The following is a 144,179-nucleotide window of genomic DNA, read 5'->3' as shown; positions in this document are numbered from 1 at the left end:
AGAGGGTTAATGTGCCTGCTACAAAGAATATGTACCATGCAGATCCCAGAAATGAGTGTGAGTAAACTATGAGTAGTGCTATATAAAATGAAATGTTTGTCAGAAAGGTGCTATAGAGAGATGCGGTGCATTGTTGGTGAGTGGCAGTGAAGGAATTCATGGAGAAGGAGGAAACGGGGGTGGGGCATAAAAAAAGACTGATGCACCAGGTGCGACCAGCTAGGACCAGCCCTGACTGGGAGTGTTAGCCCCCTCTCTGAAGTTCTGGTTTAGTGGCTCCCCTGCTTCTGCCTATTATTATTTACATTTGTAGTGCACTACTGTTACAAAAAGATGTCCTGGGGCTAATAACCATCTACTGCCTGAAGGCAAATGAGAAACACACAGAAGGAGAAGGAGAACCAGCCAAATGGGGTAACCTACAGAGCATAGAGAAAGGTTTTTATATCTTCCTAAAGGATAATAGATTCTTGGTGGAGCGAAGCAGAGGATGGTGCTCGTTCCATAACTGTGCGGCCTGCACCAAAACAGCGAGACAGACAATTCATGCCTTCTTGAATTAGGGAACAATAAGCAGAGTGGCACCTGCCGAGAGGAGCATACGGGTCCGACCCATATGCTTGGTGATGAGAGGATGAGAGAGGACAGCAAGGGAGTGAGAGAATTTGATTGAAGAGGTCAGGGATGAGTAGAAATGTGAATTGCCGAAGAGAAGTGTGGACACACAAGAAGTGAGTGTGATCCAAAGGTGAGGGCTTCTGTTAGAACAAAGGGGAGATGTGAAAGAGGAATGGGGGAACTGCAGGGGTGTAATATACAAATAGACAAAAATTTGAATGGAGAGACGAGGTGAATGAGAAGTGCTGAGGGGCACAGGAGGTGACAGGGCCAGAGAGGCCATGAGATAAATGTGAGAGACTGTTGGAGATGAGGGCAGTAAAAAGACAAAATGGCAAGAGGTGATTATAGGTGAAGTGAGAGGTTGAATAGGGAGAATTCAGAAGTTGTAAAAAGGGGTGAAACAAAATGGCCTGCAAAGTGAGAGAGGGATCCGGGGTTAGGAAAGGAGAGAGGGATGGAAGGGAGGGGGTGAGAGGAAAGCTGCATGGGTAAACTGCTTAACTCTGCACAAGACCCCCAGGGTTTTAAGGGACCCCTGCTACTCCCGTCCAGGGTCAGGTGAGCTTCTAATGTGGCAGCACGTATTCCTGCAGAGTGGAAGGGCCTTCACAAAGGTTGACTTGAAATCTTTCTGATGATAATTGCTGTATTTTAGTTATAAATGGGTACTGATTGGGTGAAATCTTTCCTCAGTGTTACTGTGTGTAACAAATGTCAAAATAATGAAGCAATGCTATCCCAAAATACGCGGCATCACATAACCTCATTTACATTTTCATCCCACGCGATTTAGTCAACAGGTTTAGACATTTTTGTCAGGAGGGGGTCCTTACGCCTCAAAATGTTGACAGGGGGGTCTCGGCATCCAAAAGTTTGAAGACCTCTGGGGTAGGGGCATGGAATGTGGACAGTCAGGGTGGAGGTGGCAGGGACAGGTTACAGTCATCTGACAATGCTAGGCAGGTGGGAGGGGAGTGGCAGCTCAACAGAACACTCAGAGTAGATAGGAGTGGCAGGTCCATGGAACATGGTGGGCAAAAAGGATGGAGCAGGGGCCTGTACAAAGACATCGGAGGGCAGGGGGAAGGAGAATAGGGGCAGCAAGCTAAGCACAGAGGCTAAGCAGGAGGTCAATGATGGGGCATAGAATTGGGCAATGGAGGGCAGGAGGAGTGGACTGGTACATCATGCTAAATGGAGGGCAGTGGCAGCACATCAGACCATGCATGGCAGGATGGAGGAGGCTAGACCATGGATTCAGACAACAGAGCATAGGGAGGAGGTGGATGGGGCAGCAAGCTAACTGTTGAGAGAAGGCGGGTATTAGGAACTTTATTGTTTTAAAATGTGTGTCTGTGCGAACTACTTAAAATATGAACAAGTATGCAGCATAATCTCACTTTTATTCAGGAAGAAGAGAACGTTTGTGACTGTGACTCCAGGCTCACTTGGCAGAAACACCCCCTGACCCTCCACCCCCTATCGCAAAATGTAATGCCCGTGAAAAGGGTGGGTGAATGCAGTGTTATATAGAATATAGTCCTGAGAGCAGGATTGAAAATGAAAACTAGATATAATGTATGGTATAAACTATGCACCAAAAAGTGTGATATAAGATGAACCGGGGCGTGAAATATAACATGCAATACATTGTGCGAAATGACAGATACATTGGAGAGTGCGGGATAGCACTGGCACGAGCGCGTGCTATGCGATATGCACCTTGGAGTGTAATATGCACAAGGCAGTTTTGTGTAACCTAACTAGTCTCTAAAGTTGGAATATAAAATATGTGCTGGGGAGTGTAACGTTGCATATGCACTGTGACAAAGATATGGATCCCAGATTGTAATATGTATGGCATAGCGCTGTGCGTTATAACATAGGCATCGAGGAAGGCACATTAGATGGGGCAATATAACCCGTTCGAAGGCAAGTGTGGCATGACATATTCACGGGGTGGTGTTACAGTGCACATGGGCTAGAGAGTGTCATAGCATATGCACTAGCTGGTGGAATACAACCCAGAGGTGTGTGGCACTCGGCAGGCACTGGTGGGTGTAACACAGCATTGGGCTCAGCCAGGAGCGCGCTGTGACTCTCAAGTGAGGTTCGGCTCCTTTCCAGAGAGTAAAATAAAAAGTATTACACATCCGGTGGTGGATGTGTGTTGTATTAACCATGAGGGGGGTTACTTGCATAGTTTTGGTCGAATTGTTGTCGAATCCCCTTTGAATGGCTTGGTGTGCGTGTGTATTAAATGTGCCCGTCAATAGCTACCCATGTTTGTATAAATAAACGACAAGGGTGTCTATTTGGAGAGTACCCACCGGCGGGGGCGCCGGAATTAGTCACGGTAGGGCGTCAGACACGTCAGAGCTTCACTAGCAGTGTAAATACATTCCACGTGGATTCATTGTATGCATAGTCGCCTTTTAATGAATATTACGCAAATCGTCATGGTGATAGGTACGTACGGTTTGTCCAGCATCTCCTAGGTGTTTCTATAAACATATTTTTTAAAAATAATAAAAAACAAAGGCTGGCCCCGGGGGATGGCGTCCCCGGGGCCATAAGTGGCCTGAGGAGGGGGGCAACGCAGCCCCCCTCCTAAAGATTAAAAAAAAATAAAAAAGACCATGCCCCGGGGGTTGTGGTCTCCGGGGCCACGCGGCCCCCTTCCAAATTTTTTTTTTCTAAAAAAAAATTAGCGGGCAGGCCCTGGGGATGGGGTCTCCAGGGCCAATACATTAGAAAAAGAAGGGGGGCCACACAACCCCCTTCTTAAAAAAATTAATAAATAAAAGATCGGCATCGCGCCGGAGGCTACGCCCCCTCCTTGCAGCACTCTGCAAACGCACCCCCTGGCGAGTTGTAAGTTGGGGAATTAATTCCCCTTCAATACTGAGAGTCCCTGAGGGCCAACTAGCCCAACAGGTATCGCCAGTATGCTCCACGGAGCTGCGTTGCAGACAGGTGTTCTGAGGCCATGCCCCTTTTTACACCTCTCTGCAACGCACCTCTGTGGCGCTTACTGGAGGTACCTAGTGGGCTAGTTTGACCCTAGGGACCCTTAGGATTCAAGGGGACTTAGTCTCCCAACTAAAAACGGCCACAGGGCGTGTTTACACAGTGGTGAAGGGAGGGGACGGGGCCTGAGGTGACGTGTGCAAACACTCCCTGTGGCGCATTTTAAGTTGGGGAAATAATTCCCTTTCAATCCTGAGGGACCCTGGGGGCCAACTAGCCCACCAGGTGCTTCCAGTAAGCGCCACTGTGCTGCGTTGCAGGCCGTGCCCCTTTTTACACCTCTCTGCAATGGCGCTTACTGGACATACCTAGTGGGCTATTTTGCCCCAGGGACCCTCAGGATTCAAGAGGACTTAATCTCTCAACTTAGAACGGCCACAGGGCACTTTTACACAGTGGGGAAGGGAGGGGACGGGGCCTGAGGTGACGTGTGCAAACATGCCCTATGGCGCGTTTTAACTTGGGGAAATAATTCCCCTTCAATCCTGAGGACCCCTGGGGGCTAACTAGCCCACCAGGTGCTTCCAGTAAGCGCCACTGCGCTGCGTTGCAGAGAGGTGGTCCAGGCCGTGCCACTTTTTACACCTCTCTGCAACACAGCTCTGTGGCGCTTACTGGAGGTACCTAGTGGGCTAGTTGGACCCTAGGGACCCTCAGGATTCAAATGAACTTAGTCTCCCAACTAAAAACGGCCACAGGGCGTGTTTACACAGTGGTGAAGGGAGGGGACGGGGCCTGAGGTGACGTGTGCAAACACGCCCTGTGGCACATTTTAAGTTGGGAAAATACTTCACCTTCAATCCTGAGGGACCCTGGGAGCCAACTAGCCCACCAGGTGCTTCCAGGAAGCGCCACTGCGCTGCGTTGCAGAGAGGTGGTCTAGGCAATGCCCCTTTTTACATCTCTCTGCAATGCAGCTCTGTGGCGCTTACTGGAGGTACCTAGTGGGCTAGTTAGACCCTAGGGACCCTCAGGATTCAAGGGGACTTAATCTCCCAACTTTAAACGGCCACAGGGCGTGTTTACACAGTGGGGAAGGGAGGGGACGGGGCCTGAGGTGACGTGTGCAAACACACCCTGTGGCGCGTTTTAAGAGGTAGTTTTAATCCCCCTGCCCTATTATATACTAGGGACTTACAGAGGAGGTCATGCTAATCACAGGGGGACCCCAACGCATAGTGTTCCCTAGTGTATGTAGGTGTTTTCACTGTATTCTAAGTGTCTTTTAACATAGCACTGGCTCTAGGACTGGTTATTCAGACTCAGTTACCACCAGTATCTGTCTGAAAAAGTTGAGGGTACAGGATGATTTTGCAACAAGGCTTCTGTCTGCTCTTCTGTTTGTTCTTTCTGCACGTTATCCTTCTTCCTGCATTTTTCTTCGTCTTTGAGGACTTCTGTTGCTTCTTTCTGCATTTCTTTTTTTTCTTTCTGTGCATTTTTTCTTCTTTCTTCACATGTCCTATCTCTGTAGGCATAGTTAGAAATTAGCATTTAAAAAACCTTTGAAATTCACTGAAAAAACCATAGGTTTCAGGCACGTTATAGTTAGAAATTAGCATTTAAAAAACCTTAGAAATTCACTGAAAAAACCAAACTTTTCAGGGGCATTATAGTAAGCTAGACTTTTCACTCGTACAAAACCATTGAAATTCCCCCGTTATAGTTAGTTCAGCTAACTATAACTCGCGCGCCTGCAATGCACTGCTGATGACGTCACATATTACACCACTCATGAAATGGTCAGTGACATCACTCATGACATCACTGATGACATCTCAAATGACATCACTCATGACATCACTGATGACATCATCCTTGTGATAGAGTGGCAGACCTCCTCTCACCTTAATATAACCTTTGATACACACATTCAAAAATAGAAACTAAAATTTTCAAAACAATGGACATACCAATACCAGTTACAACAACCTATTCAGTAATTCTAAGATCCACATACACATCCACTCATTCACCAACAGTCCTATACAGTCACTCATATATGTACTCACTCATCATATGTACTCATACACCTGTACATCCTGTTACACAACGCCACTCATCCATAAAGTTACTCACACACATAGTCACTCATGCTAATAAAGAATCAAACATCCATTTACTTGCATATACAGTTATACACACACCACCACGCTTACTTCTACAGAAACTTACACATACTTAGCCTTTTAAACAATCACTTATAGAAACACATACTTATTCATACAGGAACTCTTCCAATCTCTCACTCTCACATATACTCACTTATATACACCAATAGTCACATATACTAGTTTAAAACATATGTAGTTACTCATAAAGACACTATTGAGACAGTCATTCACTCACTAACACACCCATACACAAACGTATTCACCCATACAGTTCTGCACACATGCTGTCTTCAACACATACAAACAGTGAGTCACTCATTCATGCATCTATGCACTACGTAATACCCCCCACCGAACCATACAGACATTCAGACACTCATACTGATACTCAAAAAACCAACTAATAACCTATATAGACACTCATGTAGCTACTCACAACCCATGCAGCCACTTATACTCAAAGTGAGAGACTGACACAGATATTTACATATTTAAACATTACTCACTAAGCCATGTATTCACTAAGATACACTTAGTCAGTTATACAATCAATTTTTTCAAAACAAATCATCCATTTAGACACTTATATACCCATTTATTCTTCCATCGACCTTGAGATATTCATCTATAAAACATATTTCATTTTCAGAAAAACACACATTCACTGGATGATGTCATCAGTGATGTCATTGGAGATGTCATCAGTGATGTCATGAGTGATGTCACTGACCATGTCATGTAGTGATGTAATATGTGACGTCATCAGCAGTGCATTGTGGGCGCGTGAGTTATAGTTAGCTGAACTAACTATAACGGGGGAATTTCAATGGTTTTGTACGAGTGAAAAGTCCAGCTAACTATAACGCCCCTGAAACCTATGGTTTTTTCAGTGAATATATATATATATGTGACCAAGACCACGGACGTGGTCGAAACGCGTCGTACTTCTCTGCCCAACTGAAAAAAACTGCTACACTGATCGAGTGGGCTCGCGTGGATCCCTCTTTTTCTTGTGGATTTACATTTGGTGAAAAAAAAAAAAATATATATATATATATATATATATATATATATATTCACTTAAAAAACCATAGGTTTCACACATGTTATAGTTAGCTGGACATTTCACTCATAAAAAAACAATGAAATTCCCCCGTTATAGTTACTGCAGGCAACTATAACTCACGCGACCGCAATCCTCTGCTGATGCTAATACTGTATTTAGACACTTATTTACCCATGTCTTCTTCCATTAATCTTTAGCTATACATATATTACAAATATTTATTTTTCAGAAAGACACATATGTCATCAGTGATGTAATATCTGACGTCATCAGCAGAGGATTGCGGTCGCGTGAGTTATAGTTGCCTGCAGTAACTATAACGGGGGAATTTCATTGGTTTTTTATGAGTGAAATGTCCAGCTAACTATAACATGTGTGAAACCTATGGTTTTTTAAGTGAATTTGCAAGGTTTTTTAAATGCTAATTACTAACTATAACGTGGGTGAAACCTATGGTTTTTTCAGTGAATTTGTACGGTTTTTTAAATGCTAATTTATTTATGTATTATTTTTTTTATATATTTATTTTACAATAAACTACGTATTAAAAATTATTATTTTTTTTTTTTGTGTTTTTCAGGGTGCGCGCACTGTGCGTGCACCCCCGCGATTTTTTTAAAAAAAAATTTATTTTTTTGCCTTCGGGGTCCTTCAGGGACCCCCTGACAAAGGCTAGGGGGTCAGGAACTCTCTACCCTGCCCCCTTTTCACGTTCGCCACCTTCCTTTTTCACTCTCGCACTGAAAACAAACAAAATGGCGGCCGACACTTCCTGATTTCGACCGATTAGAACGTTGACTAACATGTAACCACCAATCAGAATTACGCTCGCGCACGTTAGGGTGCTCGCACGGTGCGCGCACCCTGCGCACATATAGATATATATATGCTTTTAAATGCTATTTTCTCCGGAAATTCGGAACAGATTTACACCAGACCTGCAAAAGGCACTTCCTTGACCTTATGGCTACCTCTCTGCCAAATTTCAAGTAATTCTGTTCAGCCGTTCGGGCTGTAGCTGTGTCTAAAGGTCCTATGGAAAAATGCATGGGAAAAACGCGTTTTGGGACCCCCCTTTTATCTCAGCCCCCGCTTGACGAATCCCCCCGAGACTTTCAGGGTAGGAGCGGAGCGTAGCGCCCCACCTATTTTGAAAAATTCGCGAGGATTCGTCGACCGGCGCCAAAGTTATTCAAAATAGAATGTTGCGGATTTCCTATGGAAACGTGGTCCTAACTATAACTACCTACTGGCGACCGCCAGTAGGTAATATATATATATATATATATATATATATATATATATATATATATATATATATATATATATATATATATATATATATATATATATATATATATATATATATATATATATATATATAACCTAGTGGCCCCATTTGACGAATCCTCTCGAAACTAAATCATCTCAGCTCCTCCCTGGAAAGTTTTGGGGTGATCCATTAAGCGGGGGGCTGAGAAAAAACGGGGGTCTCAAAATGCAAAACCCCCATGCATTTTCCACAGACTTCTTTAAGACAGGTTACAGTAAAAACAGCTGAACGGAATTATACCAAATGTGGCAAGAAGCTAGATTTTGGTCCGCAGATTGGGCTTTTTGTTATTTGGTGTAAATGTGTTTGGTATTTTTTGAAATATTAAGGGGTAAAAATAATTGTATATTTTGGCAGTTGGAGCACTCTGGTTGGCTAGCTGTTGGTCTTTTAGACATGAACTGGCTGCCATTACTGTTTACTGTGAAAAATTGGAGGTGTTGTGGAAATGAAGTAAAAAAGCTATATAAGGGGGCATCAGAAAGGCATACTGTCCCCCTAAATTCAGAGAGGAGGTGTCCACGCCCACTACAATGCACACCCATCATCTGAGAGACAGGCCTGATATGAGACGGCAGTCCCTCCGAACACACTTCTATACATATTCGTCATCTGAGAGACAGGTCTGAAAGGAGAGGCCAGTCCATGTAGACACTGTGCTGTGCACACCCATTAACTGAGAGAGATGTCTGACAGGAAAGGCCTGTCACTTCCCACAAACTACTATGCACACCTGTCATCTGAGAAAAAGATCTGACAGGAGAGGGCAGTCTCTTCATACACTCTACTTTGCACACCCGTCATGTGGGAGAGATGTTTGAAAGGAGAAGACAGTCCATCCACACACCCTACTATGCACACCCGTCATCTGGTAGAGACATCTATAAGAGAGGTCAGTCCTTCCCCACAGACCACAACGCATTCCTGTCATCTAATAAAGAGGTCTGAAAGGAGAGGTCAGTCTAGCCACACACCCTACTACACACACCCATCATGTGGGAGAGAGGTCTGACAGGAGAGCCCACTTCATGAAATGAAAAATGTGAAATGAAATGAAAATTTATAAAGAGCTACAATCACCCAGGGGTATCTAGGTGCTAGTCGGACAAAACAGGATAAGAGGAACTGAAAAAGGTAGGTTTATTTGGGGAAGAGCCTGGTTTTTAGATGTTTCCTAAAGTCCAGTAGATTTGTCTTAGTTTTAAGTTCTGTCGGTTGAGAGTTCCATAGCCTGGTAGTGCAGACGATGAAGCCTCTCCCACCCCAGTTGGAGTTTTTAAATCTGGGGATGATGAGATTGCCGCTTGTGGATGAGCGTAGAGGACGGGGGGAATATAGTGTTGGACGCGCTGAATCAGATAGCCTGGGCCAACAGCTTGTTGAGCTCTAAAGGCAATACAAAGTGCCTTAAACTGAATACGCCTGTAGATGGGGAGCCAGTGCAAGTGAATCAATGCTTGGGAAGCTGATTTATCTTTTGGAATGCCCATTAGAATCTGTGCCGCGGCATTCTGCAGTGTCTGGAGCTTTTGAAGAAAACGCTTTCGAATGTTGACAAAGAGAGCGTTGCCACAGTCTACTTTGGAGGACATAAGAGTTGTAACAACCCTCTTTTGTAGACTTGTTGGAATATATGGCAAGACTTTCCTTAAGGTTTTTAAGATAAAAAAGCATGATGAGGTGATGTGGTTTATCTGTCCTTCAAAGGATAAATTGGTGTCAAAGATTATCCCAAGGTTTTTTGCTTTGTTACTAGGGGTAGGCAGGGTCCCCATTTTCTGGGGCCACCAGTTGTTGGACCAGAAGGAAGGGTTGTTACCGAATAGCATAACCTCAGTCTTTGAGGAGTTCAGTTTCAAACAATTGCTTCTCATCCAATTTCCAATGTGGAGCATACAATCGTGGAACTGAGCTGCTGTGTCTCCGGGATTGCCCGTGATGGATACAACAACTTGCGTATCATCCGCATAAGAGACCAGAGAGAAGCCAAATGATCTGATCAGGTCTGCAAGTGGGGTCACATAAAGGTTGAACAAAGTGGGACTTAGAGATGAGTCTTGGGGGACTCCACAGGGCAATGAAAAGGGTGGTGAAATAAAATCACCAAGAGAGACCGACTGGATGCAGTCTTCCAAAAAGGAGGAGATGAATTTCAGCGTGTTATCTGTGATCCCTATTGTTTCAAGCGGTCAATTAGGAGAGCGTGGTATCAAATGCGTACTATGCAAACCCGTCATCTGCGAGAGAGGAACAAAAGGAGAGGCCAATTCCTCCCCACTCCATGCTACGTACATTTGTCATCTCAGAGAGAGTCCCGAAAGGAGAGGCCAGCCTATCCACACACTCTACTACTCATACCCATCATCTGAGAGAGAGATGTCTGGCAGGGGAGGAGAGTCCCTGACCACACACTACTACAAACACCCATCATCTGTCAGGTTTCACCGGCTCCCTTGCCTTCTGTTTTCTCTGCTTGCCTGATGCGTGTGTATTCATGCTGGACGATATCCTCACTTCCGGCTTGGTCCATTGCGGTCTAGTCATTCCCGAAGGCACCAGGGCGTCACCAGCGCTTCCGGGGGAATCCGCTTATCAGCGGCGGCTTTTCCCCCGTCCGGCGCTTCGGAATATTGAACCTGCCGCCAACGCCTCCGGAGACTCCGATTACTGCTGTGTCCTGAGCTCGGAGGAATTTTGCCGTTTCCCCTTCCACACGGCCATTACCAAGCCTGCCCCACCGCGCTGAAGCGCATTCGCTCTTGCTCCCCGCGCTGACGTGCCTTTGAAACCCTGCTCCCCGTGCTGAAGCGCATTCGAACTTGCTCACCGCGCTGAAGCGCATTGGAACCCTGCTCCCCGCGCTGAAGCGCCTTTGAAACCCTGCTCCCCACGCTGAAGCGCATTCGAACTTGCTCACTGCGCTGAAGCGCATTGGAACCCTGCTCCCCGCGCTGAAGCGCCTTTGAATCCCTGCTCACCGCGCTGAAGCGCATTCGCACTCGCTCACCACGCTGAAGTGCATTGGAACCCTGCTCCCCGCGCTGAAGCACATTCGCACTTGCTCACCGCGCTGGAGCGCCTTGGAACTTTGCTCGCCGCGCTGAAGCGCATTCAACCTTACTTACCGTGCTGAACATCACTCACCAGGCTGCCACCCCACGGCGCAGGAGCACCTATCAGTGAGTACGACATTCCAGTCCAGTCGCATCATAGACGATCAGGAACTCTTGGTTGTCTCGTGGTGTGTATTGGTGCCGACATCTTTCCTTATTTCCACAGCACGGGCGTGCTTATATTCCTCAGCCGCAGGACGTGCTGCAAGGCGGAGGAGTATCTATTCTTTTGATCTCTAGCGCAGGACCGCTTACTAAGCCAAGAAACTAAGCGGCCTGGTAGCGGACCTTCTGGATTGATCGCGGAGTTGGGGTCCCCTGTCCACCCACACAGAGGGAAGTTCTCCGCTCCTCGTAACACCACCTCTACCTTCTTGGCTACCATCCCGGCTACCATCCTTGTCCTAGTTTGTAGCACATCCAGAGTGGGATAGGGTGGGAGTGGGGGCGTTAGCTCCTGCCGTCTCTGCGAGATTTCTCCACTTGTAACAGGTAACTTGTGGGGAACCTGACAGAATCCGAAGCCCAAGATATTCCATCTCGCCCACACGGCATGAGCGATACCGAGATTACATTGCAAGACATAGCAGCTATGCTTGCAAACATTCAGGCCGAAAATCTTAGCCTACGGCACGATATGACGGCCTTACAAGGCCAAGTAGCAGCAGGGGGAGCAAATCCCTGGGGTCCTGCCCCTTCTCCTAGGGTGAGACAAGAAGGGCTGATACGACCTCCCATTTTCACCTATGAGGGCACCTCCTCTCATGCCCAACCCGATAGTACCATACGGGTCATAACATCCCATCCCGTTCAATTAGCCCCACCTGAACGCTTCTATGGGGACAGTACCAAGTACAGTGTCCTTCTGCATCAATGCCACCTGCACTTCATGGCAAGAGCAACGGCCTTCCCTGACGACGCTTCCAAAGTCGCATTCATTCTCTCATATATGGGAGGCGATGCTGCACAATGGTCCATTCCACTGGTGGACAACGATGATCCCATGCTGTACAACCTGCCCTTATTCAAGGAATCCCTGAGACACATGTTTGCCCACCACACGTTTGTCCAAGCCGCAGACAACGAGCTGCTTAATCTGAAACAGGGCAACACGGACCTGCTCCATTACGTCACGACCTTCAGCAGGCTGGTCATCGAAGCATGCTGGCCCGAGAGCAAAAAGGTGTCCGTATTCTACAGAGGCCTGCGTGACGACATAAAGGACCTGATCTCCCAAAAACCAGATCCACCAGAAGAAATAGGACCTTTCATAGACCTGGTAGTGAAGGTTAACTACCGGCTATAAGAACGTAGAAACGAGAGGACCAAAGGAGGCGACCATCGATTCCTGTCCTTTAAAGAAAAGACCAAAGACGAGCCAAAACCTTCCGGCGAGGCGCCCGAACCTATGCAAATAGGCAGCATTCGTGGTCCTCTTACCAATGAGGAGCGAGAAAAAAGAAGGAGACAGAATCAGTGTCTGTATTGCGGAAAAAACTGACACTTCATGAGAGAATGTCCAGTAAAGCCGCCCCGGACAAGAGGGAGGAGACCGTTTGCACTGCCTGTGTCTAAGCCGGACAGAGCGGGAAACGGGGAAACCCAGTAGGTAGCGGGATCCGTCTACTGGGTTCCTCATCCTGCAAGTTGACGACCCCTGCCTCTTTCGGTGGCAACCGCCATCTAGGTCTGGATGCAGTCCTGCGAGCCAGGACAGGGCAAACCTGGCAGGTAACCGCCCTTCTTGATTCGGGGGCCACCGGAAATTTCATTGACACCCGGTTCACTCAGAAGTTGGGAATACTCATGACACCGAAACCCAGACCTGAACCCGTAAAGGCAGTGGATGGGACCGACCTCACCTCAGGTCCTATATGGTACCAAACTGAAACCCTATGTATGACATTTGTGAACACCCATACGGAGACCATCATCTTTGATGTGATTGACGCACCCCAGTTCAAGGTCATATTGGGCCTACCATGGCTGGTACGTCATAACCCGTGCATAGACTGGGTATCCAGAACCCTGATCTTGGATTCGTCCTATTGTAACGTTTCTTGTTATACACCCACCGGCTCTCCGGGTATGCATGCCATACAGGGCCATACCCTAACCATAAGCGGAATATGTGGAACCATAATGGACAAGGTTCCTGAAGAGTACCAGGACCTAGCAACGGTGTTCGATAAGAAGGGTGCCAACACCCTTCCTCCCCACCGCCCATTCGACTGCAGGATTGATTTGGTCCCGGGCTCCACGCTACCATGCAGCAGGATATATTCGCTCACCGAAAAAGAAAACGAGCATCTCCGCTCCTATTTGGACGAATATCTCAGGAACGGGTTCATTCGCCATTCCAGGTCTCCTGTGTCTTCCCCCCTTTTTTTTGTAGCTAAGGAAGAAGGGGATCTCAGGACATGCATCGACTTCAGGGCTATGAATGCCATCACCATCAAAAACAGGTACCCTCTACCACTGATTTCCAATCTACTGGATCAGGTGAAGAGCGCAACCATTTTTACCAAACTGGATCTAAGGGGGGCCTACCATCTAGTCAGAGTCCGGAAGGGTGACGAATGGAAAACAGCGTTCCGGACCAAATACGGTCTCTATGAGTACCAGGTCATGCCTTTCGGACTCTGTAATGCCCCCGCGGCGTTCCAGTACTTCATCGATGAAGCCTTGAGGTAGTATCTCGATATATTCTGCATTGCATATATCGACGATATATTGATCTATTCACGAACCCTGACAGATCACGTACAACACGTACGCACGATTCTCCGGCAACTGGAACGACATGGGTTATACGTCAAGTTGGAGAAAAGTATCTTTCATACGACGGCCGTGGAATTCCTAGGACACATTATCACTCCAGCTGGTATCCAAATGGACCACAAGAAGGTGGAAGCCGTCTTACAGTGGCCATCCCCCATGTCAACGAAACACATACAGAGGTTTTTGGGGTTCGCCAATTATTATCGTCGCTTTGTCGGCGGCTTCTCCAGGATTGTCACGCCCATCACTCGCTTGCTGCGTAAAGGGGTTCCCTTCTGCTGGAATAACACAGCCGAGCACGCATTTCAGGAATTGAAACAAAGATTCACCACGGCGCCCATCTTGAGACATCCCGACCCTGACCAACCGTTTATTGTCGAAGCCGACGCATCACAAGACGCTCTAGGAGGTGTGGTGTCGCAAAGGGACGCTAAGTCAGGATTGCTGCACCCGGTTGCGTTCTATTCCAAGAAACTCACGCCAGCCGAACGCAACTACACCATCTCTGACCGAGAGTTGTTGGCCATCAAGAAGGCATTTGAGGAGTGGCGCCACTATCTGAAAGACGCCAAACATCCGGTGACGATTTACTCGGATCACCGGAATCTACAGTTTCTTCGCTCAGCCCGTGCCCTAACATCCAGACAATTACGATGGACTCTGTTTTTTATTGAGTACGACTTCCGTTTTACATACCGGCCAGGGAAAGAAAACGCCAAGGCCGATGCACTGTCTCGCCTGGACGATTCCAATGATTCTGTGTGTGCTTCTGAGCCCTTGCCCGTTATTCCCGAACACTGTTTTCAGGGTGTTGTATGGTCTTCCGCATTTCACTCCCTCCTTCATGACGATCTTGCACGGATGGATCCGTCCGTCGCGACAACTAAGTACAAAGGTGTTACATCACAGACTGGGTTCTTATACAAGGACGATAAGTATTTTCTTCCCCTGGCAAAACACCAACAACAGGCCCTGTCCATGTGTCACGATCATCCCCTATCCAATCATCCGGGCTACCATAAAACTGTGTACCTCCTACAGAGACACTTTTGGTGGCCAACGTCGGAAAAGGATACCAAAAACCATATCGCGCGCTGTGCCTTGTGTGCCCAGGGCAAGAACACGACTGGACCGTTAGTGGGTCTACTACATCCCATCCCTGTTCCCCCTCATCCATGGCATACCATCTCCATGGATTTCGTAGTGGAACTACCGGCCACCACCTTAGGATATACGACCATTCTTACCATAGTGGATCACCTCACTAAAATGGCTCATTTCGTCCCCCTGAAGAAGAAGCTACCTTCAGCAGCCGAACTGGCGATTGTTTTTCTGTAGAACGTGGTTCGGTTACATGGCATACCATCAGTGGTGATAACAGACCGGGTTGCGCAGTTCGTATCTCACTTTTGGAACGAGGTGTGCGCTGTCATGAATGTGGATGTTCGTTTGTCGTCTGCATATCACCCGCAGACTGACGGCCAAGCCGAGAGGACCAACTATACTATGGAACAGTACCTACGTTGTTTACTTCTGGCTACCGACAAAGAATGGGGAGAAGTACTCTGGTTAGTAGAATTCTCCTACAACAACAACAAGCATTCTGCCATCGGCATGTCACCTTTCTTTTGCCTACCGGGCAAACACCCTCAAACCATACCATGGGAAGCATCACATGCCAGTCCCTTACCCACGGTCCAGGCATACCACGCCAAACTCTGCACCCTCTGGCAACAGGCCCGATTTGAACTAGCCAAGGCCAAGGAGTACTACAAGCAGCACGCAGACGTCGGCAGGCAACCAGAGCCCAACTACAAGAAGGGAGATAGGGTATGGCTCTCCATCCGCCATCTCAATGTGCACGGGTCCAAGAAACTGTTGCCCCGTTTCGTCGGTCCGTATGTGATTGGGAAGATGATCAACCGTGTGGCCATGAGACTCTTGCTGCCTCCTCAGATGAAGATGCACCCCGTCTTCCATGTGTCCCTTCTCCGCCCTGTCCACCCTGAGTGTGGTGGGTCCTCACCTCCAGCCCCTGTTCTGAAGGATGACCACCTTGAATGCGAGGTCAGGGTGATTCTGGGGTCCCATCGTACCAGGGGACGGCTCTTTTACTTAGGGGATTGGAAGGGTTATGGCCCGGGGGAGAGATCCTGGGAACCCCTGTCGCATGTTCGACATGCGCCCCGGTTGGTCCGCGCCTTCCATGTCTGGAATCCACTTAGTCCTCGCCCTGGGGCCCCTGTGTGATCCTGTTGTGCCGGGGGGTCTTTTCTTGGTGGGGGGTGCTGGCAGGTTTCACCGGCTCCCTTGCCTTCTGTTTTCTCTGCTTGCCTGATGCTTGTGTATTCATGCTGGACGATATCCTCACTTCCGGCTTGGTCCATTGCGGTCTAGTCATTTCCGAAGGCACCAGGGCGTCACCAGCGCTTCCGGGGGAATCCGCTTATCAGCGGTGGCTTTTCCCCCGTCCGGCGCTTCGGATTATTGAACCTGCCGCCAACGCCTCCAGAGACTCCGATTACTGCTGTGTCCTGAGCTCGGAGGAACTTTGCCGTTTCCCCTTCCACACGGCCATTACCAAGCCTTCCCCACCGCGCTGAAGCGCATTCGCTCTTGCTCCCCGCGCTGACGTGCCTTTGAAACCCTGCTCCCCGCGCTGAAGCGCATTCGAACTTGCTCACCGCGCTGAAGCGCATTGGAACGCTGCTCCCCGTGCTGAAGCACCTTTGAAACCCTGCTCCCCGCGCTGAAGCGCATTCGAACTTGCTCACCGCGCTGAAGCGCATTGGAACCCTGCTCCCCGCGCTGAAGCGCCTTTGAAACCCTGCTCACTGCGCTGAAGCGCATTCGCACTCGCTCACCGCGCTGAAGCGCATTGGAACCCTGCTCCCCGCGCTGAAGTGCCTTTGAAACCCTGCTCACCGCGCTGAAGCGCATTCGCACTCGCTCACCGTGCTGAAGCGTATTGGAACCCTGCTCCCCGCGCTGAAGCGCATTCGCACTTGCTCACCGCACTGGAGAGCCTTGGAACTTTGCTCGCCGCACTGAAGCGCATTCAAACTTACTTACCGTGCTGAAGCACATACGGACATCACTCACCAGGCTGCCACCCCACGGCGCAGGAGCACCTATCAGTGAGTACGACGTTCCAGTCCAGTCGCATCATAGACGATCAGGAACTCTTGGTTGTCTCGTGGTGTGGATTTGTGCCGACATCTTTCCTTATTTCCACAGCACGGGCGTGCTTATATTCTTCAGCCGCAGCACGTGCTGCAAGGCGGAGGAGTATCTATTCTTTGGATCTCTAGCGCAGGAGCGCTTACTAAGCCAAGAAACTAAGCGGCCTGGTAGCGGACCTTCTGGATTGATCGCGGAGTTGGGGTCCCCTGTCCACCCACACAGAGGGAAGTTCACCGCTCCTCGTAACACCACCTCGACCTTCTTGGCTACCATCTCGGCTCCCATCCTTGTCATAGTTTGTAGCACATCCAGAGTGGGATAGGGTGGGAGTGGGGGCGTTAGCTCCTGCCGTCTCTGCGAGATTTCTCCACTTGTAACAGGTAACTTGTGGGGAACCTGACATCATCAGAGAGAGAGGTCTGAAAAGAGAAGCCAGTCCATCCACACACCCTTCTATGCACACCTGTCATCTGAGAGAGAGGTCTGACTGAAAGACGAGGCTAGTCCATCCACATACCCTACTACACACACCCATCATCTAAGAGGGAAGTTTGAAAGGAGAGGTCAGTCCATCCACACACCCTACTACACACACTCGTCATCTGAGAAAGAAGTTTGAAAGGAGAGGTCAGTCCATCCACATACCCTACTACACACACTTGTCATCTGAGAGAGAGTTCTGACAAAGGAAGCCAGTCCATCCACACACACTACTATGCACACCACGTCACCTGAGAGAGAGGTCTGACAGGAGAAGGCAGTCCCTCTTCAAACACTACTATGCACACCTGTCATTTGAGAAAGAGGTCTGACAGTAGAGGCCAGTCCATCCACACATTCTACTATGCACACCTGTCATCTGAGAGAGACAACTGATAGAAGAGGGCAGTACCTCCCCTCACACTACAACATACACCTGTCATCTGTGCAAGAAGTCTGAAAGGAGAGGTCAGTCCATCCACACATCCTACTATGCACACCTGTCATCGGAGAGAGAGTTCTGACAGGAGAGGGCAGTCCATCCACACAGCCTACTATGCACACCCGTCAATCATGAGAGAGGTGTCAGTGGAGAGGCCAGTCCCTCCACACACCCTACTATGCATACCTGTCATCTGAGAGAGATTTTTGAAAGTAGAGGGCAGTCCCTCCTCACATTCTAGTATGCACACCCATTATGCAAGAGAGGGTTCTCATTGGAGATGCTAGTCCTTTCCATATACTACTATTTCCCTACAATTATGTCACAATCTTGTGAGAGTCCCATGAGAGTAGAATGTAAGCTTCAGGGAGTGAAGCTTGCTACATGAGGTTTATTCTATCCTACGAGACTCTTGTGAGACCCCCATGGAAATTGCTGGGTCTACCATGAGGTGTTTTACAATCCCACAAGAGTCTCCCAAGATTATGGGAAGAAGTAGAAACAAAGGGCTAAGGTCAACCATTAATTAACATTCTTATTATATGGTTGAAGAAATGTTGTGATGCGATTGGCTGCAGAGCCAGAGATAGCTCAGATTGTCCTTAGTGCTTTGGAGGAGATGGAAGTCTTTTTGAATTGTGCTCAGCAGATGTGACTTAATTTGCAACTGAAAGAGACTGGTGTTGAAAAAACATCTCAAAGTTCAGTTATTTAACATATTTTGTGAACTTTGTTGAGAAGGGTTAGTAAGTGCACTACTGTTGGTAAACTTATTCTACACAAGATTTACTGACTGAAAAGCTATTTGTAGAGGTGTAGATTTCTAAATATAGCTTTTGAGAAGTAGACATTAGAATGTAGAGAGATATCAGCAAGTATTGCAAGTTGTGTTAAGAACTGTTCAATCTGTATGTAGTTGTAAGTAAAAGAGGCAGTGCAGGACTCGAAAAATCACAACGTTTTTACTAGACCTGCAGTTCTAGGAACGTGAACAATCTACTCAACCTAATTGTAATGTATTTGACGCATAAACTGATCTCAAATTGTGTGTTCCTAGGCAAATATTTTATTGTATAGAGCTGCCTTTTTTCTTCATTATCACATTTGAGAGCACTTTCAAATATGTGAGCTCAGCATTTCTTCTGTACAAAAACACCTCTTGTTTAATTAAATAGACAAAACATTTGCTCCTTGTATAATAAGAATGTTGCCCACATATAAGATACACATGATCTTTGACTTGCCTCTTAGTTCACTAATAACATTGCCATCAGGGCAGGAGTGTTTCCCAGTTCATGTTTAAAAACTCACTTTTAATAAATATGGGGCCATATGTACAGAAAGTAGGGACTGCGATTCTCTGCAAATCGCAATTAGGAAATCACATGTCCTACTGTACATAAAGCTAGAAGTTGGAAAAAGCGATTCCTAATGGGGTCGCAATAAACCTATCTCATGAACATTAATGAGATAGGTCGCAGTTTGCGACCCATGAGGTATTGCAGCCATCACAGGGATCAGAGTCAGCAGACCAACATGTCGGTGAATAGTTTTTGATAAAGCAATCTTTTTTTTTAAAGGCAGTCCGTTTTCCTTAAAGGAATTTTTTTAAGAGTAGGCTGGTGTCCGTGGGGCCACTGTATGCTCTTAAAAATATTTGTAAACATTCACAAAGGGGAAGGGGTCCCATGGGGACCATTTCCCATTTGCGAATGGTCACCACCACCATTGAGTTGTCGGTAAAAAAATGAATGTTTTGCTATTGTATTTTTGCTGCAAAACGTTCATACATACCAGTGCAGATTAGTTTTGCGAAGGGATGCCTAAACGTGCCCTTTTCAAATACCAATTCGCAAACCCAAATTGTGATTCGATAACAGGTTACCAAATCACAATTTGGCTTTTGTACATTTTAAAACCCTTTTTTGCAGTCGCAAATGACCCAATTCTGTGAATTGGGCCATTTGTAACCTCAAAAAATGGTTTGTACATATGGCTCTGTATTACTAAAGCATGATGTAACAGCACACTCATAGGAAAACCGAAGCAAGCCTTGGCCCCACTGATGTTGGCACTTATGAGTGAAAAGGCCTAGTGAGAGTAACGCTGGGTGATATCTACAGTTTTTTGGGGCAATGTTAAGACTGAAATTAACCGCGCCTACTTTGTTCCTTTATTTGCTACTGGTTGTTCTTTGCTTCCTATCCCAGGAGAGAGTCAGAAGCAAGGGTGTTTCCACTGTTTTGGCACACAAGTTACGGGAGCTACCACAGAAGGGCTTAGGTAGGTGAGCGAGAGAGAGCGAGAACAATATAGCAGTATAACTGTGTGTTGTTTCTGTTAAGTGTGATCCTCATAAGTGTCTTCCTTTGTTTACTAGCCTATGTGGACTCCGTGCATTCACCCTACTCTCTTCTGGCATCCAACGCTAACCTTTTATTCCTTTACAGGTAGGATATATGTGAGTTTAGGTGCACCTACGTATAACAGACGTTTAAGGGGGGTGTTACAGGAATACGACCTTGTACTTATCTTGTGTTTCATTGTTTTCCTTGTTCAGATCTCCCTCCCTGCTGTTCCTTCCCTTTCCTTCCCTCACTTGACTACCTCAATAGTCTGTGTGTGTTCACATTCCAAACTTGGGGCCGTCGAGAGGTGGTACCCTTTTGAGCTTCAGCGCAATCCCGAGGACTCTGGAAGGAGGAGCCTGACAGGTTCACAAGAGCTAGATGGTGGGAGGAGAGCTTTCTCTGTTGTTGCCTCTAGGCTCTGATATTCTCTCCCCCTATCGACCTCTGGGCAAGACGCCTACCTTTTGTTTCGCACTGCATTAAAAACATGGCTTTTCACTCTGTAATGTTTTGATCCCTACTGTTCTCCTCTCACCTCTGGACCTAGCCGTAGCACCTTGATGCCCTTGGGCAAAGTTCGCGCTTTACAAGACTTCTATTCATTCATTCATTCATTCATTCAGGGTGTTAGGTTCTAGATGACCTTTAAAATGACATTTTTAAGAATGTTGGAAGTTTTAAATGTATTCTTATTATTTATAAAGTGTCTCATTGCTGTTTTAATATTATTCTGTGTAGTTTTTTGAGATGTACTGAGAGAGACTATGCCCCAGTAGTAATAAATACATTTAACTTGTTTGATGTTTCCACGGTGCCCCGGATCCCTTAATGGGATTGTTAGTAACCCCCAAAAATGTCAATTGCACACTGATTAGTGTCTTGTGGGGCTACAATAACTTGTCTTTCACATTCATCACTGGTGCATTGAACCAAGCTCACCCGTGTCACCCATGGGTGGTCCAGCACAACTTGTACAGTTACACCAAAGTTGTAACTTATGCAACAGTCTCTTAGCTTGACTGTGCTCCAGAGACAGCTTCCCCTTGAGCAGGACACAGCAGGCCAAGTCCCTCTCTTTGCTAGCCAGCAGGTGCAGTCCTTGTCTGCTGGTCACTTGATGAAGCAGGGTAGTCGTTCTTCGTTCCTTTTCCAAGTCAGGGGAGATCAGAGGCTTGGGTGCCAGGGGTTCCCTCTTTATGCTCGGGAAAAGCCCTCAGGGCATGATGCCTCGGTAGCCAATAGGCTGCCAGGTTCCCTCCCACCTGGTGATCACTTCATGTGGAGTGTGGCATCTGGCTATCTCAGGATACACCATTCTGCCCACTCTCAGGATGGTGAGACCCCTTTCTCAATGTTCAGATCATCCAAGCCCACACCTAGGGTGTGTCTACCTCAGGGCTACCGGCCCCTGGTGAAACCAGTTTGGCAACTGGTTTTCCTTTCTGCTTCTTGTGCCAGCCTGTCTGCCTCAACAATGGGATAGCTGCCCTCCTAATGTTACTCATTGGCCCTTCTAAGGCTGCTTTACCTTTGAAGGCTACCTTTTGGGGCTAACACCCAAGTGGCTTCCTGCAGGAGGGAGGTGATAACTCACTGGTCTGCAACCCCTCATTGTTCTCCTTCCTGAGAATCACAGCTCTCCAGGACAGCAGAAGGGTGTCTTGTGGAGCAGGCTGCATGTGTGCCCAGAAAGGCACAGGCGTTTAAAGGCAACAAAGTGGCAGCTTTCCTAAATGAATGTAATGAATTGTTTGGCACATTGGAGTGATCACTTGGGTCTCACCGTTCAGGAGATAGCACAGTTGAGGGGTCAGTGGGTAACCCTGTTCTCGCCATTTGGCCAACCAAGTCTTTCCACAGTAAAAACAGTTGTTTTGCATGGTTTACTGTCAGGACACGTACAGTACCTGCATGTGTCATATGTTGCACCCTGCCTTTAGTATTTGCTAGGCCTGCCAAAGGGGTGACTAACAGACATGTACAGGGGAAGTGCTGGCTTTGCTATTAAATGACAAAGTCAGGCTAGTAGTGCAGAACTACTCTCCTAGTCTGTAGTGGAGGACTGGGGGACTTGTTTTACTTGGGGGACCTCCAGGGTGGCACAACCAGTGCTGCAAGCTCTGTGGTACCTCTCTAACGTACAAACCCTAGGTACTTAAATAAGTGACTAAAGTGTAGGCCATTTTATAACATAAAATTCATCCCATTTATATTGCAGAAAACAACAGCCTACATCTCCAGATCCCACATGTACTGCTTATGCTCATGTTATGTACACAAATTGTTAACATCTACAATATGCAGCATTGGTGCTCTCATTTACAAGAAGCTATTATTTGCGGGAATCGGGTCTATGCATTCAAAATTACACCATGAATGGGCCTACTTAATCCCACATGTGCAAATAATCACAAAATAATGACATGAACGTAAGAAAAAAACGGTCAAAATGATATTTGCTGATATGAATGGCTAAATCATATGGCTACCATGTATTGCGCCACAGTTAACCTCATCTATTGCTAATTATTAATACATTTTTTAGCTTGAAAATTCTAACATACATTTTCTTTGTAATACTTGACAATTGCTATATTTGTGAGGTACATGTCTACTAAATATCACATACGTCCTCAATCAGCCTTCTGCTTTGCACATGCGGTAAAAAAATAAATATTCTATTTAAATATTGTGGTCTCTTCATTGCAAATTCCTAAACGACCGTCTTAAATTGTCGAATAACCCTACAGAAAGATGTTTGTGTATAAGTGTTCTCCAAAAGAAATGTGCTCTAAGTGCTCTGTGCTTATTATGGAAAAAATGCCTTTATCGCGCTTTGACCAATATAGCCTTATGTGATCCTTCGCCTTGATGTCCCCTAGGCTAGTGAATAAGCGTGCCTACCTGTTCTAGCACGGAAATGCTGGGATCCACTTATGTTTTTTCTTCATCCTATATGTCTCCGCAGCTCTTATTTGCTGTTGAGGCCCCATGGTGTGCAAGTCCTCAACTCTACAATGTATCTGGATTCAAGTTGCCTCAGGGATCTAATCTGTCTCCTCCTCTCTCTTTATGGACCATTTGATCAATACAAAAGAAGCGTAGCATGTCTCTCCTACTATTATGTACCTCGGCAAAGTGTCTTGCTACCAGATACGTGACATCTTGGTTCAATATGGCCAACAGCCATTTCTTGGTAGGGTCGACTGTGTTGCCAATATATTTCTTCCCACAGGAGCATCCAGGCAATATATCACAAATATCGAATTGCAGTTAAGCTACTTTGTAAAACTTTGCCACTTTCACTGGTTTGTCTATGTGGTGGCTGTGCACCAGGAGATCTCTTAAGGACACACTTTTTCTGTGAGTAATGTCGGGTCTGTCTGGTAATATAGATCCCAATGTGGTGTCATCCTGTAGGATACTAAAATGTTTCTGGATGAGCCCATAATCTGACTGGACTCAGCAAAAAAATCTGTATCAGCCTGGTGGTACTCCCCTCCCCTCTTTGTTTTTGCCTTGAGATAAGGAGGTCTTGTCTATCATTTTTCTGAACCTTATTGGCTGCTTCTCTCAATATATATTTGGAGTAACCCTTTTCTTTAAATCTGCTGAGTGCCTCCCTCTCTGCCTTGCTATAATCATTGGGCAGTGAGCAGTTGCACGTTACCCACAATAGTTCCCCTAAAGGATGCTGTTAACTAAACCACGTGGGTGCTGACTCTGAGCATGTAATATAGCATTGCCAGCTGTGGGCTTTCTCTACAACTTGGTACATAGTTTGTTGTTTTTAACAAATACCAGTATATCAAGAAACTGTACTTCCGATCTGCTGATGTGACTGGTAAATCTCAGGTTTAGCTCATTGTTATTCAAAATAGAAATATACATTTCCGCTTCTGCCTGAGTGCCCCACCAGACAATAAAAAGGTTGTCAATGTACCTGTCCTATAGAGCCACCTTATCCACCCACTGCTCACTGGGATCTGCCCAGGTCACAAGCTTCTCCCACCAGCCCACGAAAAAGGTTTGCATAACTGTGATCGAAGCACGTGCCCATGGCGGTTCCCTGTGTCTGCAGATACAACTGTCCCGAAAATAGGAAAATGTTGTTATTAAGGCCGAAGGAGGCAAGTTGTAATCGCATGACATTGTATTCCTTATATTTCAGTGATCTGCTTTTCAAGAAAAACTCCAGTGCAAATAATCCCTGTTGATGTACTATACAAGTGTACAGACTGGTGATACAAAATGTGATAAGCATACAATCGTCCTCCCATTGTATGTTCTGTATCGTACAAATGAAGTCTGTGGTATCTTGGATTTATCAACATAAGTCCTTAACCAGAGGGAACAGATACAAGGCCACATAAATGGATGCTTTTTCCAATAAGCGTCCTTTTGAAGAAATGATGGGACGCCCCGGGGGCCGCTCTTGGTCCTTGTGAATTTTTCGCATATGGTAAAATTAGGGTAAGACTAGATGATCTACTTTGAGGAATTGATATTCTTCTTCGTTCAAGACACCTCGGTCACCCTAACTGTCTAGCATCCCATAGAAGGCTTCAATGCTGGTGTTGCATTGCTCTCTCTTTATCTGTGAATAACTCTGGGCATTACCTAGAAATCGTAATGCTTCTTTGTGATATTCTACCTTATCAAGTATTATGGCATTTCCGCCCTTGTCAGAGGGCTTTATGACCAGAGATGCAACTTTCTGGAGGGATATGATTGCTTCCCATTGTTTCTTTGTAAGGTTGTATTTCTAGATGTTTGAGGTTTAGCTGTTGTCCTCAGATTATCCAACTCTCTAACAATTGCGGCATGAAGCAGTCGGTAGCATCAAAGGGGATCTTAGGTATGTATCTAGATTTTACATTAAATTTCCTTTTCCCACTTTTTTGTTGGATGCCTGCCTGGTCCAAAAGATGGAGCACCTTATCATCTTTGTGCCTTCCTGTTGGCATGGGTAATTCCCGTAATTCATGCAAGATTTGCAAAGTTTCTTAATCCCTCCCATTTAATAACTCTGTTGGTACCCCCATATTAACTGCCTCCACTTCCTTGTATTTTGGGTGTTGTATGTGATTATTTCTTAATTTCAACTTTCGAATGAATTGGTAGAGATCAATGCACGTCTGTGTATAATCCCATCCTGTGGTGGGACAGAAGGTAAGACCCTTGTGCAACACAGTGGATTCAGCGGCCGATACCACTCACTGAATGATTGTCAGATTACTTTGGTTAGGAAGAGGTGTGGCGCCACGGCCAGGGCGACTGACTCCGGAATCTGGGGATCACGGTTCAATCCCTGGCGTCGGCAGCAGATTAGCCCAACACCATGTGACTCTGGGCGCTTTACAAATGTGGATTATTATTATTATTATTATTATTATGATGATTATTATTATTATTATTACTTGCGATAACTCCCTTTCTTGCTCCTGGTAACACGCAATTGCACTGTTTGATTTTCTTCGTTTGGAGTCTTGTCTGAATTTCCGCCTACTTGTTCTAGTGTTCGTGTTCTTTGAGGAAATTTTCTCCAGGACTCTTTGATGAGTTGATACTGTTGGGGAAAATTCCCCCCTCCCCACACTTGTCCTTTGTCCTTCTGCCCCCCTGTTTGTGTCCGTCTCTTAAAGATCAGTGACCACCTCCGATTTGAAGTGTCTCTAATGTTAGCCACTCTCAGATTTCTAGTTTGCTGTAATATTTTCCACTGTGCATCATACTGCTTTGCAAAGGTAAGGACTACCAGATTTGAAATCTCTCTGATCTCATGCAAATTTACTTTTCTTACGTTGTTTGATGTCGTTTTCATATGCCACTTGGCGCATTCTCATTTTCTGTCTCATCCGTTCAGCTTGCTCTTTGTCTGCATCCAGCGTGATATCTTCTAATTTCGGAATTTCTTCCAATAGTGTGCACATGTCACTTTTTGCGTACTTGATTAATATCTCTACCATATACTTAGCTGATTGTATGGTGAACTCTGCCCATTCCCTAAGGAGATTCAGGTCCGGGTTTTCCTATGAGGGAATTTTATAGATCCTCAATCCCCTAGGAATTCTGCCCACATCCAGATAGCGTTGCAGAGAAGTGGCCTCCCACCACTTTCTGATTTCTTTTTCATAGGTTCTCTCTAGGCCTATATACAATCCGTTTAGGCTGCTTGACCCTCTTCCTGCATGCGCCCCTCCATCCACTCTGTTGTCGGGTGCCACGCTCCCAAACACTGGTCTGCTACCTCCAACCGTTCATGAACGCTGAACATAATCTCACACTGTTGCTTGCAATTGCAATTGAAACAAATGTGCAGTCTATCTTCAGCCCCAACGCTGCTACCACCTTCTTAAGCCTTTGATATGTGTGTATTGCGAACACTCATCGGGCTGTTGTCTCGTCCGTTTCGGGTTCTTCGACTTGTCCCCGTCTGGTCTCCCATGACTCGGTAGTGTTCCGAAGAATTTCACAATGATTATCGCCTTCCATGGATAATCAAGTGCGCGACTTTGGAAGGCAGTACTCATTCCCTCCAATGAGGTTTGACAGTGGAGCAGGCAGCGGGATTACATCTGTTTACTTTCTCTGCCAAAGCTGCTGCTCTTGGCGCAGTGAGTGCCACGGCTCGCGAGGACAGTCCACGTACACAGCACAATTTTCCACACAAGAACGCTGCACACTCCCTGGCTGCGCATTTTATAATCCTTTATTTTAGCAACAGAAAGAAACTGACAAACGTGTTTCGGGCTCCTGGCCTTTGTCAATGTCAGTAAACTAGATAAGAAACCAACCTTTTATTCTTCTCTAATTTCATTGGTCAGCCCTGTAGGTTAAAAAACAGATGACAGATTACAACGCATAGTTACTTAAATAAGTGACTAAAGTGTCAGCCATTCTATAACATACAATTCATGTAATCTAAATTGCAGAAAAAAACAGCCTGTATCTCCAGATCCCATATGTACTGCTTATGCTCATGTTATGTACACAAATTGTTAAAATCTACAATATGCAGCATTGGTGCTCTCATTTACAAGCAGTTATTATTTGCGGGGATCGTGTCTCTGCCTTCAAAATTACCTACTTCATCCCACATGTGCTAAAAAATCACAAAATAATGGCATAAACGTAAGAAAAAATCGGTCAACATGATATCTACTGATGTAAATGGCTAAATAATATGGCGCCCAAGAACTGCCCCACAGTTCAACAATTATCAGTCAGATAATATATACATATATATATATATATACTCAATGAAAAAACCAAAGGTTTCACACACGTTATAGTTAGCTGGACATTTCACTCGTAAAAAACCAATGAAATTCCCCCGTTATAGTTAGTTCAGCTAACTATAACTCGCGCGCCCGCAATGCACTACTGATGACGTCACATATTACATCACTCATGACATGGTCACTGACATCACTCATGACATCACTGATGACATCTCCAATGACATCACTGATGACATCATCCAGTGAATGTGTGTTTTTCTGAAAATTAAATATGTTTTATATATGTATATCTCAAGGTCAATGGAAGAATAAATGGGTAAATAAGTGTCTAAATGGATGCTTTATTTTAGAAAAATTTATTGTGTAACTGACTGATTAAGTGTATCATAGTGAATACATGGCTTACTGAGTAATGTTTAAATATGTAAAAATCTGTGTCAGTCTCTCACTTTGTGTATAAGTGGCTGCATGGGTTGGTGAGTAGCTTCATGGGTGTCTATATAGGTTATTAGTTGTTTTTTTGAGTATCAGTCTGAGTGTCTGCATGGTTCGGTGGGGGGAATTACGTAGTGCATAGGTGCATGAATGAGTGATTCACTCTTTGTATGTGTTGAAGACAGCATGTGTGCAGGAATGTATGGGTGGATGAGTGTGTGTATGGGTGTGTTAGTGAGTGAATGACTGTCTCAATAGTGTCTTTATGAGTAACTACATATGTTTTAAACTAGTATATGTGACTATTGGTGTATATAAGTGAGTATATGTGAGAGTGAGAGATTGAAAGAGTTCCTGTATGAATAAGTATGTGTTTCTATAAGTGACTGTTTATAAGACTAAGTATGTGTAAGTTTCCGTAGAAGTAAGTGTGGTGGTGTGTGTATAACTGTATATGCAAATAAATATATGTTTGTTTCTTTATTAGCATGAGTGACTATGTGTGTGAGTAACTCTATGGATGAGTGGCATTGTGTAACAGGATGTATAGGTGTATGAGTACATATGATGAGTGAGTACATGTATGAGTGACTGTATAGGACTGTTGGTGAATGAGTGGATGTGTATGTGGTTCTTAGAATTACTGAAGAGGTTGTTGTAACTGGTATTGGTATGTCCATTGTTTTGAAAATTTTAGTCTCTATTTTTGAATGTGTGTATCAAAGGTTATATTAGGGGAAGAGGAGGTCTGCCACTCTATCACAAGGATGATGTTATCAGTGATGTCATCAGTGATGTCATTTGAGATGTCATCAGTGATGTCATGAGTGATGTCAGTGACCATGTCATGAGTGATGTAATATGTGACGTCATCAGTAGTGCATTGCGGGCGCGCGAGTTATAGTTAGCTGAACTAACTATAACGGGGGAATTTCATTGGTTTTTTACGAGTGAAATGTCCAGCTAACTATAACGAGTGTGAAACCTTTGGTTTTTTCAGTGAATTTCTAAGGTTTTTTAAATGCTAATTCCTAACTATAACGTGTGTGAAACCCATGGTTTTTTCAGTGAATTTGCAAGGTTTTTTTAATGCTAATTCTTATATTTACCTTTTTTTTTTTTTTTTTTTTTTTTGCAATGTTTTATACATATTTTTATTTTAATTTTCTATCCTTTTTTAAAGACTATGGTTAAATTTTAAAAATTCTACAATATATTTTTTATTTTTACCTTTTTTTTAAACTAAACAGGTAAGATTTATTAGTATAACATAGTGTTTTTTAAATGGGGTTTTGAATACTGTGCATGATTCCACAGAATAAGCAGCTGGCTGTGTGCTAAGAGTCTGCTTCTGCACAAAAAAATAGCTCCCACTTTACATCTAATGCAACTGTAAAATTACCAGAGTAATACGCAATAAATCTCTGCCTGTAATTCCTCTTTGCACACAGAGTCATGTTTTCATATTAGTCTGAAAACAAAATTTCTTTGCCAATTTGAAAGCACACTTACTACTCTTTTTTTTGGCAAATGATAAGTACTTTTACAGTCTGACACATTATGAATCCACTTTTTAGATTTTTAAAAAAGCACATGTCCAAACAACATTTTCAGACCAGCAACATGTGTAACCTGGGTGACTGAGTACACTCCAGCAAGGGCAACCAGCCTTAGTGAAGTTGAATGTATTTGCATTACTGACTGCAACCTCAAACCCCACTCGGTTGTGAATACTGTGCATGATTCCATAGGATAAGCAGCTGGTTGTGTGCTAAGAGTCTGCTTCTGCATAAAAAAATTACACCCCCTTTCCATCTAATGCAAATGTAAAATCACCAGAGCAATACCAAACAGCTTTCTGAGACCAGCAACATGTGTAACCTGGGTGACTGACTACACTCCAGCAAGGGCAACCAGCATTAGTGATGCTGAATGTATTTGCATTACTAAGTGCAACCTCAAACCCCACTCGGTTGTGAATACTGTGCATGATTCCACAGGATAAGCAGCTGGGTGTGTGCTAAAAGTCTGCTTCTGCATAAAAAAATAGCTCCCCCTTAACATCTAATGCAACTGTAAAATTACCAGAGCATAACGCAATAAATCTCTGCCTGTAATTCCTCTTTGCACACAGAGTCATGTTTTCATATTAGTCTGAAAACGTAATTTCTTTGCCAATTTGAAACCACACTTACTACTCTTTTTTTGGCAAGTGATAAATACTTTTACAGTCTGACACATTTTAAAACCACTTTTCAGATTCTTAAAAAAGCACATGTCCAAACTGCTTTTTCAGACCAGCAACATGTGTAACCTGGATGACTGACTACACTCCAGCAAGGGCAACCAGCCTTAGTGATGCTGAATGTATTTGCATTACAAAGTGCAACCTCAAACCCCACTCGGTTGTGAATACTGTGCATGATTCCACAGGATAAGCAGCTGGGTGTGTGCTAAGAGTCTGCTTCTGCATAAAAAAAAATGCTCCCCCTTTACATCTAATGCAAATGTAAAATCACCAGAGCATAACGCAATAAATCTCTGCCTGTAATTCCTATTTGCACACAGAGTCATGTTTTCATATTAGTCTGAAAACGTAATTTCTTTGCCAATTTGAAACCACACTTACTACTCTTTTTTTTGGCAAGTGATAAATACTTTTACAGTCTGACACATTTTAAAACCACTTTTCAGATTCTTAAAAAAGCATATGTCCAAACTGCTTTTTCAGACCAGCAACATGTGTAACCTGGGTGACTGACTACACTCCAGCAAGGGCAACCAGCCTTAGTGATGCTGAATGTATTTGCATTACTAAGTGCAACCTCAAACCCCACTCGGTTGTGAATACTGTGCATGATTCCACAGGATAAGCAGCTGGGTGTGTGCTAAGAGTCTGCTTCTGCATAAAAAAAAATGCTCCGCCTTTACATCTAATGCAAATGTAAAATCACCAGATCAATACGCAATAAATCTCTGCCTGTAATTCCTATTTGCACACAGAGTCATGTTTTCATATTAGTCTGAAAACGTAATTTCTTTGCCAATTTGAAACCACACTTACTACTCTTTTTTTTGGCAAGTGATAAATACTTTTACAGTCTGACACATTTTAAATCCACTTTTCAGATTCTTAAAAAAGCACATGTCCAAACAACATTTTCAGACCAGCAACATGTGTAACCTGGTTGACTGAGTACACTCCAGCAAGGGCAACCAGCCTTAGTGATGCTGAATGTATTTGCATTACTGACTGCAACCTCAAACCCCACTCGGTTGTGAATACTGTGCATGATTCCACAGGATAAGCAGCTGGCTGTGTGCTAAGAGTCTGCTTCTGCACAAAAAAATAGCTCCCACTTTACATCTAATGCAACTGTAAAATTACCAGAGTAATACGCAATAAATCTCTGCCTGTAATTCCTCTTTGCACACAGAGTCATGTTTTCATATTAGTCTGAAAACAAAATTTCTTTGCCAATTTGAAAGCACACTTACTACTCTTTTTTTTGGCAAATGATAAGTACTTTTACAGTCTGACACATTATGAATCCACTTTTTAGATTTTTAAAAAAGCACATGTCCAAACAACATTTTCAGACCAGCAACATGTGTAACCTGGGTGACTGACTGAGTACACTCCAGCAAGGGCAACCAGCCTTAGTGAAGTTGAATGTATTTGCATTACTGACTGCAACCTCAAACCCCACTCGGTTGTGAATACTGTGCATGATTCCATAGGATAAGCAGCTGGTTGTGTCCTAAGAGTCTGCTTCTGCATAAAAAAATTACACCCCCTTTCCATCTAATGCAAATGTAAAATCACCAGAGCAATACCAAACAGCTTTCTGAGACCAGCAACATGTGTAACCTGGGTGACTGACTACACTCCAGCAAGGGCAACCAGCATTAGTGATGCTGAATGTATTTGCATTACTAAGTGCAACCTCAAACCCCACTCGGTTGTGAATACTGTGCATGATTCCACAGGATAAGCAGCTGGGTGTGTGCTAAAAGTCTGCTTCTGCATAAAAAAATAGCTCCCCCTTAACATCTAATGCAACTGTAAAATTACCAGAGCATAACGCAATAAATCTCTGCCTGTAATTCCTCTTTGCACACAGAGTCATGTTTTCATATTAGTCTGAAAACGTAATTTCTTTGCCAATTTGAAACCACACTTACTACTCTTTTTTTTGGCAAGTCATAAATACTTTTACAGTCTGACACATTTTAAAACCACTTTTCAGATTCTTAAAAAAGCACATGTCCAAACTGCTTTTTCAGACCAGCAACATGTGTAACCTGGATGACTGACTACACTCCAGCAAGGGCAACCAGCCTTAGTGATGCTGAATGTATTTGCATTACAAAGTGCAACCTCAAACCCCACTCGGTTGTGAATACTGTGCATGATTCCACAGGATAAGCAGCTGGGTGTGTGCTAAGAGTCTGCTTCTGCATAAAAAAAAATGCTCCCCCTTTACATCTAATGCAAATGTAAAATCACCAGAGCATAACGCAATAAATCTCTGCCTGTAATTCCTATTTGCACACAGAGTCATGTTTTCATATTAGTCTGAAAACGTAATTTCTTTGCCAATTTGAAACCACACTTACTACTCTTTTTTTTGGCAAGTGATAAATACTTTTACAGTCTGACACATTTTAAAACCACTTTTCAGATTCTTAAAAAAGCACATGTCCAAACTGCTTTTTCAGACCAGCAACATGTGTAACCTGGGTGACTGACTACACTCCAGCAAGGGCAACCAGCCTTAGTGATGCTGAATGTATTTGCATTACTAAGTGCAACCTCAAACCCCACTCGGTTGTGAATACTGTGCATGATTCCACAGGATAAGCAGCTGGGTGTGTCCTAAGAGACTGCTTCTGCATAAAAAAAAATGCTCCGCCTTTACATCTAATGCAAATGTAAAATCACCAGAGCAATACGCAATAAATCTCTGCCTGTAATTCCTATTTGCACACAGAGTCATGTTTTCATATTAGTCTGAAAACGTAATTTCTTTGCCAATTTGAAACCACACTTACTACTCTTTTTTTTGGCAAGTGATAAATACTTTTACAGTCTGACACATTTTAAATCCACTTTTCAGATTCTTAAAAAAGCACATGTCCAAACAACATTTTCAGACCAGCAACATGTGTAACCTGGTTGACTGAGTACACTCCAGCAAGGGCAACCAGCCTTAGTGATGCTGAATGTATTTGCATTACTGACTGCAACCTCAAACCCCACTCGGTTGTGAATACTGTGCATGATTCCACAGGATAAGCAGCTGGCTGTGTGCTAAGAGTCTGCTTCTGCACAAAAAAAATAGCTCCCCCTTAACATCTAATGCAAATGTAAAATCACCAGAGCAATACGCAATAAATCTCTGCCTGTAATTCCTATTTGCACACAGAGTCATGTTTTCATATTAGTCACAAAACGAAATTTCTTTGCCAATTTGAAAGCACACTTACTACTCTTTTTTTTGGCAAGTGATAAGTACTTTTACAGTCTGACACATTATGAATCCACTTTTCAGATTATTAAAAAAGCACATGTCCAAACAACATTTTCAGACCAGCAAAATGTGTAACCTGGGTGACTGACTACACTCCAGCAAGGGCAACCAGCCTTAGTGATGCTGAATGTATTTGCATTACTGACTGAAACCTCAAACCCCACTCGGTTGTGAATACTATGCATGATTCCACATGATATGCAGCTGGCTGTGTGCTAAGAGTCTGCTTCTGCAGAAGAAAATACCTCCCCCTTTCCATCTAATGCAAATGTAAAATCACCAGAGCAATACCAAACAGCTTTCTGAGACCAACAACATGTGTAACCTGGGTGACTGACTACACTCCAGCAAGGGCAACCAGCCTTACTGATGCTGAATGTATTTGCATTACTGAGTGCAACCTCAAACCCTTAAAGTATTCCTTATTTATACCAGTACACCTTAATTTATCGTGAAAACATAGTCCATATTATTTTACATGTTCCTCACATTTAAATTTCTCCCAAAACAGAAAATGATAAACACAACTTCAACAAAAGGAATTCCAATTCTATTATTCATTTCTTAATTTACCATATACATCCCCTCTCAAACTCTAAACTCACCTTTAAAATTAGTTAGTTGTGAAAGAAATGTGGCACTCAAACAGCAGATTATCAGAGCCAGGATCTCTGTTCTGTACACCTCTCTCCTCTCAGCAGAACCAGATAATGGCAAAGTTTCCCTCTCTTTTTCCACACATATACATGTAAGTTTCAAATCTCAGTGCTTCCCCTTTTTTTCAAATGTAATCACACATTTCTATTGGTTGAAAACCAACCCTTTTCCAAAAGTACCCTTCCCCCAACTTGACTTCTGCCTAGTACCCTTCCCCCAACTTGACTTCTGCCTGCTACCATAGCAACAGCTCTTGAAACACTGCTGTGCAGAGTTAGGTCAGAAGTTCACCAAACAATGTTTCATTTCCAAAGAGCAGGAGTGGTTGACTTTTCAAACCTAACAGCAAATCCATAGTACTGTTCTTTGGTAAGACATTTTTCTGTACCAATACAAAACATGCTTCTATAAATTTACACATACAGCCTAGTTTTTATTGTAGAATGGTATGAAACAGCCAATCATTTAAAAAAAAAAAATATATGTATGCCTCCATTTCCAAACTGTCTTTCATTTCTTTTTACCATTCTACTGAATTACACCTCCTGAGTGCATCCAGTTCTCCTTTGAAGATGTTCACAGTGTGGATTGTAGGGCACAGCTATGTCTTCTGGAGTGAAAAGTATGCAGAGAAAACAGGTATGGTGAGAGACCTTGCTTTGCCAAATGTAGACATTAAATGGATTGGTCAGAGAGGGTTAAAGTGGCACCAATTGATGCCATTGGTGAAAACCTTCATGCAAATCCAACACCCTGACCTCATAATAGTGCACTGTGGTGGCAATGACCTAGGCACTTTGACTGGGGCAGGTCTGGAAATGCTTATGAAGGAGACCTTTGCACAACTGTTTTCACTTTTCCCTAAAACTGCCTTTGTGTATTCTAACATATGCCAAAGGCAAAAATGGAACTGGTCCAATCATTTTTGTCCGCAGATTGACAAAGCAAGAAAGCACGTCAACAAATCTGTTTCTGCTTTCCTCCGTGACTATGGTATGGGTTCCATTTACCACAACAACTTGCGTTACGACATGCAAGACATTTATAGAGGAGATAGTGTACACTTCACTGATGAAGGTAACAAAGTCTTCCTCTTGAACCTTAGACTCTGCGTCGGTACTTACTTGTAGGTACCACTAAAAAATCACTTCAAAAACACAACGGCTCTTTTTAGAGCCCCCTAATATCCAAACACTTAAATCTGAATTTCATTTCATTTTTTATTTTTTTTTTCTACCGTACGCGTACGGTAAGCTTACCGTACGCGTACCTCGCGATTTTTAAAAAAAAATTAATAAATGTTTTTTTTGTACTTTTCTGTCCTTCTTTGACCCCCTTTCAATTGTTAGGGGGTCTGTAACTCTCTTCCTTGCCCCCTTTTCAAGTTATCACCTTTTTTTTTCTGAGTGAAACACACAAAATGGCGGCCGCCGCTTCCTGGTTTCGACCGATTCGAATGTTTACTAAGATCTAACAGCCAATCAGAATCGCGCTCGCGCACGTCACCGTATGCGTACGGTAAGCGCACCGTAAGCGCACCGTAAGCTGGCTCAGATATATACATTGATTTAAAGGCTATTTTCTCAGAATCTACTGAACAGATTTACACCAAACCTACAAAAGGCACTTCCTTGACCTGAGGACTACCTCTCTGCCAAATTTCATTTAACTCTGTTCAGCCGTTCGGGCTGTAGCTGTGTCTAAAGGTCCTATGGAAAAATGCATGGGAAAAACGCGTTTTGGGACCCCCCTTTTATCTCAGCCCCCGCTTGACGAATCCCCCCGAGACTTTCAGGGTAGGAGCGGAACGCAGCGCCCCACCTATTTTGAAAATTTGGCGAGGATTCGTCGACCGGCGCCAAAGGTATTCAAAATAGAATGTTGCGGATTTCCTATGGTAAGAGGGTCCTAACTATAACTACCTACTGGCGACCGCCAGTAGGTAATATGTATATATATATATATATATATATATATATATATATATATATATATATATATATTATCTACTGGCGGTCGCCAGTAGATAGTTATAGTTACACCCTAGTTTCCATAGGAAATCTCAAAATTCTATTTTGAATAACTTTGGCGCCGGTTGACGAATCCGCGCGAAATTTTCAAAACTAATGAGGCGCTCCGTTCAGCTCCTACCCTGAAAGTCTAGGGGTGATTCGTCAAGCGGGGGCCGAGAAAAAAGGGGGGTCCCAAAACGCGTTTTCACCATGTTATTTTCCATAGGACCTTTAGACACAGCTACAGCCCGAACGGCTGAACAGAATTACGTGAAATTTGGCAGAGAGGTAGCCATAAGGTCAAGGAAGTGCCTTTTGCAGGTCTGGTGTAAATCTGTTCAGTATTTCCTGAGAAAATAGCATTTAAAAGCTATCAATATCTATACTCGCGCACCGTGCGCGTACTGTGCGCGCACCCTGCCGTGCGCGAGCGCAATTCTGATTGGTTGTTAGATGTCGGTAAACATTCGAATTGGTCGAAATCAGGAAGTGTCGGCCGCCATTTTGTCTCTCGCAGTCTGAGGGGGTGAAAAAAAAAGGTGGAGAACGTGAAAAGTCGGCAGAGTGGACAGTTCCTGACCCCCTAGCCTTGGTCAGGGGTTCACAGGAGGACCCCAAGGGAGGAAAAAACAATCTTTTTTATTTTTTAAAAATCGCGAGGTGCGCGCACCCTGCGCGCACGGCACGAACTGCGAACTATGGGTGCTCGGTCCGCGAAGCGTACCGAGCGCCCAAAGCGCGCGCACGGTGCACCTCGCGATTTTTAAAAATAAAAAAAATTTCACGGTGCGCGCACGGTGAAAAACCTGAAAAAAAAAAATTAATAAATACATAACTTAGCATTTAAAAAAAACGTACAAATTCACTGAAAAAACCATAGGTTTCACACACGTTATAGTTACGAATTAGCATTTAAAAAACCTTGCAAATTCACTTAAAAAACCATAGGTTTCACACATGTTATAGTTAGCTGGACATTTCACTCGTAAAAAACCAATGAAATTCCCCCGTTATAGTTACTGCAGGCAACTATAACTCACGCGACCGCAATCCTCTGCTGATGACGTCAGATATTACATCACTGATGACATATGTGTCTTTATGAAAAATAAATATTTGTAATATATGTATAGCTAAAGATTAATGGAAGAAGACATGGGTAAATAAGTGTCTAAATACAGTGATGTAATATCTGACGTCATCAGCAGAGGATTGCGGTCGCGTGAGTTATAGTTGCCTGCAGTAACTATATCGGGGTAATTTCATTGTTTTTTTACGAGTGAAATGTCCAGCTAACTATAACATGTGTGAAACCTATGGTTTTTTAAGTGAATATATATATATATATATATATATTCACTTAAAAAACCATAGGTTTCACACATGTTATAGTTAGGTGGATAATTCACTCGTAAAAAAACAATGAAATCCCCCCGTTATAGTTAGTTCAGATAACTATAACTCGCGCGCCCGCAATGCACTGCTGATGACGTCACATATTACATCACTCATGACATGGTCAGTGACATCACTCATGACATCACTGATGACATCATCCTTGTGATAGAGTGGCGGTCGAGCGAGTTATAGTTATCTGAACTAACTATAACGGGGGAATTTCATTGTTTTTTTACGAGTGAAATATCCACCTAACTATAACATGTGTGAAACCTATGGTTTTTTAAGTGAATTTGCAAGGTTTTTTGCATGCTAATTCCGAACTATAACGTGTATGAAACCTATGGTTTTTTCAGTGAATTTGTACGTTTTTTTAAATGCTAAGTTATGTATGTATTATTATTTTTTTTATATATTTATTTTACAATAAACTACGTATACATTTTTTGGGGGGTTTTACACTGTGCGCGCACGGTGCGCGCACCCCCGCGATTTTTTTAAAAAACAATTAATTATTTTTTTTCTGCCTTCGGGGTCCTTCAGGGACCCCGTGACAAAGGCTAGGGGGGCAGGAACTCTCTACCCTGCCCCTTTTTCACGTTCGCCACCTTCCTTTTTCACTCTCGCACTGAAAACAAACAAAATGGCGGCCGACACTTCCTGATTTCGACCGATTCGAACGTTGACTAACATGTAACCACCAATCAGAATTACGCTCGCGCACGTTAGGGTGCGCGCACGGTACGCGCTTATAGATATGTACATGCTTTTAAATGCTATTTTCTCAGGAATTACGAACAGATTGACACCAGACCTGCAAAAGGCACTTCCCTGACCTGAGGACTACCTCTCTGCCAAATTTCAAGTAATTCTGTTCAGCCGTTCGGGCTGTACCTTCGACTAAAGGTCCTATGGGAAAATGCATGGGGAAAACGCGTTTTGGGACCCCCCTTTTTTCTTGGCCCCCACTTGACGAATCGCCCCGAGACTTTCAGGGTAGGAGCTGAGCGGAGCGCCCCATTAGTTTAGAAAATTTCGCGAGGATTCGTCAACGGGCGCCAAAGTTATTCAAAATAGAATTTTCAGATTTCCTATGGAAACACGGTCCTAACTATAACTATCTACTGGCGACCGCCAGTAGATTATATATATATATATATATATATATATATATACACATATATATATACACATATATATATATATAAATACCCAATCCTGCTCCCAAAGAAGAAGGCCCGCACATGAAGCTGTCAGGATACGGCTCATTCATTTGCATAGGTCTCCCTCGACCCCGAGCTCAGAGTGAAGTATTTCGCCTTTGCTGAAGGCTTTCTCATTTGTATATATGACTGTGAATATATATATCTATATATATTCACTGAAAAAACCATAGGTTTCAAGCACGTTATAGTTAGAAATTAGCATTTAAAAAACCTTAGAAATTCACAGAAAAAGGCATAGGTTTCATTGACGTTATTGTTAGTTGGACATTTCACTCGTACAAAACCAGAGAAATTCGGCCGTTATAGTTAGTTGAGGTAACTATAACTCGCGCCTTCGCAATGCACTGCTGATGATGTCACATATTACATCATTCATGACATGGTCAGTGACATCACTGATGACATCTCAAATGACATCACTGATGACATCATCCACGTGAAAATGTGATGCACCTCCTCATACCCTCATATAACTTTTGATACACCCACTCTAAAATACAGACCACCCAGCGTAACGTGATATACGTATGGGATTGCGTCATGTGCGTGTTTGGTATGCGATGGGTGCGCAGTGTCCAGCCCGCCTTACATCACTCACGTATGCAGTCGTGCTGGGTGCGCGATGTCCGTAAAATGTTTATGTTATAAAAGTAGATATATAGAACTTTAATATGTGTATTAAAGCAAGAGATTATATAAACTAAATATAAATATCATATATTTGTATTTGGAATAAAGTTATATTATTGTTAAATATGTTTTCTGGAAATCGTGCCGGGTGTGCACCCCCATGTGATTTGAAAATAAAGCATTTGATTGGTTTACAAGGCTTTCATTCTAGAATGTGAAGGATCCCCCCCCCCTTTTTGTTCATTCTTTCTTCTACATCTTAGGAGACACACCTGTTGTGTTACCTTTCTATTTTGTACATTTTTGGGGTGTTTTTGAATATAAAAGTGGCTTTTTCAACTGAAGTTAACTTTTTAACATTTAACAGAGTGTTGGAGGAACCAGTTAAAAAAATAAAAGAGTCAGTTGTTTGGGCCTTCTTCACAGTTCCGGACGGATAGAGGAAGGTGAATGCAACAAAGTTACTTGCACTCTGTGTCGAAGGGTGCACTCACGAGGAAGTCAAAGGAAGTACTACTGTGGGACGACCAGCATGCTGAAGCATCTGCAGACACTACATCCTCGGCATCTGGTGCGTGAACAACATCGTCGAGCACCAGGAAGCTGCATAACATGATGACCAGGCTGCTGGACCTAGTACATCAGGAGTAAGCCGTGGACCTGATATTTGTCCCAAGTTCGCCAATCTTAAACATCTGTGCATCAAGTGCAATGCTATAGTGTGTTTTGGTGAGCAGTCTGTGGAAGCTGTGGTTTCTGCCGCAAGAAACCACTCATGTTAAAAAAATGTTTTATTTATTCCTGCAATGACTGTTTAATAGCAAAGTTGGACTCTTTGTTCTGTTGTTTTTCTTTTTATTAAAAAACACCAAAAATATTTACAAAATAGTTAAAAAACACAAAAATTATAAAATAGAAAAAAGAGAGAAAAACACGGTTCTGTTCAGAACCACATAATCTGTTTAAAAAAGAGCAATATGAGTATGGTAGTGCCTGGATGACTGCATGGCTTCATATGTAGAGCTTGAGTGATTGAAAGAGTGCATGGGTAGTGCATAAGTGATTGTATGAGTGCATCACTAGTGCTTGTGTGATTGGATGAGTGCATCAGAAGTGCACAGGTGATTGTAGCAGTGCACGTGTTAGTGCCTGGGTCATTGAATGAGTACATGGGAGGTGACTGGATGATTAGAGTCCTGTAAGGAAAGTGCATGGTGAGTTTAGTGCTTGGGTTTTGGAGGAGTGATTGGATAAGTACATGGTGCTGGCTGGGTGGGTGATTGGAGGAGTGCATGGAAAGAGACGGGGGATTGCTGGAGTGCATGCGTACTACCTGGGTAATTGGAAGAGTGCATAAGCAGTATCTAGGTGGTTAGAGGACTACATGGATAGTGTACATGTGATTGTAGAACTGCATGTGTTAGTGCCTGGTTCATTCCACGAGTACATGGATAGTGACTGGATATTAAGAGTGCTGCAAGGAGATTGCATGGTGAATTTATAAGTGCGTGGGTTTTGGCGCAGTGATTAGATAAGGACATGGTACTGGCTGGATGATTGGAGGAGTGCCCGGAGAGTGACAGTGTGATTGCTGGACTGCATGGGTACTACCTGGGTAATTGGAGGAGTGAATCAGTAATATGTAGGTGGTTACAGGACTGCATGGATAGTGCACATGTGATTGTAGCACTGCATGTGTTAGTGCCTGGGTCATTCCACGAGTACATGGATAATGACTGGATATTTAGAGTGCTGCAAGGAGAGTGCATGGTGAATTTATAAGTGCTTGGGTTTTGGCAGAGTGATTGGATAACTACATGATACTGGCTGGGTGATTGGAGGAGTGCACGGGGAGTGACAGTGTGATTGCTGGACTGCATGGATATTACCTGGGTAATTGGAGGAGTGAACCAGTAGTGTGTAGGTGGTTAGAGGACTGCATGGATAGTGCACGGGATTGTAGCGCTGCATGTGTTAGTGCCTGGGCCATTCCACGAGTACATGGATAGTGACTGGCTATCTAGAGTGCTGCAAGGAGAGTACATGATGAATTTATAAGTGCTTGGGTTTTGGCGCAGTGATTAGATAAGGACATGGTACTAGTTGGATGATTGGAGGAGTGCACGGAGAGTGACAGTGTGACTGCTGGACTGCATAGGTACTACCTGGGTAATTGGAGGAGTGGATCAGTAGTGTGTAGGTGGTTACAGGACTGCATGGATAGTGCACATGTGATTGTAGCACTGCATGTGCTAGTGCCTGGGTCATTCCATGAGTGCATGGATAGTCATTGTTTTCTATGAGATATAACGTTGCCTTTTGCACTTTGCTGACATCTACTAATTCTTGCCATATTTTCCGACTCTTCGTAGGAACACCATTAACTAGAATAACTACCGGTTCAGTTTTCTCTTACTCCACACCAATAGTTTCAATATTTTTCTTTAAATCTAAAGGTAAATATACAACTCTTCCTTTTAATCCTCTATGTAAATCTGTGGGAGGCAACTTACTTGTTTTAGGCTCCATACGAACAATAGCCTGAAACTGGTGCACAGATTGAATCAGAATTCACTCATACGTGTTTAAATCTACCAGTTCTGGAGGAATAGCTACTAACTCTAGGTTATTATGTACAGCTCTAGCTGGCATTTTGTTGTCCTCTAATTTGTTATAACAATATTTACAAATACGTTGATCACTACCCAAATCAAAGCAATCTTCTATCAACAAATAAGTTGAAAATTCCTTTCACTTATCATTATTTTCTTTTTCACTTTTTAAATACAGATCAACATTCCTAGTCTGATTCTTATAGTGAGTTCATCGACAACAGAAACAAACATAATTTGGTCTTTCACAACAAATTACCTTAAACTTACTAATTTCTTCTTTAAACTTCTCAGTACTACCATGTTCCACGTCTTCTTCAACACCTACTTCTATCAATGTCTCACTTTGACTACACTCTTGTTCAGAACCAAAGTAACAAAACTCTATTTCATCACAAACTTTTTTTACATCTGATACTGACCCTTGCAAAAGAGCACTGTTTAAGTCACTTAAAATATTGCTGGACTTTTTGCATAGTACAATCCTCTTACTAACTTCAGCATTTGAGAGTGATGAACTGCTGACATTCTAAAATGATGAAAAACACTTTTACACACTTTTCTGGAAAGACAAGCCAGAGAATGTCCTTGCAAACCAGTTTTTTTTCTCACTTTGCAAGGATCTATTCTTTGCAGCATCTTAATCTTTCTTTTGACACTTTTTTTTACTATACTCTTGTAAGAAATGTCGTAAAATATCAATAGACGTCTGTCGTATACTACAAATACTACTACAATTCCAAGTATACACTGGGGCTTTAGTACGTCTCCCTAGAACTTCATCAGCTATCACTTCTTCTACATTTCTAGGAATCATCTTTTCTTTTTCAATTGGACAACCAGTTTTTACTTCATAAGCACGACTACTGGTATCAATTGCATGCAATAATTTATTGGTTTGAAAATAACTCTCTTCATTAAAAAAAGGCTCTGAACTTGAACTGTGCTTCCATTCACCTAAAAAGATATCACAAAAGTTAGTTCTGTTAATTAGTCCCTTCTTTTTAATTTTGGCATTCATAAAATGTATTACCTTATCTAATGATCGAATTCTGTTTAAAGCTAAAATGAATAATTTAGTTTTTAATTCAAAAGCCTTCTCAACAATAGTTTCAATCTATTTATTCTTTTTTTAAAATACTGATTTTTTAAAATATTTCTTGGCATCTTTTAATAAATTAATTACTACTCTATTTTGAAACATTCTTTTCCTTATTTCATCAAATTGATTTTTTCTCCTTTTACCATAGATTGTTCTTTGAAAACGTGATTTCTCATTAAGTTCTCCTTTTTTCTTTTCATTCTTTTTTGTTGCTGAGGTATTCTTTCTACTTTCTACATTGTGTAAGCTGTTTTTAGTCTTTGAAAGTCTTTTAATAATTTATTTTGTTCTCTTACCGCAAGACTTTTTCTTTTTTCCCACATGTTGTAGTTCATCTAATTCGTGCTGTTGTCTTTTCTTCAAATAATAGTCCTTCTTTTGCTGTTTCCTCTTTACTGTTTTTTTAGTCATGGTAAGTTTTTTTTTATGATGATGAACAATATCTGTAAAGAAAATTTTAAAAAGTAATATTATTAAAATAAATCTATAAAATATACTATTCTATTACTAAACAAACACATAAAAACCATTTAAACGATTTTGTTTTAAAATCAAAATACATTTACTGCAATACACAGGTACTAACTGGATAATTGTAGGAGTGAATGAGTAGTGTTTACGTGTTTAGAGGACTGCATGGGCAGTGGATGGAGGATTTTAATAGTGCATTTATCAGTACCTGGGTCATTGCATAAGTACATGGATAGTTACTGGATACTTAGAGTGCTGCAAGTTGACTGCATGTTAAATTTATAAGTGCTTTGGTGTTTGTGCAGTGATTCGATAAGGATATGGTAGTGACTGGATGATTGGAGGAGTGCACAGAGAGTGACAGTGTGATTGCTGGACTACATGGATATTACTTGGAGGAGTGAACCAGTAGTGTGTAGGTGGTTAGAGGACTGCATGGATAGTGCACGGGATTGTAGCGCTGCATGTGTTAGTGCCTGGGCCATTCCACGAGTACATGGATAGTGACTGGCTATCTAGAGTGCTGCAAGGAGAGTACATGATGAATTTATAAGTGCTTGGGTTTTGGCGCAGTGATTAGATAAGGACATGGTACTAGTTGGATGATTGGAGGAGTGCACGGAGAGTGACAGTGTGACTGCTGGACTGCATAGGTACTACCTGGGTAATTGGAGGAGTGGATCAGTAGTGTGTAGGTGGTTACAGGACTGCATGGATAGTGCACATGTGATTGTAGCACTGCATGTGCTAGTGCCTGGGTCATTCCATGAGTGCATGGATAGTCATTGTTTTCTATGAGATATAACGTTGCCTTTTGCACTTTGCTGACATCTACTAATTCTTGCCATATTTTCCGACTCTTCGTAGGAACACCATTAACTAGAATAACTACCGGTTCAGTTTTCTCTTACTCTACACCAATAGTTTCAATATTTTTCTTTAAATCTAAAGGTAAATATACAACTCTTCCTTTTAATCCTCTATGTAAATCTGTGGGAGGCAACTTACTTGTTTTAGGCTCCATACGAACAATAGCCTGAAACTGGTGCACAGATTGAATCAGAATTCACTCATACGTGTTTAAATCTACCAGTTCTGGAGGAATAGCTACTAACTCTAGGTTATTATGTACAGCTCTAGCTGGCATTTTGTTGTCCTCTAATTTGTTATAACAATATTTACAAATACGTTGATCACTACCCAAATCAAAGCAATCTTCTATCAACAAATAAGTTGAAAATTCCTTTCACTTATCATTATTTTCTTTTTCACTTTTTAAATACAGATCAACATTCCTAGTCTGATTCTTATAGTGAGTTCATCGACAACAGAAACAAACATAATTTGGTCTTTCACAACAAATTACCTTAAACTTACTAATTTCTTCTTTAAACTTCTCAGTACTACCATGTTCCACGTCTTCTTCAACACCTACTTCTATCAATGTCTCACTTTGACTACACTCTTGTTCAGAACCAAAGTAACAAAACTCTATTTCATCACAAACTTTTTTTACATCTGATACTGACCCTTGCAAAAGAGCACTGTTTAAGTCACTTAAAATATTGCTGGACTTTTTGCATAGTACAATCCTCTTACTAACTTCAGCATTTGAGAGTGATGAACTGCTGACATTCTAAAATGATGAAAAACACTTTTACACACTTTTCTGGAAAGACAAGCCAGAGAATGTCCTTGCAAACCAGTTTTTTTTCTCACTTTGCAAGGATCTATTCTTTGCAGCATCTTAATCTTTCTTTTGACACTTTTTTTTACTATACTCTTGTAAGAAATGTCGTAAAATATCAATAGACGTCTGTCGTATACTACAAATACTACTACAATTCCAAGTATACACTGGGGCTTTAGTACGTCTCCCTAGAACTTCATCAGCTATCACTTCTTCTACATTTCTAGGAATCATCTTTTCTTTTTCAATTGGACAACCAGTTTTTACTTCATAAGCACGACTACTGGTATCAATTGCATGCAATAATTTATTGGTTTGAAAATAACTCTCTTCATTAAAAAAAGGCTCTGAACTTGAACTGTGCTTCCATTCACCTAAAAAGATATCACAAAAGTTAGTTCTGTTAATTAGTCCCTTCTTTTTAATTTTGGCATTCATAAAATGTATTACCTTATCTAATGATCGAATTCTGTTTAAAGCTAAAATGAATAATTTAGTTTTTAATTCAAAAGCCTTCTCAACAATAGTTTCAATCTATTTATTCTTTTTTTAAAATACTGATTTTTTAAAATATTTCTTGGCATCTTTTAATAAATTAATTACTACTCTATTGTGAAACATTCTTTTCCTTATTTCATCAAATTGATTTTTTCTCCTTTTACCATAGATTGTTCTTTGAAAACGTGATTTCTCATTAAGTTCTCCTTTTTTCTTTTCATTCTTTTTTGTTGCTGAGGTATTCTTTCTACTTTCTACATTGTGTAAGCTGTTTTTAGTCTTTGAAAGTCTTTTAATAATTTATTTTGTTCTCTTACCGCAAGACTTTTTCTTTTTTCCCACATGTTGTAGTTCATCTAATTCGTGCTGTTGTCTTTTCTTCAAATAATAGTCCTTCTTTTGCTGTTTCCTCTTTACTGTTTTTTTAGTCATGGTAAGTTTTTTTTTATGATGATGAACAATATCTGTAAAGAAAATTTTAAAAAGTAATATTATTAAAATAAATCTATAAAATATACTATTCTATTACTAAACAAACACATAAAAACCATTTAAACGATTTTGTTTTAAAATCAAAATACATTTACTGCAATACACAGGTACTAACTGGATAATTGTAGGAGTGAATGAGTAGTGTTTACGTGTTTAGAGGACTGCATGGGCAGTGGATGGAGGATTTTAATAGTGCATTTATCAGTACCTGGGTCATTGCATAAGTACATGGATAGTTACTGGATACTTAGAGTGCTGCAAGTTGACTGCATGTTAAATTTATAAGTGCTTTGGTGTTTGTGCAGTGATTCGATAAAGATATGGTACTGACTGGATGATTGGAGGAGTGCACAGAGAGTGACAGTGTGATTGCTGGACTGCATGGGTACTACCTGAGTAATTGAAGGAGAGAATCAGTAGTGTGTAGGTTGTTAGAGGACTGCATGGCTAGTGCACATGTGATTGTAGCACTGCATGTGTTAGTGGCTGGGTCATTCCATCAGTACATGGATAGTGACTGGATACTTAGACTACTGCAAGGAGAGTGCATGGTGAATTTATAAGTGCCTCCATTTTGGCAGAGTGATTGGATAAGGACATGGGACTGGCTGAGTAATTGGAGGAGTGCATAGGTAGTGTCAGGAAGATTTCTAAACTGTGTACGTAGCACTGAAAGAATTGTAGAAGTGTATGTGTTAGTGCCTGGGTAATTACATGGGTACTGACTGGATGATTAGAGTACTGCAAAGAGAGTGCATTGTGAATTTATAAGTGCTTAGATTTTGCTGGAATAATTAGATAAGGACATGGGACTGTCTGGGTGATTGGAGGAATGCACAGGGAGTGACAGTGTGATTGCTGGACTGCATGGGTACTACCTGGGTAATTGTAGGAGTGAATCAGTAGTGTGTACGTGGTAAGAGGAGTACATGGATAGTGCACATGTGATTGTAGCATTGCATGTGTTAGTGCCTGGGTCATTGCATAAGTACATGGATAGTGATTGCATGATTAGACTACTGCAAGGAGAGTGCATGGTGAATTTATAAGTGCTTGGCTTTTTGCAGAGTGATTGGATAAGGACATGGGACTGGCTGGGTAATTGGAGGAGTGCATAGGTAGTAACAGGGAGATTTCTAAACAGTATAGGTAGCACTCAAAGGATTGTAGCATTGCATGTGTTAGTGCCTGGGTCATTGCATGAGTACATGGATAGTGACTGGATACTTAGAGTGCTGCAAGGAGAGTGCTTGGTGAATTTATAAGTGCTTGCGTTTTAGCGCAGTGATTGGATAAGGATATGGTACTGGCTGGATGATTGGAGGAGTGCACGGAGAGTGACAGTGTGATTGTTGGACTGCATGGGTATTATCTGGTTAATTGAAAGAGTGAATCAGTAGTGTGTAGGTGGTTAGAAGACTGCATGGATAGTGCACATGTGATTATAGCACTGCATGTGTTAGTGCCTGGGTAATTGCATGAGTACATGGATAGTGACTGGATACTTAGAGTGCTGCAAGGAGAGTGCATGTTGAATTTATAAGTGCTTCCATTTTGGCAGAGTGATTGGATAAGGACATGGGACTGGATGAGTAATAGGAGGAGTGCATAGGTAGTAACAGGGAGGTTACTAAACTATATGGGTAGCACTTAAAGGATTGTTGAAGTGCATGTTTTAGAGCCTGGGTAATTGCATGAGTACATGGATACATACTGACTGGATGATTAGGCTACTGCTAGGAGAATGCATGGTGAATGTATAAGTTCTTGGGTTTTGGCAGAGTGATTGGATTACTACATGATACTGGCTGGGTGATTGGAGGAGTGCACGGAGAGTGACAGTGTGATTGCTGGACTGCATCGGTACTACCTGGGTAATTGGAGGAGTGAATCAGTAGTGTGTAGGTGGTTACAGGACTGCATGGATAGTGCACATGTGATTTTAGCACTGCATGTGTTAGTGCATGTGTCATTCCACAACTACATGGATCATGACTGGATATTTAGAGTGCTGCAAGGAGAGTGCATGGTGAATTTATAAGTGCTTCCATTTTGGCAGAGTGATTGGATAAGGACACTAAACATACATACAATTGTATAAATAGTATCTGAAGAGATAGATAACTCATTACATACTATCTAGTTAGGTAGATAAGTCCAAAATGCGACAAAGGGTAATATATTGTGGTTTATTTTTTAATTACATCTTGACCATTTAACCTACAAATATGCGACAACATTAAACTATACCTCAGAACAGACTTAAGAAAGAAAAGCAATTAACAACACATTTAATAATCATTTTCAAAGCCACATATATCTTTAACTTTTTTCTAAAATTATGTGGTATCATTCAACTATACCTTTGCTTAAACTACAACAAAAAAACGAATAACACCACCTTATTTCAACATTCTATCTTTAATTATATACCATAATTTATCTTTACCTTCTGTTCAAACTAATAACACAAACCTAATTAATAACACCTTATATGATCATGTTTCAAACACCACAGTTCTGCTGCATCTGTACCAAAGTATCTATAATTATGCAGTATCAATAAACTATACCATTGTAGAGAGAATAAAAAATGATGCCTAATAAACTACACCTTATATGAACATCTTTCAAAATACACATTTGTACTGCATCTTCAACCAACTATCTAAAAATATGAAGCATCATTCCGCTAATCCTTTGAACAGAGTTAAAAATGTATATATTAATGTACAGATTATTTTTCAAAAAAACTTCATGTACAATTAAACTAATTCCAATACACATCTCTACATTTAATAATATATTTCAAACAGCACAGTTTTACAATAATCTCAAATCTTTTTTAAATAAACCTCGAAAATATATAACTCACATTTCAAATAAATCTGTTGAATGAAAAATCTCACAAACTCAGACAGGATTTTCTTTTACACACAGTCAATGTAGATCACCAGACTCTGCAAGGTGAAACCAGTAATGGCAAGATTTCCCTCTATTTTTCCATACAAATACACATAAGCAACAAATGACATTGCTTCCCAGAGATTTTCAAACTGAAAAACACATTTCCATTGGTCATAGATAATAACCCTTTTCAACTGACTTCTTCACCCCTTCTCCTTAATGTTAGTTTCCATAGCAACAGGTCATGCAACATTCGACTTAAACTGCCAGGTTACAAGTTCACCACACACTGTTGCAAATGCCAACAGCAGGTGTGGTTGGCTTTGCAAAACACGACCTTATCCTTTCTGCTGTACCTTTCAAACATTTTTTACTAACCAATAAGAAACTTCCTTTTTAAACAAAGTAAAATGCACCCTATTTTTCAATGTACAATGTTCTTAAAAAGCCAATCACATCTCTAATTTCTTTAAAACAGAATCTTGTCCACCATTTTAGATATCTCTCATTCTACCAACTGACTACCTCAGCTACAGACATCTTTTCATTACCTACAGTCATCACTTCAAGATGCTTTCAGTGTGGATTGTTGGGCACAGCTATGTTTTCTGGTGCAAAAGGTATGCAGAACGCAGAGGTATTGACAAAGACCTAGCTTTGCAAAATGTAGACATTAAATGGATTGGACAGAGAGGATTGAAGTAGCACAAACTGATGCCTTTGGTTAAAACCTTTTTGCATCTCCAAGCCCCTGACCTCATGATTGTGTACTGTGGTGGCAATGACCTAGGCATATTGACTGGGGTAGGTCTGGAAATGCTAATGAAGGAAACGTTTGCAGAATTGATGTTGCTTTTCCCCCAAACTGCCTTTGTATACTCTAACATATGCCACATAAGACAGAAATGGAAGTGGTCCAATCAATTTTGTCCTCAGATTGAGAAAGCTAGAAAGAATGTCAATAAAGCTGTTTCTGCTTACCTCAGAGACCATAGAATGGGCTCCATATATGACAACAATCTACGTTTCCATATTGAGGGCATCTACAGGAGTGACGGAGTACACTTCACTGATGAAGGGAACAGAGTGTTTCTCAACAACCTGAAGCTCTGCATCCGCACTTACACGTAGCTGCAAGAAACTCATAATAAACACATGGGCTCTTTTTAGAGCCACCCAATAACTCAACATATAACAGAGGTTTATATAAAAAAATCTTAATTATTTTCGCTAGGAGTCACGCACCCAGCGTGACTTAAAGCCGCGCACCCATCGCGTTCACACCAGTGGGCCGTGCACCCATCGTATTCACACCAGCGGGGTGCGCTGAGCACCGCGCACCCATCACGTTCACACTAGGGGCCGCACTGAGCGCCGAGCTAGGGTTGTGACTCCAATTTTAATTATTTTTAAAAACGTTTACTTACATTCATTTACATTCACCCCGGGGACCCCATCCCCCGGGGCATGCCCAAATATACTTTTTTTTAAAAAAGGAAAAAAAGAAGCGGAGGAGGGGGGACTGCCACACCGCTCCCGTGCCATTTTGGGCCCTAGGGACCCATCCCCCGGGACCGGGCCTCATGCTTAGGGACCTGCGGGAGCCGGCATTGCTTTTCCACACGGGGAGCTGCTGACATGCAGCTCCCCGTGTGGCAAAGCAATCTGCTTTGGATTTTGGAAGCGAGAGCAGTAAACCTGCTCATGCTTCCAAAATTCAAACCAGAGTTTGCAATGACAGGGCGAAAGTCGCACGGGGCACCCCAGGACACTGCAGGAGCCGGCCCTGGGGGGTGGTGCTCCCCAGGGCCATCGAGGGCACCAGGAGGGGGGCCGCGCGCCCCCCTCCCAACTAGTGCACCCGGACCCCCGGGGCTCGGGGGTCCGTAACAAGCCCCAAAATTTACATTATTTGTGGCCCGGGGAAGGTGGCGGTCCCCGGGCCGTGTGGGGGGGCTCGAGCCCCCCCACACAGTTTAATTTTTAATTTTTTTAAAAAAGAAGCCCCGGATGATGGCGGTCCCCGGGGCTGCGGTGGCCGTGTGCCTCCCCGCAAATATTTCAGAAAAGTCCCGGGGGTGGTGGTCCCCGGGGCTTGGGGGGGCCTTGGAGGCCCCCCCACAAATTAAACAAGCCCTGGGGGTGGCGATCCCGGGGCTACGGGAGGGCCGCATGCCCTCCCGCATATTGGAAACATAGCCCCGGTGAGGTGGTGGTCCCCGGGGCTGCAGGGGCCCCCGAAATTAATGGACAATGCCCCCAGGACCTGGCCCACTCGGGGGCTTATAAAAAATGAAGCGCGCTTCGTTTTTTAAAATAATTTCGGTGGGATTCGCAACCCCGACGCGACTTCCACCGAAATTATTTTTAAAAAATGCTTTTTTTGGCCCTGGGGGTCCTTCTGGGACCCTCTGACCAGGCCTGGGGGTCAGGGTGTTCCTACTCTGCCCCCTTTTCTTGTTTTTCAAATTTGTTTTACTGTTTTCTTGTGACTTGGTTCTACCGAGTCACAAGATGGCTGCCAACACTTCCTGGTTTGGAGTGTTGGCAGCCAATCACAGTGAAGCTCGTGGACGGGGGGTTCGCGAATCCACCGCTGCCCTATATATCGAAACTTTTATTTTTTGAATTTCTCAGCAGCTACTGAATGGATATACACCATTAAAAAAAAGGACGCTTTCTGAACCAAGCGCTACCTTTTTGCCAAATTTGGTGTAATTCCGTTCAGCAGTTCGGGCTGTAGCCTTGGCTAAAATTTCCTATGGGAAATTGATTTTCCGACCTCTATTTTTCGAATTTCTCAGGAACTACTGAACGGATTTACACCATTTAACAAAAAGGACTCTTTCTGAACCAAGGGCTACCTTTTTGCCAAATTTGGTGTAATTCCGTTCAGCAGTTCGGTCTGTAGCCGTGTCTAAAGTTTCCTAACATGGACCCCCCTTTTTTCTCAGCCCCCGCTTGACGAATCACCCCGAAACTTTCAAGACAGGAGCTGACCGGAGAGCCCCACTAGTTTTGAAAATTTCGCGAATATTCGTCAAACGGCGCTAAAGTTATTGGGAAAATAAAAATTGATTTTCCTAAGGAAACTAGGTCCTAACTAGGTCCTAACGATAACTACCTACTGGCACCCGCCAGTAGGTAATATTCATACATACATACATACATACATACTTATCATATTAATTGTGTTGTCCTTTGGTGCGCTGCTTCGCTTATTTGGGATTTCTCAAACAAGGCTACCTGCATGCACACATATATATACATACATATACATACATATATATATATATATATATATATATATATATATATATATATATATATATATATATATATATATATATATATATATATATATATATTATCTACTGGCGGTCGCCAGTAGATAGTTATAGTTAAGACCTATTTTCCATAGGAAATCCGCAACATTCTATTGGGAATATCTTTGGCGCCGATTGACGAATCTTCGCGAAATTCTCCAAACTTTTGGCCAGCTCCGCTCCGCTCCTACCCTGAAAGTTTTGCGGTGATCCGTGAACTGGGGGCCGAGAAAAAAGGGGGGTCCCAAAACGCGTTTTCCCCATGCAATTTCCCATAGGATCTGTTGTCGCAGCTACAGCCTGAACTGCTGAACGGAATGACACCAAATTTGGCAAAGAGGTAGTCCTCAGTTCGGACTCGTGCCTTTTGCATATTTGGTGTGAATCTGTTCAGTAGTTCCTGAGAAAATTAGGGTAAAAAAGTTAGTGATATCTATGGCCGCAGAGGATCCGCGGACCGTACCCGCACCGTAAGCGCACCCTCCCGAACGGAGCGCGCACCCTCCCGATCGTGCGCTGAATGCTAATTGGCTGTTGAGCGTCTCTCTACATTCGAAACCAGGAACTGTTGGCGGCCATTTTCTGCCTCGGTAGAAGCGAGGCTGAAGATGGAAGGGGAATAAGTGTGTAAAAGATATAAAGGGGGCAGAGTGGAAATACTCTGACCCTCTAGATCTGCTTAGGGGGTCCCAGAAGGACCCCCTGTGGCCCCCCTTTGTTTTAAAAAATAAAAAAAGGGGCGAAATGCGCGCACGGTGCGCGCATCCTATCGCGTTGGATGCACGGATTCTCTCGCGGTGGGTGCACGGATCCACAGCAACGTTTTTTTAAAAAACGACAAGAAATCATTGGTTGTATAACAACTTTCTACACTGAAAGGTAGGGTGTATATTTTTGTTTTTTAAAGGTATGATTGTTATTGGTTAACAAAAACAGATTGTAAGGAACATTATATATGATAAGCTGATATGTTGAAAAGTCAAGCACACTTCCTGTCTTCTGTAGGAACATTGTGTGCTGAACTTGTGACCTGTGAGCTCAGTGCCGTGTTCCATGACCTGTTTCTATGGTAACAGGCAGAAGGCAGATTGGAGGAAGGGTTGAAATGTATTTCAGTTGGAAAGGGTTGAAATGTTTAACCAAAAGAAATGTGTGTTTGCTTTTGAGTTTATGTGCGAAGGATTGTGATTTGATGTTTACATGTATATGTATGGAAAATGAAAGGGAAACTTTTCCATTCTTTGCTTTTGCTGAGAGGTGCACAGTGCAGAGATTCTGTAAAAGAAAATATGGTGAGTGATTGATATACTCCTTAATCTACAAAAGAACTTGAAAGATGAGTTATTTAATTGTGAGGGGATGTATGTAGACTATTTTGATTTTAATCAGACTAATGTATTTTTCCTGCTAAAGTGTAGGGAGTACTTTTTTTCTCTACAATGTGTGTGCATGTAGAAACCATTCTGTGATAGGCATTTGTGTTTTTCATGTGTTTGTAGACAGATAACTGTGCAGTTTTTGTATTTTGGTAGAATTAGAAACCAGTCATTGTTTATGAATTTGTGAAATGAGTTATGTTATGTTTCTATACTACAATGTAGTACTACTTCTAGATGAAGAAATGTGTTTTGGTATAGTGCAAGGGATAGTGTTGTTTGTCTAGAATCACACAGTGAGTCTGTGTGCATTTGGGAACCACTGTGAGAGAAGCATTTGGTAATATTGTGTATTTGCTGACAGAGAACTGTTTTAAAACCAGTCAGGTTGTCAAGTTTTAGTAGCATTAGAAGACAGTTATGGCTTATGCTTTCATTAAATGAGTGAGGCATTGACAGTAAATTGCAGTCGTGAAATATGTAGATTGTGTGCAGTTCCCTTACCACTTGCACTGTAGTGAATGAGTTTTGGTAAGCTCATAGGGATAGTGGTGCTTGTCTAGAATCACACTGTGAGTTAGTGTGTATTTGGGATCAGTGTGAGAGAATCATTTGGTAACATCATGTATGTGCTGACAGATAACTGTTTTAAAATCTGTCATGTTGTGAAGTTTTAGTAGCTTTAGAATCCAGTCTTTGCTTATATTTTGATTAAATGAGTCATGCTTTGACACTGATGTGCTGTACTTAAATATGTAGATTGTGTGCAGTACCATTAACTCTTCCAGACTAGTGAATGGGTTTTGGTAAACTCCTAGGATAGTGTTGCTTGTCTAAAATCACACTGTGAGTCTGTGTGCATTTGGGTAAGGATTGTGAGAGAAGCATTTGGTAACATCGTGTATTTGCTAACAGATAACTATTTTAAAACCTGTCATGTTGTCAAGTTTTAGTAGCATTAGAAGACAGTTATGGCTTATGCTTTCATTATATGAGTCAGGCATTGACAGTAAATTGCAGTCGTGAAATATGTAGATTGTGTGCAGTTCCCTTATCACTTCCAGTGTAGTGAATGAGTTTTGGTAAACTCCTAGGGATACTGGTGCTTGTCTAGAATCACACTGTGAGTCTTTGTGCATTTGGGAACCACTGTGAAAGAAGCGTTTGGTAACATACACTTCCAGGAAATACCCTGTCACTCCCTTTGCAGTCCTCTAGTGACCCATTCAGCACCATGTACTAATCCATTCACTGTGCTAAAACCCAAACACTTATAAATTCACCGAGATGCTATCTTTGCAGTACTCTAATCATTCAGTCAGTGCCTAAGTATTCGTGCACTGAGCCAGGCCTTAGCACATGGACTGCTTCAAACCCTTATGCACTATGCATGCAGTCTTCTAACCACCTAGACACTTGTCTTTCACACTTTCAATTTCCTAGTCAGTATCCATACAGTCCAGCACTTGACACTGTATTTGCACTCCTCTAGTGACCCATTCAGTACCAAGTACTAATCCATTCCCTGTGTGAAAAGCCTAGCACTTATAAATTCACCTAGGCACTCTCCTTGCTGTACTCTAATCATTCAGTCAGTACCCAAGTAGTCATGCAGTGAGCCAGGCCTTAGCACATGGACTGCTTTAAATGCCTATGCAGTATGGATGCAGTCCTCTAATCACCTACACAGTTGTGTTTCACACCTTCAATTCCCTAGTTAGTATTCATACTCTTCTAGCAAACACCCTGTCACTCACCCAGTGTGTCTCCTTATAGTACTGTAATCATTTAGTCAGTTAGCATGTAGTCTTTTAGTGAGGTAGGCTTTAGGGGTAGAACTGCTTCAAAGTAGTATGCACTATGCATGTAGTGTTTTAACGATCGTCACACTTGTGGTTCAGGGCTATAGTTTCTTAGTCAGTTTTTATATAAAATGTGTTTGTACAGTAATGGAATAGTATAAATGTGAAAGTTATTAATATACATTTATGTGTGATTCTTTTTTACAGATACAGAACAGGAGTGTTTCTCATCTGTTTGCACTCTTCTCGTGCAAGATTGTTTAGATGAAGGGTCCTTAGGTGTTTCATCATACTTGCTGTGCCGCATGAGTATTTTTTGTTAGGATCCCCTCGTAACAGAACTCTTTGGCAAATCTTGCGAGTGAAGAAGGTGGCATTGGTCTTTGTTTGCTCCTTGGAAAAAGTAAAAAATGTCCTAACCACTAAAGAAAAACGTTGGTGTGGTGCCTTCTGCAAAACATTTTCTTCAGATTCGGTAAATATTTTAAAGCGGCAACATTTACAGTTTTTGTAAGTTAAACTTATAACATTTTGTTAGCTGTATGCATTTTATATATCTGTGATTTGTTTCTTGTGGTATTTTGTTGAGAATACCATGTTGGTTTTTTTTAACAATCTTTCTTATTTTCCAGGTCTGTCGTCGACATCCATTGTCCCCACAGTAGTGTTCCGCCTTGTTGTGTTTTGTTATTGTTGTTACATTTTGTTTATTAGTTTATTGTTCATATATATGTTAATAAAAAAATAAAGTTTGAAAATAGTTTTTTGTTTATATATTTATTATTATAAAAAATAAAGTTTGAAAAAAAAATTAATAACGTTTTTGGTTGTTCTCTTAACTGCTGTGTGACTCTTTCTTGTTCTTATTACTGTTATTTGATGGAGTCCACCATGGTGTTAAATTTTGGGGCACTTATCGCTGGAATACTGGTGATATCTGCAGTTTGCACCAACTTCTGAATAGTGTGTTAGATTTATCTCAACTTTACTTCCGTTAAAATGCTGATAATGAAATGGAGAGTAGCTGTTCCCGTGCAAAAAGACACGAGGTGCACCTTTGCGATTTATTCTAAATACTTAAATCCTGTATTGTATTGCACTGAGGTACTGGCTGCACTTACAGAGTACACACAAAATCTATTAAGAAATCTCATTGTATTTATATTGATTGGGAATAGTGCGTCAGGTGCTGGATCTTGACGAGATACACTGCTCAGTTCGTATATTGTTGTGCACACGAAAAAAATCACATCACAACTTTCACACCAATTGCAATGCGAAACAAATTCCGGCGATAAGACACGTTAGCACCAGGGATTTTACACCTGCTTTCTGCTGGTGTTAATCAGGACAACTACCTGCACCATGAAAGGGAACACAGCCAAGAGCCACACCAGAACACCCACAGGTACCATAGAGTCAATGAGCATGATACAGGGATAACCATGAGGGCCAGAAGACTCATCTCAACAACTCCAGGACCGCCAATGCCCCCCAAACCCACATCTTAGTAAGTGTGTCCCTGTGGTCATTGTCTTAGCATGATAGGCACGAGCCCTGCAACATCACAGTCTGCTGTCACCTCAGCGTTGGCAGTGAGCCTGGATGTGTAGCTACGTACGCATCCTCCTGCATGCACAACTGGCATGTGCTGATCTGTTGTTCACAGGTCAGTGCAGGGGTGTGCCTATCTGGCAAGGGGAACGGGGTGTCTCGGACATGTCCGTGTACAGGAAGTGCGTTAAGTGTGTCTCTGTGTTCTGGTGTAGCCTGTTACAAGAGCCACAGCAGTCGATGTTGTAAAGTGGCATGCACCACCTCCAAACGGCACTGTGATGTTGTAGTTGGAATGTAGCAGGACATGCGCAAATAGGCATTACAATGGCGTGCCGTACGAGTGCACGAGATACAACAGCTCACCGTACAAAAGTGTGGGGGCTCGTGGGAGGGAGGAGCAGCCGTTTGGCAACATAACACACAGTGAACTCGACCATGTGCCACATGCTGGGCATCTCATCCATGATGACCACGGTCGCAGACATCCCACAACACCAACGACTGGCCTTTGTACACATCCTGTATGAATGCAGCGTGGTTTTCACTTCTATGCTCGTTCAGTGGTGTGATGTTGGCAGGTTGTGTGACTTGTGCTCCTTGTTGGTGTGTTTCATTTTGGCCATTGTTAGTCTAAATGTGTGTTGTACTTAATTGTGCATGTGTGCCATTCTGCCCATCTCCCCCCCTCCGCCCACTCCCTGCTTCTTCCTCTTCCTAGTGCTGTATAATTTTGTTGCTGCACACATAAATCCATGTAAAGAATAAATTAGAATAGTTCCTTGATTCTTTTAGGTTTCAAAACTTCTCTATTGGTTTCTTTTTAATTTTCCATATGAACCGTTTTTTTAAATATTCAACAACACATAGAAGTCAGAAGTGCAACGTATTCTATCAACACACTTTCTAGAACATTTTACAATACGTGCAGGTTAAAAGTTAATCAATTTTTTAAAACTTTACGATATTTTTTTGTAACATTTTCTTGAACATTTAACGACACGTGCAGGTTAAAAGGTGACGATTGTTTTAAGTTCGAACAGTGCCTTCCAAATGCAAGTAGCAGGTGTGGTTGAGCTGAGAACATTTTATCCTATGATATATACACCACGTTGAAACTGCTTTTTCTTAACCAATCACAAAGATGCTTTTCCACAAAACTAATGTGCACCCTACTTTTAAAAAAGAATGGTTTTCATGATATCTTCAGAGATAAGTTATAGATAGGAATTAGCATTTAAAAAACCTTTGAAATTCACTGAAAAAAACATAGGTTTCATGCACGTTATAGTTAGGAATTGGCATTTAAAAAACCTTTGAAATTCACTGAAAAAACCAAAGGTTTCAGGGGCGTTATAGTTAGGAATTGGCATTTAAAAAACCTTAGAAATTCACTGAAAAAACCATTGGTGTCAGGGGCATTATAGTTAGCTGGACATTTTCCTCGTACAAAACCCTAGCAATTCCCCTGTTATAGTTAGTTCAGCTAACTATAACTTGCGCCCCCGCAATGCACTGCTGATGACGTCACATATTACATCACTCATGACATGGTCAGTGACATCACTAATTAATGGTAATTAATGGTGACGCTTTGTGGTACTTTGTACTTACTTTAGAAGATAAAGCCGAGGTACACAGCCGTGCACGTTACATCGAGGATGCATGCGAGCAGTAAGTGCTATTTTGGCGCCTCTGTGAATGTGTAATTATCTCCATGCACCTTTTTGATCGGCTCAATACTTACTTTCCTGGGGTAGTAGGGACCCCTCGTTACTGGCTTTAAGACTCCCGTTTTCACGACTCCGATATGGCGACCCATCCGGTCTGTTTTTAGTTCCTACTGTGATGCCCGATGGACTTTGCACCATTTTCAACCCTGACCGTTATTCTTTACCATGATATGGTTTAACATCTTATGCCTTTACGTCTGGAACGTTTGTTGATTAGGTGCCTATTGTTCTGAACCTCCAGTCTTCCTTGGATGTACCAGGTGTCTTAACCTTGCTTACACCTACCAAGCACTAGCCCTGTGGAGATATTCCTCTCCTCCGAAACCGATTATGTGCTTATGTGCCTGAAGCCCGACAAATTGCAATAATAAATTAACTCTCTGGATATCGTGACTAAGATGCCTATGACAATTGCACCCTGAAGAAGTTCATATTTATAGCATATTTCGGGATCTCCGAAACGCGCGTCGGCGTTTTTTCTGTCTGACCTTTTGTACCTTACATAGAGTATATTGTGTTGTGTTTTGTATATGTATGAAGTTGATTCATGTGCTGTATTGTATGAATATCTAATGTTGGGCATTTGATTATGTCTTTCTTTATCATCCATGGTACTCCGATGGTATTCAGAATGTTTAGCTTTTTATATGTAATGAATTAACATGATTCTACTATTTGTACTATTGTTTTTATAAAATAAATGAAAAATGAAAGACAAATAATCCTCTTATAAAAAATATTTGTTTCGGACTGTGGACACATTTATATCTAAGGACTTATAGCCTATTCACATTATACTAGTGGGGGGATTGTGCTTCTGTTTATTGACAGTGACATCACTGATGACATCACTGATGACATCTCAAATGACATCACTGATGACATCACTGATGACATCATCCATTGAGTATGTGTTTCTGAACAGTTTTATTATGTTTAATATATATAGGGAAAGGCCTGTTGAAGAATAAGTGGGTGTACAAGTGTGTGAATGGATGATTTTCTAGGTGCGTAACTGACTCTATAAGTGAGTCATTAAATGTATTTACTGCAGACTAGTGACTAAACTGTGTGAATGTCTGTATGTGTCTGTGTGTTGGTGTATAAGTGTCTGCATGGTTTTGTAAATAGCTATATGAGTGTCTATATGGGTTATTGATTAGTTGTCTGAGTATCTGTATGGGTGCCTGAGTGTTTGTGTGGGTAGGGTGTGTGTGACTCTGTGAATAGATGTGTGAGTGGGTGATTCACTGGGTGCATGGTTTTAAGAGTGCATCTGTGATGGACTGTATGGTTGGGTGAGTGTATGTATGGGTGTGTTAGTGATTGAATGTATATCTCAGTTGTACATGTGTCAGTAACAACATATGTGAAACGCAGTGTATATGTGTGTAAGAGTATATAACTATCTATATCTGAGTGTGTGAGATTTTGGGAGTGGCTGTATACGCCATAGTGCAAGGATATCTGTGTCATGTGCTGTTTGTTTTTTCTGCAGGAAGACACAGAATTTGTTAGTATTTTTATGAGTAAGTGAACTTGAGTGTGTTTAACTGTATAGGTGAGTAAATTGGACTGTGATTAATTATTTGCATGACTGACTAGATGTGTCAGTACCTCAATGGATGATTGGCGGTGTGTGAGTGTCTATATAGGTGTATAAATGCACAGAGTGACTGTAAGTATGAGTGACTGTAGAGGTGAGTGAGTGGACATGTATGTAGACCTAAAAGTCAATGAGTGGGTGAGTAGTTATTGGTATTGGAGTAGCTATGGTTGTCAAAATGGGCGTCTGAAATTTTGAGTCGGTGTATCAAAGGTTATATTAGGGTGTGAGAAGATGCACTAATTTATCACATGGATGACGTCATCAGTGATGTCATCAGTGATGTCATTTGAGATGTCATCAGTGATGTCATCAGTGATGTCACTGACCATGTCATGAGTGATGTAATATGTGACGTCATCAGCAGTGCATTGCGGGGGCGCGAGTTATAGTTAGCTGAACTAACTATAACAGGGGAATTTCTAGGGTTTTGTACGAGGGAAATGTCCAGCTAACTATAACGCCCCTGAAACCTATGGTTTTTTCAGTGAATTTCCAAGGTTTTTTAAATGCCAATTCCTAACTATAACGCCCCTGAAACCTTTGTTTTTTTCAGTGAATGTCAAAGGTTTTTTAAATGCCAATTCCTAACTATAACGTGCATGAAACCTATGTTTTTTTCAGTGAATATATATATATATATATATATATATATATATATATATATATATATATATATAGATCAAAATCCATGCCGTTCCCAAATTTAATCCAAATGTCACCACAGTGGGTTGCGATGTGATTGGGAGCTGTTGCACCGCATCCGTATATCTCCTGCGACTCAGGTGGGGCTGCTCAACATCAAAACCAACGGCATGGGACCCACTTGGGTAAGAGATGAAGCACTACAAGTCCCAAGACGCCACACCAATGTGGCCACGCCCACTAAGGCGGGGATTTCAATCATTAAAAGGTGGCTTTTAAACTGCTGTGCCGTTTCACCAAGATCACTTTCAGCCCATGATGAAGTGCTGTGTGAGCACGAAACGCGTCGGGTGAATTGAAGAATTTTGAGCGAAGTATTGCGAGTTGCTGTTCCGCTGCATCCTTCAGTAAATAAAGGCAGATACTTACCTCCTTGTGTGGACCCTCCTTAAACAGGCAAACTCTTGGTTTTGATGTTGAGCAGCCCCGCTTGAGTCGCAGAAGAGGACCCGCTACACTGTTGTGTGGCCCGGCTGCAGCATCAAACGGCGAAGTGGCATACGGACGAGGACGCCATTGAAGGGATATACGGATGCGGTGCAACAGCTCCCAATCACATCGCAACCCACTGTGGTGACATTTGGATTAAATTTGGGAACGGCATGGGACCCACTTGGGTAAGAGATGAAGCACTACAAGTCCCAAGACGCCACACCAATGTGGCCACGCCCACTAAGGCGGGGATTTCAATCATTAAAAGGTGGCTTTTAAACTGCTGTGCCATTTCACCAAGATCACTTTCAGCCCATGATGAAGTGCTGTGTGAGCACGAAACGCGTCAGGTGAATTGAAGAATTTTGAGCGAAGTATTGTGAGTTGCTGTTCCGCTGCATCCTTCAGTAAATAAAGGCAGATACTTACCTCCTTGTGTGGACCCTCCTTAAACAGGCAAACTCTTGGTTTTGATGTTGAGCGGCCCCGCCTGAGTTGCAGGAGAGGACCCGCTACACTGTTGTGTGGCCCGGCTGCAGCGTCAAACGGCGAAGTGGCATACAGACGAGGACGCCATTGAAGGGATATACGGATGCGGTGCAACAGCTCCCAATCACATCGCAACCCACTGACATTTGGATTAAATTTGGGAACGGCATGGGACCCACTTGGGTAAGAGATGAAGCACTACAAGTCCCAAGATGCCACACCAATGTGGCCACGCCCACTAAGGCGGGGATTTCACTCATTAAAAGGTGGCTTTTAAACTGTTGTGCCGTTTCACCAAGATCACTTTCAACCCATGATGAAGTGCTGTGTGAGCACGAAACGCGTCGGGTGAATTGAAGAATTTTGAGCGAAGTATTGCGAGTTGCTGTTCCGCTGCATCCTTCAGTAAATAAAGGCAGATACTTACCTCCTTGTGTGGACCCTCCTTAAACAGGCAAACTCTTGGTTTTGATGTTGAGCGGCCCCGCCTGAGTCGCAGGAGAGGACCCGCTACACTGTTGTGTGGCCCGGCTGCAGCGTCAAACGGCGAAGTGGCATACGGACGAGGACGCCATTGAAGGGATATACGGATGCGGTGCAACAGCTCCCAATCACATCGCAACCCACTGTGGTGACATTTGGATTAAATTTGGGAACGGCATGGGACCCACTTGGGTAAGAGATGAAGCACTACAAGTCCCAAGACGCCACACCAATGTGGCCACGCCCACTAAGGCGGGGATTTCAATCATTAAAAGATGGCTTTTAAACTGCTGTGCCGTTTCACCAAGATCACTTTCAGCCCATGATGAAGTGCTGTGTGAGCACGAAACGCGTCAGGTGAATTGAAGAATTTTGAGCGAAGTATTGCGAGTTGCTGTTCCGCTGCATCCTTCAGTAAATAAAGGCAGATACTTACCTCCTTGTGTGGACCCTCCTTAAACAGGCAAACTCTTGGTTTTGATGTTGAGCGGCCCCGCCTGAGTCGCAGGAGAGGACCCGCTACACTGTTGTGTGGCCCGGCTGCAGCGTCAAACGGCGAAGTGGCATACGGACGAGGACGCCATTGAAGGGATATACGGATGCGGTGCAACAGCTCCCAATCACATCGCAACCCACTGTGGTGACATTTGGATTAAATTTGGGAACGGCATGGGACCCACTTGGGTAAGAGATGAAGCACTACAAGTCCCAAGACGCCACACCAATGTGGCCACGCCCACTAAGGCGGGGATTTCAATCATTAAAAGATGGCTTTTAAACTGCTGTGCCGTTTCACCAAGATCACTTTCAGCCCATGATGAAGTGCTGTGTGAGCACGAAACGCGTCAGGTGAATTGAAGAATTTTGAGCGAAGTATTGCGAGTTGCTGTTCCGCTGCATCCTTCAGTAAATAAAGGCAGATACTTACCTCCTTGTGTGGACCCTCCTTAAACAGGCAAACTCTTGGTTTTGATGTTGAGCGGCCCCGCCTGAGTCGCAGGAGAGGACCCGCTACACTGTTGTGTGGCCCGGCTGCAGCGTCAAACGGCGAAGTGGCATACGGACGAGGACGCCATTGAAGGGATATACGGCTTTGATATATATATATTTATGATATATATATATATATATATATCAGGAAGTCTGCCCCCCTGCTGACTGTGCAGGTCCGTGTGCTCCACGAGAGAGCACCATCCAGGAACTTTGTTACCTACTCATTTGGGCACAATCATAGCAACGAGACAGGCGTAACCTGAAACGTGCAACCCGATGGATATTGTATTGTAGGAAGGTAAAGTGACGGCTGCAGAAAACTACATGAACCAGGCTACCTTGCTAAACACGCCCTTTTGGGCGGTACTTTTTGACTTTAAAATGAGCACAAGATGTAAGGCAGCTGTAACTCACCTCCAGAGCCTGCCATTGAAGAAGAGAGAATGCCTCTTGAAACGCGTCTGGCAGATGGCTAAAACGAAATTGCTGGGACAAGTGCGCTGTGCCTCGCTGCTGCTCAAATGAATAAAAAGGTGAAATCCTTAACATCGTGTGTGGCGCTTCACTTTAGAGCAACCTGTTTTTTGGATTTATAGTGGCCTGCTCCGGCCAGGAAGTCTGCCCCCCTGCTGACTGTGCAGGTCCGTGTGCTCCACGAGAGAGCACCATCCAGGAACTTTGTTACCTACTCATTTGGGCACAATCATAGCAACGAGACAGGCGTAACCTGAAACGTGCAACCCGATGGATATTGTATTGTAGGAAGGTAAAGTGACGGCTGCAGAAAACTACATGAACCAGGCTACCTTGCTAAACACGCCCTTTTGGGCGGTACTTTTTGACTTTAAAATGAGCACAAGATGTAAGGCAGCTGTAACTCACCTCCAGAGCCTGCCATTGAAGAAGAGAGAATGCCTCTTGAAACGCGTCTGGCAGATGGCTAAAACGAAATTGCTGGGACAAGTGCGCTGTGCCTCGCTGCTGCTCAAATGAATAAAAAGGTGAAATCCTTAACATCGTGTGTGGCGCTTCACTTTAGAGCAACCTGTTTTTTGGATATATATATATATATATATATATATATATATATATATATATTAAAAAACAAAGAAAGTGGCATCATAGTTAGGTGAAATATCACTGAAATTCACCAGCTCTACTCCAACATCTGGCTCCTCCATTATTCGGTCTTCGCAGCTCACTTCCCTTATCCTGCAGTCCCTCTATTTTTGAGATCAGCTTAGGACAAGAGGTTAAGGGGTTACTTCTCAAGGTCCTCGAGCCGAGTTATTATAAAAAAACCAAATTCAAGGTCATTATAGCCATGCACTCTGCCTGGAGGAAGATCTCTCGTAAATGGGTAATACCTAAAATAAATTTTTACACTCCGTTGACTGCTGCTAGGCTGTTACCATCAATTTTCCAAGACTCAGTCACAATTAGGTGGGGAACTCAAGGTATTCTCACGCTAGGGGACTTACTCTGTGAGGGTAAAATGGCTTCTTTTGCATTCTTAAAAGATAAATATGCTTTAGCTTCTTATGATTTCTTTAAGTACCTACAGTTACGCAGCTACATAGACCGCCTCGTGATTAATTCCTCTAACGCACTAAGTAAGAATGCCCTCATGGAGTCAATCTTAAGGAGGACCCGTCTGAGTATCATTTACCAAACTCTTCTGAAAGGCCTGCCTGACGATCTGTTGTCTCAGACGGCTAAACTAGGAGGTAAATTTGGAAAGGCAAATATATATATCACTTATGCATTGGATTTGTCTAATTCTGTATTAATATCTGGCAGTTTACGCTCACAAAGTTATATGGCTATGTATGATTTATATTTTACCCCAGCTAAGATCTCTAAATGGGGAGGTGGTGGTGCTCAGGGGTGTCCTAGATGCGGTTTGGAGGCAGCCAATGATTTTCATATGTTTTATTCATGTACCAAACAGCATAGCTTTCTTTATGATATTCAAGTGTTCATTAATAACTCATTGAATATTCAGGCAGAACTCTCTCCTGAATTCGTAATTATGGGATATGTGACAGATCCAAGTCTGGATAGATCATTTTTTGAATCTGCCTTTCTCTGCATCGCAATGTCTGTACTTCGCTTATGTATAACCTCTGAATGGATCAACCACTCACCCCCGTCTTTTCTGAATTGGAGAGCGAGAATTCTTGCCCTCTACAACTTGGAATCAGCAGTCTTTTTAAAAAGTGGGAGAAGGAGGCGGGATAAGGGTTTAAAGATTTGGGCCCCTTTCGTGGCTTGGTATAACAAGTAATACCGTTTGGGCCTATTGCCAATTTTTTTGTTTTTTTTTTGTTGAGACTGTTTGTTTTTTGTGTTTTGGACAGTGATTTTCTATTTTGTACGGAGAACCTTGATTGTTTAAGTCACGTGTCTTTCTGTTTTGCTCTGTGTCATGTCAAGCGAAAATTAATAAAAAAATTTAAAAAAAAAAAACGAAATTCACCAGCTAAAGTTTACTGAGCTAACTAGAAGTTGTGAGATGTTATCAGTGATGTCACCAATTAAGTCATTGAACATGTCATGAGTGATGCAATCTATGCGGTCAGAAACAGAGCGTTGTGGGGGCACAAGTTCTAGTTCTCTCCGTAAACTATAACAGCAGAAGTTCAATTTGTTTTTACATTAGAATGTTATGTTTTAACTGGCATTATAGACAACTTGTTTTCTATATTTGAGAAGTATGGCAGTCAAACAATAAAGCTATGCAAACACCATGCGAAAAGAAAATGAGCACAGACAAAGCCTAAAGGTTGGTAGACATCGAAGATGTTTTGGTTTTGCCATTGCTTCTACAATCCGTCACTGCGCATTCTCCATTTCGAAAGTACAAAAGGTTCCGATTGTTACAGCTAACCTAATCTATCAAATTCACAATGCGCAGGACTGCTGGCACAAGCCAGTGATTGCTTCCCAATGGATGGAATCTGGGTGAACAGTAAACAGTGCACAGACCCCAGCCATACATCTCATAAGCAAGTACATTGCAGATTGTGCAGCGTTAACCTAAAGAGTTTACAGTTCAGCTGAACATTTAGGGGCAGATTTACAAGCCCCTTGTGTAATTTTTGCGCCGCTGTTGTGTCACTTTTCGTGATGCAGCAGCAGCATAAAAATGCGGCCCATTTACAACGTGACGCATCTAGGGAGATGCGTCACATTGTAAAGCCCTGCGTCAGGTATAATGTATGCCGGGCGGGCGTTCCAACGCACAAAAGCCTCATAGAAGTGACGCAGTGAAATCTACAAGATTTCACTGCGCCACTTCTAGGACGCCACTGCGTCAAAATCTTACGCCTGCTTGAAGCAGGCATAAAGAGTGACGCAGCACAATGGGGATAGGCCTCCCCCTGCATTGCTGGAGTTGCGTCGTGCTTGCGACACCACTCCAGCAATGCGTGACTTCTGCATCAACAGATGCGTCAGAATTTCTGATGCATCTATCAATCCTTGCGCCATGGTGCGCCGTATTGTAAATACGGCGCATCGAAAGTGGCGCAAGAGGTTCTAATGGTGACGCAGGGAAAGTGATGCATCTTTACAGATGCATCACTTTCTTGTAAATCTGACCCATCGACTGTTGTACAGACACATCTTAAAACGTGCATGTTTAAAACTACTTTATATGTTATCTTGCAAATAATTTATACGGTCTGATTGAAACGGTAGCACCATTTCTTTTACTGGGGATTTGCCTCATTTTACAAAACACGTCATCGAATCAGATCATGAACTAATATTGAAAGGTTTTTATTTGTAACATACCTCTTCATCAACCCTTGTAAAATTCGGAAATAGGCGCGGCTTAACTGGTATGATAATTACAGCTCAGTGACTCGGGTTTTTGTGGTCATGTCCACAGCAACAGTTGTCATGATGTGTGTTGTTGCTTGGAGCTTTTTGTGAAAGATACTAGAGTGCCAGGGCGGTGCCTCAGTCACTCTTTGTCTGCCTTTTCAGGAGCTAGGCTCTCAGCGCTGAATCAATGTTGCCTCAAAGGAAAATAAAATCTATGAGTCGTTTTGCACCTTCACCTCCCAAGGATGATTTGCGAGAAAAAGAAAGACGGTTTGTTTTGGACTGTGTCGCAGTGGAAAGCATCGCCCGGGATTACAGTCAGTCGCTGCCCAAACTTATTTCTGTCATTCCACCGTACAACTCTCAGCGGGACCCCCACACCAGCGCTTATTTCAAATCAAGACCGGTGCCCCCTTTGCTCAGAAAAACCGGGCAAGTAAGTATGGTGCACGCTCTGCTTGTGTACTTTGGGAGTTTGTTTAGGGCCACCAAATAGCTTCATGTCACAGGGACAAAACGTATCCATTCCTGGACTTTGCCTTTACAAAGCAGTGCATTCTTGGAGTTGTAGTCTTTGTTCATTTTTAATGAGTCGAATGGACACCTGATAAAGGTGATAACTGAAAACAGAGTCAGCCCTTATATGCACTGTTTACATACCCTATATGCCAACATTTTATAACGGGAAAAGTGGGTGATTTTGGAAAAGAAACAGGGGAATGGATTCTCCTCATTGTCTTCTATTGAAGCAAAGGCCATATCAGGCGATAGACAGCTAAAATAAAAAATATATATTTTAAAGAATCGTACATCTCCCAACTGAATTGGGTCTATTGGCATGGAGCCATCAAGTCCCTCTAAGTATTTTGCTGTTGGTGCTTTCGGTTCTGTTTGAGATTTCGTGCCCTGAGTCAAGCTTTTTTCTTTGCTTACTGATACTTGTAGTACTGTTAATTCCACTATACTTTTTGGCCTACAAGTAACAGAATGTGCAGAAAAAACATGGACTGGATAACCTGCTTCCTCGTAGAACTAGGAAATGTAAAGTTGTTGCATGCCGTTTAAGCATATTTATGCTGTGTTTTCAGTGCTATCCAGGCATGCCTGAATAATGCAAACAATCTAAAAACGCAAGGGGAAAGTATACAGCAGACAAGTAAGCTGTAGGCGATGTAAGGTGTCTCCAGGTAGATTTGAGTGTGCAGAGAGGAGAGAGAGTACTCCTATATGTAACTCGTGGTGCCCTCACACACCCTTGCGAGTGTATAGTATCATCATTGGGCAAGTGCTCCTCGTGGGGGTGGCGCTGCAGTCCCTCACGGGCCCTTTTAAGGGGCTCTCTGGTGGAGATCTTCTAGGAGTTGCCGCATTTGTGCATGAGGGTGTGTGGGTCGGGAAGTGATAGTGAGTGTAAGGTAAAATGACCCAGGGTACCTAGACAGTTTATTGGGAGGTCCTCTGGATCAGGATAAAAATATCACGGGGATGGAGATGCAAGATAATGCTACAATGAGAGGGGAAACCAAGCAAATAGGATCCCGCTGCTCTCAACCCGTGTGGTGAGTATCTGAGGTGTTAAGTGTAAGATGGGGTCGACATGTTTCGCGCTATGTATTGGTCCCTAGTGGATCCTAGAGCGCTTCATCAGGACCAGTGAGAGAGAGTAGATATGGGAGTGAGGGAAAAGACGCCCTATATTCCCATGTGTCCTTCTTTTTCAGTTCAAAAGATTTTTATTGGATAAGTAAAGGTGTCAATACATGAGAAAAAATGCAAACATGTCTTCAATTGGAGGAGAAAGGTAATACATGGTAATGAAAATATACAATTAATCAGAGGATAACAAAGGTTTGAGGCTAAGTAACAAAAAAATCAGCACTGGTAATAATGAACAATAAAGTAGCTTATATAAAAAGAATAATGCAAATGAAAAACAATGTCACTCAGGGAGGCTTAGAGACCTCTTGCTGAATAGGTGATACATGGGAAGAGCGTTTAGCACAGATATCTAGGTACAAGGTTACAGGAAGCCATAAATCATGTCGTTTAGCAGCTAAACTAAGGGGGTGCACAAAGACCGTGTCTAGCCTGTGATTATAACACACATTGTACCACCATGCTTTGAAAGAGATATTCGTAAAAATTTTCCAGTTGACGGTGATTTGCTGGAACGCAACAGCTAACAACAAATCAACAATTTGCACATTAAGATGAATGTCATCCCAACAGGGAGAGAGGCTCCCTAAAAAAATATTGACAAAAGAGAAGGGGGATGTAGTGTGGAATATGGCATTGATTTGGGCCCAAACTAGTGTCCAGAAATTTTTCGTGAAAGAGCAAGAGAAAAGCATGTGAAAGAGAGTGGCGTTAGGAGCAGAACAGGACCAACAGAGATCAGGTGTAGAAGAAAATCTCTTATTCAACATCTGGGGAGAGAAGAGAAGTCTGTTGTAAATGAAGAAAAGAGTTTGTGTGAGGGAAGCAGCCCTAGATGTCTTGCGAAGTTTGGTCCATAGTTTATCCCAAAGGGAGGTGGGCCAAGAGATGGCAAGATCAGATTCCCACTGTTCCTCGACTTTGGATTTTGGTCTGGGGGTGAGAATCGTATGGAATGAGTGGTATAGTGAGGAGGCTGTAGGGTGAGTGCGCAGGAAGGAATGAAGCTGTGAGGTAGGGTTGAGAGGGTGGGGATGCTTGGGGTGGTTAGAGAGAAGAGCATAAGTGGACATGACTGCACTTTTAAGCGCAAGATACTTGCAGGCAAAAGAACGGGGGAGATGAAAGTGATGGCTGAGAGCGGAGAAGGATAAGAAATCAGAATTAGAGAAGAGTTGAGATACCCAGATTAAACCCCTCTGTCTCCAGGTTTTCCAATAAAAGGGTTTGCGATTGATGGTTATACTGTTGTTGTGCCAGATAGTGGAATTGAGAAACTCTGCTACAGAGGAAGGGGGGCTTGGAGAGGTGGAGAGAAGCAGCTTGGCTGTGAGCTTGTGGATAGGAATGGAGGAGAAGTGAGGCTTGCGGGAGAATGAGAGGTATTCAGCAAAAGTGAAAGGGGATAAGGAAAGTCGCTCAATGACAACCCATAAGGGGGACGGCTCAGCAGGGTCTTGCAGCCATTGGGAAGCTTGCCGCAAAAGGAATGCCTTGTGGTAAGCGGGAAAATTCGGAAAGTTAACTCCACCTTCAGACTTGGGGAGTTGCAATCTGAACAGGGACATACAAGCTTTTTTGCCGGACCAAAGAAAGGAAGAGAGAATAGTGTTGATTTTCTTAAAGAACTTAGCGGGGATAGGAATTGTGATGTTAGAAATGGTGTAAAGGACTAACGGGGAGAGCATCATTTTAATCGTATCAAGACGGCCCCACCAGGAGAGGTATAATGGGTGCCATCTAGAGGTGAGGTCGGACAATTTTTGGATGCATTTGTTGAGGCATAACGAAACAGTGTCAGAGAGGGAGGAAGTAATATGTAAACCTAGATATTTGATGTGTGAAGGGCTCCAGGTAAAATTGGACGCCATAAAGTCCAGTTTAAAAGTGAACTTGGTAAGGGGTAAAATCTCACACTTATCATTGTTTAGCTTATAACCTGAAATCTGAGAGTAGTCATGAACTTCAGCTAGGAATGCGGGAATGGACAATGTGGGGTTAGACATGAATAGTAGAATATCGTCTGCGTAGGCCGCAAGTTTAATATTAGTTTGGGAGATTTGGAAACCATGTAAGTTGGGATTTTGACGAAGCTTTGAAAGAAAAGGTTCCAGGGCCAAATTAAAAAGAAAAGGGGAAAGAGGGCATCCCTGACGAACACCCCTACCTAGATTGAAAAAAGAGGAGACTAGACCGTTGGCGCAGACCGGCGCTCTAGGGCTGGAATACAGGAAGGAGATAAAGGAGATGAAATGTGGGCCAAATCCAAACCATTTGAGGGCGGAGAAAAGGAAAGTCCACTCCACCCTATCAAACGCTTTTTCTGCGTCTAGGGCAATGGCTGCCAGTGAGTGTTGGAACTGTGGAGATTTGGAAAGGACATTAAATAAAAGTCTGGTGTTATCTGTGATGAAGCGACCTTTAACGAAGCCAGATTGTTCAGGGCCTAGCAATTCGGGAAGATAAGGGTCTAATCTAATGGCGAGAGATTTGGCATACAGTTTATAATCAATGTTAACCAAAGAAATTGGTCTGTAATTCTTACAATGTTGGGTATCTTTGCCTTCTTTGGGTATAACACAGATGTGGGCATCAGAAAATGTACCTGAGGAAGAGCCATTCAATATGAAGGAATCAATAAGGGAATGGAGTCTGGGCAACAACAATTTGGAAAAATGCAAATAAAATTCAACTGTGAGTCCGTCTGGGCCAGGGGCCTAATCTTTCTTGAGTGATTGAAGTGCTGAAAGTAATTCATCACTAGAGATTGGCGATTCAAGGGCGGATAAATCAACAGGGAAATTGGAGGGTGGTTGAATAGTGGCAAAGAAAGTAGCAAGAGAATGAGGAGTGGGGTGCGTCTCGGAAGAGTAGAGTTTGGAGTAAAACTGGGAGAATTGCTCTAAAATATCAACATCCGTATGCTTTAAAACAGAATTAACATCGTAGATAGATTCAATATTCAGTTTGTTTTGCTTGACTTTTAAATAATTGGCTAAGATCTTCCCCGCCTTATTTTTACCCCCATAAAATTTTGAACTGGACTTCAACAAATACAATGAAGCATCCTCAGTGGATTGTTTGTTAAATTGCATCTTAGCAGCAATGAGAGCAGTCAAACTTTCTTGCGAATGGGATGTATAAAAGGAGTGTTCTAATTTTTTAATCGTACAAAGGAGGTCACTGGTACGTTTGCGGGCGATCTTGCGTTTAGTAGCCACAAAGCCGATAATAAAACCTCTGGCTGCTGCTTTATAGGCGTCCCAGACAACGTGATTGGGCATAGTGGGTGTGTCGTTAATGTTGAAAAATTCTGTGATAAAGTCTACAAAGGAGGCGGAGAATTTGGGGTCAAGGAGTAAAGTGTTATTAAAGCGCCATCTCTTTGGTCCAGTGGACTTGGGTGAAATGTCAATGTGTATCAAAACGGGGGCGTGGTCAGAAAATAAGATGGGGCCTATGTCAGCGTGGGTGAGGGATTGGGAGATATGATGGGAGAGGAAAATATAGTCAATACGGGACTGGGAGTGATGAGTCGGGGAGTAGAAGGTGAATTCTTTAGAGGTGGGGTTGCAGAGACGCCAAGAATCAATGAGTTTATGCTGGGATATCGCTTGAATAAAAAGCTTGTGGGACTTATTAGGGATAAAAGGTGCCTTAGAGTTCCTGTCTAAAAAAGGATCAAAGGGTAGGTTACAATCACCTGCTAAAATAAAATTATCATCAATATATTCAGTGATGCGGGAGGCCATTGCGCGCCAGAAGACCTGATCACCTCCAGTAGGAGCGTAGATATTAAGGAGGGAGAGAGGGACGCCTTTTGAGGAGAGTTTGACGTACAACCATCTACCATCAGGATCAGATTCAGAAGCCAAGAGCAAATGGGTAAGAGACTTGCGGACTAATACAACCACACCGTTTCTCTTACCATCACCCGGAGATGAAAATACAGCCCCCACCCAACCTCTCTTAAGTTTAGCAGCTTCAGCGTCAGACAGATGGGTTTCTTGTAAAAAGGCAATGTCTACATTTAATTTGGCTAAATGAGAGAGGATTTTTTGTCTCTTGATGGGAGAATGCAGACCTTTAACATTCCAGGAAACAATTCGAACTGACATTAAAGAATAATCAAAAAGTGGACCAATTGGAGAGTAGGACAGCAAGGAAATGCCTCACAACGGGCAAGAGTATAAGAGGAAAAGAGAATGAGGTGAGAACTGATGTGAGAAGACAAGGGTAGAAGAAAAAGTGAGAGAGGAACCAGTGAAGCCATAAAAATAGGAAAGAGCCAAGAAAATAGAAAGAATGCTAAGAAAATACAGCAATACTCAAAGATAATGATAAGTAAGGGCCAAGGGAGAATAGACTAGGTAAAGGGAGATGAATACAAGCAAGAGAGCCAATGTACAATGGGGAGAAGAAAAAATGAAGAGAGAAAGAAAAGGGAGAACCGTGAGAAATGCAATGACACCAGTAAATCTGATAACAACGAGGGAAAAGGTAAAATAAGAAAATATAAAACATAGAAAAACATGATGAATAAGGAATGAAGAGTACTTACGAGGGGTAGCATGGGAAAAATACAATCAGGAACTGGGAATAAGCGGAAACACACGTGGAGATGAGGGGAGGGAGGTAGGGCCAACTGGGAGAGGCAGGGTATTCGGGGTGAGGGAGACGTCCAACCAGGGATAACACAACGGAACGCAAAACAATGATCTGTGAAGGAAGAAAGAGAACATAGTTAGACACTCGAATACACGGTGATGAAGAACAAACATATGACCAACTGAGGAGCCCGATTAACACTAACAGACGATAAAATGAAAGGTATATTCTTAACGAAAGGTCATACAGTCTGAAGAACCTGCAAAAAATGAAAGCATTAAAGCAGAACAAATTAGAGAATCAAGCTGCAACTGCAGAAATAAGTCATGGTGGGTGGGAAGAGGGACCAGCTATCTCCATGTCGGGTTGACCGCAGGAGTTCAGGAAGCTCCGAAGTCGGGCAGGGTCCTCATATGTCGTAGTCTTGTTATTATAAGTGACCTTAAAAAGGCAAGGATGAAAAAGCCCATATCTGGCACCAATGGAGCGTAGGTCAGGTCTCATATCTAGGAAGGCCTTGCGACGGTTTGCAGTGGTCCTGGCATAATCTTGTGCAAAGAACAGGGTGGAGCCTGACCAAGTGAGGCGAGGAGAGGCTTTGGCGGCTAAGAGGACTTTCAACAAGTCTGTATACTCTAGAAAGTACATTATTACACCTCTAGGCTTCGTTGATGTGGAAGGAGAGGAGGATGCTCGACCAAGTCTGTGTGCACGTTGGATATTCAGTGAGGTGTCTTCAGGTAGGTGGAGAAGCTTCGGGAGAAAGGACTTGCAAAAACTGATGGGATCATTCCCCTCACAACCCTCCACCAAGCCGTAAAGGCGAAGATTGTTGCGTCTATTACGATTTTCGAGGTCCTCCACCTGCTTCTGAAGAAATGAAATCTGCGAGTGCATGTGGGAGACCTTGGACGCGGATTCCTGAAGAGAGGAGGCGTCACGCTCCACCAGCGACACTCTTTCGTCCATCGAAGCCCAATTGTCAGTGAGAATCTGCAACTTAGCATTCGTCTCCTCCATGTAAGGGCGCAGGGCCCGTATCTCTTCGAGGATTAGTTCCATAGAGATGGGCGAGGAGGACTTAGGAGGCGAAGGTGGGTCTTTCTTTAACCTCTTAGAGTTCACTTTTGCCGAAGGCTGTGAGGAGATGTCCGCAGTCGATGTCATCTCAGTTGAAGGTAGAGATTGAGAGGCTTCCAAGTGGGCCAATGCCGTGAATAATTTGGAGTTCTTAATGTAATTACGTTTTTGAACCTGACTAGAGCAATGCGCCATCAGCTTGCCAATGGAGCGTGAAGTCAAAAAAGAAGAAAAAATATTTTACTGCCCAACTAAAAAAGGAGCAGGGAGCAAATCAATAAAGGAAGGAAAATGCCAGGTCACAGAATTGGAGTCAAAGGTGTTGGAGGCTGGGAGCGCAAGATGGCCGCCAAATATGAGGAAAGTTGAAAATTCCAGTCAGTAGAAAAAGGCAGCGGAAATAATCATGTTGAAGAGAAAAAAAAAAGTCACCTTGGAGTGTAGAATGTCCACATCTGTGCTTCAGGAAGTGCTGGGGTCAGTAGTTTAAGCACGAGGCGTCCAGGGGATCCATGCGTGGCAAAGCGCACTGCTGAGGCAATCACGGGCGAAAATAAACAAGATGGCGGCCGCGGCCGATGACGAGCCGCGACCGAAAATAAAACGGGTTGTAAAACCCAAACAAACTGTGCCTCAGCGCCAGAAAAGGATTAAAAATGATCCTGGCATGTTCCGACAGGGAAGGCTGCCCTTCGTTGGTGGAAACTGAGGCGCGAACCGCCAGTAAACCCTGGTGTGAACGGAGCTCCTAGCCGAACACCGCCATCTCCTTCGGGCGCCAAGCCACGCCCCCCCATGTGTCCTTCTTATAGGTTCTAATAAACAAATATTGTTGTTGGGACACATGGTTATGCGTGTACCCTGTTCTCAGCCTAGAGGAGACATAAAAAAGCGAGGTGGTGAAAAAAGAAGAAAGAAATGAAAATCGTAACACATCTGTAGAGTAGTACTGACTTATAAATGTGCTTGATGTACGTTCACGAGTACACCGGTGCAGGGTGCACATGTGGTGTATCAATGGGAGCATGCACACACGTGATTAATATAGATGCAAGTTCCGCATGATCTTTAAAAACCTGCTGGAAACAATGAGGTATTGAGATTGACGGATGAGATCAGTGTAGCTCTTAGTGACGACATGGTGATAGAGGTAGGACTGGTCTGGGTTACGTTACCGGTCAGAAACAAAGTGAACTGTACTTAATCAGCAACCATGGTAAACTTAACGTAGGCAAGTATAGGTGCGTTACGATGATACACCGAGGTGAGATAAAAGCGTCTCGATTAATTCAATGTTCTCCCGAGTTCACCCTCGAGCATATACCATAATCGAGTAATCGAATAATATAGTAGCGCTATGGGGAGCTAACGTGCCTGCCGATGTAATGGAAGGAGCGTATAGTAGACAAGGCGAGGTGTCCAAACAATGGATATGGGTATTTCGTAAAATTTATAAACACATGCATAGTGTTGCCCTCAACATACATAAAACATAAACATTCAATGAGATAGTTCTATGATTTCATACCCTCCCCAAATAAAGGATGGACTTCTTCAGCAGTACCGTGAGCAGGCAGAGGCAGATAAACGAAACAAATGGTAAAAGGCAGAAAGGAATTACCGGTGACCGCTTCTACATAGGTATTACCTTTGTCCTTTTTGTGGTTGGCAGCAGCGGGAAAAAAGTTACTTACTTATTGCTCTTCCTTCGTGTACGGGAAAACCTACCCATTCTCCACGGACGCCGGTAACATTTACGAAGAAAGTCTTCCGATTGATATAGGGCTGTTAATTGGTTGGATGGTAGTGCAAGTGTATGCGTCATCCTGTAGCGACGGGGAAATACTAGTCGGTACAGTGATACACACCCGGCGGCCATATTTGAAAGGTGTAATGAGAAATGGTAGTCAATAAAGATGCTCATATAAGCCATCGTAGTTCATTCGTAAAGAGGATTGTCCATACTATAAGTAATGGCGGAATGAATATCCATAATATAGGAAGTTGCTTCAGTTGGGAATAATACATTCCCAAAAGGGATCTAACAACAGCCATATTGGAGTTGCGGAGCGTGTTCTAAAACGTGCACCTAACAGAGTGGTACGTCTTGCCAGGTATCATGATAACGTTGCTATGGGAGTGAAAAAGTCACCATCACCCGGGTCGTGTCGTGGTGTCTATCGTGGGCTGGTATGCCGATGTATCGTGATCATGTTGGTGTCAGCCCACCCTCGCCTTGATAAGTTGTTGGAAGTGACGTGCACCCTCTTAATACGGTCTAGTGCCCCGCTTGTTATGACACATCTGGTGGAGGATCTTGAATAATGCCCTCCAGGTATCTCAAAAATAATAAATGTAAGTCCGATAGAATATCGGTTGTATGTGGATCTAATAGGGTCATGAGCGGATGAATCACTTTATTAATGATGTATAGGTCTGATACTGATCTGGGTTAGCCACGTAAATGTTGGGAAAGAGAGGTGTACCCCTATACATTATGCTGGTCTCATGAGGGATTGGCAGGGCAAGTACCATGAGTTAGGTAAATTTCATTGAGTCAGATCGACCCAGGATATCTCGTCGTTAAGTCCTCCCATATTGCTTTTAAGTCTGAAAACCCATCGTTGTTCCTGTTTGAATAGTGCTGACGCTGTCCAGTGAGGGTTTGACTCTATGACAGCCCACCGTAGGCTTCCTGGGGGATGATTCTTCTCTAGAAAATGACTCTGTAATCTCGTTGCGGATCGTCTGCATCGAATTGTACTTTTGTGTTCCCCGATACGGACCTTAACTGATCTAACTGGCCCACTGGTAAGTTGTTTCTTAGTGCTTTCGGATGATGACTTTGAAACAAGAGGAGACTGTTCCTGTCTGTTGGTTTTTTTATAGTTAGTGGTCATGAGAGTTCCATCTTTGAGGGATATCAACAGGTCAAGGAAGGGAATAGACTCTGGTGACAAAGTACCTACGAATTTGAGGAAGGGGTTGGTAGTGTTGATCCAAGTGAAGAAGGAATGGCATGTCTCTTCGTCCCCTTTCCAAAAAATGATAATATAATCGATATAGCGTCGGGTAGGTTTTCCCGTACACGAAGGAAGAGCAATAAGTAAGTAACTTTTTTACCGCTGCTGCCAACCACAAAAAGGACTAAGGTAATACCTATGTAGAAGCGGTCACCGGTAATTCCTTTCTGTCTTTTACCATTTGTTTTGTTTAGCTGCCTCTGCCTGCTCACGGTACTGCTGAAGAAGTCCATCCTTTATTTGGGGAGGGTATGAAATCATAGAACTATCTCATTGAATGTTTATGTTTTATGTATGTTGAGGGCAACACTATGCATGTGTTTATAAATTTTACGAAATACCCATATCCATTGTTTGGACACCTCGCCCTGTCTACTATACGCTCCTTCCATTACATCGGCAGGCACGTTAGCTCCCCCTAGCGCTACTATATTATTCGATTACTCGATTATGGTATATGCACGAGGGTGAACTCGGGAGAACATTGAATTAATCAACACGCTTTTATCTCACCTCGGTGTATCATTGTAACGCACCTATACTTGCCTACGTTAAGATTACCATGGTTGCTGATTAAGTACAGTTCACTTTGTTTCTGACCGGTAACGTAACCCAGACCAATCCTACCTCTATCACCATGTCGACACTAAGGGCTACACTGATCTCATCCGTCAATCTCAATACCTCATTGTGTCCAGCACGTTTTTAAAGATCATGCGGAACTTGCATCTATATTAATCACGTGTGTGCATGCTCCCATTGATACACCACATGTGCACCCTGCACTGGTGTACTCGTGCACGTACATCAAGCACATTTATAAGTCAGTACTACTATACAGATGTGTTACGATTTTCGTTTCTTTCTTCTTCCCCCCCCACCCTTTTTATGTCTCCTCTAGGCTGAGAACAGGGTACACGCATAACCATGTGTCCCAACAACAGTATTTGTTTATTAGAACCTATAAGAAGGACACATGGGAATATAGGGCGTCTTTTCCCTCACTCCCATATCTACTCTCTCTCACTGGTCCTGATGAAGCGCTCTAGGATCCACAAGGGACCAATACATAGCGCGAAACATGTCGACCCCGTCTTACACTTAACACCTCAGATACTCACCACACGGGTTGAGAGCAGCGGGATCTAATTTGCTTGGTTTCCCCTCTCATTGTAGCATTATCTTGCGTCTCCATCCCCGTGATATTTTTATCCTCATCCAGAGGACCTCCCAATAAACTGTCTAGGTACCCTGGGTCATTTTATCTTACACTCACTATCACTTCCAGACCCACACACCCTCATGCACAAATGCAGCAACTCCTAGAAGATCTCCGCCAGAGAGCCCCTTAAAAGGGCCCGTGAGGGACTGCAGCGCCACCCCCACGAGTAGCACTTGCCCAATGATGATGCTATACACTCGCAAGGGTGTGTGAGGGCACCACGAGTTACATATAGGAGTACTCTCTCTCCTCTCTGCACACTCAAATCTACCTGGAGACACCTTACATCGCCTACAGCTTACTTGGCTGCTGTATACTTTCCCCTTGTGTTTTTAGGAACTGATACCACCTACAGTGTTTATGTACTACCTTTAGGAGCATTGGTTCAGGACCTCTCTCTAATAAGCTCCGTGTCCCCCCCCTCTTATTTTTTGGTCTTAATGCAAAAAATAAACAGGGGAATAGATCACTTGTAACCACTTTACCAGGGTTTGTTAGTTAGTGGTGCCTTCTTAAAAAACCCTCATACATGTACGTAAATAAAAATGGGAGGCGGTATATCTTGATTCTCCGCCTAAACATAACGTGACAGCCTCATCATAGGGTTTTGTTTGGTATGCTGACCTCCACCTGTTGATTTTTTGCACTACATTTGGAAGTTGAATGGATCATCGCTTCCCTTCTCTCTCCCTCCCCCCTACATGATTTAAACCATGCCTGAATAATGTTCAGAGTAGAGGTGCTGCCATCAATGTTACATCACTGAAGGCATAGGGATTGTAAAAAATCCAAGTGTAACAAATGCTTTCAGCTGGAGAGTGATAAGGATGTAGTATGTAGCTGGAGGTGCATTTTGAAGCACATTGTCACAAATATACTACTAAAGCATGCAGTGGTAGTGAACTGTCATTTAGAGACAGCTTATTTCCATTGAAATAGCAACCAAATGTGAACAATTATACAGTTTTACTGAAAAAAGATACAGCACACAAACAATTATGTGTGGAAATCGGGTTTCAGCTAATATTTTATGTGCGCATCACCAAGTGTATTGATTTGTTTTATCATATTAAAATCTTTGTTTCGATCATAATTCGGTATTGGAAAAAACACATGCTTCATTTGTGCTTTCCTAATTGCTGATATCCTCTGAAATATTTATACAGTCTATATACAGGCATTTAACTTTTGTTGTGGGCTAGGCAACATGATATCCTATAGCTTTTCCTTCCACACTCACTGTACCCAGCCAGATTGTGTCATAGTTCACTTTGCAAAATCCTCTAACTTTGCAGTCAGAGAAAGAAAAGTAAACACCACCCTCCCTTTTAAAAAATAAGCAGCAATTTGTCAGATGACACGGTCTGAAATTTGATTTCTGTCTTTGAACACGCAGCAAATGTAACAAGATAAAAACAAAGGGCCTTATTTATGCAGGACTGTGTCACTTTTGCACCGCCGTTGCCTCACTTTTAGTGACGCAGCAGCGGCTTAAATAATGCGGCATGTTGCACCATATTTACTATGTGACGCATCTAGGCACATGCGTCACTTCGTAAACTCCTGAGCAACATTTTACCTGCCTCAGGTATAAGTATGCAGGGTGGGCATTTCCCCACAAGAAAGGGTTGTAGCAGTGGCGCAGTGAAATCTATAAGATTTCACTGCGCCACTTCTAGGATGCCAATGCGTGAAAACCTTACGCCTGCTTCATGGCTGGCCTAAGGGTGATGCAGTCCATCTGAAAGGAACATTGCAGGAGTTGCGTCACGCTTCTGACACAACTCCAACAATGCACCACTTTTGCACCGACAGATACGTCAGTAATACTGACGTATCTGTCATTCCTTACGACATGATGCATCATACAGTAAATATAACGCATCGATGGTGTCACAAGGAGGGCGCACTGAGAAGTGTTGCATTGCTGCTTTCATGCAGCGATGCGGCACTTCTCATAAATGAGGCCCACAAGTTAACACATCTTTAGTTCTCATTTACCCTCTGAACCCCAGTATGGTTATTTTAGGATGCTGCAGTGCCCCTCATACCTCTACTTCCAGCACTTGTTGCAAGCAACCTAAACTCAAGAGACTAGAATGTAAGGAAAAACTCTTGGGAGTGCAAGCCTCTACCTAAACTCAAGAGACTAAAACCTGACGGAGAAGCCTTAGTAGGCTTGGATGTGCATGGCACAAAACCCTGAAACACTCCCTCCCAGCCATCAGTGCACAGAAAAAGTATCTGATCCTGTGGAATTATTGAAAACTGAACTATTCAGTCAATTACAAGGTTAAGGAACTAGAATCCCATATATAGCAGTGCACAACGCTGGCTAGCAGAATACCTGCTATTGGCAACTAATAGCAACGTATTCCAACTAAGACCATTTGCCAACCAACACTTCCAGTACTAACAATCATGTACACAGAACATAGGTATAATTGCCTGAAACACATTGCTAGCCACAGAAAATGTCCAATAACTCCCTTGACCCAACCAACAGCTCATCTTCTTTAGTGTGCTCAGGATATATTCCACCAAAGTATTCAACTGTGATTATGTTGCTTTAACACAGCCAAGAAGTAGCACATTCGTGAAATTCCAAAATGCCAAAATAAATGAATAACTAAATGAGCAAATAAGTACATGTTTCGATGATGACCATGGCCGGGGGTAATGAAGGAACATATTGAATTAGCAATGTAAGAGTCATGAGAAATGGTCTTCTACACTGTGGTGCTAGCGAGGGTTGAAACTCTTTTTGAATGTTACTTGCCTGCTGCACTTGGAGAGATGTGCTAGGTTTCCAACATGAAGAGAAAGTTATTTCATAGTATAAATAATGCTTTCCATATTAGGCCTGCTTTTACTTGATGACTGCTATTAACATGGTCATAGTGCTACTGCTATGACAATTTACATTTACTAAGGCCAGTTTGAGAGGATAGACAGGGAATGTGTATGGCCTTGTTTTATATACTTTGAAGCTGAAAGAGTTAAGATGGGAAGGCAGGTCTGGGAAACCTAGGAAAGGTTATGGTTAGAGTGCCCTAACCCACATCAACTGCAGTCTGCCCACACACCGCTAGCAACATCCAACACCAGGTAACCACCTGGGACGGTACAGCAAAAGAGCAAGTGTACAGTGCCAACCCAGACTAGCAGCAACAGCAAAGCCAGGAAGTACAGGCGAACTGAATAGTACTCTTCGTCCTCTACAAATCTTCAAGCATCATCCAGAAGCAGAATAATAATAAAGAAAGAGTATGGGATACAATACAAGAGTTATGACACTGCAGACAAATGAGGCCACCACCTGTCAACCAGCTGAAAAAACAGTGAAGCCGAACTGAGATTACCGCAGCTCCACCACTGCTTGGAAGCTTAAAACAGGGAATTCCTGGAAAGAAAGAGAAAGGGAGGTACTAGAGTGCTCCAACCAATGGCAAACAGCTTCTACACCAGGCATACAGAGACCTTAGTTCAAGAAAACACACCTACAGTCCCACAAAAACTTTGCAAACAAGAATCATTGAGGTACCTGTAGTAAATAATGTAAGTGATCAGTAAATGATCCCTTGCTATTTGATAGGCAATTGATGCCTAATAGGAAGATCATCAAACAATCACTAACATTCATATTGGCTGAGCATGTGGTGTAACAAGATGGGCACAGATTAGTATTTTATGTGAGCTAGGTCTTTAGGTTAATGCTTATGTTATATAGATCCTTGTTACTGGTAGGTAGTTACAAACATAGAAAAGTGATATTTGTTTCTCCTTCAAACAGCTCTACGTAATGTGCAAGGCATACTTTTCAAATCTGACAAGTTTTAATGTGCAAAGCATACATTTCAAATCTGACACATTTTAATGTGCAAGGCATACATTTCAAATCTGACAAGTTTTAATGTGCAAGGCAAATGTTTCAAGTCCGACAAGTTTTAACTTCATTTTTTGTTATTGCAAGAATGGTCAAATTGGTACCACTGGGTAGTGATAACTACTCATTTAGTACTGTGTGCTATACGAATGGTTATAACTAGAGGAATTACTGACATAGACAGATATATGTGACATAGTTACCAAACATGTGTTGACCTACATTTCTTACATGCTTACAGAGCTTGAGAAAGTCACAAACAGTTTCAAGTCTCAGTTAATCTCCTGACAGCTCGAGAACTGATATACTGAATCCTGTAAGTCGGAAGGGACCAAGGGTAGTAGTATATTATTAGAAACAGCGGTCCCTATTATGGACGATATTAGTCTATAACTACAAAACTGAAATCAGCGTTGAGTGTATTGTTGTCCCAATGTACCTTAGTACATTTAATTTACTCATTCGATAAACAAGAATGAACATACAATAAAGTGAGCAACAAGTGAAAGGGTCCTGGAAATCAAAAGATTTCCTGACCTCAGGCATATAGTGGTAAGGTGACTTTTCAGTGATAAAGATTACAATAGTCACGTTAGAAAACACATCTTGTACTCCACTTTCATGGGAAAAAAAATTGAGTTGGAGTAAAGATGTTGTTGTCAACGACGTTTTGATCCCCAACAACGATTATGGGATCATCATCATGACTGATCCATCTAAATGCCTGAGAGGTAGCCTTAGTAAGGCAAAGGGTTAGGGTGAGAGGAAAGGAGAGAGAGACAGAGGGGAGAAAGAGAGGCTGGAAGGAAGAAATTGAGAGAGGTTAGGGAAGGCTCCGGGATGTATACCAAAGTTCTCGAAATGAGTGCTAGTAGAGGAATAGGAACATATACACCAGGAGATACGCTCGTGCAACCTTGTAGGTTCCAGATGCAATTTTGAAGAAGTTAATGGAAGGCTAACAGTTGTGTGCCAATGTACTCCAATTGAGTGCTAAGTGGAAGATATGGGGAAGGTGAGTGAACCTATGTACATCAAGCAGCACGCTCGTGCAACCTTATTACTATACGTGAAGTATTATGCGGAGGTGTTATGCGTAGGTGTTAGAATGCTGATCTGGAGACGCCTCGTATATCATGCATTAGCTAAAACTAGTGAGGATAAGCATAGTCTGGTGGAGACTTACTGTGGGTCTGAGCTGTAGACCGCACGTCAGGTATGTTGGAGGGATAATATTCAATCAAGTTGGGACCACCGTAACAGTGACTGGGGGCCAAAGTCCCACCTGTGGACCCTGGTCTGCATGGGGGCATATGATGAAGGCTCAAAGAAATTTAAATAATTACAAAGAGCTCGAAGGGCCTCTCTGTCAAGGCTAAGGAACCATGCGGGGCGTCCAAGGCTTACCTCTCTCCGTTAGCGATAGTTGGAGCGGTAATATCACACAGTGATCAAATGTTAAGGGCTCACAGTGGAGCGCAGATAGGAGAAACCTGTCGAGAAACAGACGGCCAGTTAGCTATTGAGATAGCAGTCTGTTGGAATCGTGGGCATTTAAAAATCCTCGGCATCGCCGCTTACCTGTAACGATGTGGTAGATCGAGTCATGAACATATGCTCAGCCGAAGCGTGTGCTGTGTGAAAGAAATACGGACGTGATTGCCATAGGTGGGCAAGCGGGCACCTGATAAAGACTGGTGTGCCACGCATATTGCATGCCGGTCGATTTGGGCGCTATACTGGAAGTTGGATTCGGCCGGTATACATTGAAGGAATGTCGTAAGTGCGACTAAAGCGGCATGGTTCAAAAGGGAGAAAAAGGGGACAGCATAGAGATATGGTTAGAAGGACACATTCAGTTGCAGGCAATAATAAAACTATAAAATTTGAAGCAAGTGTCTACATGTTGGACAATCCGACACAGTTAAGAGATGCAGACTACAACAAGGCTAAATAGTTATAGTTCCAATAGAGAATGCTGACAGAAAAACATATTGGTATACAATTAACAACACGTATTGCATTTTAATTAAAATCTTGTGCTGCGCATAATTATAGGTGACAAAAAACATGATGCACTGTGTTATTATAGTGTGACAGTAGGTTGTCATCATAAAATCGGGAAGAGATCCATAGCAACTAATTTGTGCAGTTGAAGTATCTGTACTGAAGCCATATAATGGGTAAAGAAGCATAGCAGCATCCAGCGATATGTCAGAAAAACTGGGACAATTGGAACCGTAAGAATGACATGTTCAGTATGTGTGTACTCCAATGTCCATGAAAGTAATTATTCAGATCAGATTTGTCCAATCCTCCACAGGGTTCAGTCCAGTGATTGGCCATGTGTTTCGCTGGACTTACTTCAGCTCTCAGCTGGAATAATTTTATACTGTTTTGGGTCCCTTTTTGACTGTAGTAACTTTAGAAGTGCAGTTGATGGTGCCGGCCCAAACATCCTTGCATTAATGTTTGTAAACATCCATTTTTTCTTTGTGGCTTGTGCTGCGGCCCTTAGAATGCAGCACAAGAAGCAATGGCAAAAATTATGATTCCAACCCCTACACGGCGGTTGCATCATATTTGGGCAGGTGGAACCTCTGACTACTTGTTGGTTGGTCCCAATTCCTCAACGATGTCAGTCGGACGCTGATCCGACCGGCATCATAATGAGCCCCATAGTTACAAATGGGGAAAAGTGGTGAAGGTACCTCAAGGCAGGATGAGTAGAGGAAATTTATGAATGAAGCATAATTAAAGGTGGGAGGAACCATGGCAAAGCATGATTAGACTGTTTAGTAGCCCTGCAAATATTTCTTTATTTAGATGTGATACCGAAACTTCAGTAATGGAGCTAGGCAATGTACTTTTAAGCAAGGTAGAAGAGGAAGAAAGGTATGAGTACTGAGTTTCATTATCCTGATAAGAGCTTTTCTTCCATACTTATGTACCTGGGTTGTAGGCTTTCATAGGAGGTGTGTATGAATAGTAGCCGTCCTCCTTTATTGACCTCACATAAGGTGATTGGTTCAGTGAGATGGCTAGATGTGGGTCAGTGGCTAAATACAGCCCAACGGTTCGAAGACGACACATCATCCCAATGCCCATCTCATCTTGGCTCTCATCACATTTTCGACTGTGCACAGCTCAGAACTGACGCATCGCCCACCTCTGCGGGATCAACAGTGACACATGGGCTCCTTTGCTTAATGCATCGCCATTGACATCGAAGCATTCAATATACTATTCAGCGGGCCAAAACTGCTCCATTGAGGTCAGCCGGAACATTTGAATTTCACCCCGTCAAGCATGACCAGATAGCCCTGGTTGGCACTATTTGTTTCTAAGCACTACCAAACAGTTTATTCTTTTGAACTTCATATCTTGACTTCTACCTACTGGATTTTTGTCATTTTGGTCTTATTTAGTTCATTAAAGTAAGTAAGCTCTATTTTCCTAACCTGTTTGATTATTTGTCTGTGGTGTTTTCACTGTTTTAAGAGTTGCACCAATACTTTACACATTGCTTCTTAAGTTATGCATGACTGCTCTGTGCCAAGCTACCAAAGAGTGAGCACAGGATAATTTAGGGTGTGTTGTGACTTACCCTGACTAGAATTGTGGTTCCTGCTTGTACACGGTGCATACCTCTGCCAACCAGAAACCCAATATCTGACATTAGTGAACCATTAATTTTCAATTTCTGGGCGAGAGGCTATTAAATATGCTGTATTTAAGCCGCTGTACCACAACTCACAGTATTCATCTGAAAGCCAGCAAGGATTCAGTACACAAACAACCACCTTTCTGTTTGTGAATAATGTTTTAAATTTGTTGGTTTATAGAGATGACTGCCACCTGATTTTATTATATCTCCTAGTGGTATTCCATGAAATTGAGCACTGGTCTTTGGTTACCGTCTCCTGCTCTGGCCTTTGTACTGGCAGAAATTCCTGGTAGAACACATTTTATGCAGTGGAATCAAGCACGTTCAATGCCTTTAATAGGTAGTGTGGCATGCTATTGGTGGGTTCAGTACTGTTTTGTATACTATTTGAAGGATCATTCATAATTTGGTGGGCTGGCCAATGTCAAACTGAAGCAGGAGAATTGGCCTTTATGGGCATAAAAAATTGAAGTTGATATCACCATGCAGGTGCACCATTTTGAAGCAGACTCCTCTCTGCCTTTCCCTTTTAAATCCAGGCATTGATGTAGCTGTTATCAGAGAGGCTGCAGGGAAAGCCTGGGTGGACTGCCCATGGGATCTCTTCCACTGAACTAAGCCATAAGCTAAGAGAGCCTCAACGTCTAGCCATCATCAACATAGATTCGAACAGTGTTTATCGATTGTGATACAGCCATCTGGGACAGCAGTGCCTTTCTGGCGTCTAAGCCTAATACTGCCCCAAAAGATCGCCCTCTTGACTGAGGAGGTCCAGGGAAACCGAAATTAAGGATTTAAACAATGCTCCATTTTCTAAGGGTGCTAATTATCTTCAGGGGGTGGGGGGGGCTACTTCAAATATTTGGCAGCCATACTAAATTCCTGATTTTTATTTCTTTCGGAGCATTTACACTGGCACTAAACAAATAGAGAATGTATTTTCAGACCCCCCTCACATCTGGTTCCCATCATACAATAGCTGATTACCAATGTAACAACTATCTTCGTTATTACAGGCAGAATTCTCAGCCATCATCATCTCAAGCGTCGTTAAAGAACAAAACCTGAGATCAGAGGTTGAGTGATTCACTAGACAAGTCATGGCGAGCCAGTGAGCCAAAGCACCTGAGTGAACTAAGAATATCTGCCTCAAGGGCAAACCTGAGGTGGGCAACATACACACTGATTAAGTCTTTGATCGAACTGCAATGCCTAGAAATAATGGAGGTTTTCAACCTGACTACAAACTAAGGACCTTAGTATCACAAAGTGACTCAGTGCTGTGCCGCAAGCCATTTTGCTGTGCTGCACTGTCACTTACAAAGCACAGTGATGTGTCATAACTACAACAATATGACAGATCCCTGTACTCCCCCTGCGTTGGCGCACAATTGGCTGCTATTCGCTGACTCAGGCACCTTTGCACCTTGGTGCAAGGGTACCTGCTTTGCAGGGAGATTGTTTTTGTGCAGGAAGGGACACATTCCTGCACAATAACAATCACAAGAGGTGATTTTATCTTTATATGCATGCTGCACACATCGAAAAACGAGGAGAAATTAAAACATTTCTCCACGTTGCGCCTCTTTACTCCTCCCCTGGGGAGGCACAGCATTCTGACGCATTCAATGTAGAAAACAACAATTGGCAATCCAAATTCTATATCACAATTAATGTTATATATATCTAAACATAACAGCCAAGTTGCACAGGTTATCGATAAGAAAAATCAGAGTTTAATAATGAAATTGGATACAAAGATTAATAAATATCAGAAATCAATCCTATCCTATGTGCAATCTCCAAAAATATGTGTATATCTGTTTCATAAAAAGATCGTCAAAACATAACTAAATTCAAAGGGGAAGAAAAGAAAGAATGGTGGGAAGTAGAATGAAGAGTATTTTCCATACATGTACATAAAATTTCATATATTTTCTAACAACATCAAAGTATGAGTGGCTTAAATCATAATAGATTTCAATGAAATTGTGTCTCGATGCGCATTTCAGCAACCCATGTGCCTTCATCAGGAAAAGCCACAATATATTCAATTGATACCTGTAAGTATATAGCAAATGAGCTTGGCCAAACAATGCAATGAATATAGTAATGTTTGAAGGAAGGTAGAGGCTTGTTGATTAGAATGTAGGTTGTAAATAGAACAATCAATCACCTGGATCTATATTGCAAAGATAGATCTTCAGCTGACAAAATGCATGCATGTGAAAGATAAACCAAAAGTTCAACATAAAGCCTTCACCCGATGGACAGTAGCGATGAGGAAATCAGCGATAAGCAGTGCCAGGCATGCAACACACACCTGGCAGGCAGGAAAAATCACCATAAAAGTAGAAAAAAACACCCAAATACAAACTGACCAAAACCCAAGCACCATGGAGGCAGCCGGAGCAGGCGCAGAGGACGAGCGCAACCCCACAAGCACCCCAGACGACCAGCCCAGGACCTCGGGGACAGGGAAGAGCAAGGGCAAGAAGAAGAGGAAGTCGAAGTTCAGTCCGCAGGCGAACAGGATCATAGTCATGGAGGTGATGGAACACCATCAACAACTGTTCGTCACCTCCAACATGTCATTGGGCACCAAAACTGGAATATGGCGGGATATCGTGGACAAGGTGAATGCCGTCAGAGAGCACAAGAGGAAAATAGACGAGGTCAAGAGGCGATGGAATGACATCAAGTGGAAGACCAAGGAGAAACTCGCTGCCACCCAGAAGGCAGCAATGCAAACTGGAGGTGGGGGCCCAGCGCCACAGCTCGTGCTGGATGACATGATGGAGCTGGTGTCGACAGTCATCAGTGTGGATACTGTGGCCGGAGTCGGGGGACCGGACACTGCTCGACAGGACACAACACAAATGCAGCAGGGTGAGTGACCACCAGGTACTGGGGGGACGGGTGGAGATGGCCACGATGGCACACATGCACAATCAAGCAGATCACAGTGAACACCCTCAATGACTCTGGGTCATCGCCCAGATCTTTAGACTGTCACAATGTACAATGATACAATGCCATGCTGTCCGAATGTCAACATATAACTTGCGGCTACCTACATGTGGACACATTGCAATACAATATCTCCCCTTCACATTGCAGGGCCACCGTTAACACCCCCTGCAGAGCAGTCCCAGCCACTCTTCACTGTTGACGAGGAGGGCAACCCCAGCATCGATACACAAGCACCCCTAGACATCATTGACATCATCCTCGTCTCACCTCCAGGATCAGGGCTGACCAGCTGCATCGAGGAGACCCCACCCACCACCCAAACCACCCAGCAGGAGCACCCACGGCCCCAGCAGTCTCCCAATACCCCCAGGACCAACACACAGCCTTCCAACGCCGTGTGCTGGAGGCCCAAAGGGAGACGGCTGAGCAGGTGCGGGTGGGGTTTGACCTCATGGCCACCAAACTGAATGCCATCCATGGGTGTCTAGGCCCACTCCATGGTCTCCAACGAGCCCTGACTGACATTGCTGGAGTCCTGACGTGGAGAGAAGAACACCTGTCCGCTCATAGGGACTCCAGCGATACCAGCCGTGAGCTGGCACACATGCGGAGGTTCATGGAGGACATGGTGTGGATGGAGGCAGAAAGGATGGCAGCCACCGCTGCACATCAGCGAAATGTAGCTGGGATCTACCAAGCCCTGCAGATCATCATCATGGCATTGCTGCCACAAGGTGTGGCGCAGATGAATGCTGCTGCCACCACACTATCCACATCTCCGCCCCCTGGTGTGCCATTGCCTCACAGTGCGGCAGACATATCCACTCCGGCACCTGATGTGTTAGTGGCACTCAGTGCCTCAGCCGGTACTGCAACACCCACAGGTGGGGCAGAGCCACATCCGGGGAGGAGGACGTGGATGGGTTTGTGATCTGGATGCACTAGCATTCATTTCCGCCACCTGGTCTGTTTCTGCTTGGTGCCGTACATGGCCTCATGACCTTCCACTGACCCCCGATACACTCCGATGCACTCACTTTGGACAGCTACATGGACTGCCATATCCTGTTTGATGACCAATGACACAGCGACCAGACTGCGGACTGTACCCTTCCTCTTCCACAGTACTTGTCATCCCCGGATGGAGTATGGCTGGTCGTCCATGGGCCCATATTGTGTAGTGTGCTCGGCATTGCCCTGTACCGCTCCAGCTGCAGAACTGCACTGGATGTGCAATAAACATCCAGTGACACACTGCTGTGTAATGTCTTTCATCATTCATGTATGAATGTGTGAATGAATGTAGGGACAGTGATTTCCCTTGCGTCAATGATGCTCATCCTGTGGGATGCCAGTCCAAGGGTGCTACATTGCATACTGTGTACTGGGTGCCGTGGACACTACAACAGGGACACACGCATTAGTAACTTCCATGTCTGGACATGGACTGAACCACGCCCAGAGCCCACTAGTCATTGTTGCAAGCCCTGCGCTGGTCCGTTGTACGGCAGGCCAGACCACTCCGCTTATGATCCGAGGGGGGGCCCTCATTGCTACCCGTCGCAGGCGTACTCGCTGGTGGTGTGCAGGTCACTGGTCTAGTTGTCAGCATGTCACAGCCACTCCCTGAGGGCAGGTTTGCACGCATACCACATCCATCCGGCACAGGCGTCACAGGCCGTGTGACTCCGCCAACATAAGGGGCCGAAGACGTCACATTCCCCTCTGCCGGTGGTGACTGGATGATGGACGCTCCACGGTTCTCAATCATAAAGGGCCCATGAGTTGTTGCGCCCAGGGTTAGTGGCACCCAAGGCCTTGAAGCCGTCACAAGCCTACCACCACGTGGCGCTGACTGGGGTTGCACAGGGTTAGTGGCACCCGGAGCATTGCGGCTGGCACAGGCACCCCGCCACGGGACAGTGATTTTGGGAGCACTGAGTTAGTGGCACCTTAAGCTGCTGAGCGGGTGTGCAGCCTGCAATGATGCCGGGTGCACTAGTATGTCCTATGCCATAGAGTAATCAAGACCCAGCACCAAACGTGAGACCTGGTGGCCTTCGGAGCGGGGCTGCACGGCGTGGAGGGTGCCATGTCAGCGTGCCCCGGGCTTGTGGCTTTCAGAGGCACATGGTGGGACCTCCTGTCTGCACGCCGGTGGCAGAAGGTGAGCAGTGAGGCCTGGGTGTGCATAGGCGGGCGTGCCCTGATGGGCGTCGGGAAGGGCTGTGGTGCCTCTGCCTGGGTGTGCATGAGCCGGCAGGCGATGTTGTCTTGTGCAATTGTGTGTACTGTGCCAATCATGTATCTGGACTCTGTTTCAGATGACGGCTCTGTCTCAGATGTGTGACCTGGTGTACTGCTATACATACCGGCAAGTGGTTGGAGACACACCAGTGGCAGCAGGTAAGCAGTGTGGCCTGGGTGTGCAGGGGCGGCACTCTCTCTCTCTCGCTCCCTCCTTTCTTCTCTCTCTCTCAATCTCCCCCTCTCTTCCTCTCTCTCTCTCTCCCCCTCTCTTCTTCTCTCTCTCTCCCCCTCTCTTCTTCTCTCTCTCTCTTTCCCTCTCTTCTTCTCTCTCTCTCTCTCTCTCTTCATCTCTCTCTCTCTCTCTCTCTCCCTCTCTTCTTCTCTCTCCCCTTCGCACTCTCTCTGTCCTTTGACGTGCACAGGACACACCTTCTCATCATGATTTTTGTCTTGCAGGCTGTGACCTACGAATTGTCCCGAGGGGAGCCGCCATGTGTCTTCATTTCATTTCAGTGTTCATTTTAATAAAGTTTCATTTGTTGGTTCGAAAGTGAATGTGTGATGCTCATTTTTGTAACGACACATGCATGTCACCAGTTGTGACTGTGTGACATCAAGCTGATTATTTTGTACATGTTTAGGTGTAGCTGATGTGGCATGTCTTTGGTCGGGGGGTGCCGAGGAGAGGGGGTTCTGGGGGTGGTTCTGGCGGCGGGTGTTGTTGCCCTTTCGGTCCTCCGGGCTGCTTGTTCAGTTGCCCGGGTGCATCTGTTGTTCTTCAGGTGTGGCTCTGGGCTGTGCTCCCTTTTGTGGTACAACTGTGGTCCAACTTTGCACCAGGTGAGAGCAGGTGTTATTTTCCTGCTGCTAACGCGCCTTATCGCCTGTTTTTTGTTGTTATCGCAATTCTGGCTGCTCATTGTGAATGTTGTGGAGTGGTGTTGTCGCGGCTTTTGGCACTGGAACGCCTACTCTGCATCTCATTAGCGATAGTTGCGAGGGTCATCTGTGTCGATGTTTTTTGCGGCTGCAATCGTGGGTAAACTGGTGCTGTGGGCTGTTAACACCAGCTTGTGATTGGGGCGATAAGTTTATCGCAACTTTGGCTGTGATAAAGTGCCTTTAACTCAGCGATAGATCCTTGTGAATATCCCCCTAAGTATCTACTCCCAAACCCAAATTAAGATTCAGTAAGATTCTGTAACATCTTATCGAATTGCAATTTGGGGTTTGAGAATAGAAAAATGCCATTTTGCAGTCTGAAAAGAAAAGGCTCTAATTTTGCTAACCGGGGTCTTACCAAATGTAAAATGGTCTAGTACATGATGGCAGAGATTCCTTATTTTCTTAGACCTCCCTCCTAGCCAATATCCTGTATCCCAAATATTACTGCAGTAGGGATTACCTTAATGTCTTGTTTTATAACCTCTGTTATTACTGGACTTACATCCAAGAACATAGGAAAGTCGTCTGTTCGAGGAAAGTTTTGCTTCTTAAAAGAGATCTTTTGAGCTGATGGTAGTTTAGATAATTTGTGTGGTGTCTAATATGCCCTATACAAAGTGAACAAATGGTTCCTTTTAAATGTAGCAGTATTAACAACATCATATTATGTGTCAAAAGACACTTGCCATAACTTTTGCCGTTGTTTGTTCGACAAGTAACGCACCCAGATGTTATGGAGTGAAGGTTTGATACTGTGAGTGATACCGCTTGGCAACCTTGTTCTATAATTCAGTGTTTTGCAGGTTCATTTCAATATCCATTGCCTCTTTTGGTTAGTGCTTATGAGCTGCTGTCCACAATGATAATTGCAGAAATTTAAATTTGGAAAGTCTTCCATCACTTATTTTGCGTGTAGATAGTGCCATAGTTTTAATCTGTAGCCAACTGGCCTGTCACCCGATTTTTGTATCCCTGCCTCTCTGAGGGCAGACACAGTGTATCCTTCTTATTCAAGAACACGTCTTGTTGAGCAGACAGTCTATTCTCCAACCATCCACCGCAAATCCAGTCTTTGTTCTGTTCCTGCCTCCACGCTCAGCAGTTACTTTACGGTCCGCCTTGTTGGTAATACCTCCTCGCACCATTTCCTGTGGGCCTTTGCCCCTCCCCCGCCATCAAGGGAGTAAGAGACTGTGTACTTTTATTTCTTCCTCTGGCTCCTCGATCCTATAGAGTCCTGATGATGATCCAGAGATTCTCACAGGGATCGAAACGTCACCAACTTTAAACACAGATCCTATGGACTCTGCATTAAATAATAAGTCATATGTTTTTTATTGTTTTATTGATGCACATACTGATCATGATTTATCACTTGTGTGTATCACTTGTAAGAAAAAATACTGAGAACATTTCTGCACTAAGCAAGCATTTCACAGTGGGTTTTATTGCTTCTTTCATTTCTTTGATTAAAATGCCATTTGGATATAATTTTATGGATTGATAGTTTATTAGGGACCACTGTCCTTCAGAATATAATACAATGTATCCTTAAGGCATTCTGGGTTGCCCGGTGTATCCCATATGTAGGTTAATACAGAGTAATATTGGGTCTTCCAGCTAGTTCCTTTTTGTGGTGCACAGTCAATGCATCTTCTGGAGTCTCTTTGCCTCTGTGCCTGTATCCATAATAGGTTGTGAGCGCAGAGGCAAAATTAGTGGAAAAGGATGTCAGGCCTAAGTAAAAGGGATGCAATCTTTCTAATTTATCACCACTCTAGGTTTGAACATTGCTCCTTGGAATGGGAGTAGTCTTCATAGCCATCAAAAACGAATTGCTATTCAACAGTTCCTGAGTCTATGTGCCTGAACTTTGTCTGTATGGGTCAAATACATTTAACGCGTAGGATGCATCTTCTCTACATAAACTTTAGGACATCCGACTTTTGAGTGATCCGAGAGACAAACAAAACCAAGGTAGAGGCAGTTTAGCATTTGAAACTCAAACATCAAGGTTTTTCAAACAGAATCCAACCCGACTGGCAGGTGGAATTGTTTAGAGCACTGAAAAGATATATATTTGTGATCCAGTGTTTTATTAGCCTAAGTAGAGGTCTTTTAGGTCTAAAAATGTTTTTTAGAACTTGCTAAATTCCGTCCAATAGACAGCTTAGATTAAGACTTTAATGTTAATTTGAAACCATCAAAAATGCACATATTAATAGCCAAATTACCAGGCAGTACAGTGCAAAAGGAAGAAGTCATTTGTTAGACTCAATGACAACTTTAAACTTGGTAGATTCCTAGAGATGGCAATTTCCATCAAAAAACAATTTAATTTCTTTTCTTATTGGCACAATTCTAATTTTAGGATAGAACTTTTTTATTTCGTTATCACTTCCCCCTTATTATAGTTTTCGGATTTTTCATATATTGATTACTGATCATAGATAGATTAAGGGCCTGATTATGAGTGCAGCCATCGGAAGACCACCGCACTCGCGGTGGCCTGTACGCCGTATTATAACTACATGTTGTCGTAGCAGCAGAGGACAACCAGCTGAGCCAGGAAACCACCGTTCCCTGGCGTTGGCGCAGCGGAGGGTCAATGCAATATGCTGAGCGGGTACAGGCACAGTCCCGCTCAGCATATTATGAGTTCTACCACTGCTAGCCATTTCATGGCAGGAGCCCCACCATAAAAAGGCTGGCGTTGGAAGAACAAAGATGGCCCTACAGGTTCCCCATGCCTCCCTCTCCATGGGGATACATCCAGGGGGCACAACATGTGCTCCCTGTCTGTATACACGACCAGTTCCAGCACAGCAATAACATCACCATCCATGTTGTGCTGGAACATTTTTGCTGTTCCCATTGCGGTGCCCTTTTTCCACCGTGGGAACGGCAAAGGACCGTCAGCCTGTACGAGAAAAACTTGCAATTAGGCGGGCGGTCCTTGCACAGCTTTGACGGTGTTGTGTCGTGGAGAGCCGGCGCAGCACCGCTAAAGTTTTAATTAGGGCCTTAGTCTCTTGGATATTTTAAAAAAATCTCCTCAGTCCCTAAAATGCTATTATGTCCTGTTAAATGATCTAAGCTTGAAGATATTGACCTAATAAGTATAATGAAAAGGAATATTTCATCTCATAGGATTAATTATGTTGATACAGTGCATACCAGCATTTTCTGGAATGCTCTTTAAGATGCAAATAAAAAACGCTAAAATAAAGCTGCAAGATTACATTGTTCTCTAGGATTCCGCTCCAATTCATGCTTCACTTTTGTAAAGAGAGAGGAGAAGCAATGCTTGTAGGACTTCCTAATACACCTTGTTACCATTCAACTCAAGTCTTGTGCTGCACTTCTGATTTCTGGAGCCAACACACTTGACAAATAGCTTCATTGTTGGCTATGTTTTGCAGCCTGTCTCAGTTTTAAGCCTTGGTATATAGCATATAAACCACTCAAACTAACCAGCATCTCAACAGCCAAGGGAGGGTAAAGCAAAGACAAGAGCTCACATATTCAGTGAATCAGAGCATAGAAGTGGTGTGCAATTTTAAATCCATTGGTCCTTGATTTTTATTGACCCTTGAACCAGTTTACTCATAGATGCCAGAGTGCCTGTGCTGTATATTCACCCCAACTTTGGCTGGAAGCAGCTCCAGCTCTGCTGTGGTTTCAGGCTAAGATTGTCGTGATGATGTATGCATTCCTTCCCTGACACGTGAGCACAAGCATCACTGCCCTGTCCTTTTATTGAGACCTTGGTTTTGAACTTTGAGTCATACTAACTAATGTGATTATATGCTTGATTTATTCCTTAATTGTTTACCTTGGCCCCATTTCAAGTTGTTTCACAGCTGAATAGCTGGTTTGGCCACCAACCATTACACCATTATTTTCAGGGGCATTTTCATGGTGCATGCCTGTCCCCTAAAAGACTATTCCTCACTATCAGCAAATGAAGTCACCCCAGATTGAGTTTCAAACTGCTTGCTCTAACATGTCATCAATTGTTCTTGACCTAACTGGACAAACATCTCACAAGACTTTTCATTGGTATCAGAACAGAATACACTCTGTGTTCAACAACTTATCTGCCTCTAATTTACAAAGATGTTAACGTGCAATGTCTCTTGGTTCAATTCATTTCTGAATGAGGTAGAACTCATTAGGAGCCAGGCATAAGGAAGAAGGTGCAAGCATTTTCGTCTTGGAGACAAAGAAAACTACACAGAAACCTTGTGAGTCCCTAAAAAAGACAATCACAAAATCAAAACATGATATTACCATAACACAGACTTGAGAGTAAGGAAATACACTTAAATAATGTTTTCTCTCTTGGCAGTGACTTTATGACAACAAACCTTATGCTCAAAAATTAGTTATTAGAAACTTTTAATAATAAAAGATCGGAGCATGGTCTCCTGCCCCTGGCAAATGATGCACGACCTTCTGGCCAGTTCTGGTCTCAACATGTGACTCAGATTCCTTTCAACTCCATGGAATCAGAGTTAAGTGTGTTAAAAGGTCCTAACTAGCTGGAAATTTTACGTATCTATCTCCGATGCCGATATTCTAAAATACATGTACAAAGGGGTTGGGCCTTTTAATCAGCTGGGTTGGGCCACTTATAATGTAATATTTCAACAAAATACCCAGATTCATAATCATTTCTTCAGAACTGTTTGAAAGATCAAGTAATTTAATTAACTTAACTTATTTTTTTTATTTAAAGTTTGTTAAAGTGTTTGTTTTGAAACATTAAAAAAACACATAAAGCATATACTCCCAACATTTGAATGTAAGACAAAATATTTTCAGCCTTTCTTAAAAAGATACACTGACTCTTTCTAAATAACACGAAGGAAAATATTGGCCTAGACTTAATGCATAAACCAAAACAAACATGTAACAAAAATTAACTATAGTGATGAACCAGTCTTTTAATTGTAAAGTGCTGGAGTTTCTATCATTAGTCTCTTTGTCTGGATGAAAAAACTGAAACTCCTATTTGAAGAAAGTACAGGGGGTTATCTCGGGACATTCTCAACCTAGAAATTCACTGAAAAAACAATAGGTAAAGTGACGTTATAGTTAGGTAAGGTGCTACGATTTTAGCTTACATTTAAAAGAAAGCTCTAGATATACACTGAAAAGAAACAAAGTTTATTGTAAAGTTATATTTAAGCCTTGTATTAAATAAAAATTCCCAGTTATAGTTTACTGAGCTAACTATAACTTTTGACACTGCCGTGCAGTGTTTATGACCTCACATATTAAAACACTCATGATATTGATAACATCTTAACTTACTATATAATTAACTCACATCTTTGATAACATCACTAAAGACATCATCCAACCCACTGCTGTTCAAATTACTCGACATCAACACCACAAAGGGATGGTGAGTACTTGTTGTAGGAAGGGTATTGCTTCCCTATCCAATCATACCCTGAGAGAAGAAATTAAGAAGAGAGAGGGCAACATCAAAAGGGACCAACTACTACCCACCCACATAAGACAGCCAGTTACAAGACCAATCTGTGGGAACACAAACTGTCCCAGCTTGAAAAGTTTCAGCACTCCGTCCATCATCTTGTAGTGTTTGCTATGTTTGCCCTAAGTGAGCAAGGGTGTGCCCAGACGTGGGTCCCTTGCTCACTGTGACACTGAATTCAAGCTAGCCTGACTGATAAGGGTTGAGACCCCGAAACCTGTACCAGAATGCGTGGTTCTGGTAGAGGGAGGACCTGGCCTGGCAATCGGGGCTGGACTGTTTCCATGAGGAGCAAGGTCAAGTCTGATTTGCATATAGCTGGGTCCAAACTGAGGTGGCATAGTGAGCAAAAGATTGATGGATTAAAGCCAGATCTCTTGACTAGGGGTGAGTGATTGAAAAGTTTCAGTATCCCATCCATCATCGTTGTTGTGTTTGCTGTGTTTACCCTAAGTGGCCAAGGTTATGCCCAGACGTGGGTCTCTTACTCGCTGTAACACTTGATTCAAGCTAACCTGGCTGATGAGGGGTGATACCCCGAAACGAGTCCCAGGATGCTTATTTCCCGTCTGAGGAGGACCTGGCCTGGCAGTTCAGGCTGGACTGTTTCCATGAGGAGCAGGGTCAAGACTGATATGCATATGGCTGGGTCCTAACTGGGATGGTGTGGTGAGCAAAAGAATGATGGATTTAACCCAGATCTTTTGGCTGGGGGTAAGCTGTTGAAAGGTTTCAGCACTCCGTCCATCGTCTTGTTGTGTTTAATACAAAAACTATAATTTTAAAACAAAATTCACCAGTTATAGTTTACAAAGCTAACTAAAACTTGTGACCCTGCCATGCAGTGCTTATGACCTTGCATATTAAAACACTCATGACATGTTCAATGACAGAATTGATGACAATACAGATAACATCTCAACTTACATGTTTGATAACATCACTAAAGACATAATCCAACCTACTGCTGTTCAAATTACTCAATATCAACACCACAAAGGGATGGTGAGTACTTGATGTAGGAGGGTAATTGACTCCCTATCAAATCCTACCCTGAGAGAAAAATTAAGAAGAGAGAGGGCAACATCAACAGCCCAAATAAGACAGCCAGTTACAAGACCAATCTCTGGTACCACATACTGTCCCAGCTTGAACAAATTAAATAAAATCAATCAACAAACATTGAAGCATCCTGACTTCAGGAGGACTTATGGTGGAGAGACCCATGTTCTCTTTCAGGAGGGGATAAAGTCTTTGTGATATATTGGTCCACATACACCTGAAGCGGCCCGCAACTGAGGAGAAAATAGCTACGCTATGGAACATACCACCAGCTAAAGGGCACTACTCTTTCGAGGGGGTGGGTAGTGGGGGCAGTGCTGTGTGTTTGGTTTCACCAAAAAATGCAGGGCTCTGGATTTGGGACTCCAGACTCGAAGGCAGCTGAGCAGCCTAACGATTTGCAATTTCACAATGTGATTAACATGTTAAAATGTTCGTGTTCATTAATGTACATAGGGCTGATGGATTGAAAAAAGCGAGCACAGGAGCAAGTTGAGATGCAAAAAAGACAACATAAGACTAACAAGACATTACCTCCAAGGGAGCATAATGAAGACAACATTGATTGGTATGTCATTGAGAAACTAAAACCATACTAGGCTGATAAGCCAACAACCCTTTTCACATCCAAACAACTGTGGGTGTACAAGCTCAAATCAAATATGTTATGTTATGTTATGTTAAAAGGATTTATTCCGCGCAAACATGTGCCCAGAGGTGTCGAGGCCAAATACACTCGGTCTTAATGTTGAGATAATGTAGGGGAAGTTCACTAGGCATACATAAGAAATTGAGAGGGAACGCCCTTGCCTGCACTCAGAAAAGAATTTAAAAAGAGACTTGCTGTATAGGTAAGGCCGAATTAAAATTAAAAAGAGAAAAACAAGGATGTCCTCCTGGTCAATAATTTAAGTAAGTTATCTATGGCTTAATACCCTCAAATAAGAATGTCTATCCTTAGCTATGGGGAGATTTCCCTGAATGGACGGATGTCCCGCCGGTCTATTTAAATGATTCATTTAAAAAGTCACTTAGGAATAATAAGATCCACTTTCAGCTAAGGGGAGAGATCCAGCTAAGGACGGATGTGATAGGAAATTATGTGTATAACCTGTTACGATAATATATTCCCAGTGTGATGGTATTGGTGCAGAGAACACTGACCCTGTGACACAATCTATATTAAGTAATGACCTTGATCCTTGTCTTTTGATGGGGTTTAAGTAGGCAATAGGTTCCTACAGACATATGAATGCAGTGGGAACTATATTTCCCAGGGGCTCACTCCCAATATGAGGAATATCATGTGAACACATGTTGTGGGTCACTCTGCATACCACACTATGGAGGTTTTCTCACCTGAGAAGTAGAGCACTGCGTGACATCATGACACCAGTCATAAGATAGATGACGACCACGTCCATGCATGATGGCCGCCTCTCCTAAAATAGGGGAGAATCGGCATCAGCGAGGCGATTTCGGCTGGCCGAATGGGGAACTAAGGTACAAGACCTGGCTCACTTCCCTGATGATGTGAGTAACAGGGATACCAGATGTAGGGTATCACTGACCATCCTTCGCATCTGACATTTAACAAATTGGAGTGGCCATGGCATATTACCATGCTGATTACTTAATTAAAAAACATTACCAAATTCTCAGTTCTATAGACTTCCTATTTATAGGACATTCTTGAGACTAGTGGGACAATTCCTGTTACAGATAGAGATAGAGTTTGCAAGCTATATATTTAAAAACAAAATAACTGGTACCCTATTATTAGGTCCACACATTAAAAGATGATATGATCAGTCACTAATCAAAGACTGATGACATTATACTCTATATAATGAAGTGTTTGACTACAAGAGCTGACCGCCCCCCCTACCAGACCATGAAGTGAAGGACTTCGCTTAGCAGGGTAAGTCATAAATGAAATTCATAGAACTGCATAGATTTGCCACATTTTGACATTTGATACACATGTCGATTGTTTGTGTTGTTTGTAGTGCCACTTGCTCATCACGAGTGTTGATACAAGACTTTTGTTTGCCAGATTGCTACCATTTGAGCATGATGATGACTAACAAATATATTGCTGTATTTGTATCCTAAGTTAGATGAAAAGTTCAGGGAAGACAGGAATTTCATGTCTCACCTGGTGTCATTTATTCACTTATACTCAAAAATTGTGATCCTTTGATAGCGCTGAAGAAGGACCCTGGCCATTTTTATATGGCACTTGTGAGGGTAGACACATGTTGGGACATTCAAAGGAAGTTAGGGTCATTGCACCCTCAAGCATTTCCATATTAAGTTTTTTTTTTGCTTTTTCATTTTAACAGGATCCCAGCCATATCCAGGTAATTAGCACATCTAAAGTACTCTTTCATAATTTGAGGTTGAGTCCGCTTTAGTAGAACTTTCTATCCAGGGTGGTATGGGGTGGCCAAAGATGGATCATGCCACCTTACATGCGTGAGGTACCTCATTCAAATATATAATGACTTTGCTTTTTCTTTGCCCCTAGGTATATGAGATAGGATAGGGAAATATAACCACTTCTACATCAACTACTCACTATACCTTTGTGTTATTGAGTTTTTACTAGAGGTAGTACAGTGTGTTATCCTCCTATTCTATTCTTGTACTAGATACATTACTCTGTATACCAGTACAGCATTCCAGTTATGAAAGTAAGCACTAAATGGAGCATAATTAAAGCTTAAATCACTTTTCAGACACTCAAGCCCCCTTAGGTGAACCAATCTCATCCTACGAACAGCCTGCGCCTTTTACCAAACACTTTATGGGTATCAGATCTCAAGTGGGCAATCAGACAGACACCGGTGGGCAAGACCCTGCTGCACATTATCTACACCACATGAATAACTGTTCATGGAGAATCCAGCCCTCCACACACCCAAGCCCCAATATGTGGCCATGCCCCTACTGTGCACAGTCTTTGCCCTTTACCAAACCCTTCGTGGATAGCTGACATCGTGTGGATAATGAACCAGAAATGTTTAGGAAAGTACCTACTGTGAACAGTGTTATTCCTGTCCAGAACACTTCCACAGAGAACCCAAGGTCCCTTAGAGAGTAATTACCCACTATGTATAAACTTTGCCGTGTACCAAAGCTTTTACAGAAGCTGACCTCTTGTGGGCAATCAACGAGATAGGAATCTCAGCAAGTATCTGCTGCGCACTGTCTTCATCCACACCCACAACCCATTAGGAGTTTAAGTATTCTACAAAGTTTACAACCAATAGAGGTAAAGCGGCTACTGAAAATTAAGTCTAGATACACTTTGATAAATATCTTCCAGTATTATAAGCATATATCTGATAGAGACGTCTACGTGCAGATTCCTTACCTTTGAATTTCCCAGGCGTCAGGCTGGATCTGGAAACTTTTGCTGAGCAATACCCCTTGCACGTGCCGTCGGGTGGCTTTGTTCAGCTCCGGGTGACGTTGTTGGCATCAATAGCATCAGTTATGATGTTGCGGTAACCTATATAGGTGCCACCAAGGCACACGAACATCAGCTCTTTTCTTTCCGCACCAGATAAGCGCCGATCAAGGAAAAGCTACCCATCTTTTGCTTTTTGATAGGCTTTTTCTTGACTTTTTGTTGAATTAAAAAATAAATTCCTTTGTGTGCGAGGATGTCTTCAAGGAAGACAGGGTTGAAGCCATACGGTGCCTGTCACAGCATGATGTTGGTTACCAACCCCCCCCCCCTCATCTGCCTTTGGTATGTTGAGAACGATCATGATTCAAATTCGTGCTTGGACTGCCAGGCTGCGGCTCTGAAGGCCTTGCGGGAGCAGACTATGAAGCTCCTTGCAGCTCGGCAGTCAACACCGTCCAGTGAGACTCCTCTGAGATCCCGGTCCCGATCGAAGAAGAGGAGGTCACAGGACCACTGCCGGAGCCCAAAGTCATCTTTGTTCCACTCGAGGTCTCGGGGAAGAGGCACAAGAAGAAGACGAAGTCCAAGCGGACTTCAGCTTTACCACGGCTGTCGTCTGTCAACGAAAGAGGTAAGGAGGAGCACCGATGCCCTAGTCACGGTTCTGCAGAGCAGGATCCAGGATCCACTTTGTGCCTCCCTCCCTTTCTGGGAGTTGGAGCGACCCTGGTCAAATTAAAGAATTTTACGAGGCCATTCGCCATGTATTTGAGCGGGCCGACCCCTCTGATGAGCCCTTGGGCCCCACAGAGTCAGAAGGGCCCCTATCGGGTTCAACGCCATCGGCTCCAGCCACAGCAGGGCCTTGTGGCTCCGATCCCAGATCCAGGTTGACACCCGGCGTCAGACCCGAAGTGGGTGCCTTCGGTTCTGCCAGTGCCTGCCGGCAGCACCAACCGCATCGTTATCCCCAATGACACAGAGTCGGATCAATGTCGCTCAACGCGGATTCCGGCGCTGATTGAACCCAGGGGGTCTATGTTGTCGTCTGAGCACTTTCAGTATGTGTTAGGCTCTGGAGACTAATGGGAGGGGTCTATGGACCCTTTGGAGCACCAGGATGACTCTGCAGGGCAGTTGGACTGGTGTGGGGAACTTGGGGTAGCCAGTGGACTGGCCACTTCTCTAGATATTTGCATGCTTTCCCTGCCAACTGTGGCTACGGAGGAGGGGGCATCCTATGCTTCAAGTGCTTCAACCTGAGTCTTCCACCTCGGAATCCCTTTCGCCCTTTAACGTAGCATTAACTGATGTCTTTCTAGGCACGTTGTCAAGCCGAGCACAGGGGCTCCTGTGACTAGAACAATTGAAAGCCTCCATTGCCCAGAACCAGGCGACGCAAAGTTCTTCAGCCAACTCACCACCCCTGAAAGTTTAGTAGTGCAGGCCTCTACATCTCAAGGCTTTGTCCCTTCCCCCCCTCTGGATAGGGAATCCAAGAGGCTAGATTCATTTGGAAAGGAGATGTTTCCTTCCTTAGGCCTGGCACTGCGGTTGGTAAATACTGTATGCTTATTAGGATGTTTCTGCCACTCCCTTTGGGAGACAGTTGCGCATGTGCTGCCACAAATCCTGGAGGAGGCCCGGGCTATGCTCTATCAAGCAGTTAAGGACGGGAGAGATGCAGCAAAATCCACCATACGGTGTGGCTTTGATACGACGAGTTCGCTGGGAAGATCGATTTCCATGACAGTGGCCTTGAGGCACCACGCCTGGCTTAGGACACCTGGCTTTTCGGGAGATGTCCAGGCCCATTTGATGGACATGCCCTTCGATGGAACCCGTCTTTTTAGGGAAAAGGCCCCAATGAGGTTCAAGGACTCTCAAGCTACGGACAGTTCCTTGGCTGTCTACCTTTTGCCCCTTTCGTGGCAACGTAAGGAATTTTCAGCTGCATCAGCTCTATTCCAGCCACCGTCCTATGCAGGCTTCCTAATCTGTGCGGGGAGGTGGACGAGGTTCATTCCAACCTAGGAATGGAAATCAGAAGTCGTCGGCCTGCCTGCCCTTGGCAGCAGCAGCCCCCAAGCACTCCTAGCCTGAATCTGCAAGATCACAACACTCCAGTTGGCGGTAGAATCCATCATCATCTCCCCCACGGGAGGTCCATAACATTGGACAAGTAGGTCTTGCAGATCATTCAGGAGCCCTATTCTCTGCCTTTCCTTTCCTTTCCTCATCCCATTCTTCTAAATCAGGAACGGTTGGCTGAGGATCATCTAAAATTGCTCCAGGAGGAAGTTCCAGTTCTCCTGGCCATGATAGCTATAGAAAGGGTCCCAGTTTCAGAAGTAGGCAGTGGCTGTTATTCCCGCTACTTTCTGATTCTGAAGAAGAACAAAGGGTTGCGGCCCATTTTAGATCTTTGGACGTAGATCTCTTCTCAAGAAGGAGAAGTTCAAGATGCTCACTCTAGCTCAGGTCCTGTCTGCCCTAGACCAAGAATACTGGATGGTAGAGTTGGACCCGCAGGATGAGTGTTTTCACATCCCCATCCTGCTGGGCCACAGGCGTTACTTGCGGTTCAAGGTGGGCTGCAAGCACTTTCAGTTTACCGTGCTCCCCATTGGCTGAACCAGTGCCTCTCGGGTGTTCACCAAGATGATGGCGGTGGTCTCAACTCATCTGCGCAGATTAGGGGTGTCAGACTTCCCCTACCTTGATGACTGGCAGTTGAAGGCATCCTCGTCCCAGGCTGTCGTCTCCCACCTTCAGACTATGGTAGACCTCCTGCATTTGCTGGCGTTCGCTATAAACATGCCAAAGTCACACCTGACTCCCTTCTGAGATGCTCCCTTTCGTTGGAGCTGTTCTGGATACAGTGCAGCTTCGGGCCTATCCTCCCGAGCAGCGAGTCCACGATATTCAGGTTATGATTCCGATGTTTCAGCCTCTATCCTGGATTTCAGTGAGACTGACCCTGAGGCTGTTGGACCTCATGACCTCCTGCATCCTGTTGGTAAAATAGGCCAGGTGGCGTATGCAGGCTCTGCAGTGGGACCTGAAGTTCCAGTGGGCACAGCATCAAGGAAATCTCACCAATATGGTCCAGATCTGGGAGGGAACTGCGAGAGATCTGCAGTGGTGGTTAATGAACCGCAATTGGGTCAATGGCAGACCCCTCTCCCTTCCCCTACCAGAGCTCACAGTCGTGACAGATGCATCACTTCTGGGATGGGGTGGCCATCTGGGAGAGGTGGAAATCAAGGGACACTGGACTCCGGCACAGTCGGGGCTCCACATCAAATTGTTGGAGCTTCTAAAGATTCAATTGGCATTGAAGGCATTCTTCCCTCTGTCAAGGGGAAGTTAGTGCAGGTGTTCATGGACAACACCACCACCATGTGGCACTGCAGCAAGCAGGGCGGGGTGGAGTCGTGGACCCTTTGTTGGGAGGCCATGCGTCTCTGGACATGGCTGGAACGGTAGGGCATAACCCTGGTGGTTCAACACCTGGCAGGTTCTCGAAACGCCAGGGAGGATGAACTCAGCTGTCTATGCCTAGCGGATCATGAATGGCATCTCCAGTCGGAGGTGGCGCAAGGTCTCTTTTATCAGTGGGGAGAACCTTGGTTAGATTTGTTCGCCTCAGAAGAGAACGCGCAGTGTTAGCAATACTGCGTGCTGGAGTTTCCAAGGCCGCTATCGCTCGGCGACGCCTATCGTCGCGGGTGCAGCTCAAGCCTGCTCTATGCCCATATCACTCCTTCCCAGAAAGGAGCACGTGTGAGCAAGGTTGTTAGACAGCTGAAACGCGTTACGGAGAAACTGCTTAAATCCTGAAATATACAACTCATAGTGCGTCCGAGAGTACGTGATTACCTTTTGGACTTTGTTTGTTGGTAATATATGTATATTCAAAAGAACAAGGTTGCCCCAAAGGAAGAGCCTCACAAGTAGGTGTTTTTTCCATGAAATTTTACTCAAAGCAACGGGCTGTCAATGTGGGAACAAACCATCCAGATCTCTTATCATGCCAGATGCGTTTCGGATAGCATTGTCCCATCCTCAATGGCTTTTCTTTGGGCAACCTTGTTCTTTTGGATATATATATATATATGAACGCTCCAGGTTTACCCTCCGGTTGAAAACGCACTCCGACAACCATCATTTTCCCTGGTAAACGTAACAACAGCATTATTGTCAGCTAATCTTCTTAACGCCTGACGCGTTTCAGTGCTTCCGCACTTCTTCAGAGGCGTGGCAAATGCAGTCCACATGTCTGTCCATTTCAATTAATCACCCTCCAATGGGCAGCTCAAATGAGCCCACATGGAATTGTGGGACATGTAGTCTGTTGTTGCGGCATTTCAAGCCCTCCGATGGGCCTCGACATGCGGGTCCCGCTTATTAATCCCTATGGAAGTCCCCACAATGAAACTCCATTGGATATGGACCCCATGGCCCCCATGATCGCTGGGTGGTGCATTTTCTGCAGCTGGGCTGCCGCAAAACATGAACGCTCCAGGTTTACCCTCCGGTTGAAAACGCACTCCGACAACCATCATTTTCCCGGGTAAAAGCAGGGTCAGCATGCCGAACGTAACAACAGCATTATTGTCAGCTAATCTTCTTAACGCCTGACGCGTTTCAGTGCTTCCGCACTTCTTCAGAGGTGTGGCAAATGCAGTCCACATGTCCGTCCATTTCAATTAATTACCCTCCAATGGGCAGCTCAAATGAGCCCACATGGAATTGTGGGACATGTAGTCTGTTGTTGCGGCATTTCAAGCCCTCCGATGGGCTTGAATTCCATGTGGGCTCATTTGAGCTGCCCATTGGAGGGTGATTAATTGAAATGGCTCGGGCCACTATAAAAACAATGTTTTAGGTGATATTATAGTTAGGTAGTGTAATAATATCAAAACTAATGATTAAAAACCAAAAGAAACACTGAAATTCATCACTTATAGTTACTGAGCTAACTATGACTTGCACCCTCACCGTACACTTTTGTAACCTTACATATTACATCAGTCATAACAGGCTAAATGAAATCATTGATGACATCACTGATCACATCACTGATGCTAGCATACAACCTACTTCTCAAATTACTCAATAAACTGCTAGATCGTTTTAAAAAACAAAATAGGAAGTCAAGGGTCCACAAAAATATACAGCATAAGTTGACTGTACATTTGTGCTTATACAAAATGCAAACAGAAGTACTGGAGACAAGTCTCATTTAGTGTAGTAAAATTATAGGGTGCACAGCTTCCAGTGAAGTTTTAGGTGCAAGAAGTACTTCATTAAAACAAGGTGGAGACTGAAGTCAAATAGTGTGAGTTGCAGATGAACAATTCAAATAGGTTGTGGTTTAATTCAAAGTCATGTTACCCAAAATATGTGAGAAAAATGCTTCTCCTTACAATGAATCATTCACCTGAAAATGTTTGTGTACATGCTGACATTAAATAGTTGTCATGTAGTGCTATAGACAGAGTTTATGTAGTCTGGAGTTTTATAAAGTGCAGATATTTATTTCCATAAAATGAGTTAAAATTCAGAGACATTATACGTGGTTGTACAATGTGTAATCTATCAGTGTGCTAGACGTTCCAAGTCTCAGTATGAATGTAAGCATTGTTAAAATGGTGTACACCATTCCGCGCATCGCAAGAATATGTATAGGCTGCTTTTACATACTATAGAGGATTGTCCATAGGACCTGTTATTGCATGCTATATCATTGGCTAATATGAAATTCTATGTGACATGAGGTATTTAACAGGCGCATCTCATTAAGGTAAAGAATAACCAAACTCTACTTTTAAACAAAATAACTCACGGTTTAATAAGTTACTATTCTTCTTAATGTTCACAGAGCTATTACATTCCTTATGCACCTTGATACCAATTAGAAATACCATGACATTTACATAATGTGAGTGAATACATAGATATACTTCATATTTTGCTTGTTGTGAAAGATTACACCCACTAGTACTTCAAATGTTATCGAAAACTGTGTCTAAGTGTACCTTGCTGCATACCATCTAGTATGAAAAGCTTATAGCTGTCATATCCATCTTTACTGACTCACTAATTCTTTAAAACTGGTTCTGAAAAGTTTGTTAAAAAATATTTTGACATCAATTAACAAGAAGCAACTACATTTCCCTTTGTCTGGGATGCTTTTAAGGCTGCTTCAAGAGGGTATACAATTAGTGATGTCTTCCATTAGAAAAAAAAGCAACTAAACTCAATTTGCTGGTCATTCTTATTATAATAAAAGGACTTGAATATACATACTATACATCCCAAAATCATATGGCTGATTTAGGGGAATAGGTAAATGGCAAAATACATTTTAACAAGTGATCTGCTGCAAAAGCTGCCAGCTACTTGCTTAAACATAGCGTGAGGTATTATGGTGGAAACACAGATCTAGCTCTTTATTGCCAAACCTTAAAGTTTAAAAAAGAAAATCCATAGTTAAGTTTGTAGTTGATGATAAAACTGGTACAAAAGTCTTTGGGATACAGATGTTATTTTGTGTTTTGCTGAATGTTATAAACATGTAATACTCTTGAAACTACTCCATTAGAAGAATCCACACAGGCCTATTTTTACTAATTTAAACATGGAGAGACCAGATACTACTGATCTGTCCTAATTAGATGATATTTTCAAAATAGAAGAGCTGTTTAAGGCTTTTTTTAAATGTCCAATTAGTAAGGATACCAGTACAGAAGATTCAACTGTTGAATTTTATTTACAATTCTCACAAAGTTTAATACTCAAGTTATTCACACTGTAAAATGTTTCCTTATTAAATAAATCTATGTATTATTTCACAGAGGTAATGTGATTTCTCATACCCAAAAAGAAATAGATCCTTTTCAAAACTATACCTATACCTTTTATAGTAGTCCTATGTTTGACTCTTTTATTGCCAGACGAAAAATTTCTGAACAAACTGGATCTGTCAAGGGGCGTAATACAGCTGACAACTCTAGAAATTTTTAAAATATCATGAATAAAGCCTCTAGGGTTAAAAACCCCATTTGCAGCACATCCACTTGATGCAGAAAAGGCCTTTCCTAGAGTAAGTTGTCTTTTTCTCATGAAAGCTTTGTAATGGCATGGCATAGGGCCCACACTTCTAGAATTAGTTTCCGTGATGCATACCTCTTATAAATCATCTCTTGTAGCTAATGGTGTGAATTCTTCTCATTTTTCTTTGCAAATAGGTCTCAAACAGGGTTTCCCCCATTTGCTTCACTTTTTATCCTTGCTTGAGAACCATTTTTGGTTCCACTTAAAAATTCTGAAACTTGTTTCAGGATTCACAAACAAGAATCAAAATATTAAGTTCACATCGTAAGCGATTTTTAAAAATTATTTCTAAAAAAGCCTGGATTTTCTCTGCTAGCTTTTTTTTTTAAAAACTTCAGATTTTCTTCAATCTGGTTTTTTTTTTTAACAAACTTTATTGAGCCGTCATGTAGGGTACAATACAACATTCCAATACAATTATGGCATTTTCATTTTTGTTGATCTTTATCACCCCTTCAACTATCATTAACTCTATGAGCTTCAATTCTGTATTTCCAGCGTTACATAACACAAAATTAAATAGCTTAGATAAAAGAGAACATGGGGATTCATCCCGAAGGATTATTAGTACCTCAAAGGAAACGTATCACGTGTCTGATCTTTGCAGCCCTAAACTACATTAACTAGCCCCTCCCCCCACCCCCTCCCCTTCCTGGTCCTCCTACTTTCTGCCCTCTATCCTATCACATGCTCGTAATTTACCATTCGTCATCAACCTATACTACCGGCGCACGATGGACTATTCCGTGTAGGTCGCTCTAGCCAGTGCTAACCACACATCGTGTGTTTAAAGTGATCCCTGGTGAGGGTTCGCGAATGTATGCGGGATTTCTAATTGTGCGAGTTCCTCCAACATAGCGGTCCATTCCATGGAGATGGGATGTTTCCGGAGCCCTCGTGCCTCCTCCCATCTGAGCGCCGCACCTTCAGCACAGCCCCATCTAATCACCTCTTCTCGCCATGCCAACACTGGGGGGCCCCTCGGGGACTTCCATCGCATTGTGATTGCTCTAATAGCCAGTATAACCGCCAGGTCCAGGAAGTGTAGGTTAACCTTCCGGGTCCTAGTACGTTTTCGCAAACCAGTATGTTGTCTGTTATTATGAGGTGTGTGATTTCCCCCAGTATATTCTGGATCTGTCCCCAGTAGTCTCGAAGATGCGGGCAGGCCCACAGCATATGAACAAAGCCAGCCTCTTCCGCTCTGCATCTCAGACAGCAATTTTGGACCTCTGGGAACATGCACTGTATTTTTTTCGGGGTCAAATATGACCTGTGAAGAACCATTGTTTGTATGAATTTTTAATTTGGCATTGCGGGAAACCCTTTTGCTCCAAAATGTTGTCCCAGGCTTTGTCTGTAATCACTATGTCTGCATATTCTGCCCATTTTGTGCGAAGGTCCGTGAGGGTAGTGGAAGCTTGTGCTCGAATGCCTGTATATAACCATCTAACTAGGTGACCCCCATCCCCATGTAATAGAGCAGGTGCACTAAGTCGTGTTGTGGGGGTTCACTACGCTGAGGTGCCCATGTCGTCCTGATATAATGCGCTACCGTGGCATGTAACAAGTAAAGCCGGTCCGGTGCACCGGTATTCCTCAGAAATATGGCGTGATCTAAGAGGACACCATCTTCAAAGAAAGAACCCACTTCTGCAACTCCCGCATCTATCCAATCTCGCAGTCTATTCATCGTGAGTTTACAACCCAGGATTGGCCTTCCCAGTAATGGAATATTACACCCGTAAGTGGTTGTGGCCGAGGTGTACTGGAGGGCCTTTTTCCAGCACCGTAATGCCGTTGTCAACAGTGGGGGTCCGCCCAACGGTATGGGTATTTTTGGTAACAGCATATTATGTAAGGTACCTCGTTCCAGGTCCAGAGTATCGTAGCCTATTTCCTGTAGATTCCTGCCTGCCGTCCAATAAGACAGCCATTGAAGTTGGGATGCATAGTAATAGGCCCGGAAATCAGGGACACCCAGCCCTCCCTTATTCGGTGCTAGTTGTAGCTTCTTGAGGCTGACCCGACATCTACCTCCTCCCCAGAGAAGTTCCGACAGGTGTGTGTCTAGAGTTCGAAAGATGGACAGTGGCACCATCAGGGGTAAATTAACAAAAAAGTATAAAAGACGAGGCAGCATCACCATTTTGGATATGGCTATCCACCCCATCACTGACAACGGCAATGATGTCCAGAAGGAGATGCTGGAATGAAGTGAAGCAATAGATTTAATTAAATTGCCCTCCAGGAGGTCTGACTGATCCCTGTACACCTGGATACCCAGATATTTAAATGTATCCTGCGCGACAGATAGCTGATAAGTGCCGAATTGGATCGTGTCCGGGCGTGGTCCCTCCTGGAAATAGAAAGCGTGGGATTTTCCTGCATTAATAGCTAATCCTGATATGGCCTCAAAGGTGGAGAAGATATCAGGGAGGGGTCCTACCCCGCCCTCTAGGTCTCGTAAATATATTAGGATGTCGTCTGCATATATTGAAATAAGATGTGCGGAGTCCTGTATTGGTATTCCCAGAGCGGCAGATGACCGACTCAAGGCTATCTCCAGAGGCTCCAATGCAAGTACGAACAGGAGGCGGGAGAGCAGATACCCCTGTCTAGTACCTCTATGGATATTGTATTCTTGAGAAATGTAGCCGCCAGTGCGTGCCCTTGCAGTGGGTTCAACGTAAAGCAGGAGCACCCATTTCAGGAAGTCCGGGGGGAGGCCAAAACGCTGCAGGGCAGCAAACACGTAACCCCATGTTATAGAATCAAAGGCCTGCCGTAAGTCTAATGCCAGACATCCTGCCCTAGTATACTCCATGGGGGCGGCCCTCATTATGTGATGTAGTCTCCTAGTATTGAGTGAGGTGCTACGTGCTGGAAGGAACCCGCATTGATCACGATGGATAAGGGGGGGGAGGGCAGGAACCAGACGATTGGCAAGAGCCCTACTTAGAATTTTATGTTCGGTAGCCAGTAAAGACAGCGGCCTGTAGTTGGACATCTCAGTGCTGTCCCGTCCCGGTTTGGGGAGTGACACTACTAGAGCTTGCATAGTGGATTGTGGCAATTTACCAGTGTCCCATGCCGTCCTGTACAATTCTTCAAATTTAGGGACTAAGATGTCTGAGTATGTAACATAAAATTCAATTGGCAGACCATCCAGGCCTGGGGTTTTATTACGGTTAAGACTTTTAATGGCGGTTCGTATTTCGTGTTGGGTAAGGGGTCCCGAGAGGTCTTTGCGTGAAGCCTCCGAAATCATAGGGAACTGTAGACCATCTAGAAAGACATCCATCATGTGGACATTCACATGTATTGATGCCGCATATAGGGTGCTGAGATAGTCACAGAATGAGTCATTGATTTCTATTTGTGAATGCACCAGACAATTCAATGGCGAGTGTATGCAGGTGATAGGTGCCGCCTCCGGACTATCCTCCAGTAGCCTAACTAGAAGTGTACCTGATTTATCAGCGTCCGTGTGTTTCAGGTGTGTGTATGCCCGATAATCTATAAGCCTAATGGTTTCCAGAGTATCCGCGTGCTTAATTCGAGCCTCTTGTAGAGCTGCACGTTTGTCTACGTCAGTTACTGCAGCTGGTTCTAGCTCCGTCATTAGGGCCTCTGTATCCATAAGTCTCTGATGCGCTTCTTGCCTCGCCCCTACAGTGTCACCAATGGCGAATCCCCGCACCACCACTTTAAATGCGTCCCAGTCCACTAGGTTGGAGGAAGCTGTGTTCCAGTTGTCAGTGAAATAATTACTAATGTTGGTCGACAATAGAGTCTGAAAAGGGGTGTCTTCTAGGAGCTGTGGCCACAATTTCCATGTCGGCACAGGAGTTGGGACCCTACCCCATGTCAGCGTAAGTTCCAGAGGATTATGATCAGAGAAAGTTTTGGCTAAATATGACGCAGTGTATATGTGTGTGGTTATTGTGTGTGAACAAAGGAATCTATTGAGCCTGGTATGCAGCTGATGAACTGGGGAGTAAAAGGAGTATTCCTTATGTGTAGGATGTAGCATGCACCATGCATCCCTGAGCCCCCACCCTGTATCCAAGTAATCATTAACTCACTCTGCCTATGTGTCCCAGCCCCATGCAATGGAGGGTGTGATCTATCCAACTCTATGTCTAGGATGGCAATACAGTCCCCGCCGAGCATCCAGGGGATGGTGTCCCAACCCGTCAAGGCGCTGCCCAGGTCACAAAAAAATTTGTCCTTATCGAAATTCGGCGCATATATACTGCCGAGGACTATGGGTAGGCCGTCTAAGGTGCCCTTTACGAGTATATATCTCCCTTGCTCATCCGTACGCCGGTCCACTTCTACAAACGGGACCCCATGGCGTACCCAAATGGTCACCCCTCTAGCAAAGGCCGAATAATTAGTGGTGAATACTCGGCCCCTCCATTTTTTCCGAGTTTTCATTGCCTCTGCCTCCATCAGGTGCGACTCTTGAAGGAAGACTATCTGCGCCTTCCTCCTAAGGAGGTAGGCATGCACTCTGTGGCGCTTATGTACCGCTCCTAGTCACCGTACATTCCAGGTCAGTAGGTTATAGGAACCTAAGGTGGCTTGAGCACGAGACATCCATATGCTATGTGTGTCATGCACCATGCAGTGCGGAGCTTGTGAGCAAAGGTAGACCAGGAATTTCTTCAATCTGTTGGAGTAAAAACGTGATGTTGCTTAATGAGATGTTTTGTAGTTAATACATTTTGTGATAGTGAACCATTCGCTAAAGCTGGTCTGTCTTGGAATAGATCTAAGTTAGTTAGTCATCCTTTGCATAATTGGTCCCCCTTGTACTTATCTTGTTGGGGTCAATTGGATAAAGTTAAGTTGACAATTATCTCTACTGTAGTATATACCTTTATGGTGTTACCAATAAAACCCTCTAAGCATTTTTTTCTTAAAATAGATAGATTGCTTTCCAAACTTCTATGGAATGGAAAACATGCCAGCATTTTATTAGCGAAATTAAGATAACCAAAGAATAATGGTGGTGTCACTTTTCTGGATTTCATTAAATATCATAAGGCCATTTTGTAATAAAAATATTATATTTACATCTAGTCCCCTATATTGTTAATTCAGCAAACAGTCCCACACACTGCACTGTACATGAGTCATAAATTGTCTTCTCTTGAGCAGTTTTATAATACTCCTATTTGGTACAATAAATGAATAACAAAGAATTAAAGAACCTTATTCCGGAAAGAAAAAGAACAGATAAAGGAGTGTTTACTGTTTCACAATTACTAAATGGTGGTGTACTAATTACCTTTACTCAGCTATCTGCTAAGTATGATATTCCTAAACAATATTTAATTAACATTTATATTCCCATATAACATTTTAATTTTGCTGGATCTGCCATTGTCTCTCCTAACATTATTACCCAAGTTACGTTCCTCAATCCCTTTTCTAACACTATACACTCTAGGGCTATATCGTTTGATTGGTTTATCAGGTATCAAAAGGAGTAAATCTGCAACTGAGATGAAATGGGAAGCTTATCTTCACTTTACTTGATCTACGCAGATGTGGGATAAAGTTTGGGCTAAAATACACCCTACTGCCCATTCTGCAAGTTTGACTCATACTTTGTTCTTTTTTACAATAGACTATATTACACTGCAGTTCATTTGCTTTTATTTAAATTTGCTAGTCAGAATACTTGGTGGAAGTGTGATACCAATAATGGTTTATATTTGCACATGTTCTTCCTGTGTCCTAACATATATAAATTCTGTAAGGAGGATTGCTTGAAAATTAACTTTGCTAAAAAATATGCTAACTTTTTTTATAAATCATTTTAGGAGGTTCACCCAGTATGTTGCCCCATAACGGTTCATTTGTAAAACTAAATGGTTAACTATTAGTGTTTACCTCTAATATAAAATCTAATCATAACATTTTCATTAATCTGTGGCGGACATTAGGTTATCATACTTATAGATTGGACAGTTTCAACCTCACTTCAATGCAATTTGCTGATGTTATTTAACGTTGTGGGTGATGTAATATGTAAGGCCATAAGCAGCGTATGACGGAGGTGGAGGTTATAGTTGGGTCACTAAATTTTAACTGTTAAATGTCAGTGCTTTTTTTTGCTTTTTAAATGTTTTTAAACCTAACTATAACATTACTTTTCAGTGAAAGTAAGCGAAGATCTTCTAACGTCACCTTAACCCATAGTTTGCCTTTCCATTGACAGCACTCTCAACCAAAGTCAGTGCCAGCTGTGAGGCTTTATTAAATTGATTTTCTAAACTGCTATGTTTCCTAAAACCTATATACATCATTATATTATTGGTGTACAAACAAAAGGAACATATATTTTTTCTTTTGGCAGGCAATGGGAGGAACATCAATCTATGGGAAACTTGCAGATTACTTTCAGCTAAAAGGCGCAGCTGCGCTCTACTTACAAACCAGGAACAGAATAGGGGCAGGTAAATGAAAGAAAATAACTTTTATTTATTTATGTTTTACTTGAATAACTGCAGTTAACAAGTACTGGCAACTCCAATAGTTCTGGATTGTTTTAGAGGCATATGTTCTTGGTTGAAATGGCTGCATGTTGTTGTACTATACATTTGAATGTGCAAACAGAATAGAGGGGTCCATATTCACACAGACCACACCCATGTGCAAATACACATACACACAGACAATACCCATACACTCACACATGGAGTCAGCCAATGTACTAATGGGCACCCAAAGGTGGATTGATGTTGGTTAGCTGTATGGATGAGGGTTTTGCTGACTGTGCGACTGTGTGGCTGTATAGAAGTATGAGTAGATCATTGGATGAGTGTGGTTTTATATAGTGGTAGATGGATGGGTGTGGCTGAATAGGTTAATGGATGCAGGTGTGGGTAGACAAATGAATAGTTATGAGTTAATGTTTGAATGTGCAAATGTGGGTGCACAGATATGTAATTGGGTGAGGATAAATGATGTACACTTGGGAATGGGTCTATAGATGCATATTGGTGGGTAGATGTAATTTCACCCTTGAGCATGAATATACTTTTAGTTGGAGAACACATTTAGGAGCAAAAATCCCATTTACGCGCAAGAACACATTTAGGTCGAAAATCACTCTTGATTCAAAGTAAGCAGAAGTGTGATATCAAATCAAGGTAATTAATCATTCTATTCACAGAGTCACTACGTAAAAGTAAGATGTTACATTAGATGTGATAGAGCATCAGTATAGCTTCACGCTTGGTTGGCAGCATACAGAAGTGCAAAATACATTTTAGTAAACATCAACTAGAGTAGGGAACATGTTCAGGAACACAAAAATGTATTTAGGTGCAATATCAATTATAGGTGCAGAATCACCACAATTGAAAATTAAGTCGGTTTGTGTTATCACATTCAGAAGCAAAATGAAATTTATGTGCAAAATCGCTCATGGTATCCATCGACTTTTATAGGAGGAAGCCCGTCATACAGCTCGACAGCCTTACTACCAAGAATGGTGTGTCGGGTCATGCTTTACATTTCTTCATGTCCTTCTTTCAAAAGAGAAGTCATCAGATGAGCATAGAAGACCTATCCCAAGTGTTTCAAGTTGCAAAGTGCATCAAGGGTGTCACTTATTCGCTATTCTATTTAATGTTTTTGAAAGTTCCAGCATCACTCTGAGCTGAAGAATCTTTCACTGACAGCCCACAACATCATTTAGTTGTCTAAGTCAGACCATGAGAATGACAAATTGCATACCAACCACACTAAGGTGGGAAAACATTGGAAAAGCCAATATATTTGGTCTTTAATATCCAGCCACAGAGTTATAAGCTTTGCTAATGCTTGAGTTTGGCAAGCTTTATTATTCAAATTATATAATACTTTGCCATTCTAAGATGGCTGAATCCTTTAGAAACAATGTGATGGCTATGTTGGATGGCAAAGATTGATCAAAGGTGCCAAATACCTTCCAAGATTGCAGGTGGCTGCATGCAGATGCACGGGCAGCAACCTTGGAATTGTTTTTGTTATACTTTATGACAAAATCCATTCAAAGATGGGTGCATATGCATGCACATGCATGTGAACACAGGGGTAGCCATCTTGCAATGCCATGGCTACCTTTGCGTTTGCATACATGCATGCTCATTCACGAGCTTTCATCTTTTAATGGTTTTAGTCTGCTCATGCAAGGGCAGATATCTCTGAATAGTCTATCAAATACTTTTTGATTAATAAATAATGAAAATGTCCATTTCAAGATGGTGGCAAATTACAGTGCCTGCAAAGCATGAGCACACTGCAAGTGGCAGTGAGGGCACAGTAGCAGTGTCTGTTGAGTTGCAGGGCCACTGGAAAAGTAAAAAAATGTTTTGAAGGTAAAGAAAAATTGTATTGAGAAATAAAGCACATTGTTCCATCAACCCAGGTGCCGAAGTCTATTAGTTCTGTGGTGGACGTGTATATTCCTCAAAGGAAAAATTGCTGTCACTTAGATAGAGGGGAGTCAATAACTAAAGAGTGCTGACCCATTACCCCATGCTGTATAATTTGGAGGATGGAAGCAAAGTATGAATCACACTTTAACAGAATAATGAAAAGTCTACTGACCAAAAACTCGTACATGTATGTGTATTATATAACAAAAATTGAAAAGCAAAAAAAGCAAAATAATAGATAACACTGTGTCATACACCAGGTCTAAACGTTGATGCCACATCAATACATAAATATTTCACAGCAATGATCATAATGATCATTTTAGGTTTTAAAGTGCAAGGAATAACTTTGGACTTTCCAACGCAATTCCAGCTATCTTTTCAGGAAAAAGTACCTTTCTAGTCTGAATGAAGAGTCTTAGGGTAGGTGTGGACTTGCACCAGGCGTCTCTGCTGGTGGGATGGAGGAGGTAGGGTGGCTGTAAGGGGCTGGAAAGCCGCAGCATGGCAGGGCATGGTAGGACCAGTGTGGGGTAGCATTGTCATCTCCCTGAGGTGTTGCAGGGGTCAAGCTTGGGCGGGGCTGTGCCTCTCCCCACAGGCCTTCCTTTCCTGTTGCCACCAGCTGATGCTCGGGGTTTGAGTTTGCACCCGGTAAAACATGGACCGGTGTTTCCGGATCTGAAATTATCAGTTTCTTTTTACAAACCTTATAATTTTGGGTCAGGAAACACTGGGCAATTTAGAGTCAGCCAGAGTCGTATTATTCCAAGGGTGAGATGCACGAATGACAGGCTTTTTAGAACGAAAACAATGCACTCATGGTCATTTAGTGGCATGGAAACAGAACAAACAAGCAATGCTGATGAAACCTTCCACCTCATATTAAAAGCATTGTTTAAAACACAGTCAATAAACAACATGCACTCTGAGGCCTTGTCTATTTGCACAACACTCCTAGGCTGCAATTACTACAGCAATAGAAATTATGGACACAGCTTATAATATCATCTTTTCTTTTTGTCAGGTCACTCCTCAGAAAATTTAAAGGGACACAGTTTTGTATCAATGAATCCTATCTTCGGGTACAATGGTAGCTATGGATACAGGAGGAACGTGCCAACTCTGCGCAGAATGCCCTCATGTTTCGGACTCGTAACCAAGTCGGCGATTCATTGACGCATTGCTGGTTTTGCTGTCACACCTGCGATAAGTTAATTTCCTATTAGTCATGTAACATGTCTATAGGTGATGTAATAAAACCAATGCATAATGTAAATAAAACATCGATTATGCTACTTGTATACTCTAAATGGAACAAAACTTTCCTTTACCTGATGATATAAAATGTGTGGTGTGTTCTATTTAATGGAGTCTAAAATTAGAACGTAAAAATTAATCACTTACACAAGAAAAGAGAAAGAGAAATGAACAAGAGATTTGAAAGAGTTTAACACAGAACCACATCATGAATGATAATATAAAAAATCATTGAAATTTCAAAGTTTAAAAAGAAAGAGAAAAAGATTCAATTGATGACAAGAGTGCCTTTTTAGCAGAACTCACGTTTGAAACCAAAATAGGATGATGGTTTATAATAGAGTCTAAATTTAAACCAGAAAATTACTATAGTGTGTTAAATGTGCTGAAAATAGTGTAAAACAAAGTTAAACTGATACACCTTTGAGATATTGCAGTAGGCAATCATTGTTATTTATGCCAGCTGCAGATGAACCCTGACAGCAGTTTTTGCTAATTAAAAGAAGAAACTCAATATTGATGAAATGTGCACAACGTGATTTAAAAGTGGGACCTTAGAATGATGCTTAGTGTTGTGGAACTGTAGAATTGTTCATTTAACAGAATGTATTACTTCACTATGCAACATTTTGTTCCTAAATGTCATGAGCTTCCTACTTATGTTTCCAATAATATTTGAATAGAAAAGCTTGTACATTTAAACAATAAAGAACTGTTGTTTAAAATAAAAGAGTGTATAACTAATATTGATTGTGTTCGTTAGTTAGTAGTTCATTGTTTTCACAGTAAAATACAAGGTCAATGAATATGAGGAGCCCATGATAACTATGCCTGGTGTTTCCAGAATCTCCCTTTCCAAGACTGTCTGTAGCTAACAACTTTAAAAAAGGTTTAATCCACATGTATTTCCATGGGAACGAAGGAGCTGAACTTGCTTGCTAAGATCCTTGTCCTCTCATTGGCTTGTGGCGGAACAAGCCCGCAACGTTTTGATACTTTTTTTATTTTTATATTAGCGCGTGTTCCTAGGAAGCTAGAGCCTTCTCTTCTACAGTTTGCTTGGAGGGTTGACCCAGACCATTGACGGTGGTAGCTAGTGCTGCTACTGTTTCCCTATTTTTCCTGACTTTCCTTGGATTTGACAGATTGCTACTGCAACTGTATGCTGCTCTGAGACTCTTTTATGGGTAATTCTGCTATTAAACTTACTTTTGACAGAAAGCCTTCAGGATCCTTCAAAACAACATAGTAGAGGTGGTAGAGGTAGTCTGCTTTTATGCTTTACAGCTAATATTATACACATCAACACATGAACTTGTTACGTCATTAGACCAATTCTACTCACAGAAACGTTTTAAATAATTGTATTGGTCACTTAAACACAAGTTCGTGATCTGAGAATTTGATTATAGAAAATTATTCCCAAATACTTTGGGCCCGATTAAGAGTTGGACAGTTCTGGCAGCGTGCAAGCTCTGCACTCGTAAACACCGGCTCCTTGTGGAAGCACCTGCCATTGCCATGCAATTTACTAGGCATTTTCCATGGGTTGGGGCAAACCAAACAGATTCTGTATGTCTTGGTAATATCATGCATACAATCCCCCATTCTGTGGGCGTTATTGCTCCCATATACCTGCTTCTTAAGCAAATGGTAAATGGGAGAAAGGGTAATGGTGGGGTACAGGGCTGTGGAGCTACCAAGGCACTGGTCAGGTCCTTGAGGGATATTAGGGAGATCATTTCTTACTCCCCTTGTTGTACCTGATAGTTAGTGGGGTGCTATCTGCCAGAGGTCTCTGTCACTGGCTTTATTCTATCAGTTAGTGCTGCATATGTCCTACCAATCCGTAGGACCTGCGTATTGTTCGGACAACATAAACTAAGGGCTTGGTGTCAAGAGTGATTCCGGACACCCATGCTGGATATGTTGGCCTATAGACCAGATAGCTCACAGTCCCCCCATAAGCTCCCCTAACCTACCAGGGAGCGATTGGTTTCTGTCAATCACTGAACATAACAACCCTGATTCCTCAGGGATCGTGGAAACAATACAGAACCTTTTTCTCCGTCACTTGTGTTCACTTATTCTCAGAGAAATATACAGAGAATACACATTTGGATGTTTTCAATAATATTTATTGAACCAACGTTATTCTAGCATAAAATACGTATGCTGCAGTGATTAGTAGACAGTAGTAGATAAAGGTGATTACAAGCACAAAACTAGTGTAAATAGTAGATATATTTGTACAATGGTACTAAATAATTGTATATGCACAGACATATAAACAGTACAATAATATAGCATACTACTACTATGCGAACCCCACTCTAAGTGTACCAAAAGTGTGTGTAGCTGTAGAGCCAAGAATCCCCCCCAAGAGACGATCCAACCCCATTACCTGATGGGATAGAGTGAAAGACTCCGTCTTGGTCACGAACTGGACACCCGTCACGAGATGTCAGACCGCTGCGTGGTGATATCTCAGCATGCAACGACCCTCGGTGTCAGCGGAAGTACCTCCTTTATTAATCTATCGGGATGCTCATCTTTTATAATAGAAAGCAGCCTTGCGATGTACGCATAGATTAGTGATCTTATGGATATGTAAATATCCCTGTCGCCCGTAAATTAAGATAGAGATGACATTTGTGCGTAGTACGAAACAAGACCTTGTACATGATGTTCAGGGTATTGATAATGTTGTGCGAAGCTAGATGTAAAAATAAAGTTTAGTTTCTGAGAAACTAATCCAACATTGTTGCACGAGCAAATGTGTGCCAAAGGTCATAGCTGGAAATGTTATTTGTGAGGACAATGTAAGAAAATGAGCTGCTTTGCTACAAGGGCCTAACTCAGGAATGTACAGTAGGTGAGGACTTGCATCAGGCATTTCTGCTGTTTGGACGGAGAAGGTAGGGTGGCTGTAAGGGTTTGGAAAGCTGTAGCACGCAGGGCATGGTAGGACCAGTGTGGGGGAGCATTGTCATCTCCCTGAGGTGTTGCAGGGGTCAGGCGTGGGTGGGGTTGTGCCTCTACCCACAGGCCTTGCTCTCCAGATGGCACCAGCTGATTTTCTAGGTTTGAGGCAGCATCCAGTAAAACCAGGTCCAGTGTTAGATCTGATATTATTGGTCCGTGTTTTTTACAAACCTTATTATTTTAGGTTAGGTAACACTGTGCCATTTAGAGTCAGCCAGAGTCGTATTATTCCAAGTGTGAGATGCACAGAATGACAGGCTTTTTAGAATTATAACAACGCACCTAAGGCCATTTAGTGGCATGGAAACAGAAAAAACAAGCAATGCTGATGAAACCTTCCGCCTCGAATTAAAGTATTGTTTAAAACACAGCCAATAAACAACATGCACTCTGAGGTCTTGTTTATTTGCACAACACTCCTTGGTTGCAATTACTACAGCAATAATAATTATGAACACCGCTTATAATATCATCTGGGTTTTTTTGTCAGGTCACTCCTCAGAAAATTTAAAGGGACATAGTTTTGTATCAATGAAATCTATCTTCGGGTACAATGGTAGCTATGGATACAGGAGGAATGTGCCAACTCTACGCAGAATGCTCTAATCGTTCGGACTCATAACCAAGTCAGCGATTCATTGAAGCATTGAAGGTTTTGCTGTCACATCTGCAACAAAGTTAATTTCCTATTAATTATGTAATGTGTCTATAGGTGATGTCATAAAGCAACGCATCATGTAAATATGACAGTGAATGTACTACTTGTATACTCTGCATGGAACAAAGTTTTCCTTAACCTAATGATAGGAAATGTGCTGTGTGTGCTATACAAAGGAGTCTAAAATTAGAATGGAAAAATTAATTACCTGCACAAGAAAAGGGAAAGAGAAATGAACAAGGGATTTTAAAAGAATTTGACATTGAACCACATCATGAATGGTGACTATGGAAAATCTTTGAAATGTCAAAGTTTGAAAAGAAAGAGAAAAGATTCAACTGATGATGAGAGTACCTTTTGAGCAGAACTCACATGTGAAACCAAAATAGTGTGATGGTTTATAAACTATCAGATGGGGACTAATAGAGTATGAACACCCAGGCACCACATTTCGATCCCCATCAAGCTGCACAGCCTTTTTCACGAGTCCAATTAATTAAATTCATAATAAACGCTTCACTTGTGCAACCATGTTATCCATTATTTTCCAACCTTTTTATCCCTTTGTTTTCTTCAATTGAGTTGACTCATTTTCCTCGTTTTCATCTTAATTCAGTATTGTTCATGTAAACACAGGAGTGAACGATGTTTCTGCTTTGTAGAACACAAGTGTATGTAGTATGGTTTTTGCAGTATGAGTATCACAAATGGAATTGATGGTGACAAATCTTTTTGTATTATAGATACCCCTGAAGAAGGGTTTTTCCTGAAATGCATTGGGGGATTTTTTAATAAAACGTAACCTGCAGAAACATCGTTGCCGTGAATGCACCGCTTACACCCGTATACCGAGCTCCGTCGTGTTCCGGCGGAGGAAGAAGCCTGCAACAATGTTTTCGATATGTTTCCTTGACCTTTATATTAGTGCGTGTTCCTAGGTAGCTAGAGCCTTCTCTTCTAATGTTTGCTTGGAGGATTGGCCCAGACCTTTGAAGGTGGTAGCTAGTGCTGATTACCTTGTTTTCCTGACTTTCCTTCAACAGATTGCTACTGCAACTGCCTGCTGATCTAAGACTCAGCTGAGCCTTATGAAATACTCTTTTATGGGTAATTCTGCTATTTACCTTGATTTTGAAGCTTCATGCTCCTTGATTTCACTCGTTTTCCATTTGATTTCGAACTCTTCATGAGTTCTTTATAAACTAAAACTCTGATCCTGATTCTGTAGAATAGGGAACTTATTTCCTTTATGGAACACGCATAGCTACATTTGTTTATGATGATGACTTGCTCTAACCAATATTCTTTTTCAGGAGATTTCTGTAACCTTATTTGATTGATGGAGTAACTGAATAGAGACCAAAAATAGAAAAAGATCATTACTAATCGATTAGGGGCTTATTTACAAGCCCCTTGCGCTGCCGGGGAGTCACTTTTTGTGACGAACCTGCAGCTCATTTTGCTGCCCCATATTTACAAGGATAGGAAAAGCCACCCTGCATGGCTTTTCCTGTCCTTGTAAATACAGCCCCTTTACACGTAGTACTTTGCATGAAGGGGGCTTTCCATGGGTGTTGCTGTGGGTGTTCCCACACAACACCCATGGAACCTGACACATTTCTAGATTTACGAGAAATCGTAAACCTGGAAACACGTCTGAATGCTACACCTCCCCAGTGGAGGCGTAGGGAGGCACAACGGGGAGAAATGTATTCATTTCTCCTCATTTTTTCCTCTTTCTATGCGTGCTGCATTCTGGTGATTCTTTATGTGCAGTAAGGTGTCCCTTCCTGCATATAAACAATCGTTAAAGAAATTATGTTTTGCAAGTTCTATGTGTGCTAATGCAGCACACATAGGAGTTGAAAAACGCCATTTCTGATTGATTATGTGCAGGAAGGGACAACTTCATGCACATAAGCAATCATCCCTGTGAGACAGGCATCCTTGCACCATGGGGCAAGGGTGCCTGCATCGGTGCATGGCAGCAAATTGTGCACCAGCGCAGGGGAGAACACAGGGATCCCTCATATCCTTGTAGATATGACCAGTGGCGGGTGGTGACATTTGAAAAACGTGGGGCGTAAAAGTTTGTGATGAATGGCCAGTGGTGAGCGAGCACAGTGAGCCCGACCGTCATAAGGGAGGTCCCCCATCCCCCGAGAAAAAATAGAAAAAATAGTGTGCAAACGGTGCATTTTCAAGCATCTTTGAGAAAGCAAGAAGACTGATAAAGCAATTGCGAAAGTGCAGTTATAGCATCAATAAAGAGATTACATGTGATAATGATGTAGGTAGCTGCTTATTCATTATAACCACAGAACTTCATAACTGACTTTGAGATAACAATGATGAGTACCTTACATATTTCTTTATTTGTTGATATACCTTTAAAAATGAAATCTAATGATGCTTGGTGCTTGCTTGGAATAAAATTGAGTGCAAAGTGGCCAGAATAATGAAAAGTAATTAGAAGTGAAACAATTGGGTACCAATTTTTTACACCAGCTCACAAAACACATTTTGATGTCAGATAGGTGAAGCCTGATAACTATCTGCTGAAGATGACGTAAAGTGTACTAATAGCAACGTTTTAATGTTTGGTATAGCAGTTTGTTTTCCTCTTTATCATCTATCGATTCCTTAAGCAGAACCATCACATGTGCAATCTAATTAGTCAATAAGTAACCTGTTCCATTCTGAAATGATATGATAATCGATTTTTTAAAGTGCCATGTTTATACATAAAATACAATCAAAAGTTTGAATAATCGTAGCTATATTAATAAAATGGGTCACCTTGCATTCCCTCTGCCAAGAGTAAAAAGTATGAGGTAAACTGAACTGAACTACACTGAAACTTGAAGCATTATACTTGAATGTTACGGAAATAGTTTCTCTCCGTGCGACCACTTTGGTTTGATTTGAATCCAGGTGCCAACAGCTGTGTGCAGCAGGTACGGAGCCCATTTCGGCTGAATGTGCTCCGCTGCAGTAATCTGTTCACAACCAGATTCAAATAAAAGCAAATTGGTCCCACGGAAAGAAACTATTTCTGTAACATTTAAGTATATTGATCAGAATGACATTCTTGGGGGTGACGAGAGCACAGGTTCTGAAGACCCACTCAAACAAGGGTCAGCCGCCCTAGTGGCAACCCATGAACCACCACCAGGCACAGTAAAACGGAGCACGAGGATCGCCATTACCCACCACCATGCACTGCAAAGCAGAACACGAAGATCAGTATTTTAATTTAAAAATGCCACCACAGGTCGGAGATAAATTCTAGTTGTCAAGCAAGTAGCAAGGTGGGGAATTCAAACTCCAGCTTGTGATGTATACTATATTCCTGTGTCTTTATTGTCCAATTCACGGTCACCGACGACAAAGTCACTGCTTAAACATACTTTTACTTACTTGGGGAACTCGGGTGACTCAGCTCAGCCTTTTCAAAGGGGGGGAGGGGGGATCTCGTGCGGGGGTGGGGGGCAGCGGGGGTTTGAAAATAAAGTACAAAGAAGCTTAAACTTACTTGACCGGGTCCGCGCCTCTGCTGTCTGCTTCTGGGCCGGGGTCCACGTTTGGCGCCTTCACCGTCGTCTTCTGCGTGAGTGGCTGGCAAGCCCTCTCAGGCTCTCAGCCAATCCAGACGCTGCTCCAGAGTCCAGTAGCGCCAAGATTGGCCTGGAGAAGTGTCACTCCCTGCCCAGTAGGAGACCAGGGGCTGCCAATGAAGCAACCCTCGCTCTGCTAAGGGGAAGGCTTAGTGCGCATGTTCAGGTTGGTCTTAAAAATGACCAGCCCAAAAACGAACATGCGCACTATTGCGCTGTCACTCACTCTGAGTGCTGCCGCAGCCCCACCCCCTTCAGCGTCCCTCATCCTACTTCTGATGCTAATTCCATTCCAGTCAGGAGTCCTGATTGCTGGAGTTAGCGTCAGAAGTAGAACTATTTCTAAATGGGGCCGTGGTCCCATGGCATTGGTGGGGCAACGCCCCTAAAGGACGCACCGCCACTGGATATGACGCATCCCTGTACTTTGAAAGTACTGCAGCTTGGTGCAACCAAAGTGCTTGCGGTGCCATGCTTCGGCACTTTCTTGTAAATGAGGCCCTTAGTGACAAAATAAAATGTTAAAATGACAATACAACTCTCATCATTAACTGATCATAGCTGGTTATTTAAGATGTTTAACTTGCTCCTTGACTCCTAATACACAATTCTAAGATCCATCGCAGGTGAAGAAAGACTTGGCGCGGGAAGGTGGGCTCAACTTTCACTTAAATGACCATTTGAAATAAAATTCAAGGCCCAGTACTGCGCTATCATATGTAAGGGACCAGATTGCATTAACTGGACCAATGTCAACAATTTTGCATCGGTTGTGGGAAATTGTACACCACTGTAGTGCAATTTTGCATTGAAGGACCATTGAAAATATTGTTCTGCCCTGGTAAATTAGAATGAATATATTATTTTCACTAACTGACCAGGGTAAGCATCAATTTAAAATTGAGGTGGGGAAAAATACTTTAACTGAAACAATTCGTAATACATTACATTTGTATGTTGTTTAACCAGAGCAATGAAGTTTTTCTCATGATTTAAAAAACAAAAATCAGCAGTAGCAGAATAACATGCAAAGTTTTGAACAACCAACTTAAAGGCCAATGAATTTAATAATAAATGTGATATGTAAAACATATGTGTGCACCTGTTTTTATTTTATTTAACATTCGTGAGTAACATATCTCATCGAAAGAAACACAGAACATGTTCACAATGCAACATTGATTACAGAAAACAAATCCAGCAGCGAATGATTTATCCATTTACATTTACCTAACCTTAACAATTAAGCTTATAGCTCCAATAATGGTGATTAAATTCTGTCTAGTTTACTTGAGTATTACTTACTTTTGAATATTAACCTTTTAAATGTAGCTTTTTAAAAATAGTTTGCATTGAACTATTTTGATACAAACTTTCTGTTTTTCAAAATATTATTCCTCTAAAAATAAGGACTTCTGTGCCTGCATTCATAAAGACAATATCGGTGAAACGATCAAGCAGTTGCAAATATATAGGAAAAATACTTCTGAGCTTTCTTATCTGAACTGCAAAGGAAGTAGAGATGATCAAACCATTAGTCAGCACATGGAGCTCTATCAATAACAAAACAGCACCTGACAATATTCTGAGAACCTGAAACGCTTCAACACAGCAAATAGAAATGGTCACTCCACCTATGAAAGGGGTGTGAGTGCTAGACTGGTCAGTGGCCTTTTTTGTCACGGTACTGCTGTCAGTCTCGAGGGTTCTGATGACTGGTAGACTGGAAGGCCCCGGTCTTGACTGTCCTTGTCTGTCAGACATACGGTCAACCCTTCATGTAGGCACAATGCCGCTGGCCCTAGGTAGTACCTCAGCAGATAGAGCCCCAAGAGGAGGAAAAAGCCTGCGGGCAATAAACCTCCTGAAAACAACGAGACTCTTCACCAGGATAAGAAGACAGGGGGGTGCTGGTGAATGATCAGGGACATGTCACTGGACAAAAACCTCCTGGAAGAAACGGGTGCGAAGTACACACCTGGAACACTAGGAAGCATTGCAATGCAAGGAAGAAAGGACTGACTCCTTTATACTTTGCAAACAGGAAATGGCATCAGGAAACAAGGAAAACCATATTGGATTGGAAGCCCTCCGATAGACTGGACAGGTTTGGTGGCAATCTTGGACTGGGCACATATACTTGTGGAGGGACGTCTAGGACCCAGAATTCCCTAGAAATAAATAATTCAGGGCTCCCCCGAAGGGAGAAGATGGCGGTGTGGAACATCAAATCAACCGACTGGCCATTTGCAGGTAAGCCTTACTGAAAGGAGAGGCTGCCCCCCAGTTTTCATTGGTGCTGACTCGTGCTGCACCGGCTACGCATCCCTCTCACCCCAGGCTATCTCAGGGAGTCATGCCAAGTGGGACACCAGTAGCGCGGCATCTTTAACTGGAGAGGGGTGCTTTGGAAGTTGTCCCACTGTAGCCTGAGGATGAGCCTGTCTCTCATCAAACTCCTCCAGTGCAATGGAAGAAGGATCAGAAGACTACTCAATTGATGAGCAGAATCCTCAGCAGTGGGCCCGTTGCTGAGCTAGATACCCTCAGAAGGGACCACAACACTCCCATAAGGCTTCTAATATGCCCCTCTTTCGTCAGGGTGACTGAAAAGTCTATCCAGCCAGTCTTTCATTGCTGACCTCTAATAAATGCCTCAACCAAATCCATTTAAGTGTCAGGAATCGGAGGCGCGGTAAGCAAACGCGCCTACCTAGATTATAAACTACACATCCCAGCAACCTCCGGGGCCCGGAAGAGGAAGTCCATATAACGGCGTCATACCCGGCCGGAGGTGTGCGTTATTCGTTTACTTGGATGAGGATCGGAGGAAGGAGCTGCGGAGCGTTGCGATCCCGGACGACGGTACTCAGAGTCCCGACTTCCGTCGAACGGTCACAACGGAGGGTGTGTTCACCGCGGCCGGCGGCTTCCCCGAAGATTACGGAGCAGGTAGGAAATGTCCCTGGCTCCCTGACTATTAAACCCGGAGGGTTGCAAGGCGACCTGTCCCAACCGCTGAGGAGCGGTATTCGTGTTACTCGCACCGTAGGAGGTGCACCTGCTGAATTAAAGCCGAGGGTGTCCAAATCCTTTCTAACCCCCGCATCACCCCCCCCTGGACAGGGAGATTTTGCCGACTGGCATTTAGGGATGGGGGCTTAACAGAGGCGAGGATTCTAGCTCGGCAGGACGGCGAAATCTTCGGGTGTCTTGACACCAAACTGAATGTTCCAGGGAGTGCGCAAGTGGCGTATATCCCATCGAGAGGATCCCCGGGTGAAGGTAACCAGGAGAGTCCTCTAAACTTACTGTGTCAAATCCATGGGCGTGTTGATCCTCACGTTGTGAAGGAGCGCTTCACCATACGAACGCCGGCGGCGGTCATACACCGTGGAAGCCTCTTGGATGTACTTGGAGTCCGTTAGTGATAGCGGGGAACTAGGATCCCTCAGTCTGAGGCAAGACTGAGGATAGGCCAGAGCGTTGCCTGGCCGGTGTGTTGTTTTGAACTGAGAAAGCCACAGGAGAGGACTGTGGGCTGAGAGACAAGATTTAGTGGTCCTGAGAGAGGCATCTCAGGGGTCACGGGGAAGGACTCCCATACACCTGGTAAATACTGGCGCTAGTGAGACCGTAATGAGAGTAGAGATAAGTGTTGTGCTTATATGAATATTGTCTTGTTTTGTCTTTCAGGTTCGATTCCCTGCTGTTCCTTTCCCCCCTTCCTTTTTTCCCTCGCCTGATCGCCTCTGGGCTCTGTAACCTCTCGGTTGGAGTCCGGGGATATCGGGAGGTGGACCCCTGTTGCGTCGCCCGGACCCTGAGGAGCCCTGTAGTCGTAACAGAATAACGCACCCACGATACGCGCTCCTCCCGGTCCGGGGTGGGCAACATGGCTACCTTGGAAGACGTAGTACAGGCTTTAGCCTTAGTCCAACAGGAACTAGTGGCATCGCGTACAGAAACCGCCGCCTTGCGGGACAGGGTAGATAGGCTAACACGTAACCCCTTTGATGCGTCCGCAGCGGGCGGCCCACAGATTCAGGTGACGGTGCCACCCCCCATTCCCTTAGCCAGCCCTGAAAGATACGCAGGAGATCCCCAGAAAATACAAATCTTCCTGACGCAGGTCATGCTGCATTTCTCGTGTAAGCCATCGTCCTTTCCCACCAATCACTCGAGGGTAGCTTTTGCCATTTCATATTTAGTGGGGGACGCGGCGTCTTGGGCGGTTCCGTTGGTCAGAAATAATGATCCCGTTCTGTCCGATTGGGATGCGTTCAGGACAGCATTTGAAGCCGTGTTTGATAGACGAACCACCACGTTTAGCACAGACAAAGAGTTGTTATCCTTGAGACAGGGAAAGAGCGATCTGGTGACCTACCTCACCTCCTTTAACAGATTGGTGGCGGAGACGGCATGGCCCGAAGAGAAGAGGATGTCCCTGTTTTATCAAGGTTTGAGCGATGATCTCAAAGACATAGTGGCGCAGATAGACCCCCAGCCTACCACCTGCGCCGCCATGATGAATCTGGTCTTGCGCCTAGACGGGCGCCTGGCCGAGAGAGGTGGTGATAGGTACAGAGGAGGAGGCTCTGCAAACAGATACTCCCGGAGGGAACAGGCTCCCTTGGCCACAGACCACGAACCTATGGAGGTTGGGGCAGTGAGGGCCCCCTTGTCCAAAGTTGAAAGGGAAAGTCGCCGCACGTTGGGCCTTTGCATGTATTGTGGGAAACGCGGGCATTTTGTGCGCGACTGTCCGGCAAAGCCTAAGGCCACCGCTATTCCCTATAGGGGGAAAAAGGCGGCGGTGTCGGCATTGGGTAAAGACACAAGCAGCCAGGAGAGAGGCCAGGTGGGAACGGTGGGGGACACGGAATGGAGAATACCGTCGCTGACCACGACCCGTTCCACTGACACCGAAGCACATATCGTTCTGCAGGCAAGACTCGAGGTAGGTCAACAAGTGCATCAGGTCCTAGTGATGCTGGACTCTGGGGCCACGGGCAACTTCATAGACCAGGGGTTAGTCAGAACCTTAGCCATAGGGGTCGTACCACGGGGGTCGCCAGAGGAAGTACTGGCAGTAGATGGGAAACCTTTGAAGTCTGGCCGCATTACCCTCCACACAGAAAGCCTTAAGATGTCCCTTAAGGACGGGGCCAACCAACATACGGAAGAAATCGAACTGAACATTATAGAGGCCCCTCAATACGAGGTCATTCTAGGGATGCCGTGGTTTTGTAGCCACAATCCGACGGTGGACTGGAAGGAACGGACGGTCCGGTTTCTGTCACCCGGGTGTGCAGAGCATTGTCTGAGGGAACATCAAGCGATAGCCTTAGCATTGGCGTGCCCCTTTTATGTAGCTACAGCAGCCGAAAAAGAAGTGGAACTACCGGCCGAGTATTCTAAGTATGCTGACGTTTTTAATAAAACGCAGGCGGAACGTCTACCCCCACATAGACCGTATGACTGTCGGATTGACCTGGTGGAGGGAGCAGTCATCCCCACATGTAGGGTGTATGCTCTGTCAGAGCCGGAAACACACCATTTGAGAGAGTACTTAGACCACTACCTGGCTCTGGGGTTCATCCGACCGTCCCGATCCCCGGCTGCATCCCCGCTATTTTTCATAGACAAGGCCAACGGAGAGTTGAGGGCGTGTTGCGACTACCGGAGTCTCAATAAGAACACTATCAGGAATAGGTATCCGTTGCCACTCATTAGCGTCCTGTTGGATCAAGTGCGGGAGGCAGTGATATACACTAGGTTAGATCTACGAGGGGCCTATCACTTGGTAAGGGTCAGACAGGGGGACGAGTGGAAACTGCGTTCAAGACCCGTTTTGGGCTCTATGAATACCTGGTAATGCCGTTCGGGCTCTGCAATGCCCCGGCGGCATTCCAGTTTTTCTTGAACGAAGTCATGAGGGAGTACATGGATATCTTTGTAGTCGTCTACATTGATGACATTTTAATCTATTCAAACACCGTGGATGAACACACTAGACACGTAGGGTTAATTCTCGAGAAACTAAGGGCCAATAAACTGTATTGTAAGCTCAGCAAGTGCGAGTTAGGGGTGAACACGGTGGAGTTCCTGGGAGTGATCTTGAGTCCCACTGGGTTGAACATGTCAGAAAGGAAAGTGAAGGCCATTCGCGAATGGCCCCTTCCAGGAAATGTGCGGGACGTTCAGAGCTTTCTGGGATTCGCGAACTATTATCGCCGTTTCATACAGGAGTTCTCCCAGATTGCAGTGCCGATGACTCGTCTGCTACGGAAAGGAGTGCCGTTTGTGTGGACTGAGGAAGCCACCATAGCTTTTGAGCACCTTAAGACAGCGTTCACCTCGGCTCCCATTCTCCGGCATCCGCAGATGGATGTTCCATTCATCGTGGAAGCCGATGCATCGGAGGAGGCCGTCGGGGCCGTTCTGTCCCAACGAGACAAGAGCACAGGAAGGCTGCACCCGATCGCCTTTCTCTCAAAAAAGCTGGATAAAGCAGAACTAAACTATACAGTCGCCGAGAAAGAACTGCTTTCGATCAAAAAGGCCTTTCAAGAATGGCGTCAATACTTGTGGGGGGCGCAACATACGGTGACGGTATATTCGGATCACCGAAATCTTCAATTCATGAAGACGGCGAGACATTTGACTCCAAGGCAAATGCGATGGACTCTCTTTTTTGAGGAATATGACTTTATAATCACCTTCAGGCCCGGCTCAGAAAACCGGAAGGCCGATGCACTGTCCCGTCAGTCCATGGAAGAAGACCGACCATCCCCAGCGCCGGTGGCTATCATTAACCCGTCCAAGGTAATCTGTGTGCTAAGGGCAGACCGGTTCCTGGAAGAAGTACGGATCAGCCGTTCCGTGGAGGAATGGAAGAAGTGGGCTCAGGAGGAGGCAGTGAGAGGGCTAAAGAGGGGACTCCCTTTTTATCAAAATCGGCTGTTTCTACCGACAAGAGCATTGCAGCGACAGGCGTTTCAATGGTGTCACGCAGCGCCCGTGGCCGGTCATCCGGGGATCCGGAGAACATTGGAAGCCATGACAAGACATTTTTGGTGGGAAACCATGTCCCAAGACATACATCGGTGGGTAATGCAGTGCGAAGTATGTGCCAGAAACAAGGGAGAAAGATGCCGCAAGAAGGGGAAACTGCTCCCTCTACCTAAGCCTCAACAACCCTGGAGAAACATCAGTCTGGACTTCGTAACTGGGCTCCCCATGGATCAGGGGTGCTCGGCGATCCTGGTCGTGGTGGATAGTTTGACCAAGATGGGTCACTTCATCCCTTGTAAGAACCTCCCTACTGCAGGACAGACCGCACAGCTGCTGTTGACCCATGTGGTGAGATTCCACGGCCTGCCGGGGGTGATCGTTTCAGATCGAGGCCCGCAATTTATAGCCAGTTTTTGGAAAACATGGTGCAAGGCGCTGCACATGGAGTCCGCCACCTCCACCAGCTTCCATCCGCAGACCGACGGTCAGACAGAGCGCCTAAATCAGACTCTAAAACAGTTCTTGCGGTGTTATGTGACAGAAGCACAAGGCTCCTGGGTATCCTGGCTTTGGTTGGCAGAGCTGTCTTACAACAACGCCCGGCACAGCTCCACCGGAGTGTCCCCGTTTATGGCAAACTTTGGGTACCACGCCAAGACACTTCCAGTAGAGATACCAACAGAGGTAAATAATCAACCGTCGGTGCAAGAACATGTCCGCGCTCTAAAGAATCTGCATAGGAAGACGCAACAGGCATTGCAGGCTGCCAAACAGTCCTACAAGAGGTGGGAGGACAAGAACAGGATCGATGGGCCTCAGTATGCGGTGGGAGACAGAGTCTGGCTGTCCACCAAGAACATCAGGTTCAAGCTTCGCAGCATTTTCCACCCACGCTACATAGGTCCGTATACCGTGGTGCGACAAGTCAATCCGGTGGCGTACCGCCTCCGGTTGCCAGGCTCTCTCAGGATCCACCCCGTTTTCCATTGCGGCCTGTTGAAACCGGCATTATCAGCCAGGAAGAGGGCGCCACCGCCGATTTGCGGAGAACAGGGTTTGGAATACGAGGTCCGAAGCATCCTAGACGCAAAGTACCGCAGGGGCAAGTTGTGGTTCTTGATTGCCTGGAAGGGGTACACGGCGGAGGACGATTCATGGGAACCGGCGGAGGCGGTACATGCGCCGAATGCGGTGAAGAGGTTCTATGACAGACATCCCGGGAAACCTGGTGCTAGGAGGCGCTTGGGAGGGGGGCCTTCTGTCAGGAATCGGAGGCGCGGTAAGCAAACGCGCCTACCTAGAGTATAAACTACACATCCCAGCAACCTCCGGGGCCCGGAAGAGGAAGTCCATATAACGGCGTCATACCCGGCCGGAGGTGTGCGTTATTCGTTTACTTGGATGAGGATCGGAGGAAGGAGCTGCGGAGCGTTGCGATCCCGGACGACGGTACTCAGAGTCCCGACTTCCGTCGAACGGTCACAACGGAGGGTGTGTTCACCGCGGCCGGCGGCTTCCCCGAAGATTACGGAGCAGGTAGGAAATGTCCCTGGCTCCCTGACTATTAAACCCGGAGGGTTGCAAGGCGACCTGTCCCAACCGCTGAGGAGCGGTATTCGTGTTACTCGCACCGTAGGAGGTGCACCTGCTGAATTAAAGCCGAGGGTGTCCAAATCCTTTCTAACCCCCGCATCACCCCCCCCTGGACAGGGAGATTTTGCCGACTGGCATTTAGGGATGGGGGCTTAACAGAGGCGAGGATTCTAGCTCGGCAGGACGGCGAAATCTTCGGGTGTCTTGACACCAAACTGAATGTTCCAGGGAGTGCGCAAGTGGCGTATATCCCATCGAGAGGATCCCCGGGTGAAGGTAACCAGGAGAGTCCTCTAAACTTACTGTGTCAAATCCATGGGCGTGTTGATCCTCACGTTGTGAAGGAGCGCTTCACCATACGAACGCCGGCGGCGGTCATACACCGTGAAAGCCTCTTGGATGTACTTGGAGTCCGTTAGTGATAGCGGGGAACTAGGATCCCTCAGTCTGAGGCAAGACTGAGGATAGGCCAGAGCGTTGCCTGGCCGGTGTGTTGTTTTGAACTGAGAAAGCCACAGGAGAGGACTGTGGGCTGAGAGACAAGATTTAGTGGTCCTGAGAGAGGCATCTCAGGGGTCACGGGGAAGGACTCCCATACACCTGGTAAATACTGGCGCTAGTGAGACCGTAATGAGAGTAGAGATAAGTGTTGTGCTTATATGAATATTGTCTTGTTTTGTCTTTCAGGTTCGATTCCCTGCTGTTCCTTTCCCCCCTTCCTTTTTTCCCTCGCCTGATCGCCTCTGGGCTCTGTAACCTCTCGGTTGGAGTCCGGGGATATCGGGAGGTGGACCCCTGTTGCGTCGCCCGGACCCTGAGGAGCCCTGTAGTCGTAACATTAAGACTTGCTTCACATACTTTTATTGGATAATGATAGACCGGGCATAAAGGCCTAGGATCAAAGGGGGGAACATGGCGGCCGACGGTTAGACGGTCACGCAGCAGTCTCGCCATCCGGGGAAACTAGTGTGCATACTGGCATGCGGTGCAGTATAGGTGGGTCTTACCTGGCGACAGAGGGAGCTGGAGACGAGGAGGAGAACTGCGTTTCCTTGCCCCCCTCGTAGCGGATGTGCGCGGTGTGCGGAGACGCGGTTGGGAGTGATCAGGGAGGAATGGCCGCAACCATCGCCGTACAGCATGGAGTCAGAGTGTGGGCTGAGGCTGCCGCAGGGCTCTCAGTAGACCATAGAGCTATGGGCAGGATATCGTATAGAGGAGCCCCAAGCAGAGCAACCCAGTCCGAACAAATACGAGGAGAGAATCAAGCGGGGAACCAGCATATTTTTCAACGAGATGAGAAAACATTTATGTCACCAGCAAAAAAGAAAGTCGGGAGGAAAACAGCAGGAGTACCAAATCCCTCTCCAGTTCTGAGGAAAAAAGGGACCAGCTCAATCACCAACCCTGAGTCTGAGGTAAGGAGGTCTGAAGGGATTTCAGAAGGGCAAGCAAATAGATATGCTCTCAGAAATAAACAAATTCTAGATAATACCGGAATATTAGCCCAAGCTAAAAAGACACCTGTTGCTACTTATACCTCCCAGCAGTTTCAAGAAGTTCAGGAAAGTCCACTCGCAGGTCATAAAACGGCAAAAGGTGCAAGAGCAACAGGGAGAAAAGAGATGAAACTCTCTGCTTGAGTTAAAATAACATCGTCCCTGAGATCCTAATTTAAAGTCCAAGCTCAGGGAAAGGGGCAGTTAATTCAGACACCTATAACAGACTTACCCAGCAAACCTAACAGGGGCGAACTACGCCCTGGAATGGGGGAATTCGGCAAAGACAAAATTACCAGTACTTTGGGGGGTACTCTAGAGTCTCAATAATGATATCAAGTCTTGGCAGATAAAGAAGAAGAATCTCTACAAGAAAAGAGGTCACTTCCTCCCACCGAACGTACAGTACAGGCTATTTGCCATATGTAAACAGTAAACGAGTTACATCCAGAGATGGAAAGAATGATAACATCACTTTTTGGTGAAATTAAAGAATGATTTGACACATCCGAAAAAAATCAAGGATGAATTCATGAAATGTGCGAGAGTTTAGAATGTAAACTGAACTCAATAGTAGAAAGACTGGGAAACATGGAATCCACCATAGAGAAATTAAGCAAAGAGGTGGAGACAAATAAAAAAGAAATCTTTTCTTTAAAGGTAGGGGAAAAAGACATAAAAGATAAGATTGAGACTCTTGAAAATAATGCGCAACGGAACAATATAAGGATTTTAAATATCCCAGACGGCTTTGAAGGGGAAAATATAAATACAGCAATAATAGCCTTGTTAAAGGAATTTATACCTGATCTCGATAACAGCAATTTGGAAGAAGATATACAACGTATTCATCATGACCCTTTCTGCAAATCAGCAGTTAGGAAAATCCTGGTAAATTTCAAAACATATCTACTGAAGGAAAAAATATTATTGGAGGCCATTAAAGCAGGGTCATATAAAAGAGGAGACTGGTCTTTCAGGATCGGATCAGACATCTCCAGAACGACTCAGGACAGGCAATGGGAGCTGAGAAACCATATGCAAGAGCTAAGATCTTTAGGGGCTACCATCCAAATGTGCTTCCCAGCCACTCGCAAGATAATGTGAAACAACAAAATGCATAACATTAAAGATCCAAGAGACGTATATCTGAAAAGTCGTAATGCAGTATGTATAGCTGCCACCAGGGGAATACCAAACATCTGTACCTCTCTACATGCCTGTTCTACCCCTCTTTGGCTTCACCACTAAATTTTCCTATCCTTTCTTCCTTACACTTCTTTCACTCTCAAAAGATAAAAGTAAGGGGTAGCTACATAAGCTACAATGCAAGAATGATCTTTGCCACTCGTGGCTAACCCTGTAACATTACTTGTGAATGTATATGGTATATAACAATAAATATAAAATTAGGTTGAAGAGTTTATCCAACAGATTAAAGCACACCAGAAATAAATATTTTTTTTTCTTTATACCCCGAAATGGCGAGAGGGCTCAAATACCATAAGGTGCCCATCTTTAGGTCACCAGGAGATGAATGGGAGGGTTCCCCGTGGAGGGTGAGGGGGGGTTCACTTTTCATAGCTAAATATGTATATACTTTGCACAGGGTGGGGAGCATGTGGGTTAAAATGTTTAAAAAAGGGAGTTCTCATATAGTAAAAATACTCTTGAATCTAATAGAGATAAAAACTTTACCTCCAATCAGAAATAAATAGTAGGAAATTACAGAAGAATTTAAAAGAAAAATGCTGAATATTTTAAGTTGGAATGTCAATTGGCTTAGGGTAGCCAGTAGACGGAGAAAAATCTTGGAGTATTGGAAGCTCTCACAAAGCGAAATACTTATAATACAAGAAACACATCTGCTGAAAGATGAATGGAGTAAAATACAAAAAAATCAAAGATGGATAGAACATTATGTCTGTACAGATCAGGACTGTTGCATAAAAGGGGTGGCAATTCTCTTTAAAAAATCCATTAAGGTCTGCTTGGAGGACTGTATGGTAGATAGAAAGGGAAGATGGATCATAGTTAAGGTTAAATTGTATGGCAACTGGTATGCAATTGTAGGGTATTATGGCCCTAATACCAACTATACGACTCCACTTCAGGACTTATATAATGCCCTGTTGGACATAAATGCCCCCATTATATTGGGGGGTGATTTTAATCTTTTGATTGACCCAACTCTAGATAAATCATCTACCATGAACATAGTTAATACCCCAAAAATGAGAACCTTCCTGAAATTTATGATGGCAGGTCTAGGCCTAATTGACATTTGGAGGAAAAAGGGATGTAAGTGTAATAGTTATACATTTAAAAACAAAAAGTACGGGCACTCCTCAAGGATTGAATTTATGTTAGTAAACATCAGAATAAGTAATACATTTGTAAGTGTAGAACATAAAGTAGAACATCTATCGGACCATTCAGCTGTTAGCCTAGTAATTGCATGCAACCAACCACGAACACAAACAAGATGGACTTTAAATCTAGTACTTCTAATGAATGTTAGTTTGGTCGAAATCTTAAAAAAAGAGACAAATTAGTTTTTTCAAATTAATAGGTACACAGCGCCAATTCACATAGTATGGAACACATACAAAGCTTACATGAGGGGAAGATTAACTAGCCTCTCCATTAATCAATATAGGAAGCGGAAGACCAAAATCAGGGAGCTGGAATACAATATAATTACATTATGTAAGAAATTAGAGAATCCTCTGAATACACAAACACAGAAACAAAAACAATATGATTGGCAGGAGGCAAAGTATAGATTATCGAGTTTCTTGGAAAAAGAAATTAAAAAGAAGTGGGAAGCAAGTAAACTTCCTCACTACGAATATGAGGAAGGCTGCGGGACGTTGCTGGCATGGAAAACTAAAATCGAAATAAACAAGAATAATATTTCAGAAATTTTAGACTCTAAAACAGGCCGGTCTGAAAAAGAGGATAAAGACATAAGGGAGGTATTTGCTCTGTTCTTTGAAGATCTAATCAAAGAAGAAACTGTAGCATCAGAAGAGCAGATACAAAGATACATAAAGGAAATAAATTCTACTTGTCTGAACCCCAAATCACAGAATCTCCTTTGTGCAAAGATTAGCTTAGAGGAAGTGATATTAGAAATGGGAAGAATGAAAAAGGGGAAAGCCTCAGGCGAAGATGGCCTCCCAAATGAGCCATATAATGCTCTTGAAAAAGAACAGGCCCCATGGCTTACAGAACTTATAAATGGTATCTTCTTAGAAGGGGAGGAATTACCGCACTCATGGGGAGAGGCAACGATTAGCCTCATATTAAAACCAAATAGGTACCCTAAACTATGTGAGTCATACAGAACAATTTCTCTTTTAAATTCAGACTACAAAATATATACCCAGATTTTGACAAAACGTATAGAGAAGGTGATCGACCAATTAATACATATTGACCAAAAGGGTTTTATGAAGGGGAGACAATTGCATGATTTAACCCAGGAGTTGATTGGCACAATAGCTTTAGCAACAACTAATAATATGCCCCTGACGATTCTTACTTTTGATGCTGCTAAAGTTGGTTAGTTGGCCTTTCCTACCGCAGCTAATAAAGAATCATGATCTGGGGGAGAATTTCCTAAGAGCTGTTTCAAGCACATATAAAAACCCGACAGCGAGAGTCTTAGTAAATGGGAACCTTACAGACCAGATACAAATCAAACGAGGGACACGCCAAGGATGTCCGCTCTCTCCTTTACTTTTTAACATATATATCGAACCCCTGACAGAAAATTAGAGAAAACTCCAATGTTATTCCTTTCAAATATAAATACTGGGGAAAAAAGGTGAGACTCTACGCAGACAATTTGATAATTTTTGCTAGTGAAATGAAGACATCATACCCTGAGATTGTTAAAATGCTTGAAGATTATGGTAAAGTTTCTGGATATTTAGTTAATCAACAAAAAACTCAAAGAATGGAGTGGAATACCAAATGCTATAGTCCCTTGGTGAAAGAAGAGATCAGGTATCTGGGGATACAGTTGGTCCATAACCTAAATGACCTGGCTCATACAAATTTCAGAAAGGTTAAAAAAGAATCGGAAAATCTTTTGTAAGTCTGGAATTATCTCCCATTATCTTTATTAGGCAGATGAAATCTTTTGAAAATGTCCATTCTGCCAACATTTACCTTTATTTTTAACACAATATCCCTGGGTTTCGACCTGGGTGCACCTAAAAAATTACAAGGAACATTGAGCAGTTTTATCTGGGCAAACAAAGGAGTCAGGATTGCATGGAAAAAGTTTTGTAGGAGAAAGATCTATGGGGGAATTGCTAGTCCTGACCTGGTAGCTTACTGTCGAGCCTTCCAATTTAAAGCTTTTAGATCCCTACTTCTGTAAAAGGCGAATTATACCCCGTTTTTAAAAGTATAAACAACAGAGGAAGAAAATATGGCAAACTTCTCATATAAATTTGGCCATCCCAAATATTACAAAAAAGTGAGGCTAAAAGTCTTGAAAGCTGCAAGTACTATATGGTACCAATTTAGACGTTTACTGGGGATACCCTACTATTGTGTTTTCGCCCCAATCTGGGACTCTCCGGGGACTCCCCTATGTCTTAAAGACAAAATGGCTATTCTATTAAAGCAAGTCGGAATCAACAAATGGGATCATCCTTTGCATGACAACGGAGTAGTATGCCCTATCATATCAGGAAGCTGGGTCTTGAGTCTTGAAGTCCCATTCACTGTGTGCATGAATTTGCCGAACCTTCACCCATGAAAGGAGATACCATTCCCAGGCATAAACAATGCCAGTGGAACAGGACCCGGAGAGGCACACGGTCATTTGAGGTTAATACGATATGATGGGACAGTATTTTATGTGCAACATGGCAAAGGAGAGTTTGGGTCCCATAGAATAAGCCATAAAATCAAAGATTATGAATATACAGTCATCAAGCCAGACATAACCACAAAATCTATACTAATAGCATAGATAAGGCAAAAATAATATACAGAAAGGAGTGGTGCTGCAACAACGTTCTGATTAAGGGTGCTGCCATCAAAGTTACATCACTGAGGTCATAGGAATTGTGAAAAATGCAGCCGTCACTCGAAGAACAATTATAACAAACGAGCAATGTCCATTTAGCAGGAGAATGGTAGGGGTGTGGTTTGTAGGTAGTGGTACATTTTGGAGCATACTGTCCCAAATTACTAAAACATTGGGGCATATTTACAAGAACGTAACGCCGCCATAGCATCAATTTTTTGACGTTACGGCTACTTTTTTATCGTCTTATTTTATTTACAAAGTGCCACTAGCTGCAGTTAGCAGCACTTTTCCAGCATAAACATGAATTTTCACTATCAACACTTCCGTTAGCGGGACTTAACGAAAATGAGATGCAAGGTAGGCTTTCCCATGAAAAAACTGCCGCCAACCACAGTTCGTGATATTTACAATGAAATTCCCGTACATCAATAACCCCTCAAAACTGCTGTAGTCCAGTTAGCAGAGTGAAGTACCAATGGGGTAACCCGTAAATCTACCGGACCCGGGTGAGAAGTAGTACAGTACAAACAAATGGTCACAGTAGAAACAATTCAAAGAAAAATAAATCAGTGCATTCACTGCCATTCATAGAGTTACCTGCAACAAATGCAGTTTATTGAGCAGCATATCAGAGGATTATTGTCAAAAACACAATTTTAAATGGGCCAGGCGCCGAAGATGGCGGACGCGTCTTACTAACGCTCCGCGCTGAATCCCTTCATTATCCTGGGCATCCTGGCGGAAAGGCGGATTTCCTGCCCTTACCACACATCCCCCATGCCTGTGCATACCGGCCGTCCCTGGTGAGGGTCATCCGGACCCTGGAGGCGGCTCGCGGTGGCTCTGGATGGTGTGGCCCGCTGAACCGTGAAAGCCCAGCCCTGGCCACATGGTAGGCCGCTGCGGAGCAGCCCGGCTCCTTGAACTACTGCTGTGGCGGTCCCCGTGACGGTTCTGGGTCCGCAGCTCACTGCTGCCCCCTGACTCGGCGAGGCTGCGGCAAGTGCGGCACGACCCTGAAAGGCGACGGAGGCGGCCCCCGGGCTGCCGTCAGGGAGTGCCTGCCACGAGGGGCTGGGCCGTTGCTGCCTGCTGTCTGGGGAAACCCGGAGAGGTCTCTGCTGCCAAGGTAGGCCCGCCAAATTTAACTGTGGCGTCTGCCCGGTGACGTAGGGCCACGGGGGTCGGTCAGGCCTAGGGCCCAAACCAGAGCACAACGCGTGGGGAGACATTCCAGACGGGCCCGTGGGCCAAGTCATCTTTTCTGAAGTGGGGGACCTCGGGGTCGGTCGGGCCTAGGGCCCCCACCGGAGCACAGCGTGTAGGGTGGCAGTCCTGACGGGCCAGTGGGCCAGATTATCTCTTCTGTGGTGGGGGACCTCAGGGGTCGGTTGGGCCTAGGGCCCCCACCGGAGCACAGTGCGTGGGGTGGCAGTCTGGACAAGCCAGTGGGTCAGGTTACTTCTTCTGTGGTGAGGGACCTCGGGGGTCAGTCGGGCCTAGGGCCCCCACCGGAATACGCTGTGTGCCCTGTTAAACCAGACAGGCTGGTGACCTGGGTTGTCTCTATCACAGTGGAGCCCTCGGGGTGGGTCGGGCCCAGGACCTCGCATAGACTCTTTCTACAGATACACCTGAGAGGACTCGGCGGCTGCCATGAGGGAGATAGCCACGTGGGTCGGTCGGGCCTAGGGCCCCTCACCTGCAGCAGCTGCGGGACCGAGGGATGGCCCTGCTCTCTCCGCACCGGTACTGAGGACCTGCTGGTGTTGCATACTTCTTCCTCCTGGGGGGCGGCCCTGCTGTGGCCCCCTCCTGTGTTCTGGAGCCTTGGCGTGGCGTTGGGAGTGGCGCTGTAGGTGGGGGCCACGGGGTCTGGCCGGGCC

At 43.5% G+C, this 144,179-nt stretch overlaps 1 protein-coding gene across 1 annotated transcript; it reads left to right on the top strand.

The window, feature by feature from the left end:
* The first annotated feature begins 67,896 nt into the window (after positions 1 to 67,896).
* On the top strand, positions 67,897 to 120,136 carry LOC146789513 (sperm microtubule associated protein 1-like). The gene is made up of 3 exons (XM_085630103.1): positions 67,897 to 68,188; positions 116,544 to 116,643; positions 119,639 to 120,136. Exons 1-3 carry the CDS (start codon positions 67,940 to 67,942, stop codon positions 119,788 to 119,790), a joined length of 501 nt encoding a protein of 166 aa, XP_085486229.1. The 5' UTR covers positions 67,897 to 67,939; the 3' UTR covers positions 119,791 to 120,136.
* The last annotated feature ends 24,043 nt before the right edge of the window (positions 120,137 to 144,179 follow it).

The sequence above is a fragment of the Triturus cristatus genome, chromosome 10, assembly GCF_964204655.1.
Source record: "Triturus cristatus chromosome 10, aTriCri1.1, whole genome shotgun sequence".
NCBI classification, from domain to species: domain Eukaryota; kingdom Metazoa; phylum Chordata; class Amphibia; order Caudata; family Salamandridae; genus Triturus; species Triturus cristatus.
The sequence above is the reverse complement of the archived record's forward strand: the minus strand, read 5'-3'. Positions and strand labels throughout refer to the sequence as shown.

What these genes read in the sequence shown, in the direction of transcription:
- LOC146789513 (XM_085630103.1), top strand. Translation starts at nt 67,940, where the DNA reads ATGTTGCCTCAAAGGAAAATAAAATCTATGAGTCGTTTTGCACCTTCA. An exon ending in TGCTCAGAAAAACCGGGCAA is followed by an intron (nt 68,189 to 116,543) that starts GTAAGTATGGTG and finishes TTCTTTTGGCAG; the next exon opens with GCAATGGGAGGAACATCAAT. An exon ending in CAGGAACAGAATAGGGGCAG is followed by an intron (nt 116,644 to 119,638) that starts GTAAATGAAAGA and finishes TCTTTTTGTCAG; the next exon opens with GTCACTCCTCAGAAAATTTA.